The sequence below is a fragment of the Mytilus edulis genome, chromosome 12 (assembly GCF_963676685.1).
Source record: "Mytilus edulis chromosome 12, xbMytEdul2.2, whole genome shotgun sequence".
In the NCBI taxonomy this organism is placed as follows: domain Eukaryota; kingdom Metazoa; phylum Mollusca; class Bivalvia; order Mytilida; family Mytilidae; genus Mytilus; species Mytilus edulis.
Window position 1 is genome coordinate 1,638,740 of NC_092355.1, and position 144,179 is coordinate 1,782,918.

The window sequence follows — 144,179 nt, forward strand, 5'->3', positions numbered from 1 at the left end:
ACATTATTGTTTAAATCAAAATCACTTGAAAATTCAGTTTCATTTGATATCCGAGCATTTAAAATTAATTTAAATATACTTATTCCTACTTAAGGTAGTTTAATTGCGGAACTACTTTTCATAATGATAATGGATAGGTTTTAAAGCTGTTCAACCATCAATTAATTCAATATGTAGAAAGGTGTACAGAGGCTGATGTAGGGGGAGGGCAAGGGGTGCCCTTCTTTTTGGAAAGATTTGGTAGATTAGATAGGGAATTGTAAGACATAATAGTGTCCTATGAAAAAGTGTCCACATGGACACTTTTTCATGGAAATTTGATATTTAATAATGTCCATTGCCATGGAATGGTGTCCCTCAAAAGGACAGATTTTTACTGCTAACAATATGAAATAGTGTCCACTCACAGGACAAATTTTCATAGTAGTTGCTATCAAATTGTGTCCTCCAAGGGAAGTAATACAAAGGTCATTACAAAGTTTTATTATACTTGAATTTTAATTAAAATATGAAGGATTGATGAGAAATTGACCAATATAAAAATGTAAACAATTCTAATATGACGTGCTTCTTTCGCTTTGTAAACAACACCGTGATAAAATTCTCCATATATCTATACTTAGCGCAGACTCAGAGATATACATAATAATGGCTGTTACAATATACTTCCCATGTAAATCCACATGTATTGGAACCTATTTGTAAACCATTTGCCGATTTTTTTTTTTTTTTAAATTGCAGTTAAAAAATACAAAATAACTTATTCTAATTCATGCATAATAAAAAGGAGTAATGCACAAGAGCTTGGAGAAATCAACAAAATAAAAATAAAATAAAATTCCGCGAAAATCTTTTAATGTTTTTGACGCATTTAAGTCATTTCAAAACATGACGTCATACAAATGAAAACGCTACAGTTGAACGTTTTCTAAAAAGTGAACCATCGAAATTCGTATAATATTATATTAAAATTGATTTGTAAGGTAGGTTTTGTTTTATTTTCTATTCTATTGCATTTTTCGCATATTTACTGATTTCAGCAAGTCAACATGGCGGCTCCTTAGTTACAAAATGTCAACTTTGGATTTGACGGTAGCTTACGAGAAAAACATGTAAATTAAAAATTGGCAAATGTTGGGTTTGTGAATTTAAAGAATTAAACAGATTTTTTTTTCTAGCGGTTATTCACTAAATAATCCATGCAAGCTACAGATTTTATGAATATTTGAGCTTTATCGAACCGGGAGTAAAAAAGAACAGCCACACACACAGCATACCTTCCATCGCTTCAGGTTTTTAATGACCGTATTTGTCCTTTTAGAATCGAAATAATTCATGGAAGCCATAGATTGTTGGAAATTTACACATGGCCTGGGCCGTGATATTCGTTAATTTTATCCCTCGCTAACGCTCAGGATAAAATTCGAATATCACGGCCCAGGCCATGTGTAAATTTCCAACAATCTATGGCTTCCATGAATTATTTCTTAAATAAATAATGGATGGAAGTGAATAAAGAGAAATTTAATGTCTAAGAAATTCCCAGCAAATGGTAATGACAATGAAAGAATAACAATAAGAAGGAAGTGTAAAATAAAATATGAAGAACTTTATAATACTTATTATGTCAGATAAGAAGGCAATAGAAAATAAATAATGTCCATTGCCATGAAATATTGTCTCCTAAGTGTACAGCATTGTAAAGCAACAGTTATGAAATATGGTCCATCTGCAGAACAAATTTTCGTAGTGAATATTATTTAATTGTGTCCTCAAAGGAAAATAAAATGGAACAGCATCTTACATGTATATAATTAAAAAAATATAGATATGAAGATAAGGATGGTATGAGTGTGAATGAGACAATTTTCATGTCAAAGTAAGAATTAATTCAAGTTTGTAATTAAAGTTAAAATGCGTCCAGTAATAACAAGGCAATGGATATCATTTAATACTTTAATCATATCAAAAAATGCCCTGGCGGACACAATGTCCTGTGAATAAAATGTCCACCTGGACAATATTATGGTAGTGAACAATGTCCATGTTCATGGACACTTTTTCATACCTGAGGACATGTTTTCATAGGAAATTGTGTCCAGGACACATTTAAATAAGTAAATATTGTCTAAATGTGTCCGGTGGACATTTTTTCATGGAGGACATTATTAAATCCTACAGAATCACTGAAACATGGATGAAGAGTGCCCCCTCTCATGAATATTTCTGGATTCGCCACTGAGTTTTACATGTTATAAATTGATATGTATACCCACACTGGTTTCAGTATATGAATATAAAATATGAGATTTCAACTAAATATCAGATTTACACAAAGAAATATCAACTTAGATTTTAAATAAGGTAATACCGCGATTGTCCATTTCACCGGTGTTGATTGTTTTGTATACACGAATTCAACCAACTGAGACAAAGTAAGTAAATAAATAAATTTATATAACAGTTATATTTGAGTAGGCATGGTTTATAAAACAATGTCATATTATTATATCAATCGAACTTTTCATCGATATACAACATACAGATACAGAATATAAACATGCAATGCCATGCAATATATTAAAAAAAATACACCCGAAACATGTGAAATGGAGCATGGAAATATACTGAACAACGTAAAAAAAACACAACTTCTTCTAAATTGCAGTATATAACATCCCAGGAGCGGATCCAGAGGAGGGGGTTCCGGGGTATGCATTTGAATGGGGACATGTAATTGGAACCCCCTCCTTTGTCCTGGGTTAGGAACCCCCCCTTTTTAAAATGGCTTGATCCGCCCCTGCATCCTACAACAATTACTGGTTTCTTTTAAGAAATTTGCAAAGGTATATAACGTTTCAAACATATTCACACCAGTGGCGGATCCATGGGGGGGTCCGGGGGTGGAACCCCCCTTCTTTTTTGGACGATCAATGCATTTGAATGGGAGCATATAGTTGGAACCCATCCCCTTTACTCTGGGTTGGGAACCCCCTCCTTTTTAAAATGGCTGGATCTGCCCCTGCACACATTATAGAAGTTATCAAGTTAGTCTTTTCCAGTTTTATCAGGAGAGTATATTAACGTTAGATATACGGCTCCAAAGTTTAATACATAAACTTGAGAATGAAAATGGGGAATAGGTCAAAGAGATAACAACCCGACCAAAGAGCAGCCAACAATGTACAGTATGTCAGCAAATACTGAGAGCATATATTGCTGCTACAGTGCAATGGTAAAAGGTATATTTTGAGCTGCATATGAAGGCATAAAACTTTGCTCAGTGCTCGGAGCACAAAAATCATGCTCGAAACATGAAATCCAGCAATTTGATTGGTTGATATTCGAGTCTGAGTACAAAAATCATGCTCGAAAGTTTAATGACCGTGAGGCCAGTAATAATTTTAACCTCATTAATCTAAAGGGATTTTATTAGTAAAATTTATGTTTTAGCATCATCCATCATGATTAGTTTGAAATTAGGTCTCAAAAAAGACATCTTTGTAACACAATTGTCAAATTTAAATTTATAGCAAAACATCTTGTCACTGGAGTTAACTGATTCTGTACACACCTAAGATTGATATGTAGATATTTTATATACATGTAGATAAAAAAAGAACATTGATCATGAGTTTAGAAAAGTTTCTGTGCGCTATAGTGACTAAGCTGCCAGCTATCTTGCTAGCCAGGTTGGTCCAGATGGTGTTTTACTGGACCAAAATGTTAGTGGTGACCTGTGTTCCTAGTACAAACTTGTCACACTTCTGATTAGCAGTGGACATACAGTTGAAGGTCAAAGGTTAATGGAGAGGATAAAGAGATTTTCTTCAGGTACTTATAATATATATATATATATATAAAAAATTCAATTAAAAAATTAATGCTACATATTTGTACTGTTTTTGAATGAATGTGTCAATGATAACCTCGTAGAACAGTGTGAGATTCTGAAGCTTAAGGCTGCAACCGAGGAGAAGATAAAGATTAAAATTCAGTATCAGTAGATAAACTAACACATTTTCATATTTAGGACCAACTCATTTTAGCAATGAAAAGCTTTTTAAAGTTATATTTCTAAATACATTATAATAATGGAAAACCCATGAAAATAAACAGTAATTTGGTATACGTAGTGATATACAGTGTAATACAGAAGTAAAATACTTTTTGACTTCTGTAATGCTCTAAATCATTACTGTGAATGCAATTATTTCCGTGGGTATTTGATTTCGTGGTTTTGCAAATCTCTGCACAAAAAACCTCTAGAAATTTTGTCAGTGGTTGAACATTTGTATTTGTGGTTCACCTGCACCCACGAAACTAACGAAAATTGGTATCCAACGAATAATAATTAATTCACAGTAGTTTGACATGGTTGAGCTGGTGTTTTAAAAGAGATGTGTAAGTGCAATATGAGTTCAACTCATTGTTGAAGGCAATACGGCAACTGATGTAGAGTTGTCTCACTGGCAATCGAACCACATTTTCTTATTTCATATATTGTGTACATTCTTCTTATTCAAAAACTAATAAGCAAGTTGTTCAACTATATAAAATTACATGAAATAGAATAAAATAAAATAAAATAGAATAGAATAATAGACGGATAATAATAATAAAGTCAAAACTCACCATTTTCATTCAGAAATCAATAAGAAATAAAGTTTTTCATTTTCGGCTTTCATTTGGTGCTGAAAATAGTAATTATCAAAAACAAATTAAATATTCATTTTAATGAAAGTTGATATATGAAAGTATGACAATGCAAGCCATATATTATACAATCTGCCCCACTCAGATGATGTAAGTAGATAGACTTTGTATAGCCGACTATACGGTTCAGATTTTTCTCATTGTTGAAGGCCGTACGGTTACCTATAATTGCTTACATCCACTTGATCTGAACTTTAATTCATTTGCAATCATTTTCAGGGGCGGATCCAGCCATTTAAAAAAGGGGGGTTCCAACCAAGGACAAAGGGGGGGATTCCAACTATATGTCCCCATTCAAATGCATTGATCGTCAAAAAAAGGGGGTGTTCCAACCCCCGGAACCCTCCCCTGGATCCCCCACTGATTTTTCAATTTTGTGGCTGGAGTTTACAGAAATGTAAAATGGTCAACAATTAAAACAGAAAAGAGAATAACGAGTAGCTAACATAAAGCTCCTTTTAGGAATAAAGCGGAATAAACTTTGTAACGAAATTAATGACGATTAGAGAAAAATGGACAAGGAGAATTGATTGATTGTTGGTTGCTTAACGTCCAGTGGCAAATTTTTCATGCATATTCAGGACGAGAACAAGTTCACAATAAATACAAAGAATGGAGAAATGAAGAAGCCTATTAAAAAAATATTAGAAACTATATAGCATAAGGGTTGTAACATGGTTTAACCGTGCGCACATTTTTAGAATGAGGCGTTTCAACGCTTTATAAACAATGTACTTCGGTCAACACTTTGACACTCAAAAAAAATTTACAAAAAGAAGCATTCAATTCTTAACAACTGACATAAAACAGGTTTATTGTTCTTCTGCAAGTTTACGATTTTATGTTTTACAGTTAGTTGATAGTTGTTAGGTATTACAACCCCGCATACAATATTTGTTAAATTCATATATCACCATTTTAAATCTTTAATTGTGATATCATCAGCTTTGACCTTTTACGTCGCATTGCTAACAAAACTTACCTATATGTAATAGCGAGATGTGTATCCATTAACTGCATGCATCTGTCCATTTATGGAACCTGTACGAGAACTCCTGTACACATCACCGTAGAATTACTGGTTCATTATATTTTACAATACAGGAATTATCAAAACGTTTAATATCATGAAGCTCTTGATACTGACATGATTTCATTGGTTAATTAAATTGCTGTTGAATTTATCAAGTATAACGCGTGCTAACAAAGCTGTTGTATTCTATACGGAAATAAAATATGATATTTGGTGTTCTTCGCTTATTTTGACAACAGAGACATATGTTTCTCCGTTTACACCTAATCCTGTCTTTTTCTCCTAGTGAATAGAAAAAAAGAAGATGTTTTATGAGTGCCAATGAGACAACTCTCCATCCAAGTTACAATTTGTAAAAGTAAATCCATTATAGGTCAAAGCACGGTCTTCAACACGGAACACATCACACCGAACAGCAAGCCAAAAAGGCCCCCTAAAATGACTAGTGGGAAACCATTCAGACGGAAACACCGACGTTCTAAGCTATATAGAAAACGAGAAACAAGACACACTTATGAACCACATCAACGAATCAAAACTACTGAACATCATATTTCTGACTTTGGACAAATGCAGCCGTTTTAAACGTTTTAATAGGTACTGTATCAACCTTCACCCTTATCTAAACAATAGTGTAACATCACAATATAGAAAGACACACTGTGTTCAATTTTCGTCGAATACGACTTATCACTCTATTTTGTGTTGCCTGTGCAACGTTTACACGACAGTCACCCTAAAAGAGCAGAAATAGCCTACGTACGCTTCTACAGCACGTGAGATGATTAAATTGACGTTTGCCTTTTTGATGAAAAAAAAGGTAAGATGCAGGCAGATTGCTTCATATTATGTTTGATTTGTTTAGATCGTGTTGGTCCCTTCTATATTGGAAGTCAAAAATATGTACTTAATAGGTGATTGTTTTTTCAAAATCTAGAATTTAAAACTGATACTTAAAGTCACAGGAGCATAGGTTATTAAAGTAGCAAAATAAGATAAAAGTATTGACATGCTATGAAGCTCCTTTTCAAGATATGTAACTTTTTAAAAATGCCTGGAAAAGTCTGACTCAGACTTGTACCTATTATTTGCATTTCGTATTATTTATGTTTCATATCAACAGAAAAAAAATCTAGAATCTGCTCATGTTTTTTTTTTTTTTGTAAATGACCTTTTATGAGCTATTGGAGTCTTATATGAAAAAAAGAATGGGTGTTATGGGGCAAAATATGTTACCTTTAATTGTATGAAAAAAACAATGAGTCCGAACATCTGATAAAAATTAATAAAACTTGACCTACATGTAAGTTCATCCTTTAGAATACGTACATGGTACACATCGTTAATATAAATGATGAAAGTTTTATTCATCAAAAACTTTATCGACCTTTCAAGTTCATTATCATATATTTATTTAATTGTTCCATTGAAATATTATACGGACATACTTGGTTTTTTTTCAAGAACACTTCATTTTTTCAATGACAGCTATTAATTTTGATAAGTGCCGAACATTATTGTTTAAATCAAAATCACTTAAAAACTCAGTTTCATTTCATATTTCAGCAACAAAAAAATAATTGAATATACTTATGCCTACATAAGGAAGGTGGGTTAATTGCGGAACTACTTTTCATAAATGATAATGGATAGGATTCAAAGCTGTTCAACCATCAATTAATTCAATATATAGAAAGGTTTACAGAGGCTGATTTAGGGGGGGGCAGGGGTTGATTAGTATAGGGAATCACTGAAGCATGGCTGAACTAAGAGCGCCCCTCTCATGAATATTTCTGGATTCGCCACTGAGTTTTATAGGTTATAAATTGATATGTATACCCAAACTGGTTCCTGTACATGAATATAAAATATGAGATTTCAACTAAATATCAGATTTATACAAAGAAATATCAGCTTAGATTTTAAATAAGGTAATTCCGAGATAGTCCATTTCACCGGTGTTGATTTTTATTGTATACACGGATTCGACCAACTGAGACAAAGTAAGTAAATAAATAAATAAATATAACAGTTATATTTGAGTAGGCATGGTTTATAAAACAATGTCATAATATTAGATCAATCGAACTTTTCATCGATTTACAAGATATAGTATGCACACAATATACAGATACACAATAATAACATTCATGCAATTTATTATTAAAAATAAATACACCTGAAACATGTGAAATGGAGCATGGAAATATACTGAACAACGTAAAGAACACACAACTTCTTCTAAATTGCAGTAAGTAAGTAAGTAAAACTTTATTTGGATTCGGCATATTGACAAACAGTACAAACATAAGCTCTAAAGAGCTTTTCACCTAATATATAAACATATGCAATAACAAAAAAAACAAGGCATGTAGCATGCAAAATAAATTATAAAAAGCAGCACCAAAAATTAACTTTAAGAGAATAACATATCCATGTATCTTGCAAAATACCAAAACATATATATGAAGCACAAATTTTTTTTAAATTTGCAGTTTAAAATTATTTTTTTTATACCTAGTCAGTAGACAGTTTATAACATCCTACAACAATTACTGGTTTCTTTTAAGAAATTTGCAAAGGTATATAACGTTTCAAACATATTCACACATTATAGAGGTTATCAAGTTAGTCTTTCTTAGTTTTATCAAGAAAGTATAGTAACGTTAGATATACTGCTCCCAGGTTTTATACATAAACTTGAGAATGAAAATGGGGAATAGGTCAAAGAGACAACAACCCGACCAAAGAGCAGCCAACAATGTACAGTATGTCAGCAAACACTGAGAGCAAATATTGCTGCTACAATGCAATGGTAAAAGATATATATCTTGAGCTGCATATGTACACCAGTAATAATTTTAACCTCATTAATCTAAAGGGATTTTTATAAGTTTAATTTATGTTTTAGAATCATCCTTCATGCTTAGTTTGGAATTAGGTCTAAATAAAGACATGTTTGTAACACAATAGACAACTTTCGAGTTCGATGCATTTCCGTCAAAAACTCTGGTTTTAGTGAACATTCGTGCGTTTAGGGGCATCGCCACTTCCATTCCAATGTTGAGCGAGTGGTTGGAAAATTATAATACTATATTGCACGATTTATTCGGAAAACTAAATTCTCATAATTGACAATCAGCACTGCTGTGATTAGGGAATTGAGCTTAAGTACCTACGAAACAAAAATTATTTCTAGTTTATCCTGCACAATGACGATCACTTAGACGTTTGATGAACGTTGATAGTGCAGGGATACAGGCGACCCCTTCTATCTGGTAAATGACGTCACAAAAGCGCGCCTAATTGACGAGTTTTTTTTTTCGGTGACGGATGAATTCGAAAGTGGTCTATTGTCAAATGACAAATAACATAGGGAATTTATAGCAAAGCATCTTGTCACTGGAGTTAACTGATTCTGTACACACCAAAGATTGATATGGAGATATTTTATATAGATAAAAAAGAAAATTGATCATGAGTTTGGAAAAGTTTCTGCACGCCAGTGACCAAGCCGCCAGCTATCTTGCCAGCCAGGTTGGTCCAGATGGTGCTTTATTGGACCAAAATGTAAGTGGTGACCTGTGTTCTCAATACAAACTTGTCACACTTTTGCTCATCAGTGGACATAGCTTAGAAGGTCAAAGGTTAATGGAGAGGATAAAGAGAGATTTTCTTCAGGTACTTATGATACGAATGGCAAATGATTACCTCCTGGAACAGTGTGAAATTCTGAATGATGAAACTCAGGAAACAATCAGGAGACAATGAACTATATATTAAGGACCAACTCATTTCAGCAAGGAATTGCATTTAAATTATATTTCATACATATCAAAATATATTGAAAACCAATGAAAATAAACAGTCATTTTGTAGTGATATGCAATGTAATACAGAAGTAAAATACTTGTTGACTATCTACAATGCCCCAAAACATTGTTTTGAAATGTTTCTATATCTATATAATAAAAGTCATGACCTAATCTATGACATTGATATTTTTGTTCACAGACAGATGGTGATTTTGTATCATTTCCTGAAAAGTCGGGGAGAGAAAGAAAGAGTTCATCGTTTCCAATGTCACACTTCTGGATTTACATGAATAATTGGATAGCAATGGGAGCACATAGATCTGGCAGGTAAGCATTGATGCATAGGTGTCTATCAGACAATATGCCAATAAATTGTTTTTCAGCAACCAACTTACTTTAAACCTTGCGCTTGGGTTGATATGACAAAGAATCAAAAGATGCGGTATGATTGCCAATGAGACAACTCTCCACAAGAGACCAAATGACACAGAAATTAACAACTATAGGTCACCATATTGAATTTGGCCTTATATTGGGAAATATACATATAATGAGTGATGTGCGTCTGTCCTGACATTAGGAAATCATCATGTTCATCAACATTTCAAGTATCCACACTTCAGATTTAAAATTATCTGTACCAACCCTCGTTGATTAAAGCACTAGGGGTGAGGAAGTGCTATAAAATTTAATGTCACTTAGTCTTAGTTAAAGGTCACATCAGCAATTTTCAATTTTGTAAGGTTTGGGTTTCAGGTTTTTGTTCTGTTCAGATTTTATAACTTGGTATTAAAACTCAGATCTGTCCACTGCTTTGATGCATGACAACGTATTTTATGTAAAGAAGTAAATTTATGATAACTTGGTCAAAGGTCAAAGTCACATCATAACTGAACAAAATAATTGATTTGCTGAATTCCTTGCAATCGTTTCTTTGTATCTGTTTTAGTGGAGCTTATTAGGGGAAGACCATTTGATATTCTGGCGGGGGGACAGGAGGATTTTGAAAATAAATAACTCAGCCTTGATAATCACAAAAATAAATGGTTTGTTCAGTAGTAGTTTGAAAATAAATTATCTGACTTGCAATGTATTGAAAATAAATAACTCAGCAGGTATAATCGAAAGTATGAGATGGCACCAGATTCTTCATAAATTCATCTTTTTCCCCAAAAAAATCGGGAAACACTTCCTAATTTTTTTAATAATAAAAGTATAAATATTATTTAAATATACTTGAAATGTTTGAAAATTGGTTTCATAAGAGGTATATTGTTTCAGAAAACCTTACCTCACTTTTATTTTAACAGGGCCGTAACTACATTGAGGCAAAATGCCTCATGTAGGAAATTTCAAAACCAAGCGCTTGTCTCCATATCAAATTGTGTTCACGGCGAGTGCCTTTAAGAAGCAAGTTCTGTTTTCCCTCAGACGTAGCCCTGAATTTTTTGGATCAATGTTTCTTATTTATTTGTCTTTGGTTTATTGATTCCCATTCTACATTCTGAGTGTTGCATTCATTTTGTAATCTAGTAATTTTGTTATGAACTTGATCATGAGTTTAACAACCACACTATGTGAATTCCATTTTTGTTTTATCATGCACATTTGTCTTTTGGTGTTGTCCCTAGAAACTTGAATTTATACATTTTGCTTTGAGACCAAAATATTGTCAAAAAATTATTAAAACAAAATTTGCATTTTCAGATTAAGAAAGGGTCTTCGGACACCCAGAAGGCATGATTTTGCATCATTTGTTCTATAGCTTCTTGGGCCTTTAGTGGCTCAAAAACCCTTTAAAGAAATTTGCCTCGTTCAGCTCGGCGATATATGTTTGCCGATACTTTTAAAACAGTCTAGCTACAACCAAACTTTAATACTATGAATGTATGCAATACATGTGTACATGTAGATATGCAGTTGGGAATATGCAAGATTCATTTCTGCCCAGGATGATGATTAATTCTGATTAAATGGTACATAATGACTTGACTATACATGTATTATTTATAATACACAAATCATTTAAAAATTGTATGTTTTTCAATTATCATAAATATAGTTGTGAAAATGAATAATCAGTCCCTTGCTTTATGGAAATGAAAAATCTTGCTTCAATAGTGCAGAAAATGAATAATCTGTCCTTTTAGTTTACAAAAATAAATAACCGATCAAAAACAAACCCTCCTCCCCCCCCCCCCCCCCCCCAGAATATCAAATGGTCGCCCAATTAGTCTTCTGCAACATAATACTGGCTTACCCCTTCCTACATACATTGTATGTACCATTAAAAAAAACCTGAAAAATAATTCGTCTTCGACATGGTAAAGATTGAACTTAGCTAAAGCACCAATATCTTAAGTATTTTTTGCTGGCACTATTAAATCACAATGAACTGCTTTTTTTTCTCCTTTCAGATTTGACATTTCAGTACCTGCATACAATTTTTCCAAGTCTTTCTATAACACAGAATTGAAAGCAGTCTGTGTCACAGAAAAGTTTACAGAGATTACAGAGGAATCTACTATGGACTGTCTGTCTACATCACATTTTGGACTACTTTCACTTTATATGGGAGGTAAGGTCAGGTTATAAATAATAATAATTCTAAGACTTAGTTTAGACCTTTATCTATATTCATCTTTTAAAAGTTAATAAAAGTATTGTATTTAATCTTCTTCACTGTCAGTTATAGTTAACAGGATAAGACCATGCAGGGATCCAATAATCATGATAACATGTGACATCTTAAATCTGAGCTTGGCTACTTATTTTTTTTCCCAAACATATCCGCTTGATCATAGAATGAAATTCAAAACAGTGTAGCTGTGGCCATTGATTGACACATCAAAATCATCCATTGACTGGGACAATTTAGGTGAACGTTTGTATGTAACGACCAATGCTCACTATGTACTTTTTAAAGACACTTAAACTATGGGGTCACCAAAGGTTCTCAACACCTAAATAAAGTAATTTGAAAAATTTATCAGAAATAACACGATATTTTGATTTATATCAATTATATAAATCAAAACACAAAGGTTATTCCTGATTCATTTTTCGAATTATTTTATAATTAAAGGCGTTAAGAAACCTTTGGTGACCCCACAGTTTAAATGTCTATCGTAGGTACGTCGTGAACAGTGGTCGTTACAGACAAACGTTCACGTAAATTGTCCCAGTCAATGAATGATTTTGATGTGTCAATCAATGGCCACGGCTACACTGTTTTGAATTTCATTCTATATAGCATTAGGCTACCAAACATTCTGGGGGAGCTACTAATTGAAAATTTAGATTCCACCTCTACAGATACTTGTTAAAGTTCAAATATCAAATCCATACATTTCCTATGTCATAATTCCTAATGTTTTTACATCACAGTAACATATCTTTCTAAATCAATTAACTAACTTAAAATTTATATTTCAGATATAAATACTGCCAAAGATTGCGGAGAAACATTACTTTATTTTATTAAAGCACAGCCTAACATCGAAAAAGAATTATTGCTACGCATGTCTGCTAAGACTGGTTCCTTGCTCACAGCTAATCCTGACAACATGGAGCCTTTTTATAAGATCAAAAAGGATAGTCCCAATCAACTGTATTTCTTTCTTGGTTACCATAGTATTTTTATGACCAAGTTGTACCAAGCAACACAGGATACACGATTTCTTGACAGTGCTGTTCAAATCTTAGACTTTTCTTTGACTTGTCACGAAAGCATGTTCTCTTTTAGTTTCAGTCATAAAGTAGCATATGCTGCAGCACTGGTTGCAACCGAAACAAAAGACGACAAATATAAACAAATGGCTATCAGAATTTGTGAATTTTTACTGTCAATACAAACAGACAATGGACTGTTTGGTAAAGATTTTGAACCAGTTGACAAATACGACCAATCTGCTGAAATAGCTATATGGTTACGGGAAACTGCTAGTGAACTGAGTAGAAAAACTTAATTTATTTTGACTTTTTTGGTTTGCAGAAGTCTTTTCTTTACAAGTATGAACTTTTAATTACATTAAAAAGAAATGTCATTCTTATTGTACAATGTATTTGTGTATTTGTACATGCCAAGTTTTGTTGGCCCTGGTACTAGTAATTTAATTGGACAGGTTCAAGTTGAGGGACTTTCAGTTTGATGTTGTGGTCAGTTGGAAAGGGCTTAACTGTTCAGATCGAAACAAGGCATACACAAAACTAAATAAACATAGTGTTTATTTATTCAAAGTTAAGTCTATGGAATCTAAATGAGGTTTACAGGCTGTTGATTTAGTGTTAACGTTAAACATCACTAACTTCTTATTTTCCTTACAGAAAGCCTATCTTAGCTTTTCGATTATGAAACAACATACCGCTCAGTAAACAAACGTTTATGCAGGACCAAAACAAAGAGGACAAAAACTAGTTCACTAAAGTGACCACAGCAGTCTGTTTGGTGATTTGGATCTCTCGACGTATTAAACTATTTTAAGATGTCCGTGTCATATTTAAGATATTATGATTCAACTTCATTATTTTTTAGCTCACATGTCCCGTAGGGCCAAGTGAGCTTTTCTCATCACTTGGGATCCGTCGTCTGTCGTCCGTAAAATCTTCTCCTCTAAAACTGCTTGGCCAAATTTAACCAAACTTGGTCACAATCATCATTAGGATGTCTAGTTTAGTCATGTGTTCGATGACCCAGCCAACTTTACAAGATTGCTGCCATGGCTTGAAATAGAACATAGGGGTAAACTGTAGGTTTTGGCTTATATCTCTGAAACCAAAGCATTTAGAGCAAATCTGACACGAGGTAAAATTAGTTATCAGGTCAAAATCTATCTGCCCTGAAATTTTTCAGATGAGTCTGACATCCTGTTTTTGTGTTGCTGCCTCTGAATTGGAAATTAAAATGAGATTTTGCCGTTTATTTTTTGGATATTATCTTGAATATAACTATAGATACAGATAAACTGTACAATTACCAAAATTATCAGTTGACCCATTAAGGAATAATTGCCCTTAATAATCAATTTTTACAAAAATCTTCTTCTCTGAAACTACTAGGACAAATTTAACCAAACGCGTCCCTAAACATCATAAGGGTAGTTTAAAAATGTGTCCGATGACCATGTCCGTGAACCAAAATGGCCGACATGGCTCAAAATAGAACATAGGGTGAAATATCGTTTTTGGCTCATATCTCTGAAACTAAAGCGTATAGAGCAAATCTGACAGGATCAAATTGTTCCTTACTTCAAAATCTATCTGCCGTGAAAATTTTCAGACCAATCAAGCAACCTGTTAATTGGTTGCTGCCCCTGAATTGGTACTTTTAAGAAAATTTTGCAGCTTTTCGTTATTATCTTGAATATTATTATAGATAAAGATAAACTTTGAACAGCAATAATGTAAGGCAAAGTAAGACCTACATATAAGTCAAAATGTATGTGTAAGTAAGTCATGGAGTATATGTGTTTAATGGGACATATCAGGCGGAACGGAAAAGAAATTTAAAAAAAGAAAATACGAGTGTTTAAAGTTTTAAATCCTGTTTTTTTTTGTATTGGTCTACTGTGGCAAATTGCCTACATGTATATTCCGCATCTCTTTTCTTTTTTCCCTTTTGAATATGATACAGTGGTATATGTGTAATGAATTTACAATGTAAAATGAAGAAATTACAAGGCAACGCGCACCGACTTATAATACGGTATTATGTTTATATGTTTTGTTTTACAAAATTGATGTACACCAGTTATGGCATTCATGGTATGCATGTGTGATTATGTCACTCCAGTAACCAATGGTGAATTCAACTAATTTTGGCTGAAAAACGAAATATATAAAACTTATTATAATATGACGTGCTTCTTACGCTTGGTAAACAACACTGTGATAAAATTCTAGATATATCTATGCGCAGACTCAGAGATATATATAATAACGCTAACACTGTGGATACAATTTGAATATCACGGCCCAGGCAATCTGTAAATTTGCAACAAATATACGACTTCCATGAATTATCTCTTAAATAAAAGAAGAACTCTCAACACTCACGCGATAATTGACGATTCGCGTTGAGAAACCTTGCAATTAAAGACTTTAACAAAGTGAGGTCATGCAACCAACATATTTTTGTTCGTGTATCTGCTGTTTTTGTTTTTTCTTTAAGATTTGTTATCGATTTTGGTATTTCAACCAAATCCCTTTTTTTAACATTTTTGACCGATGTTTAAAGTAACTAAATATCTACCATAGTTATTGTCCTCTATTGTACGGATCCTGTCTTCCATGGCGGCGTTGTTATGTTGACAGGTCTAAAGTTGCTTTTCGATGGAAAGTATCCTTTCAAGTAGGGCTTGATATTTGGCGTCTGACTGTATATTTACATTATCTGGGTCTGTGTTAACCACCAGTGAGGCCCCTTTTTTGATTGCAATGAATTCTTCCTTAAACGATTCGACACTGTCTTCCTCAGAACAATGTGGATCCTTGCTAACAATACAATTACAAAACAGTAAAATTAAAACAGTTAGTACATTTCCTTTTTCCAATTTACAATACATCATGAAAATTAACTGTTAAAGGAAATAAGAAACATATAGAATAAGCTCAAAATATAGGTCAAGTGGAAAGATTGTAGATATGAACTGATATGACACGGGTTTTTTTTAATACCAGTATACAGCATATGCATTATGGGCGCTAGAAACTAAGATTTCTTTTTAAAGTTTTTGAAATTTTAATAACTTTTTTAAACTATTCGTATTTGTACCAAATTTGGACAGAACAAAATTGAGAATGGAAATGGGGAATGTGTCAAAGAGACAACAACCCGACCATAGAGCAGACAACAGCAGAAGGTCACCAATAGGTCTTCAATGCAGCGAGAAATTTCCACACCCAGAGGCGTCCTTTAGCTGGCCTCTAAACAAATATATATATATATACTAGTTCAGTGATAATGAACGCCATACTAAACTCCAAATTGTACACAAGAAACTTAAAGTTAAACTAATACAAGACTAACAAAGGCCAGAGGCTCCTGACTTGGGACAGGCGCAAAAAAAATGCGGCGGGGTTAAACATGTAAGAAGCTTGTTTATGACCATAAGATAGTATCAGTAGGAAATTTTAATTGGCTCACACCGAACAACAAGCTATAAAGGGCCCCAAAATTACTAGTGTAATACCAATTCAGACGGGAAAACCAACGGTCTAATCTATATAAAATTTAAAAAAAAAACGAGAAATGTTTGATAAGCTTTGTTTTTATAACTGTATTCTTAAGCATTTTGATTCAGTTTTAAAATTCCAATTAAAACATAGGTTGAGTTTCGGCTTGTATGATGTTATTAAATGCTAAAGCAAAGATTTATACAAATAAAGCAAGGAAGCCAACAAAACCTTTAAACTACATGCATCAGGGAAATAGCTGTAATGATATAAATACTTTGGTATTCATTTTGTATTTTATACCAATGGCGGATCCATTCGGGTTCGGGTTTTGGAACTGTTGTAGACGATCAATGCTTTCGAATGGGGACATACAGTGTATGCTTGAAACCCCCACAGCTTTTTAACCCATGATGGAACCACCCGTTTTGAATTGACAGATCTGCCCCTTCATACGTATGTTTTTGTTTATATCTCTTTTATTCTGACTGCCATAAATATATTCATTTATATTCATGTTCATACTTTATTGACCTGAAGTTTTATGACCTACCATGACCTTAAAATTGTTGGTACTGTTGTGAGGGTCTAAATATGGTATACTAGAGAGATGACGATCGGTTCATAAAATAAGGATTATTTATTTACGAGGTGCTAAAATACAAATGTATAAAGATTAGAGAATACTTGGCGAAATTAATTAAAACAGAATTAAAAAAAAACATAAAAATAATGCCTCGTTCACACGGACATTTAATTCGAATTGAAATCGAATCGAATGCGAATCGAATTCGCTTATCGCGTTCACACACTCTTTTTTATAATTCGAATTAATTCGAATTGGCTAATTCGAATTATCCAACTCGCATTAGAAATACGCTTTTGTGAATACGAATTAAAAGTTAACGTCGTTTGGACAGTAAAGCGAATTTGACGCGCATTTTAATTCGAATTAGAATTGACGTTAGGACGTAAAACGTTTCGAATGCGAATTAAAGTAATTCGAATTAGTTAATGCGAATCGAATTCGAACTACGTGACTGTGAACTCAGTATAAACAGAATAAATCCGAAATATATCACTATTGATGTTACTATATGGCACCGATCATGTTGTTACTATACCGCGCCGGGTACTGATGTCACTACACCGTGGCTGAAACATGGTGTCACTATACTACGCCGGGCACTGATGTCACTACATCGCACGGGGCTTTACCGCGCCGGACACTGGTGTCATTATCTCGCGTTAAACACTGATGTCACTATTCCGCGCCGGGTACTTATGGCTTTATACAACAAAGGGACGGATGTTACTATACCGCGCCAGGCACAAATATCACTATAACGCGCCTGCCACCAATTTAATTAAACAGCTCGATAGCTGACCGGATACATATGCACGAAATATAATATAATGATCGAATAACTCAATAGCTGATCGGATACATATGTGCGAATTTATTAATAAATATACCGACATAGGCAACGATTAGAGACTAAATGTGAACTTTGAACTGAAAACCAGGGAGCTACTTAACTATTTTAAATATTCGATAAATGTGACTCGATACCTTGTTTAAATTAATTCACTAAGTGAAGAATAACCGTGGTCGAAAATAAATAAAGTAAACATGGAACAGGGTATACATTTTCTGAGCATGTATAGAACAGGGTATGTTTTTCAATGTTTTCTGGTTAAAACAGGGTATGATTTGGTAAGTGCTGTCGGCACGGTTATACTCGAAAGGGATAGGCTGTTACCCCTCCCCCCCCCCCCACTCCCCTCGGGAAGTGGACTCATATGCGGAAAGCTGTGATTTAATAGGCATATTTTGTTGTTATCAAGGGGACCATTTTAAAGTGACTGTCAATTATCTATTATATATTAACGTATTTCTTTATTTCCCTAAATAAGTCGATCATAACCGGCTATATCCAGAGGCGGATTTAGGGGGGGGGGGGGCAGGGGGCCCGGGCCCTCCTTTTTGGGAAAAAATTTGGTTGCTTATATAGGGAATCACTGAAACGTGACTGGAGCGGGCCCCCTCTTAGGTCAGTCAGTGGGCCCCCACTTATGAAAATCTCTGGATCCGCCACTGATATCAGTCATGATTCTGGTCGCTTTGGAGCAAATCAAAGGCTTTTGTCTTTGCAGAAAATGTTACACCCATCATAAGAAAATTCATAACCCCAAAGCACTTTGTGCAAAATAGTTTGTTGCAATTTTAACTCCGATAGCAGGCGCGGATCCAGAGGGAGGGGCGGGGTGTTCCGGGGGTTGGAACCCCCTTTTTTTTTTGACCATCAATGCATTTGAATGGGGACATGTAATTGGAATCCCCCCCCTTTTTAAAATGGCTGGATCCGCCCCTGGATAGTCACACAATCTTAAACGATGAACGTTTCTTTAGTTGTTGAGTATACATATGATGTAGCTCTATCTATAAATAACTACTTGTTTATACATGTACACACATCATTATTATATAGGACAAAAGACAAGCAATGAAAAATCAACGATCTAATTGGCGAGGTTGTAAGGTAATATATTTTGTTTAAAATCAAGAGGTCAACTTGATTTAATGTTAGCGTACACATGCATATGCACAAACGATGTCAGTTAAATTTACAAAAACAACAAGCATTTGAATCGTTTTTTACGGAACATTTATCATGTTAAAAATACGAGAAAATCTACCGGTTGGGTAAAGGTATATCATAACAGATGGACAAATATGGCCGTATTTTCACTTTAAAAACTGCTCTGTGTACAGACTTACCTGTGCTATTTGGAAAGTTTTAAGGCCTAGCATCAACTAGATATATAAAAGACTTTAAGTTAAATGCATTTTGTGTTTAAGAAAGATCTTTCTTGGTTTTTGATGGGCATTTTTTTTTTCATGTAAATACAGCCATATTTGTTCGTTTGTTTTGACGAACCTTAACAATTGGACTTTGTCAGATGTTAGATTGTTTATTTTGATTTTATTCATCTCTGAATTACGATATTTACTACCTACATTTTTATAAATTTAGCGTCATACAAATACGCGACTTTCTTAAATAATATCATGTTTTTCGATTATATATGATATATATACTACATATGAGTGATGAATTGTGTAAAATCAGGCTTAAAAGAATAATGTCTTAAATACATATATGTATGTAATTGTGTCCTTTAGGGCTATTTTAAGGTATAAACTACATGGGTTATTTCACAGATTTTAATAAAATGTTGCATACAATTTTGGAACACGTTGATCTATCATGACTATAGTTATTGAAATGGAAATACATAGTAATTGTAGATATGATGATTGTAAGACGATTAATGTTAGAACGTGTTTCTCCGATTTCTTGTGCTTTATGCATATATGTATTGATTCTGTCACAAGATATCTATTTATTTTTTTATTTTTCCCTATATGCACATTTGCCGAATCTAACCTTGAATTAACGTTGTTACCTTGATAACCTCGAACGTTGTCGCATATTTTGTTGACCCCATATATAAATATACACAGGGTACTTTAAATAGTCATTATATTATATAAAAACTAATTTTGTATTCAGAAATATTCCGCTCTGTTGAATAAGCGTACAGAAACATATTAAACCTGTAAAACTAATAAAATAGTAAAGTGATATAAAACTGTATAAAATACAGATTTTATGCGTGTTAAATATTGCCTATGTTAAAATACTAAAAAATATATAATTTAAATGAGCGGAATACGTAGAAACTAATAACTAATAATGACAGTAAGAATTATACAGGGGGTCTGATGCATGTGTTGTCTATAATTCCCTCTCTCGGAAGAATCGGGACAATCGGGTTGAGGGGTTCGGGGTTGAACATTCCCCGTTTTTGCAATTTGCAGCTGGAGGGTATATTTCGATCATTAAATCAAATCGCTTTAACGTAAAATTGAAATTTACCATTGTACTCGTTAAGTAATAGATTGCCGTTTTACGTTCGGTGGGAGGTACTGCAGACAGACAGACAGACATGTACTAGTATGAAGAACCCCTATTTAGACCCTTATGTATGATCATTACCAATTCTAATGCAACAACGTTTGTAACGTTCATTTTGATTGGATAACGTCACTTATTTACATGGCATCAATTGACAATTGATGCTATGGGACGTACGCGCAAGCGCAGACGGCATATGACAGATTTTAAAACATGTTTTAACGTTGTTTTCTGTCAGTTTCATTAGAATGGAGATAACAATATTGTATTTTAAGCTCCGACGGCATCAATTGGGATTTGATGGTCGCAAATACCCGTTTACTGTCTCCGCTTACGCGTCGCCAGTAAACTTAATTTGCGACCATCAAATCCCCAATTGATGCCGTCGGAGCTTAAAATACAATACAGTTATCTCCTAAGTACTGAATCTGAATAATCACTGAAAATGCTATTTTTGTTCTGGCCAAATGTGGTTGTCTTTTTGTTCTCATCACACAACTATGTACATGTATGTATGTCATAACACATTTTATACAGCGAATCAATAAGAAGTTGTCTACAAAGTATAACTTGAAAAGGAGAGTAAAGGTAGAAAGAAATAGACATTACTGGTCTAATATGGCTCTTACTGACTGCTTCATATATTTGAAATGATCCTTCTTTTTTTTTCACTTAATGACCTTTCTGAACTTGTCTAATTAAAAAAATACAAAGTTACAAAAAGACTTCGTTATGTGGAGAGTCGAATACTTTTCCAACACAGACAATAGAATTCAATGGCCATTTCCGATGTAACTCCGAATAGGACATATAAATGCAGTGTATGTAAAGTGCGGATCCTAAAATATCATTTTTACTGTATATGCCATAAATGTCTAATGTAGAATGATAAATAAACAGACGAACTTTTTTTAATTTTTGAAGAAAATGAAGAAAAATAGTTAAAATGTATATGTTCAGAAATACATAATACTAATAAAACAAAGTAAGAGATGCGAGCGGGATTTATCGCGCCTAAAGCCATCCAACTGTGAAATATATACCAAAATAGGTGAATTTTTAGGACATTTCACGAACAGATCGTGCAGATGCTTTATAACTAACAGGTGAGATGTTGTGCAGTAAAATATATTCATTTTAATACAATTATTAAAGTTGTATAATGTAGAATATGTTTTGTCATTCAGTTTCTTCATATTTAACTAAATTCCACTATGATGATTTCGTAATGCTAGTCATGTTTACTGTCGAATAATGATACTATTCTTTCATTTTAACTGTGGAGCGAATCATTAGTATTGTATATGCGGTGCATTTTCACTGTATAATTATTATTTTTTTAATCTATTACAGCTCATTTCTTTAAGCATGTAGAGCAAGACTTTAGTTGATTTGCTTGCTTTTTTTTTTATTGGATAATCATTATGATAACACCCAATTTAATTCAAATATTAAAAATACAGGTTAAACTATGCCTATTCATATTGTTTAAAAATGTCAATCTTATTTACAAAGTTTGTATAAACAATTATACAAACAAAGCAAGCAAGCCAACCAAAGTTTTGCTTTACATGCTTTAGGAAATTAGCTGTAAAGCCTTAATTTAGCCGACTTGCTCAAATAATAGATAAAGTAAGAGAAAGATTTGATAAAATTTAACTTACGGATAAAAGTTTGGTTTTAAAACACTCTACTAAATTCAATAGAAATAACATTTATTTCAAATGTATTCCATTTAGTTTCTTATAAAGCGTATAGAGATCTTTATCCTTATTTTTTTTTATCCATTTCCATGACACTTCACCACTAATTACGTACATCTTGATATAGATTGCACCTTTGTTTTCCCGTTTAAAAGGTTTTACACTGGAGCCCTTTATAACTTGCTGTTCGGTGTGAGCCAAGACTCCATGTTGAAGACCGTATTTTGACGTATAATGGTCTACTTTTATAAATTGTGACTCGGATGGAGAGTTGTCTCATTGTCACATACGACATCTATATGGCTCAAAAACGAAACGAGACGGGATAAAAAGGGATGAAAAAATCTACGCTACTTTTTTAATATATTTATAATGGGCTGTATATGAGTCAAAATAGAGTAAAATAGTGGGTCGCATTTGGGTATAAGCGTCACGCCGGATTGCCGATTTTTTGCAAGCGTGACAGGTGAAAGTCAAATGATTGTGTAGAGAAAAACGGGAAATGAAGTCTAGCGGGACACGGATAATTACAAAAAATTAGAACTGCATAGTATAAGCGGGATACGGGAATCTGACAAAACAATAAGCGGAATACGGGAATCTGCGAAAACAGTAAGCGGGATCCGGGATCAGAGCCCCCCAATGAGACCACAGAAAAAAATATTTTTGTATATTCATCCTATTGTTACAGTCATGCCTTCAATAACAAAAGTATCCGATGCATGCATTTTTTCATATTTTTGGTCCCTTTTTCAATTTTGTGGGGTCCAAATTTATAGACAAAAGTCCTTTAATATAGATATTTTGAATTTGTTGACATGCTGAATCTGACCATGTATCAAGTTTGGGGATTTTTTGCCTAGTTACTGAAATAGCCCACATAGGGTCTAAAATCAACAAAAATAAATTGTAGCATGCATTTCGTGTACAATAACCCAAATGTGCATGGTTTTACCTCTGTGGTAGTATCTATTCGCGGATCTAAAAATGTAGGGGCCCACTGACTGCTTAAGAGGGCCCGCTGCTGTCACGCTCCAGTGATTCACTATATAAGTTAAAATCAAGGAGAAACGTAATCTGAAGAATACAATATGACATTTTGAGAATCGCTTTTGTTACAAGTTTGAAAAGCTATATATTTGATGAAGAATGAATGAGGAGTTTGTATTTCAATTGGAAAATACATGTATCATCAATCCTAAAGTCATCAACTAAGTTTTTTTTCATTTGTTGCAAGTGCATTTATCACATAATTCTACAATTAAAATTCCTCGCATCTTTGAAAATTCTACATTAATAATGACTGCACTAACAGTGATAATTCATCGCATCTATAGTTAAAATGGATCGCTTTCAATAATCGATATGCTATATTATGATGCTTTTATAACACTTATTTGAAGTTTAATGCTATGTTTGTATATTATAAAGACATATCACAATGAAAATATGTTAAAACTTAACTTAAAATCCTTTAACTTGATATTTTCAAAACGTAAACAAATACAGTTTTCCCATGATCCTTTATTCTACAATAGACATACCCGCATATAACAGTAAAAATGAACTATCTGGATTCGCACTTTATATACACTGCAAATGTATGTGCTTATTTCACTAAACAATAATTGTAAATGATTTCAACATTTGTTTATTTTAAGGACTGGATTGACTTTGGAACACCTCTGACTACGACGAGTGACGAAGCCTGTAAGTTATACGATGCTGTATTGACGCAGGTTGGTATTAATTGTAGTGATACATTGATATATTGAACTGAATACAGTAACAACGAAATAAAAAAGTCCAATCTAAATAATTTGACTTAATCAATCGTGGGCCGATAATGGCACAAATAGTTCTACAGAGTTATGTATAACAAAGTATGTCAACAGTATTGAAGATCCATATAGCTCGTTCGTAAACTCATCATATTACATCTATGTACAAGATTGTCTACGTTCAAATTAAGCACGGATTTTGTTCCTTTTTAGCAAGATTGTCAAGACCTTTCTTGATGTTCAGGAATCGGTTTCAAACACACAAAAAAACAACTTATGACTAAGATTGATCGTAAGCTTTGAACAATTCAGCATACTTACGACCAATCTTAGTCGTAAGTTTTAATTGAAACCATGTCCTGGATTGTTGTTTTATTGACGATATATTCTCATATCCTTTTTAACAATACAATGCCCGAACTGTAACTGCACGCTTCAAATAAATGCCACAGTAAATAACACGCATATACTATATAAGATACATTTTGTCTCCCCAAATATGTGGTCTGGTAAAATACATTATCGCTGTTTTACAACATTTTCCTTGACCTTGTTTTCTCACTTTTGACGTTCCGGCTCAGGCGAGAAAATTAATCTCGATAACCAACGATAATCTATCAATAGCTTTAAACCCTCAGTGTTGACTGTCTTGTGATTACAGTAGAAGAACTACTTAGACTTCTTGGCAAACGACGCCCCTGATGAAAAAAAGAAAGGTTTCTCCCTCCTTTTTTAATATCTAAACTGGGACATAAAATATTTTATCTTATTTTGTGGACGCAATGTAAATCTTAATTCAGTAATTTAAAGTCAGAACAGATGATACCATTTTTTGTAGTTTCTGCCAAAAAAAGAAATCATCTATAGAAGAATATTTAAATAAATGGAATCTGAATTGAATAAGTTTTAGACCCAATGAAATTCATTACTATTTTTGGCAGTTTAGATAAGATTTTATTATATTATGTTTCAGTATGTGGGCTGGTACGACGAGAGTTCTGTGGGTTGTATTGAGGCCAGTTTAGATAAGATTTTATTATATTATGTTTCAGTATGTGGGCTGGTACGACGAGAGCTCTGTGGTCGGTATTGAGGCCAGTTTAGATAAGATTTTATTATATTATGTTTCAGTATGTGGGCTGGTACGACGAGAGCTCTGTGGTCGGTATTGAGGCCAGTTTAGATAAGATTTTATTATATCATGTTTCAGTATGTGGGCTGGTACGACGAGAGCTCTGTTGGCGGTATTGAGGCCAGTTTAGATAAGATGTTATTATATTATGTTACAGTATGTGGGCTGGTACGACGAGAGCTCTGTTGGCGGTATTGAGGCCAGTTTAGATAAGATGTTAATATATTATGTTACAGTATGTGGGCTGGTACGACGAGAGCTCTGTGGTCGGTATTGAGGCCAGTTTAGATAAGATTTTATTATATTATGTTTCAGTATGTGGGCTGGTACGACGAGAGCTCTGTGGTCGGTATTGAGGCCAGTTTAGATAAGATTTTATTATATTATGTTTCAGTATGTGGGCTGGTACGACGAGAGCTCTGTGGTCGGTATTGAGGCCAGTTTAGATAAGATTTTATTATATTATGTTTCAGTATGTGGGCTGGTACGACGAGAGCTCTGTTGGCGGTATTGAGGCCAGTTTAGATAAGATTTTATTATGTTATGTTACAGTATGTGGGCTGGTACGACGAGAGCTCTGTTGGCGGTATTGAGGCCAGTTTAGATAATATTTTATTATATTATGTTTCAGTATGTGGGCTGGTACGACGAGAGTTCTGTGGGTTGTATTGAGGCCAGTTTAGATAAGATGTTATTATTAGTGTTGTCAACGGTTAACCGGTTAACCGGTTACCGGTCGAACGACCGAATACCGAATACCAAAAACGCTAACCGGTTAACCGAACTTTTTTTCAATTCTGATAGATTAGATATAATTTTGTATTGAAATCATTAAATAGATTTATTTAAAAATTGTCGTCGTGGTAATTAGTATGACAGATCAATTGTCCAGTAAATTGATTGCTATTGTTAATCCTATAAACATAAAATTAATTAGAACTTGTTTCACAGCTCGGGGCAGGATCTTAAAGAAACATAATTAGTATACATGTTTTTTTAAACAGTAACTCTAATTCAGTACTGCGACTAAATTTTACGATTTACTTCATTATTTCGTTTCTGATCTAATATTTTGTAAACCTACATCTAATGTACAACCTCCGTCGTGCAAGGTTTAGTCTTACTTTAAACGAAATGCTAACTAAAAAATTGTGAAATGCAAACCAATGTGAATGTACTCAATTTATCCGTGATAGTACGAGTAACATGGAAACAAAGTACAGAAACAGTCCGTACAGTGATCTATAGTTGTTAATTTCTGTGTCATTTTAATCTCTTGTGGAGCATTTTCTCATTGGTAATCATACTACATCTTCTATTTTATAATTAATCAAAATTGAAACACTCGACATTATTTTCGGAGACAACAAGTGAAAAGGAAAGAATAATCAGTTTCAGACATATTCAATTCTACGAGATCAAGAAGTCTTTTTTTATTTTTCAATCTGAAGTTGGTACAAACGCTTTTGTTGATACGGTGTAGTTGGTTATTAAAAGTCAAATTTCGCCAGAAATCCTCACAGACAAGCCTTATAATGCCAGAGGACAAACCAATTCTAAAAGCGTAAATTTATGACTTGGATGAAAGGTTGTCAAATTGACTATCATACCACATCTTATATCTAAGTGTAGGGTACTACAAGCACCAACTCAAACTACCGGTTAACCGGTTAATCGGTCGAACGATTATCCGAGTAACCGGTTAGGCAAAAGTGTACGATTTGACAACACTAGTGTTGTCAACGGTTAACCGGTTAACCGGTTACCGGTCGAACGACCGAATACCGAATACCAAAAACGCTAACCGGTTAACCGAACTTTTTTTCAATTCTGATAGATTAGATATAATTTTGTATTGAAATCATTAAATAGATTTATTTAAAAATTGTCGTCGTGGTAATTAGTATGACAGATCAATTGTCCAGTAAATTGATTGCTATTGTTAATCCTATAAACATAAAATTAATTAGAACTTGTTTCACAGCTCGGGGCAGGATCTTAAAGAAACATAATTAGTATACATGTTTTTTTAAACAGTAACTCTAATTCAGTACTGCGACTAAATTTTACGATTTACTTCATTATTTCGTTTCTGATCTAATATTTTGTAAACCTACATCTAATGTACAACCTCCGTCGTGCAAGGTTTAGTCTTACTTTAAACGAAATGCTAACTAAAAAATTGTGAAATGCAAACCAATGTGAATGTACTCAATTTATCCGTGATAGTACGAGTAACATGGAAACAAAGTACAGAAACAGTCCGTACAGTGATCTATAGTTGTTAATTTCTGTGTCATTTTAATCTCTTGTGGAGCATTTTCTCATTGGTAATCATACTACATCTTCTATTTTATAATTAATCAAAATTGAAACACTCGACATTATTTTCGGAGACAACAAGTGAAAAGGAAAGAATAATCAGTTTCAGACATATTCAATTCTACGAGATCAAGAAGTCTTTTTTTATTTTTCAATCTGAAGTTGGTACAAACGCTTTTGTTGATACGGTGTAGTTGGTTATTAAAAGTCAAATTTCGCCAGAAATCCTCACAGACAAGCCTTATAATGCCAGAGGACAAACCAATTCTAAAAGCGTAAATTTATGACTTGGATGAAAGGTTGTCAAATTGACTATCATACCACATCTTATATCTAAGTGTAGGGTACTACAAGCACCAACTCAAACTACCGGTTAACCGGTTAATCGGTCGAACGATTATCCGAGTAACCGGTTAGGCAAAAGTGTACGATTTGACAACACTAGTTATTATATTATGTTTCAGTATGTGGGCTGGTACGACGAGAGTTCTGTGGGTTGTATTGAGGCCAGTTTAGATAAGATGTTATTATATTATGTTTCAGTATGTGGGCTGGTACGACGAGAGCTCTGTTGGCGGTATTGAGGCCAGTTTAGATAAGATTTTATTATGTTATGTTTCAGTATGTGGGCTGGTACGACGAGAGTTCTGTGGTCGGTATTGAGGCCAGTTTAGATAAGATTTTATTATATTATGTTTCAGTATGTGGGCTGGTACGACGAGAGCTCTGTTGGCGGTATTGAGGCCAGTTTAGATAAGATTTTATTATATTATGTTTCAGTATGTGGGCTGGTACGACGAGAGTTCTGTGGTCGGTATTGAGGCCAGTTTAGATAAGATTTTATTATATTATATTCAGTATGTGGGCTGGTACGACGAGAGTTCTGTGGTCGGTATTGAGGCCAGTTTAGATAAGATTTTATTATGTTATGTTACAGTATGTGGGCTGGTACGACGAGAGTTCTGTGGTCGGTATTGAGGCCAGTTTAGATAAGATTTTATTATGTTATGTTACAGTATGTGGGCTGGTACGACGAGAGTTCTGTTGGAGGTATTGAGGCCAGTTTAGATAAGATTTAATTATATTATGTTTCAGTATGTGGGCTGGTACGACGAGAGTTCTGTTGGCGGTATTGAGGCCAGTTTAGATAAGATTTTATTATGTTATGTTACAGTATGTGGGCTGGTACGACGAGAGTTCTGTGGTCGGTATTGAGGCCAGTTTAGATAAGATTTTATTATATTATGTTTCAGTATGTGGGCTTGTACGACGAGAGCTCTGTTGGCGGTATTGAGGCCAGTTTAGTTAAGATTTTATTATATTATGTTTCAGTATGTGGGCTGGTACGACGAGAGTTCTGTGGTCGGTATTGAGGCCAGTTTAGATAAGATTTTATTATATTATATTCAGTATGTGGGCTGGTACGACGAGAGTTCTGTGGTCGGTATTGAGGCCAGTTTAGATAAGATTTTATTATGTTATGTTACAGTATGTGGGCTGGTACGACGAGAGTTCTGTGGTCGGTATTGAGGCCAGTTTAGATAAGATTTTATTATGTTATGTTACAGTATGTGGGCTGGTACGACGAGAGTTCTGTTGGCGGTATTGAGGCCAGTTTAGATAAGATTTTATTATATTATGTTTCAGTATGTGGGCTGGTACGACGAAAGTTCTGTTGGCGGTATTGAGGCCAGTTTAGATAAGATATTATTATGTTATGTTACAGTATGTGGGCTGGTACGACGAGAGTTCTGTTGGCGGTATTGAGGCCAGTTTAGATAAGATTTTATTATATTATGTTTCAGTATGTGGGCTGGTACGACGAGAGTTCTGTGGTCGGTATTGAGGCCAGTTTAGATAAGATTTTATTATATTATATTCAGTATGTGGGCTGGTACGACGAGAGTTCTGTGGTCGGTATTGAGGCCAGTTTAGATAAGATTTTATTATGTTATGTTACAGTATGTGGGCTGGTACGACGAGAGTTCTGTGGTCGGTATTGAGGCCAGTTTAGATAAGATTTTATTATGTTATGTTACAGTATGTGGGCTGGTACGACGAGAGTTCTGTTGGAGGTATTGAGGCCAGTTCAGATAAGATTTAATTATATTATGTTTCAGTATGTGGGCTGGTACGACGAGAGTTCTGTTGGCGGTATTGAGGCCAGTTTAGATAAGATTTTATTATGTTATGTTACAGTATGTGGGCTGGTACGACGAGAGTTCTGTGGTCGGTATTGAGGCCAGTTTAGATAAGATTTTATTATATTATGTTTCAGTATGTGGGCTTGTACGACGAGAGCTCTGTTGGCGGTATTGAGGCCAGTTTAGTTAAGATTTTATTATATTATGTTTCAGTATGTGGGCTGGTACGACGAGAGTTCTGTGGTCGGTATTGAGGCCAGTTTAGATAAGATTTTATTATATTATATTCAGTATGTGGGCTGGTACGACGAGAGTTCTGTGGTCGGTATTGAGGCCAGTTTAGATAAGATTTTATTATGTTATGTTACAGTATGTGGGCTGGTACGACGAGAGTTCTGTGGTCGGTATTGAGGCCAGTTTAGATAAGATTTTATTATGTTATGTTACAGTATGTGGGCTGGTACGACGAGAGTTCTGTTGGCGGTATTGAGGCCAGTTTAGATAAGATTTTATTATATTATGTTTCAGTATGTGGGCTGGTACGACGAAAGTTCTGTTGGCGGTATTGAGGCCAGTTTAGATAAGATATTATTATGTTATGTTACAGTATGTGGGCTGGTACGACGAGAGTTCTGTTGGCGGTATTGAGGCCAGTTTAGATAAGATTTTATTATATTATGTTTCAGTATGTGGGCTGGTACGACGTGGGTGGTATTGAGATCAGTTTAGATAAGATTTTATTATATTATGTTTCAGTATGTGGGCTGGTACGACGAGAGTTCTGTGGTCGGTATTGAGGCCAGTTTAGATAAGATTTTATTATATTATGTTTCAGTATGTGGGCTGGTACGACGAGAGCTCTGTTGGCGGTATTGAGGCCAGTTTAGATAAGATTTTATTATATTATGTTTCAGTATGTGGGCTGGTACGACGAGAGTTCTGTGGTCGGTATTGAGGCCAGTTTAGATAAGATTTTATTATATTATATTCAGTATGTGGGCTGGTACGACGAGAGTTCTGTGGTCGGTATTGAGGCCAGTTTAGATAAGATTTTATTATGTTATGTTACAGTATGTGGGCTGGTACGACGAGAGTTCTGTGGTCGGTATTGAGGCCAGTTTAGATAAGATTTTATTATGTTATGTTACAGTATGTGGGCTGGTACGACGAGAGTTCTGTTGGCGGTATTGAGGCCAGTTTAGATAAGATTTTATTATATTATGTTTCAGTATGTGGGCTGGTACGACGAGAGTTCTATTGGCGGTATTGAGGCCAGTTTAGATAAAATTTTATTATGTTATGTTACAGTATGTGGGCTGGTACGACGAGAGTTCTGTGGTCGGTATTGAGGCCAGTTTAGATAAGATTTTATTATGTTATGTTTCAGTATTGGGCTGGTACGACGAGAATTCTGTGGTCGGTATTGAGGCCAGTTTAGATAAGATTTTATTATATTATGTTTCAGTATGTGGGCTGGTACGACGAGAATTCTGTGGTCGGTATTGAGGCCAGTTTAGATAAGATTTTATTATATTATGTTACAGTATGTGGGCTGGTACGATGAGAGTTCTGTGGTCGGTATTGAGGCCAGTTTAGAAAAGATTTTATTATATTATGTTTCAGTATGTGGGCTGGTACGACGAGAGTTCTGTGGTCGGTATTGAGGCCAGTTTAGATAAGATTTTATTATATTATGTTACAGTATGTGGGCTGGTACGATGAGAGTTCTGTGGTCGGTATTGAGGCCAGTTTAGAAAAGATTTTATTATATTATGTTTCAGTATGTGGGCTGGTACGACGAGAGCTCTGTTGGTGGTATTGAGGCCAGTTTATATAAGATTTTATTATATTATGTTTCAGTATGTGGGCTGGTACGACGAGAGCTCTGTTGGCGGTATTGAGGCCAGTTTAGATAAGATTTTATTATATTATGTTACAGTATGTGGGCTGGTACGACGAGAGCTCTGTGGGTGGTTTTGAGACCAGTTTAGATAAGATTTTATTATATTATGTTTCAGTATGTGGGCTGGTACGACGAGAGTTCTGTGGTCGGTATTGTTGCCAGTTTCAATAAGATTTTATTATATTAAGTTTCAGTATGTGGGCTGGTACGACGAGAGTTCTGTGGTCGGTATTGAGGCCAGTTTAGATAAAATTTTATTATGTTATGTTTCAGTATTTGGGCTGGTACGACGAGAGCTCTGTTGGCGGTATTGAGGCCAGTTTAGATAAGATTTTATTATATTATGTTACAGTATGTGGGCTGGTACGACGAGAGCTCTGTGGGTGGTTTTGAGACCAGTTTAGATAAGATTTTATTATATTATGTTTCAGTATGTGGGCTGGTACGACGAGAGTTCTGTGGTCGGTATTGAGGCCAGTTTAAATAAGATTTTATTATATTAAGTTTCAGTATGTGGGCTGGTACGACGAGAGTTCTGTGGTCGGTATTGAGGCCAGTTTAGATAAGATTTTATTATGTTATGTTACAGTATGTGGGCTGGTACGACGAGAGTTCTGTGGTCGGTATTGAGGCCAGTTTAGATAAGATTTTATTATGTTATGTTACAGTATGTGGGCTGGTACGACGAGAGTTCTGTTGGCGGTATTGAGGCCAGTTTAGATAAGATTTTATTATATTATGTTTCAGTATGTGGGCTGGTACGACGAGAGTTCCGTTGGCGGTATTGAGGCCAGTTTAGATAAGATTTTATTATGTTATGTTACAGTATGTGGGCTGGTACGACGAGAGTTCTGTTGGCGGTATTGAGGCCAGTTTAGATAAGATTTTATTATATTATGTTTCAGTATGTGGGCTGGTACGACGTGGGTGGTATTGAGATCAGTTTAGATAAGATTTTATTATATTATGTTTCAGTATGTGGGCTGGTACGACGAGAGATCTGTGGTCGGTATTGAGGCCAGTTTAGATAAGATTTTATTATATTATGTTTCAGTATGTGGGCTGGTACGACGAGAGCTCTGTTGACGGTATTGAGGCCAGTTTAGATAAGATTTTATTATATTATGTTTCAGTATGTAGGCTGGTACGACGAGAGTTCTGTGGTCGGTATTGAGGCCAGTTTAGATAAGATTTTATTATATTATATTCAGTATGTGGGCTGGTACGACGAGAGTTCTGTGGTCGGTATTGAGGCCAGTTTAGATAAGATTTTATTATGTTATGTTACAGTATGTGGGCTGGTACGACGAGAGTTCTGTGGTCGGTATTGAGGCCAGTTTAGATAAGATTTTATTATGTTATGTTACAGTATGTGGGCTGGTACGACCAGAGTTCTGTTGGCGGTATTGAGGCCAGTTTAGATAAGATTTTATTATATTATGTTTCAGTATGTGGGCTGGTACGACGAGAGTTCTATTGGCGGTAATGAGGCCAGTTTAGATAAAATTTTATTATGTTATGTTACAGTATGTGGGCTGGTACGACGAGAATTCTGTGGTCGGTATTGAGGCCAGTTTAGATAAGATTTTATTATGTTATGTTTCAGTATGTGGGCTGGTACGACGAGAATTCTGTGGTCGGTATTGAGGCCAGTTTAGATAAGATTTTATTATTTTATGTTTCAGTATGTGGGCTGGTACGACGAGAATTCTGTGGTCGGTATTGAGGCCAGTTTAGATAAGATTTTATTATATTATGTTACAGTATGTGGGCTGGTACGATGAGAGTTCTGTGGTCGGTATTGAGGCCAGTTTAGAAAAGATTTTATTATATTATGTTTCAGTATGTGGGCTGGTACGACGAGAGCTCTGTTGGCGGTATTGAGGCCAGTTTATATAAGATTTTATTATATTATGTTTCAGTATGTGGGCTGGTACGACGAGAGCTCTGTTGGCGGTATTGAGGCCAGTTTAGATAAGATTTTATTATATTATGTTACAGTATGTGGGCTGGTACGACGAGAGCTCTGTGGGTGGTTTTGAGACCAGTTTAGATAAGATTTTATTATATTATGTTTCAGTATGTGGGCTGGTACGACGAGAGTTCTGTGGTCGGTATTGTTGCCAGTTTCAATAAGATTTTATTATATTAAGTTTCAGTATGTGGGCTGGTACGACGAGAGTTCTGTGGTCGGTATTGAGGCCAGTTTAGATAAAATTTTATTATGTTATGTTTCAGTATTTGGGCTGGTACGACGAGAGCTCTGTTGGCGGTATTGAGGCCAGTTTAGATAAGATTTTATTATATTATGTTACAGTATGTGGGCTGGTACGACGAGAGCTCTGTGGGTGGTTTTGAGACCAGTTTAGATAAGATTTTATTATATTATGTTTCAGTATGTGGGCTGGTACGACGAGAGTTCAGTGGTCGGTATTGAGGCCAGTTTAAATAAGATTTTATTATATTAAGTTTCAGTATGTGGGCTGGTACGACGAGAGTTCTGTGGTCGGTATTGAGGCCAGTTTAGATAAGATTTTATTATGTTATGTTACAGTATGTGGGCTGGTACGACGAGAGTTCTGTGGTCGGTATTGAGGCCAGTTTAGATAAGATTTTATTATGTTATGTTACAGTATGTGGGCTGGTACGACGAGAGTTCTGTTGGCGGTATTGAGGCCAGTTTAGATAAGATTTTATTATATTATGTTTCAGTATGTGGGCTGGTACGACGAGAGTTCCGTTGGCGGTATTGAGGCCAGTTTAGATAAGATTTTATTATGTTATGTTACAGTATGTGGGCTGGTACGACGAGAGTTCTGTTGGCGGTATTGAGGCCAGTTTAGATAAGATTTTATTATATTATGTTTCAGTATGTGGGCTGGTACGACGTGGGTGGTATTGAGATCAGTTTAGATAAGATTTTATTATATTATGTTTCAGTATGTGGGCTGGTACGACGAGAGATCTGTGGTCGGTATTGAGGCCAGTTTAGATAAGATTTTATTATATTATGTTTCAGTATGTGGGCTGGTACGACGAGAGCTCTGTTGGCGGTATTGAGGCCAGTTTAGATAAGATTTTATTATATTATGTTTCAGTATGTAGGCTGGTACGACGAGAGTTCTGTGGTCGGTATTGAGGCCAGTTTAGATAAGATTTTATTATATTATATTCAGTATGTGGGCTGGTACGACGAGAGTTCTGTGGTCGGTATTGAGGCCAGTTTAGATAAGATTTTATTATGTTATGTTACAGTATGTGGGCTGGTACGACGAGAGTTCTGTGGTCGGTATTGAGGCCAGTTTAGATAAGATTTTATTATGTTATGTTACAGTATGTGGGCTGGTACGACGAGAGTTCTGTTGGCGGTATTGAGGCCAGTTTAGATAAGATTTTATTATATTATGTTTCAGTATGTGGGCTGGTACGACGAGAGTTCTATTGGCGGTAATGAGGCCAGTTTAGATAAAATTTTATTATGTTATGTTACAGTATGTGGGCTGGTACGACGAGAATTCTGTGGTCGGTATTGAGGCCAGTTTAGATAAGATTTTATTATGTTATGTTTCAGTATGTGGGCTGGTACGACGAGAATTCTGTGGTCGGTATTGAGGCCAGTTTAGATAAGATTTTATTATTTTATGTTTCAGTATGTGGGCTGGTACGACGAGAATTCTGTGGTCGGTATTGAGGCCAGTTTAGATAAGATTTTATTATATTATGTTACAGTATGTGGGCTGGTACGATGAGAGTTCTGTGGTCGGTATTGAGGCCAGTTTAGAAAAGATTTTATTATATTATGTTTCAGTATGTGGGCTGGTACGACGAGAGTTCTGTGGTCGGTATTGAGGCCAGTTTAGATAAGATTTTATTATATTATGTTACAGTATGTGGGCTGGTACGATGAGAGTTCTGTGGTCGGTATTGAGGCCAGTTTAGAAAAGATTTTATTATATTATGTTTCAGTATGTGGGCTGGTACGACGAGAGCTCTGTTGGCGGTATTGAGGCCAGTTTATATAAGATTTTATTATATTATGTTTCAGTATGTGGGCTGGTACGACGAGAGCTCTGTTGGCGGTATTGAGGCCAGTTTAGATAAGATTTTATTATATTATGTTACAGTATGTGGGCTGGTACGACGAGAGCTCTGTGGGTGGTTTTGAGACCAGTTTAGATAAGATTTTATTATATTATGTTTCAGTATGTGGGCTGGTACGACGAGAGTTCTGTGGTCGGTATTGAGGCCAGTTTCAATAAGATTTTATTATATTAAGTTTCAGTATGTGGGCTGGTACGACGAGAGTTCTGTGGTCGGTATTGAGGCCAGTTTAGATAAAATTTTATTATGTTATGTTTCAGTATTTTGGCTGGTACGACGAGAGCTCTGTTGGCGGTATTGAGGCCAGTTTAGATAAGATTTTATTATATTATGTTACAGTATGTGGGCTGGTACGACGAGAGCTCTGTGGGTGGTTTTGAGACCAGTTTAGATAAGATTTTATTATATTATGTTTCAGTATGTGGGCTGGTACGACGAGAGTTCTGTGGTCGGTATTGAGGCCAGTTTAAATAAGATTTTATTATATTAAGTTTCAGTATGTGGGCTGGTACGACGAGAGTTCTTTGGTCGGTATTGAGGCCAGTTTAGATAAAATTTTATTATGTTATGTTTCAGTATGTGGGCTGGTACGACGAGAGCTCTGTTGGCGGTATTGAGGCCAGTTTAGATACGATGATGGCAGCTGATTCTAACTTTGGTAATTTTTTAATTGATGAAATTTATCTGTACTGATAAATAAAGTAAAATAAATAAATAGAATACACACATAAACTGTTTTACATACAATACACTAAGATCAACTATGATCAATACCCAGCCATTTAATTTGGTTACCATAAAATAAATCCATGTTATTACAAATCCAAACATAAATCAAAACAGATATAACATTAATTTAAGTTTTTTTTTAACGAACTGTTGTAATGATACATATTTTTTTTAATCAAGACTAAAGACAGCTGTCGATCTTTTTTCTGCACGTGGACTGATACAATAACATAAGTTTGCCATGCATAACCGTACTGTGTTACTTATTGAACAAGAAGTGCCATCCCTTCCCAGGAAAACGGACTTCCGTATGTTTACCCTCCTGGAGGAATGGACGTTCCGTTTGTCTGCCCTCTTTTCCCAGAGAAACGGACTTCTGTATGTTTACCCAGCTGGAGGAATGGACGTTCCGTTTGTCTGCCCTCCTTTCCCAGAGAAACGGACTTCCGTATGTTTACCCACCTGGAGGAATGGACGTTCCGTTTGTCTGCCCTCTTTTCCCAGAGAAACGGACTTCCGTATGTTTACCCACCTGGAGGAATGGACGTTCCGTTTGTTTGCCTTCCTTTCCCAGAGAAACAAACTTCCTTATTTTTACCCTCCTGGAGGAATGGACGTTCCGTTTGTCTGCCCTCCTTTCCAAGAGAAACGGACTTCCGTATGTTTAACCACCTGGAGGAATTGACGTTCCGTTTGTCTGCCCTCCTTTCCCAGAGAAACGGACTTCCGTATGTTTACACACCTGGAGGAATGGACGTTCCGTTTGTCTGCCCTCCTTTCCCAGGGAAACTGACTTCCGTATGTTTATCCACCTGGAGGAATGGACGTTCCTTTTGTCTGCCCTCCTTTCCCAAAGAAACGGACTTCCGTATATTTACACACCTGGAGGAATGGACGTTCCGTTTGTCTGCCCTCTTTTCCCAGAGAAACGGACTTCCGTATAATTACCCACCTGGAGGAATGGACGTTCCGTTTGTCTGCCCTCCTTTCCCAGAGAAACAGACTTCCGTATTTTTACCCTCCTGGAGGAATGGACGTTCCGTTTGTCTGCCCTCCTGTCCCAGAGAAACGGATTTCCGTATGTTTACCTACCTTGAGGAATGGACGTTCCGTTTGTCTGCCCTCCTTTCCCAGGGAAACAGACTTCCGTATTTTTACCCCCCTGGAGGAATGGACGTTCCGTTTGACTGCCCTCCTTTCCCAGAGAAACGGACTTCCGTATGTTTAACCACCTGAAGGAATGGACGTTCCGTTTGTCTGCCCTCCTTTCCCAGAGAAACAAACTTCCTTATTTTTACCCACCTGGAGGAATGGACGTTCCGTTTGTCTGCCCTCCTTTCCCAGAGAAACGGACTTCCGTATGTTTACCCTCCTGGAGGAATGGACGTTCCGTTTGTCTGCCCTCCTTTCCCAGAGAAACGGACTTCCGTATGTTTACCCACCTGGAGGAATGGACTTTCCGTTTGTCTGCCCTCCCTTCCCAAAGAAACGGACTTCCGTATGTTTACCCTCCTGGAGGAATGGACGTTCCGTTTGTCTGCCCTCCTTTCCCAGAGAAACGGACTTCCGTATGTTTACCCACCTGGAGGAATGGACGTTCCGTTTGTCTGCCCTCCTTTCCCAGAGAAACGGACTTCCGTATGTTTACCCACCTGGAGGAATGGACGTTACGTTTGTCTGCCCTCTTTTCCCAGAGAAACGGACTTCCGTATGTTTACTCACCTGGAGGAATGGACGTTCCGTTTGTCTGCCCTCCTTTCCCAGAGAAACAGACTTCCGTATTTTTACCCCCCTGGAGGAATGGACGTTCCGTTTGTCTGCCCTCCTTTCCCAGAGAAACGGACTTCCGTATGTTTAACCACCTGAAGGAATGGACGTTCCGTTTGTCTGCCCTCCTTTCCCAGAGAAACGGACTTCCGTATGTTTACCCACCTGGAGGAATGGACGTTCCGTTTGTCTGCCCTCCTTTCCCAGAGAAACGGACTTCCGTATGTTTAACCACCTGAAGGAATGGACGTTCCGTTTGTCTGCCCTCCTTTCCCAGGGAAACTGACTTCCGTATGTTTACCCACCTGGAGGAATGGACTTTCCGTTTGTCTGCCCTCCCTTCCCAAAGAAACGGACTTCCGTATGTTTACCCTCCTGGAGGAATGGACGTTCCGTTTGTCTGCCCTCCTTTCCCAGAGAAACGGACTTCCGTATGTTTACCCACCTGGAGGAATGGACGTTCCGTTTGTCTGCCCTCCTTTCCCAGAGAAACGGACTTCCGTATGTTTAACCACCTGAAGGAATGGACGTTCCGTTTGTCTGCCCTCCTTTCCCAGGGAAACTGACTTCCGTATGTTTACCCACCTGGAGGAATGGACATTCCGTTTGTCTGCCCTCCTTTCCCAGAGAAACGGACTTCCGTATGTTTACCTACCTGGAAGAATGGACGTTCCGTTTGTCTGCCCTCCTTTCCCAGGGAAACTGACTTCCGTATGTTTACCCACCTGGAGGAATGGACGTTCCGTTTGTCTGCCCTCCTTTCCCAGAGAAACGGACTTCCGTATGTTTACCCACCTGGAGGAATGGACGTTTCGTTTGTCTGCCCTCCATTCCCAGAGAAACGGACTTCCGTATGTTTACCCACCTGTAGGAATGGACTTTCCGTTTGTCTGCCCTCCCTTTCTAGAGAAACGGACTACCGTATATTTATCCCCTGGAGGAATGGACTTTCCGTTTGTCTTCTTTCCTTTCTGTATGTCTGCCCTCCCTTCCTAAAGCAATGGAATATCTGTATGTCTGCCCTTTGTGCCTTTTGCTATGTTTACAGCATAAAAACATATAAACGTTGTTCTTTATTGATACTAATATTTGATATACATAAAGACTTTCCTTATTCCCGACGAAAGAGGATAACATGGAGAACTATATTTTTTTATTGCTATCACATACATGTATGGCTCGGTCTTATGCGGGGTTCACACATTACCGATTATTGCTCCCGTTTGTGATCAGACAGCGATACGACACGAAAAGTGAAAAAGTCGGATTAGTATCCTCAATTATCTGGAATGTCCTATTATTGTCTGAACGCAGTCGTTTTAGTTCGTAACAGATTCCTACTGGTCGGGAAGGGTCCGAATAGTTCGGCAAAGCACCCCGACAGTTAGGTGAGTCCCGTAACATTCGGGGGAACTCAGCCGATTTTGTCTAGTCGGATTACAATCGTGCCTATGTCGTGACAGATTCTGCTGTATCGGATCGAATTCCTAACAATGTTCTGTGTATTCGGGACGGTGTCCTGTGGAACGGGAATGATCTGGAGAAGTCCCGACAATAACAGAATACAATACGACTGAGACCAGACAAAGCCGTTTGCAATACGATAGAGCGGACCGTGATAGGATTACGTTCCGACAGTACCTGATCATCCCGATTATGCCGACAGTTTTCGAATGGATAACTTCCGTCATCGTCGGTTCACTGTCTTGTCACTATCTGATCTCTGTCGGATTACATTAGGTAGAATCGGGACGCAGTCGTGACAGACTCGGTCGAATTTTACCTAGCGAAAGATACAAATCGAATTTCCATCCACGATTCACAGGATCTTGATCAGATTTTTGACAAATTTTAATCGGGAATGGTCCTGTCAAGGACGGCAGTAAAAATCGTGAATGTGTGACCCCAGCTTAACATTGTACTGGTTTACTGTTTCTGTGGTTGTATGCCAATCGATTTCTTTCTAATTGCTGGTTGAAATTAATTACACTAATGGATTTTCTTATTTTCTAAGTGGGAAAGTATATGTAAACTGGAGTTCATATGATAAGTAGTCGATGGTGTATTATAAAACCCCAACGAAAGTATGTTCAATGTTCACCAAAGTCTTTTTCAGTGTGTTTTTAAATTTTATATGCCGTAGTTCTGAGCTGCTGCTTGCTGGGCTCAATTCGACCTAAACACAATGACTTGCACTTAAACAGAATGATTTGCACTTAAGCAGAATGACTTGCACTTAAACAGAATGACTTGCACTTTAGTAAAGAATAATTAATGTGTCACCTAAACTAAAGCCATGGCTTGGCTTAAATCTATGGATAACATCGTACCATCGACTCACATGCAATACCAATAGAATAAATAGTCTGACAGAAGCCTGTACTTCAGTAGCAGTCGCTGATCGTTGTCTTTTCGTTTTTTGCTGTATGCATATATAACTCGGGCTGTTGTTGTTTTTTGTCGAGCCTGCGCAGAAAGGTCGACATAGGGATTGTGATCCGGCGGCGGTGGCGGCGTTAGCTAACACCGTAAAAGCTTTATATTTTAAAAAGTGGAAGACCTAGAGGCTTCATACTTTGTATATAGAGGCCTCATGTTACGAAGTTTCCGTCAGTCACATGTCCAATTTCCATGACCTCTTTTTCGTGGTTCAGTGACTACTTGAAAAAGAAGTTAATAATTTTTGTAATGTTACATTCTCTCTTATTATAAGTAATAGGATAACTATATTTGGTATGTACATTTCATATACGTACCTTACAAGGTCCTCATGCCCGTCAGACAGTTTTCACTTGACCTCGACTTCATTTCATGGATCATTGAACAAGGTTAAGTTTTGATGGTCTAGTCCATATATCAGATACTATCAGCAATAGGTCTAGTATATTCAGTATATGGAAGGACTGTAAGGTGTACATGTCCAACTGGCAGGTGTCATTTGACCTTGACCTCATTTTCATGGTTCAGTGGTTATAGTTAAGTTTTTGTGTTTTGGTCTGTTTTCTTATATACTCTATGCAATAGGTTTACTATATTTGGTATATAGAATGATTGTAAGGTGTACATGTCTTACTGGCAGGTGTGATCTGACTTTGACCTCATTTTCATGGTTCAGTGGACAAAGATAAGTTTTTGAGTTTTGGTCTTTTTTCTTATACTATATGCAATAGGTCAACTATATTTGGTGTTTGAACCTATTTTATTATCTATTTTTATGTCAGTCACGCAGATTTTATTTGACCTTGACCTCATTTTCACGGTTCATTGCTCAGTGGTAATTTTTTGTGTACTGGTCTGTTTTTCCTAAACTATTATCAATAGGTCAACTATATTTGTTGTATGGAAGAATTGGTAGCTGTATATGCCTGCCTGTCAAGGTTCATCTGACCTGGACCTCATTTTCATGGTTCATTGGTCAATGTTTAGTTTTCTTGGTTAATGTTAAGTGTATGTGACAGTTGAAATAAAGCTTTTAAATTATCTTTAGGACTATCAACATAATATCAATGATTAGTAAAGAAGGCGAGACATTTCAGCGTGTGCACTCTTATTTTTATTGGTATTGTTTTACATTTGGCTGTTAAGATAGTTTTTTAAACTTACTATACAATGTAATGTCTTTTTGCTCAGTTTTGAAGGCCCTACGGTGACATATACATTTGTAGTTACTTTGTTTTGGTCAATGATGTATGGTTGTCTCACTGGTAATTATAATTTTACAAGGAAGAACAGAGAACATCCCATATATAGATATATAGATATAGGAAGATGTGGTATGAGTGCCAATGAGACAACTGTCCATCTAAGTAACAATTTATAAAAGTAAACCATTATAGGTCCAGGTACGGCCTTAAACACGGATATATACATATGATATTACAGATACATGTATTATATATACCAGTTGCATAAACAATAGAAACATATTATAAATGTGATGCGTTCGAGGTGCTTTTCTTTGTTTCCTTTATCTCGATCACTTAAAGCCGAATATTTGAAAGCCAAGGACATAAAAGAGCCGAAACAGTTCGAAGAACTATATGAGTAACATATTTCTTAGAAAGGTTTGTTATAAATCCTACAAGTACTGAAAGATAGATACTACCTATAAAGTCTGCTTTTTTTTTGGCAATCGCTAGTGCTATATTTTTAAGTTTCTGATGACGACTGTTTTTGTTGTAGTAATGGGTCGTGTAATAAAGAACGGATTAGATTTACTCGGAACTGGTCGGACAATCGATTTAGACCCGGAATTCAAAAATGAAATATACAGTTTGGAAAAAATAGCTTTACAACAGAAAGTTTCTCCGAGGGAAAGAAAACATGTATCAGCTGTGAAGTTATGGGCTGAAGGGTTTGTATAAATATTCAATGAAAATAATTAAGAAACATTATAAATCATAAACAAGTACACAGTCTGGCAATTCACTAATCTTTTGGATTCGTTTTATCATTCATTTTACTTATTTATACATTACCAGATGGGCTTTACAATTATACAAACTTGCATTATAATTTATATGCAGTAACATCTCAATCGCAAAAATACACTTCGCAAAATGTCCATTACGCAACAATCGCATTTATAAATTCACGCAAATTATTTTAAATTAACAGTAAATAACAATAGCTTCAAAATATTGATTAGTTTTACTATTTCCTTGTCTTCTTCTCGGTAATGTTAAAAAGAGGGTGTTTAAAAAAGATTAACTAACCAAAATATTTCAGTAATGTACAAATAATGCATGCGTGAGTGTCCAGTATGCATGTTAATGTAAATGGTGTTAATACAGATTTTACCATGCTTAAATAGTAACCATGTTGGCAGATAAACGGACAAAACGATTTCAGTTTATTGCAAATAAAATTAAGAATGGAAATGGGGAATGTGTCAAAGAGAAAACAACCCGACCAAATAAAAACCAACAGCAGAGGGTCACCAACAGGTCTTCAATGTAGCGAGAAATTCCCGCACCCGGAGGCGTCCTTCAGCTGGCCCCTAAACAAATATATACTAGTCCAGTGATAATGAACGCCATACTAATTTCCAAATTGTACACAAGAAACTAAAATTAAAATAATACAAGACTAACAAAGGCCAGAGGCTCCTGACTTGGGACAGGCGCAAAAATGCGGCGGGGTTAAACATGTTTGTGAGATCTCAACCCTCCCCCTATACCTCTAACCAATGTAGAAAAAGTCTTCATAAGCCTACTAGAACTGTATCTCATCTATCTTAAACAGACTGTAATCATTACGCATGTGATCTTGGAGGGGATGCTTATTTCCTAAATCTCACTATGTGTAATTTTTAACCACTTCAACTTTTATTCTCTTTTTTTTTCTTTGTTTTTCATTCCAAATATCCCCACTTTACTACCCCATTTATCTTTCGTCCCGACTTTGTTTTACTCACTATATCCTGCATCCCCAAAAACGTGGCATTCTCCTCCTCGTTGTGGAAAATTCTATGGAAACATGAAAGCTTGTGGTGTCAAGGAGTCTGGAAGAATATTTTGCATTTCAAAGAGACAGCAAAAGCTTATAATATTTAGGAGGACATCTTGTGTTATGTTTATGCATTTCAGAGAGACGCCAAAAGTTTGCAATGCTTGTTACGACTTCTTGTCTTGTGTTAATGTATTTCAGGGAGACTTCAAAAGCTTGTGATGTTTGGGAGGACATCTTGGTCGACAATCCATTAGACATGCTTGCTCTAAAGTTTGCTCATGACTCCTATTTCTATCTGGCATATCACCCTCAGATGAGAGACGGAATAGCAAGAGTAATACCTTACTGGAAAAAGTCAATGCCATTATACGGGTATGTAGCGAATTAGAGGATTGGAACATTTTTGATTTTTTTGGTGTTAATAAATGCATCAGTTCTGACCTTTTATAGCTGACTATGCGGTATGGGCTTTACTTATTGTTGAAGGCCGTACAGTGAATACTGATCCAGAGTTGTTTTAATGGCGTCATTTTGTTCTCTTGTGAAGAGTTGTCTCATTGGCAATCACAAAACACCTTCTTATATACTAATATTATTTTTCTAGTTCCTTGTGGACAAAAGCTTAGACTATACAGTTTTTCAAAGCGATTAACATACAATTCGTTTCAATTGAAGTCATGCATGTGTGACTGTGTCTTGACAATAATTTAATGTTGGATGTAACTCTTCTTCTGATTGGCTGACACCTTAAAATATTCAGTGCGCACCACATTTTTCTATGTTATTTCTTTATATATTTCCCTGTAGAATTATTTAATTTTGGGTTTAACACGTCCTTTGATTAGCTACGCGGGTTATTCAGTGCGCACATTATATTTTTATGTTAATCTTCAGAGACAGAAAAAAAAATATATCAGTCATTTATAACCTCAACTTATAATTTAATTTTGAATGTAACGCGTCTTCTGATTGGCTGAAGTTATTTTGTTATCAGCCCATAGACATAATTTAGTCAAGTGACCGTGACGTCATCAACGTTTTTCATGTTTTTCTACGGTTTAAAACGGAATTAAGAATTAGATTATAAGAAATGACTGTATTATTTTTTCTGTCTATTCGAAATAACATAAAAAATGTGATGCACACTGTTAAATAACCCGCTACGCGCGTTATTAAGTGTGCACCAATTTTTTTAATGTTGTTTCTTCATAGACAGAAAAAATATTACAGTCATTCCTTAAATAAAAAAAAACTCACCAAGTTTTATCTTTAAATGATTGATGTATTGCGGCATAATGACATTATAAATAATATATGTTGAATCTACTTGTATTTACAAATTTAATTTCATATGACTGATTAGAGTGCATGTCAGTGCATGTATCTTAATTGTTGATTTACATATTTTTTTGAATTTTTTGTTATGATTTATAACTCGTCTTAACATATTATTTGATGTATCGACTGTCGATATATATATGTTTGTAAAAGAATAATATTACAATGATATTATTATATTATGCTCCTTGTGAGCCCATTTTATGGAAATAAAGCATCTTCTTCTATATATATTGTTATTAGAGACGACATCAAAGGTTCAATGTAGGATAACAAACTTAATTCATATAGTTTTTTCACTGACCCCCCTACCCTCCTCTTAACTAAATTTAGGAAAAATTGATTAACCAATAAGGATATATACAATCGATGTCAATTAAACAAAACTTGTAGCAATTTTGACCCCCACCCCAAACTATTTGAATAACGTTTTTTATCCTTCATTATTTTTTGATGTCGTCCCTTACACAAGTTCTTTATAGGTATCTTTATGGGATGTATGCTTTTGGTTTAGAAGAAACAAACTTATATGATCGTGCAGAAAAAACAGCAAGGATGGTACTTAATTTTTATATTACGTAAATTGATATGGTTATGATAAATGACTAAAACTGATATAAAAGATAAGTGGTGGATGCACCTTTACCTTTAGGAATTTTTGGTCCTCAATGCTCTTCAACTTCGAACTTTATTTGGCCTTTTCAGATTATTTGATTCGAGCGTCACTGATTAGTCTTTTGTAGACGAAATGGCGTCTGGCGTATATGTAAAATTGTAATCCTGGTATCTATGATGAGTTTAATTACCTCTTTGTCTATGAACAGCGATGTTGTCTCGTCATAGTGGCTAATATTTATACTCAATTACTCATAATCTGGGTTGCCAACGGTAAAATCAGGCATAGTTACCGTTGCACTCTGCCCATCCGTCCGTCCATAACACTTTTAAAGACTAAATCTTTCGTCAACTTTTCTTTGATTCTATGGATAGGAATACTATTTTGTTTGTATGGAGCATGATTATGCTGTCGTCAGCAATTTTTTTCGTTATAATAGCTTGAAGTTTACAACACTCATTAGACAACGTATTTTTGTCTATTGGTTTCTATGAGAGGTAATGAGCAGTAATGGTTTCGCAAACATATAACCTTAATCAATCGCATACCGCGACACGGGTAAAGACACAGTATTGGTCTTGTTTTTAAATAATATATTAATAATTACATTACATGTTAGTTCCATACGATTTCTTTATTTGATTAACCGAGACATTCCAAAAGTTACATTATATTTTCGTAATAAATGCACCATTTAGTCTCACATGCTCTCTGTGACATAGTTTAAACAATGTACAGAAAAACAAACGAAATCTTGATTTAATTTTGTATTTTATCGTTGGTGCATGAAACTGTAGTATTCGTTGCTTCTTTCTTTAATTTCAAATGGTTTTAAATGCTTTGCTTGTGCGGTTGTTTTTAGTACAGATATCTTAAGCGCTTCATAGACACTATGTAAAAGCTTTTACCCCCTAAATAAAGATTACAAAAGGATAACTAAATTCTTATTATCATATGAAAACAAAATAAAATTCAACACATTTCATTTTTTGAGTTTAGAGCCTTGATATAAACCGACACGATGCCTGGGCTACCCATGCTATGGCACATGTATTTGAGATGGGAGGGCGCCAAGATGAAGGACTGCAATTCATGTCAGCGACAGAGAATGATTGGAATGTAAGTAACTGATAGTAATATACGTGGGAGAGTTATTTGTATTTTATCCAATCACAATGTGGGTTACGATGCACTTAGGTATATTACTGCATTGCATGCATCTCAAGGGATTGCCAGTAGGCACTGACCCAATCTTTTAATTTCATTTTTCCGTTAATTATATGATAAAGTTCATTTATAGAAAAATATAGCGAAATCTTTTAAAAAAAATTGATTTAAACCTGCGTCCCCTTAAAAGTTTATTTACTAATCTCTATACTTAAAAAAAAAACCAAAACACGAAAAAAACCCAGATGAAATATGAAATAAAAAAGGGGCAAAAGATACCAGAAGGACAGTCATACTAATAGATCGAAAAAAACAAACCAAAGAAACTGACAACGCCATGCTGAAACCAAGACAAACCTACAAATAAAAGTACACAAGAAACAACAATAGAAAACGTAACTTAAGACTAAACAACACGAACCTCACTAAAATTGAGGTGATCTCAGATGCTCCAGAAGGGTAAGAAGATTCTGCTCCAAATGTGGCACCCGTCTTGTTGCTCGTGTTATTACAAACCCGGTAAATAGTATCGGTAGGTCACATTTGTGAAAAGGAAAGGGGAACTGATTAATAACGTAGAAAGTTGTATTATCTAATGATAATTTGCCATTTGATTGACATATATATAATTGTTTCAGGTGTGTGGAATGATAGCATGTCATGACTACTGGCATTACGCACTTTATAATGTTGAAAAGGTAGATATAAATATATGTTTATGGAAAAAGTCTGTTGTATTAGATTTTAAAAAAAAAGTGACAATCATTAAGACACATTTATGTATTACTTGAATTGTTCATTTGGAGCTGGTGAATTTCACGCAATCTGTCACATAATCTATTTTTTTTTTACAATTTTGTCTCTTTTTTTCTTCTTTTTTTCTTCTTTTTTCCAATGAATTGCTGTTGTCTTTCTTTGTTTATATAATCAGGATCTTTCAGACCAGTTTGTGTAGTGACACCGAACAAGCAATTATTATATATTTTGAATATTAATATTTCACATACATGTACATACAGATGAATTTAGAATGCAAAGATAAAACATAAAATATTACAGATGTCCCGACATTGTCCTTGATTATTAACAATTTATATACAATACATAATTTATAAACCTCAAATTATCAACTAAGTCTGTGATACATGTATTGTAAAACAATATTTTTGTTTTAGGGGAACTACTCTGATGCAGTAGGATTGTATGATACTCAGGTAAGTCTTTTGTATATTCAGGGGAGGTAATAAAAGTAGGGTGTTGGGACGACAATTTTCTTTTCTAAAAAAAAGGGGGGGGGGGGGTGGAATTGCTTCAGTGTAAGAAATAAAAAGAGACAATATTGCTCTTGACAGAATGGAAAGTGAATAAATAAATAACATATATTGCTGTCAAGCAATATTGATGGAAAATCCCTTTGTTTCTATGTGTTGTCTTTGCTTGAATATATATAACATTTTCCCCAAATTAACCGAGTCACCAAATACATATGACATAGATCTAAATGAAAACCCTATTTATGATTGCAAATCAGTCACCTGTCCAACAGAGTTTGAACAACTTCAAAGAAAGTAACAAAGGCACTTACTAAATAAACCACAACTTCATGATGTTTCGAATTCATTGCTGACGTTCTTAAAACATTTTATTATCAAATATTATTTGATAGTATTTTTGCACCTTAAGTATAACGAAAGGGACCCACATATGCTTGCCAAATGATCTTTATGAAAGCCGTACGATGACCTATAGTTAATTCCTATGTCATTTAGTCTCCTATTTAGAGTGGTCTTATTGGCAATCATATCATTTTTGAGAAGTATTGAACTTAATAATAAATACTTTTGATGAGTTCTACACGCTTTGAACTTAATAACAAAAAAAAACGAAGGATACGGGGTATCCATCCACGATACACAGTCAGTACATGCTCAGTAAAACACACACACACTACAAATGTTTGGCGCTTCTATTACTGTTCTTCATCTTAAAGTCACAGTTAGGCCTTCACTAAAAGGAAGAAGAAATTTTCATCTCACTGCAAGTGAAAGACGACCTCTAACGCGTTTTTACTGTTATTCTTTTTTTGTATTAAGGTAGGACCTCTAGCGGCAAAATCTGGAGCAATGTTAGATATGGTTGATGCATGCTCATTGCTGTACAGGTTACAACTAGAAGGTCAGTGGTTAGAAAGTTTCAGACGCGTATTTTATTACATTTTAGCTGTAAATTTATAGAATACTAGAACACACCCGTGATATCGCGGGTCCGTGACTGATATATAACTATGCGTATGCCTTATTTTAGTATTGGTATTGTCATCTGATAAAGTCATGCCGATTATAACATGTATAAGGTGCACAGTTTTCTCTGCTTTCAAAATCTTTCTGTTTGAACCCGTCGACCTGGAACCTATCAATTATTAGTAATATTAATGATTTGGAAAACAAAAGGGCCTGGAATGGAGTATTTTTTACTCAACAGTATACAGCAAAATTCTAAATACACTGTTTGGTGGTGCGCCTGTCAGATGCGGAAGGTACAGATAAGGTAATAGGTAACAGGTGAATATACTATTGGTATCGGTGTCGGGCTCGATCCGGAACTTCTTAATTATTGGCAATATTAATTACGTGGAAAACAAATGGGCCTAGAGTGGTGTAATTTTTAATCAACACCATTGTACTATATTAGTTATATATAAAGTTGAATTCTTTGATTCATCGTTTTTACGTGATGACGGCTGACAAATTGGACCTCGTAATTTTAGTATTATAGATAAAACCTTCAAAATTTAGTTCCTATTCTATAACAAGACTTATATAGGTAATCGTAGAATAACGACGTTCAAATCTCGCCAATCTTCAAAGAAAAATAAGGGTAATACACACTAACTGATGAAACTCCATAAACTACAAAACAACTCAGACGACGACTCGACAGTGTAATCATCTCCTGTTATCGGTACAATGCTTGCCATTTCAATCAAAACTCGGTCAAACTATTACTGTCGGCTTTAAAAAACGGCGAAAGATACCAGAGGGAAAATTAAACTCACAGCTCGACGATAAACTGAATACTCCATGGCTAAAAATGAATGATAAACAGACAAATAATAGTGCACATGACACAACATAGAAAAGTAAAAACTAAGCAACACGAACCCCACAAAAAACTGGGGTATGATCTAAGGTGCTCTAGAACAGTAAGCAGATCCTGCTCCACATGTGGCACCCGTCGCGTGGCTCATGTTATTACAAACACAATAAATCGTCTAATTCGGTAGGTCGCATTCGTGAAAAGGGAAAAGGATTGTAGTTACTACGTAAGGAACATATCCGATATCATCTGTGAAACGTTCATTTCATAACGGTGATAAACCAACTCGAGATGGCGTCCGCAAAATTTATGAAGGGATGATTTCAACTTCATCATTTGGAACTCTTGGTTTAATATCTTTCTTTTGAGCAGCAACCCTCTATCAAGGAAATCATGATGGGAAATACAAGCACGGGAATATCGTATCAATGTGGAGATATATTCTCCGTATGCAAGCGCTGCTAGAATGTTGCTACTTTGAAAGGGAATGTTAACAATTTGGAAGCTGAAATCATCTCTTTTGTCGTAAAGTTTCATTTTCAACCGCCCCTCATTGTCAATTACTAGATGCAAGTCAAGATATGAGGCCGACTTAACTGTATCTGTTGTATCCTTTATTTCTAATTAGATGGGATAGTCATCTAGTCATAATGATTATTTTTTATAACTTTTGTAAGGTGTAAATGTTGGAGATAGATATAAAGACATCCAGGACGTATGTAAACAACACCTAGATGATCATGTGCTTGCATTTAACGATGCTCACTTCATGATGTCATGTATAGGAGCAGGCGATAAAGTTTCTACAGGAAAGTTGCTGGAATCGATGAGGAGTTTTGTAAAGTAAATGTTTTGCTGATTTTTTTTTACACTTCATTTAAAAAGTTAATCATGGTCTTTTACTAAAACTAAAATTATACATTACAAGGCTAAGGAGATGAAGTATGATGGTTGTAAATTAGACAACTATCATTTGGATATTTAAGGTAGATAGAGATTAAGCCCCCCCCACCCTCCCAGTAGCATTATTAAGGGTGTTGTGGTATTTTCACTCACACTTTTCCTCACTCTTGGATTTGGAAATACCAGAAAACAAGATCTAGATCTTTTATAGAATGTGCAAATGTTGAGAGTATTAGGAAATTCACGTGTGAGAACTTTCATTTCAATATAGAAAATGACATGTTTTATCTTATTCATGGTTGTATTTTACAAAAAACAGAAAACTTTTGTCTGATTAAATTTTTTCCAACTTGGCTACTTAAGAGGAGGCAACTCAAATACAAGGGCAGATAATTCAAATAAAGGTACTTTTACAATGTGTTAGGAATTTACCTATTTTATTATGTAGCAAAAAAACGGGTCCGGTGACCCCATTTGTTCTTTTTCTTAACTGGAATTAAATTGAGAATGGAAATGGGGAATGTGTCAAAGAGACAACAACCCAACCAAATAAAAAACAACAGCAGAGGGTCACCAACAGGTCATATGAGAAGATAGCTTAATAGTATGGAACCATACTATTAAGCTATCTTCTCATATGTTATCTCAAAATTATATTGTGTAGTTTACCCTTTATTGCAAAAAAAAATGGGCTTTCGATGCATAATCTATACAAAATCTGTCAATTTTGAACACCGTGTATCGTGAAAAAAGCTCCGCGACTTATTCTTTTTATTATTAATTTTTAAAAAGCATGATATAAACTACATTTTGGCAAATTATTAAAAAAATCTATGGATTATAATTTAGACACCCCATCTACCTTAAGGACAGGGTATACACTATAATAGGGCGCTAAATTGCCTCCAATAATGAGCAAAACTAATATCGTATAAGGAACGTATCCCGTCTAATGCAATGCGAAAAGAAAATGAAAGACCAGAAAAGAAAAGGTATATTTCATGTTCATAATAGTTTATTTTCAGTTGTTGTTCTTCAAAAAAAGGAATTCGATTCACATATCATATATTAATTGTAATATTGAATAAAAGAGAATCTGAAAGCGGGAGGTTTGGCATACCACAAAACCAGGTTCAACCCACCATTTTTTTTAAATGTCCTGTACTAAATCAGGAAAATGACCATTGTTAATTATATTATAGTTCGTTTCTGTGTGTGTTACATTTTAATATTGTGTTTCTGTTGTGTCGTAGTTCTCCTCTTATATTTGATGTGCTTCCCTCAGTTTTAGTTTGTAACTCGGATTTTTTTTTCTCAATCGATTTATGAATTTCGAACGATAGTATACTACTGTTGCCTTTATTTATTAAGACCGTATCGAAATTCCTTGCAGGCAACACCTTCAGAAATATTTAATATGAAAATTTATATTACGATAATGAAAATACAACCGACGTTGCTAGTTAAATAAAGGCAACAGTAGTATACCGCTGTTCAAAACTCATAAATCCATGGACAAAAAACAAAATCGGGATAACAAACTAAACCCGAGGGAAACGCATTAAATATAAGAGGAGAACAACGACATAACACTAAAATGTAACACATATAGACAAAATCCCACGAGAATAACAAATATAACATATATATATAACATCAAAAAAGTATAACATATAACATTAAAAGTGTTACGTCATATTGATGTACACAATATTTTATTGGAATTAGACCACGAGATCAATAATAAAGTGAACGAATAATAACGTATTATTATAAAATGACCAAGTTTAGATTTGAGGTAATGTTCCTGATAACACAATATTCAGAAGAACTTCATTGTTAATAGATACACATTATGATTCCCATTTGTTATTAACAGAGACAAATATTGACACGTAACATAATTAAGAATAAAAATGAACTATGAAGTACACACAAGGATACAATATTTTACAGGAATGGAAAGGGTTATAATTGTGACGTAACAACAGAAGTTGGACTTGCCCTCTGTGAAGCGTTAGTATCCTATGATAATGGGGACTTTGCTAAGGCTGTAGACCTAGTCAGTCCTGTCAGATACCAAGTCATAAAGATTGGCGGAAGTCATGCTCAGGTACATTTTGTAGCCTTTCTGATTAGACATGGTATATGTAAACTTGTGACCACGTTTGTTTTTGGTTTTTTTCTGAATTATCATATATGCTAATGACTTTTTAAACTGTATCTCTCTTGCAGTGTTAGGTTATCTTTATGAATGTATTTATATTATTTTGTCAGACTTAATCTTTCAATTTTTAGTAGTTGTTTAACATAATGTTTAGACTTTGACTTTCTGCAGATGAAACATATGCAATGTATACGGATACAGTTAACAGTACCAGGATTATAATTAAATACGCCAGACACACGTTTTGGCTTCATTAGACTCATCAGACACGTTCAGATCAAAATAGTTATGAAGCCAAACGAGTACCAAATTGAAGAGTATGGAGAACCCCAAATTCTAAAACTTCTTTACCAAATCTTTATCTATAAATTTAAAATACAATTTTTTATAATTTGTACAAGTCTAACATATTTTACGTGTTTTAAAAGTGAAGATTTCACTACAGATATGCGCAAGGCGAACATTTTTTGATATAGGAACATCATACTTAATGTCAATAGAATTTTGTTTGTGAAATAATGATAAATTGGAACGAAAAATCGTCTAAATTGTCGTTAACTTTAGACTTTAGAGTGCAGTTTCAATTGTGAAACGGAAAACACATAGTATTTGTTTCTTTTGTTTGTGAATAACGTAATGAATGAACCTTATTTGCATAAACTTAATTAATACCCTGCAGCAATGATTTTTATTATCTATTTGCTACTTGAATTCCATGCATGATTTTAATTATTAAAACAGTAAACAAAGAGATTACTATTATGATGTAATTAAAGGTACCAATTAAGTTCAATCCAGCTATTTTGAATATTCTTATTAGTACTTGAACTTTAAAAAGGTCTTTCTTCTGTTTGTTTTCAGAGAGATATATTTAATCAGTTTGTAATTCACTGTGCAATGAAATCTGACACAGAGGAGCACAAGAAACTTGCAAGGTGAATGTTACTTATAGTTTGTTGACCTTTATACAATATCTGTTTCACAATTAACGACGTCTATATTCTAATTGTAGTAACCACAATAAAGTTCTCATTAACCTGAATGGGAACCACTAAATTAAGACTTATCACTGGATTTATACTTACAGGAGCAACCCGACAGTTGCCAAATGGGTTACAGGATTTATTGACCCTACATGAGCAGGTTGTTTTTGGTGTTAATTTTTCTCATTTTTCAGTTTTGCTGTTGTAAATTGTGTACTGTTGAATTCATTTAATCGTTTTTTTCCTCAGACCTTGTCTTGTCAGTTTATTTTCGACATATGTGTTTTTAAAAACGTCCCGTTGTCATTCCTCGCCTCTCTTTTATAGAATTTAGATAAACGCCAAAAAATCATTTTTTTCCCGAGTTGTAATAAACCCATATCATATGCATCTGATGTCCATACCTCACCTGGTAAACTTGAAAAGAACTTGTTTACACTACAGATAGAGGCTTTACTTATATATCTCAGTTTCTGTTCATCACAACTGATTCAAGAATCATTTTTAGACATTATTGGTTGTGATTTAGTCTCACTGGAGTGACAGAATAGACAAAGGTTTCAGAAGTTTACGTATATTAAAATCAATTACATACATTAAATTATAGTATCAACAAAAAGCAGTCGAAAATTATTACAATGATAGTAAGATGCAAGTGCTGTAATTTTGGTCTGGTTTGGTAGTGTCTAAAAACTCTAGACCAATTCACTCGGAATTTAAAACACAGACACATTGATGATCGTATCAGCCATCTTGTTTCTTATGCTTTGGGTTATGTTTGAAAGTTACAACATTTTAATTTTATATGGGACATAGGAATTGTTACTTATAACTTAAGATGTATGTTTTAAACAAAAATTCGTCTTTGAACATGATATTCATTATCAGACCGTTAGAAGTTACATAAATAACTGATACTACAGAGTCCTAGATATCAATACTAAATTTAGTATACCCTGTACACCTTTCATGCACAATCTTTGTTAAGACGTTTAAAACCATGAATTTGTGAACAGCTAAAAATTGAATATAAAAAAAGGTCAGAAAGCCGCACAGCAATCAATTAAAGATTCAAATGATCTTAGTTGATCTATTCGGATTAGTGACAATACATCTTTATAAATATGGTACGTACGTTTCTGGATTAATCTTCATCAAGAACGGTAAAGATCTATGATTGACAGCTATGGATAACACTCATTAATTGTCATAAATGGACTATCAACAATGTGTAGGGATTGGTGTTTAACGTCTGGTACTACCAATTATTATATGCATAACGGGTCGAAAACATATAAAAGGTATATTAACATGATGGATATGAGATGTGTTTCGTACTTAAATGATGACATCGGCCTCAAATACTAACGTGCTTGTTTATATGGTAATAGTTCATATGGAGGAATGTCACCCTATACTGACACATTACTTGAACCAATACGTCTTTGTTCGTTTATTAACCAATAAGGCTTCGTTCGTATCAACCTAAATGCCACTTGCATTGCTAAGGAAGAAGAAAATACAAAAGCTCAAGTCTTTGATTGGCACATCCAGGGATCGATTAAGTGATTTCAAGAACTCGTGAATAGTACGGAAACCACTAAAAGGGTCTTACAGTCAATTGTCCATGCATGTATCTATAAGGAATGTCATATGGTAATAGTTCATATGGAGGAATGTCACCCTATAGGAATATGACAGTTCTTGTCCATTCGTTTTTGATGCGTTTTGTTATTTGATTTTGCCATGTGATTATGGACTTTCCGAATTGATTTTCCTCTGAGTTCAGTATTTTTGTGATTTTACTTTTTACACGTTTCAGAAAACATGCATTCATCGTTTAAATGATAAGTGTGACAAACAGTAAAACAAGTATGTGTGTTTGAATAATTTAAATGTGTGGTACAATAACAGACCAGATATCTTCCTTTTCTATATATAGTATGTTGTGCAATTTTTGTATGGAATGCATATTTGTGTTAAAACTATCTACGGCATTCGCTTTGAACCCAATGTGTATTATTGTTCAGATTTCATCCTTGTATTTTTTTAAAGCTATGATTTTTTTTTCAGACAATTATTGGTAGAAAGAAAATGTCTAAAGGAGAATTCGCCATTGACGGATAGATTAATGGCAAAAGCCATGGTACAGCATACAGGTTAACAGCCTTCTGTAGAATTGTGGATAGCAGTAGTAACGGATGCTTAAAAACATCTACCCACCAATCAAAATAGACATTTTGACAAGTATGTCAGGAATGATTTTGAAACATTTTGTTTTTGCATATATTTTTTCATCGCATTATATTAATGTACCATTTTATAGAATGTAATGATAATTTACAAGGAAAAGAATTGGAATCGTAATATTGTGTTGACTTTCATTCGAACTATAGAAGACTATGCGTTAACTAGTTTATCAGTAAAACAATTCAATGAATATGCGTTGGAAGCAAGACAATATATATAGGAAGATGTGGTGTAAGTGCCAAAGAGACAACTCTCCATCCAAACCATCATTGGAAATAACATTGTTTTATATGTCAAGTTCAGTTCCTTTATTAGTATAACATGTATAACATGTATAATTCAGTGTACCTGTTCATTCTACGACAATATTACAGAGTTGTGATTTAGGAGTAGCATACAATTTGTAAATTAACAAAACAATCTTTTTTATCAAAAGTGACGTAATTGCCGGCATTTGGTATCTGACACATGTATTGTCCCTTCACATGCTACATTTTTTAAATTTTATATTTTACATCATTTACATGTTTTGGTTTTGTTTTCAAACCGCAGTATGTGTTCTGCATTTCCGGAGCATCCGTCAAGATTTAAGTAAAAGAAATAAATATGGAGTAAAAAATAAAAACACAAAAATACTGAACTCCGAGGAAAATTCCAAAAGGAAAGTCCCAAATCAAATGGCAAAATCAAAAGTTCAAATACATCAAACGAATGGATAACAACTGTCATATTCCTGACTTGGTACAGGCATTTTCTTATGTAGAAAATGGTGGATTGAACCTGGTTTTATAGCTAGCTAAACCTCTCACTTGTATGACAGTCGCATCAAAATCCATTACATTGTCAACGATCTGGAACAAAACAGACAGACACAATAGGTAAAAATGTCAATAAAAAGGTGTCCAAAAAAAAGTAAAATCACAAAAATACTGAACTTAGAGGAAGATCAATTGGGAAAGTCCATAATCACATGGCAAAATCAAATAACAAAACGCATCAAAAACGAATGGACAAGAACTGTCATATTCCTGACTTGGTACAGGCATTTTCAAATGTAGAAAATGGTGGATTAAACCTGGTTCTATAGCGCTAACCCTCTCACTTTTGTAATGACAGTCTCATCAATTTCCGATATTTTTACATTGATGCGTTAAATAAACAGACACAATAAATATAATAGTCAAAATATGGGTACATCAGTCATCATCGTTTAACAATTTTAAAAGAACAATTTAACAGAACACAAAAACATCTACTATCTACGAACACATTTATTGAGTGTCTGACGTCAGAAAATTTTATACGTCACATATTCTCCTTGTTGTCTATTGTCCTCATTATTTATGGCATATTTGCCACTGGATTGAAGTAACCGACAATAATCAATGGTGATATCTAGATAGTAAACAATAATTATAGATTTGATTCACTAATCGAGCAGGGGCTGCTTAACGTTAGAACCAAGGTAAATCAGGACTGATATAAATATGGGTTCTGTATTTTATAAAATTGTTCTATGTTATGTTTTTGTCTTATTCACGTATTTTCTATGTGTCCTCTCATGGGTTCGTTTCTGATTTTACAACAAGAAAAAAACAACGTTAAATCCCTCGTTACTTTTAATTTCTCAAAGTCAAGTTGCTGATTCCCCCTTCCTTGTTAATAATAGGTCATTATCTTTCAGATTAAAAAAAACCAATAACACGAATTTCTTCACTACTCTGACACCATTTTTATTAGAAATATCATATTTTACGTCACTGTTTCATGTCTAATATAAAGAAAATATATTGTTGATATACATTATGTGATAAATTTCTTCCATTTGTCAACATATTCAATCACTGCAAATAATAAGCCTTATTTGAATCCAGCACTTGCGTGTGCGTAAGCCCATGCTTGGACAGGTGGTGGTGGTGGTAGTGGTATTCCACAACACTGACCATCATCGTACTTCTCGCAACCTTGACATGGAACATCTCTCCGGTCAGTAATGGGGCAATTCATTGGTCGGTTACAACCCATTGCTAAAAATTAGAAAAGAAACAAAAAATCAGGAACAATATCAAGTATTGGTCGATTGCAACAATTACCCCCAGCTTTTGGTGGGGAACGTGTTGCTTAGTCATAAGTTTTCTATGGTGTGTCTTGTGTATTATTCAATGTCTGTTTGTCTTTTTCATTTTTATCCATGCTGTTGTCAATGTATTTTCGATCTATGAGATTGACTGTGCCTCATGTATCTTTCGCCCTTCTTTTACAACCCATTGCTAATGAATAAGAAAAACAAATTAATCCCATCAGTTACATACTACATGTTTTAATCGAAGATAAAACTATTGCTATTGAATTAGAAAGGAACAAATATGGTATTGTATATTGTTAAAGACCGTACTGTGACCTATAGTTGTTAATTTCTGTGTCATATGGTTTATTATAGAGAGTTGTCTCATTGGCAATCATACCACATTTCATTTTTATAAATATAACATAAGTAACAAGACATTTCATTGGTCGATTACAACTATTGCTTCTGAATACATATACTAGGAATGGGTAATGTCTTGCAAAGAGATGTCTGATTTCTAGATGTATATAATGAAAATCAAGCCTTTATATGGCGACTGGTTAGACATATTATCATTCTATACGACAGACAAACCATAAATCTGAAAGATTTACCAACCCTTTTGCCCCAATACATCATTTAATGTGTTCCAACTAAATATAAAGCCATCTATGAAAGGCATTACTCGACTTACGAAAGGTATATTTTATATAGCCTAGGTGGCGATATATGCAATGCACGTGGTGTTACCCGGTGTTACAGAAGCAAGGGTTTGACTCCAATTGAGGAAAGAACTGGTTGACGAAATTAGCAAAACTAATCCCAACTAAGCTTATGGCGATCAAGATCAGGGAAACGCAGGACCGAAACAGGGATATATTAAACAAGTTGATTGATCTTGCTTTCGTTTTGAAAAACACTTGTCAAGTTGAATGCGAGAAATATCAGTAAGATTTTCAAATAAACAATTGTTTCTACAACAATGTCCCTAATGGTCTTTTGTATGGTAACTTTCAATAAATGATATATCTTTGTTTTGGATCAATATTCAAGGATACATTAAGTTTTTAGTTTTCTATGTTGTGTCTTGTGTACTGTCTGTCTTTTTATTTTTTAGCTATGGCGTTGTCAGCTTTTTTGTGTTTTTGATCTATGAGTTAAAATATCCCTCTGGTATCCATCCACCATTTCTTAAATACTGAAATTATTTTGTTTGATTGTGGTACTTACGTGGTGGCTTCACTGCAAATTAAAAAGAAACAATTGAATACACAGTACAATGAAGGTATGCAAATCTATTTAACACAGATAAATGTGGAATACAAAAAATTTTGTGCAACAAATATTTTAAAAAAAAATTACTCGTAAAATAAGTCTCACATTTATTTGCTGTTGTTTATAAAATCTATAATGTTTATATTCAATTACGATACGTTATCAAAAACAAATAATGCAAGAAAACAGCTTCCATTTGGGAAAGTATTTAAAGCAAAACAAGTATACCGATATGTTATGATCCTGAACGTATGAAACGTTTTCTTTGAGATATTTAACTTTTTGTAAAATTCGAAATAGAAAGCAGATGTGTGCACTGTATACACAAAAAAATTGTAGAAATATCAAATAAATACTTACAACATTTTGCAAATTTCACTGAAAATAAAAAAAATATGCATTAACTAAATTATGTTGATATAGTTTAATTTTAGATAGTAATCTGTGAATATACTGGTAGATCATAATAAGTATTAAAAACTACATAATAATATTTTTCAAACTTTAAAAATTCATTTAAAAGCATATCAATCTACAATTAAACAAACAAGCTATTATAACAGTCAGAGTGGAAATCAATCTGCTTGAAATTAATACTCTGAATCAACGTTACGCTTACTCTGACCTGCCAATGTCAAGTTCTACTTGTTTTATTGATGTGAACGAGACATTGGCTGATATACATTTTGACCAAACACAACGTTTTAAAATGATACTGGTCAAATGTCTCAGTTTCGACATGTTTAAATTGCATATTGCCAGTGGTATTTCTGCCTTAACGTTTTTATTTTATATTAACCTGTTCAAGTATCTATAAAAATAAACATAATTTCGGAACTTTTAAGTCATTTTACTATTTTATCATTTTTAATTTCAAGTGCCACATATTAATTGTTATCATTCATTATCTTTTTAAAGGAAACATACATGGATAATCTACTTTGAGACTTTCCCCCCAGCATTTTCCTATATACATGTCCTATGTTCTCCTTGAATAATGTACTATTTGTCTATTTATTGCCATATTGTTTGCATTTAAAAATAGATCCGATATGTTTACATTATAGTTCTACTTGTTGAAACCAGTTTGAATTTGATTATTCCTATTTTAGCTTGTTCTCATATTCCATATATTAAATCGCAGAACTGGTCTAAACCCAATGGCTAATTACTCAGGGTGGTTGTATTTAACCCGAATATCCGAAAACAAGAATTGCGCTAAATATTTGCCACTTGGTGTAACACATAACATCAATTAATTAACAAACAAATATGTAATATATGTCTATTTCTGTTGCAAACAATCAAGCAATCAATTAGTTCAACCAACCAATCGAAATAACGTTTTATGATTAATAACGTAAAATAATCAAACATGACGAGATTAAAAGCTAAAAAAACCCCAAGAAATGACGGATTTGTCACGTTATGAGATACTAGTATAATAAAACGTGGAACCAACCAATGAACAAAAAAATCCAACCTAAACATAGTTGGAAAGACGTTATTTACCAATTGTTTTATATTTATTTGTAGCAGTGTTAGAAAAAATTTAAGTGCACCGATGTGATTGAAAATATATGCATACATATTATGAGATGATCCTTTATTTTAGTGTCTTAACTGTCGACATTCGTTTATCAATTGTCAACGAGAAACATTTACCTATCGGGTATTATTTGCATATATGGTTCCGTTTATCTCGTTTTTTTTACTAAAACTTTTATGATTTAATTTGATAAAATCAGGAAATTAGCTGAAGGTCGAATTATCAAAAGATGCTTTAATTGACTGCTGTACCCCTAATATTTTTGACTTTTTTATCTACTATGTCTGTTTGTTTTGTTCTCACATCGTTGTCAATATGATACAATTTTATTCAGCTATCACACAGCAATATAACAAGGTTTAATTCACCATTTTCGATATTATGAAATTCCTGTACCAAGTCAGGAATATGACAGTTTTTATCCATTGGTTTGATGTGTTTCAGTTTTTGATATTGCCATTTGATAACAGACTTTTCGTTTTGAATTTGTCTCGGAGTTCGATATGCTTGCTATTTTGCTTGTATGCAAATGATTGATATGATTTCATTTAGAATTATCCGTATGAGTACACTGTTGGCCAGTGACTTGTCATAACCTTGTGATTAAAATCTATAAATATCTCGAATAGCCATCATAAATACACTGTAATTAATCGACATGCAAATATCATAGTAAAAAGTGTTATTATCATACATAAAAAGCGTTCACATTACACAACCAGTAAATGTCTACTTACGTGATACTCCTTTAGCTGAAGCAAAAGTAAAAAAATAAATTATGAGAATAAACATCAAAACATAAAAGCGAAAAGAAAGTAATTTAATCGTTGCATCTATTGCAACCGCATTTGGAAGATGACGAACGTATTAAACATATTTTATATTTGAAATAAAGTATCAAAATGGACATTGATACTACTCTACCAATTTTTGTGTCTAGCAAAAATGTTTCGTCTTATCACTTTTCTGCTACAGCCTTCTCATATTATACATAATTTCTGTCCTTCCGTATTAAATTACGCGGTGGTCTTCTTGTTCATTGTTTATTTTTCTATATGGCGTCAGTTCGTGCTTTCGATCACCACCAAAGTGAAGCCGAAAGACATGTATTTTCTGCTTATCTTCTAAACATTTAGTAGTCATAATTAAGAGCCAGTACTAGACAGCTCTAAGTCAGAACAGTGTGTATTGAGAGTATGGTATGCCGACTTTCGAACTTTTATACTACTATGTAGGTATGTTAACTATTGCTCAGCCTGTTCGTGAAGTACTGTGCAAGGTTTAAATTCACACCACAATGATATTGTCTCGTCCTGAATATAAATTTGCTTTCTCTGTATAATAAACAACAATGCATCACCAATCTCCTAAACTCTTATACGCCCTTTTTCTATCTTCCCGCGGTTGCCTTATCAACCCTTGATATCTATAAAATATCGTATTTATTTTAAAAAGTCAAATACGCAAAAATATCTTGTAATTATCTATGTTGCAATTGATATCATCGTGACTTTTAATGTTCTGACATTAAGTTAGATATATTTAATTAATATAATTAGGAACAAGACGATTATATAGATACTAACCTACATAAACTATTGGTCTCATATACTTTGGCGAACAAATGGCACAAACAGTTGGAGGATGTTTGTATGTTCCTATAACACAAATATAAAATAAAATATATATACATATTATATATCTAATTCTGTAAGTATGATTATTTTTCTCTCAAATTAAAATGACAATAAACATATGATATAAAACATATAAATGAATTGAAAGTTTATGGTGTCTTATTGGTTGTTGTATGGTTATGTCGGATTATAGAATGTTTTTCTCTCGAAAAATATACATGCTTAAAATGTGTTTAAACGACCACTAACAATTGAGTGGGAAGCAGATCGGATTTCTATTTAAATAGTCGTTGAATATAACCATAAGAAGATGTGATATGACTTCTACATGTTCTAATGAGACAACTATCTACTTATGTCCAGCTACACACATAAATTCAATTAAAGGCAACTCCCATTCTGTGCGGCCTTCAACAATGGGGAAAAAGAATAACATATAGTCAGCTATAAAAGTCCTCATGATAAATGGAATGCAATTGAAAAATCTAGTTTATAAAAAATCGTAAACGAAAAACAAAAACCAAATACAACACTCCACATGCTGAACAGCCATACCATTCCGGAAGGGTAAGCAGATCCTGCTCCCAATGTGGCACCCGTCGTGTTGCTTATGTGATAACAAATCCGGTAAGTAGTCTAATTCTGTAGGTCACATTCATGAAAGGGAAGGGCATTGTAGTTACGACGTATTAAACTTTCCCAATTTAAAAAAAATGGACTTAAATCACAAATATAAGAGTAATCATAGTTTGGACGTCATTTGAAACAATACAGTTTAAAAAGTATGACCAACTAGGCAAGAATTAGTTAGATTACACCTTTGTCATAACAGCGTAGAGTTGAGAAAAAAAGAGGGATGAATATGATTGAGAATGATCTATCTTTTTTTTTATATCAAATAGTTATTTCTTTTACAATAAATTTAACCAAAATAAAATTGCTAATTATGTTTATTAAATGGTAAGATTATAATAAAAATCTCTAAATGAAACAAATAAACATGTTTGAAATAATAAGCAGTACAATGTACTTAGTTCCGTCACGTGTTTACACGATTATTGGGAGTTTCTAAAATTGAGTTTGACCGGTTCAACTTAAAGCTAACTTTCTTTATTTATGGAACTGTTATTTAAATTCCGTTCAAGATCATTCGTCGTCATCGTCGTAATAAGTTAACCTGTTATCTACATTTATGATGATATACAATATAAGTCTATTCCTTAAGGAAGACATTTAACATGTTTAAATTGTAGTATATTTTAGCTATACTTCACAGAAAAACAGTTCAACAATAACACATGGAAAAGTAAACATACAACAAGCATTTAGATGCAAGTATGCATGTAGATTGTTGCCAGAAAAAAAATTAAATACATACTAAACTTGCTCTCGTACACCCACGTGATCTTTCCTGAGAGTTCTACTTCCTTCACACATTGATATTGGTTGCCATTGCGACTGAAAAAAATACTGTACATATATGTTGTGACTAAAGATATATTATCTTTTTATGTAATTCAATTGGAGTAACATTATGCAGTGCGTACATTCTTAAAAAACAACTTTTCAAAAACAGTCACCACTTTTTCATAATTCATATGTTATTTGTGGCTGACGAATTAGTAGAAATTTGAAGACAATCCTTTTTAAAATTATACTTAGTTATATACGGCATACACAACGATTCTTTGATTGATATTTCTGTATATGAAAATAAACTTGTATCAAACTGTTATTAATTCTATTATTTAAATGTGAGAATGGAAATGGGGAATGTGTCAAAGAGACAACAATCCGACCATAGAACACACAATAGCAGAAGGTCACCAATAGGTCTTCAGTGTAGCGGGAAATTACAGCACCCGGAGTGGTTTAATATTAATAATAATTTCATTGTTCAGGCATATATCTAACATAATCATTGGAGAGTATATCATCCGACTATAATTGCCCGTCGACAAAAATTTGGTCAAACCAAGATAAAATAAGTTCAAATCAAATGAATGACAAATAACTGTTATCTATTCATTGTCACTATACGTTACATTTTATTACCGTCACAGTAATCATTACATAAATCATTTTCTATAAGTATGATAGTTTTATTATTAGAATGCTTAAAATAGAACAACTGTGTAAATTATTAGATCGACAATTACACCATTCTTAAAATAAAAAATAAAAAGTCTATACAATACACGATGATGTATTACTATACCCCTATCGCGTTCGTTGTTTCGGTTTGCTGTTCGAGTTTGTTGCATTCCGTTAAAACATGTTTGGGAACGTTATTCATGCGTCACTTCCTTTTTTGAACGAATGGTTTAAAAAAATATATTGCACAATTATTTGCCAAATGAAATTCTTATAATTGATAATCAGCACCACTATCATTAGGGAATTGTGAATAAGTACCTACTGAACGAACATTATTTCTAGATTATCATTCATAATGAAGTACACGCTTGGTGAACTTTAAAGGAGCAGGGCAGGCAATCCCTTCTTTCTTGTAAAGGAGATATGCTAGCAATTGTAGCCAGCATTATACTATTTAGAGGCTGAAAATATTATCAGTATAGAAAATAAAAATCAATGCCCTAAATAAGCGAAATAACAGTGTATGTTTGATGTTTGGTATAACGTGAATATTTCATGATTGCGTTTGATTATAGTAAATTTATAATCAAGGATTTTCTTAAACTAGCCAAAGAATGATTAAGTAACTAGTAGTTTACCGTTGATTAAAAGTCGTAAATCGAATAAAGAACGAACATTCTTGTGACTGTCAAAACTTATCATTTAAGTGTTCATTCTTTTTCCTGATTAAAATCATACATCTTATTTGGTTTCATATTTATATTGTAATTATTATAGATAGAATAATAAGTAGCTATATAACGATAATAACAGTAATAAATAATAATGAAAAAAATGAAAAACTTTAAAACATGAATGTTGATTGAAGGACTTGTTTTGTAGCAACATTTTTCTTTTTATAATATAATAGTTTTCATATGTTTAAAATTTAATGTAAAAGTTGTATGTAATAAATCAGACGTATTTCGCAACAAACATTTTTGAAGTGTGATAAATTCTTCGTGTGCACTTGTCGTGGCGATGTATAGTGTTATGTTTTTGTTTAACAAATCAATAGATACGATTGGGGTAGGTTCTTTTCGTTGCCGCCTCTTTGTGCTTGGTTATAATCACATAAATGAGAATCAAATCTCGTAAAATATTTGTAGTGTTTGTTTAATGTTTTCTTATAATGTGAAAAAGTACTATTGCATTTGATTAAGCATATTTGCTGTACAGAATATATTCTTCTTATACACTTGTCGTGGCGATCTATAGTTTCATTTTATTTTATTAAAAACAAAATTCCAATGGGACAATCTCAATCCACTTGACACAAAAAAAGTATTTCCGAACACCACCCAAAAAGTATATTTAAACTTTCTTAATATAGTATTTGTTCAAATAAACCATACCAACAGATGAACCGTCTCAAGGACCGAAAATCGAATTATAAAGACATTTAACGGTCGATCGGATTAAAAAAAAAAATAATAATATATTTTATTCACATGTGTGTTGAAATCATAAATAGCAATATTAAATGATGTAATGCTCAATATTGTGCTTATTAAAATGACTTGTCCAGAATATTAACTGTTTAACTTTCAACGAAAGCAATTTACTCTTTTATATTGATATGCACATATTTATGTTGTTGTTTATCTGCAAATATTAAAAGGACATCATTTACACTGTATGCAAAATAATTCCACATTAAATAATCAAAAGCAGATCACGATTTATTAATTTTGAATGCATATTGTGTGGACGTTAATTAAAAAAATGTCAAGCATCCACACCCAAGTCTTAGTCATATTACATACCAGACGGCAATTCAAAACTGTGAAATGCAAATTCAGTGTATATTTTTATTCGTGCCAGTCACACAAAGAAAGGCAATACCGAATGATCAAGGTCAGGATGTCACAATAAACTTCGAAAACATCCTATGTTTTAACCATTATTTCGTAAAAGTACTGAAAACACTGTCTTTTCACATCAAAGTTAGCACCGGTTAACCGGTCAATTGGTAGGAAGAAACCAATAATAACCATCAAAGTAAAATTATTCGATTTGCAATAATTTTTGTTTTAAAAGTCAATTTGACTTCATAGGTATCGAAACAAATGACAGTTATTGTTACATCTTATCTTCCAAGAAGACGAAATCTATTCAACAATAGCTACATATCATTCAGTAAGCATTAGGTTATTTAATAATACCAAATTATTCATAAAAAATACTACTAAAAGAGCACAAACAACGAATAATGTCCAATTGCTGTCTTTTAACGATATATTAGTGACCAATTGACGTTAGAAAAACTGAATGCCGAAAGTGATTTACTAACATTTTTATTTTATTTTGGAGGATTTGTTTTAAAAATACAATGTCTGGACTCATTGCGCAATTGACTTCTTAAGTTGCAATCGATTTGAAATTATTGTATAGTATTATGTATTAACAGTGTATGTTTTTTTATAAAGAAAACAAATCTACAAGAACACAAACAGCAATTGTATGATTCGCACATATGGTCAATTTTGGTCGATGCGGTCAAATAATTTTGTTGTACAAGTCAGCATGAGGTAACAAAACACAATGAAATGTGATTCCGTATCTATATTTTAAATAAAAGGAGGACATGCTGGCACCCTAAATTTTTCCGAACAAAAATTTGTTGTTATTGTACTACAATATTGCTGTCATTTGTATTACACATTGAATCCTGATAAAAAAATGTGGCTGATTTATTTTGCAGGTATATAGATTTATAAATTAAATCATATGTGCACATATGGTCATTTTAGCTACTTTTTTTAATTTTGGATCCTCTTTGCTCTTCAACTTTGTACTTGTTTGGCATAATAAATATTTGATATGATCATCACTGATGAGTCTTATGTAGACGAAACGCGCGTCTGGTGTACTAAATTATAATCCTGGTACCTTTGATAACTATTTAACCCACTGAGTCGATGCCACTGCTGATGGAGGTTTCTTCGCCAAGGGTATCACCAGCCCAGTAGTCAACATTTCGGTGTTGACATGAATATCAATAATGTGGTCATTTTCATAAATTTCCTGTTTACAAAACTTCGATTTTTTCGAAAAACAAAGGATGTTCTTATCCCAGGCATAGATTACCTTAGCCGTATTTGGCACAACTTTTTTTGGAATTTTGGATCCTCATTGCTCTTCAACTTTGTACTTGTTTGGCTTAATATATATTTGATATGAGCGTCACTGCTGAGTCTTATTTAGACGAAAAGCGCGTCTGGCGTACTAAATTATAATCATGGTACCTTTGATAACTATTTACACCACTGGGTCAATGCCACTGCTGATGGACGTTTCTTCCCCGAGGGTATTATCAGCCTAGTAGTCAACATTTCGGGGTTGTACAAGTCAGCATGAGGTATCAAAACTACTGAAACTTTGTTACATATCAATAATTTGAATAAAAGGAGGACATGCTGGCACCCTAAATTTATGCGAACACAAATTTGTTGTTATTGTATTGCAATATTGCTGTCCATTGTTTTATACATTGAATCCGGATATGAAATATATGGCCGATCTATTATGTGGCTATACATGGTATATATATTTACAATTTAAAGTGCACATATGGTGAGTTTTTGTCGATGCGGTCAAATAATTTTGTTTGACAAGTCAGCATGAGGTATCAAAACTACTGTAATTTTGTTACGTATCAATACATTGAACAAAAGAAGGACTCTTAATATGTGCAGACAAAATGTTGTAGTCATGCGTTTTAATGATGCTTTCATTTTGTATAAGAAATTCTATCCTGAAATTAAAATATTGCTGATTGTGGCTACATAGATCAAGGACGTATAATAACAAGGACGTATAATAACAAGGACACATAACTAACATAACATGTGGAATATATATGCAGTGTCCGTTATCATTGTAACCAAGATCGGTTTTTAATTTATAGATTGAAAGATCACAGATATATTTGTGTTACAAGCAACGTTTTATGCGTACTTTATTTTCAAATATTTGTATTTAATCCTGTTTATATAACGGCAGTATTAATTTTACTTTATTTTCGATGTTAATACTACGAAATAAAGATATTGAAACATAGGTTTTAAAAAATCGATATAGAGCGGTCCTGGTTACAAGTTAACTTAGTGTTGAGCAGACCAGTCAAAAGTTAACTTGGGAACAGGTCTGCTCAACACTTGGATTTGTCAAAGCAAAAGAAAACTCATGTTAACTTTGTGGCAGGACTGGTTTCGAAGATAACTTCTGTTAACTTATGACAGGGCTGGTTCGAAGTTAATTTAATCAATAGCGGACCTGTTTCCAAGTTAACTTTTTGGCAGACATAAAAAGAGTCCTAGGACCAAGTCAGCTTTTCAAGTTAACTAGATTCTGGTCCTAGGACTAGTAAGAGCAGTCCTAAATCTGGTCACAGGTTAACTTTGACCAGTCCAAATGACTGGTTATCAAGTCAACTTGCTATACAGGTTAGGAATGCACCCATCTTATCTAACAATGTTCATCCTTGACTTTAATTTAACAGTTATTACGACGCACTAAGCAATATCAGACATTACGTGTTATATGTTTTTGAATTAGAGATTTAACACCCTTATGTTTTGTTAGTGCAGTAAGGTCGTTAATTAATTTTGGTGTTTTAATTAATGACAACCCCGTGTAAACAAATGTTGGCTTATTCTACATAATTACGTTAATTTTCATTTAAGAGTAAATAATGATAAAGAACCATACATATTAATAATGAGGGATGAATAAACTAACTGTTCATCTGAGATAAACCCTAAAAAGCCTCTTGCTGGTTACATGAGTTATCTCCCATGAATACAACGTTACTTGCGAACGTGTTTTAAATGTTTAAATTTTAAAAATGATGTTAACTTATTTGAATACCCGTCTTCGTATATCATTTTTATCAGTTACACATTACCACTTTTTTTACCTTCCATTTTGTTTGCTTGCTTAGTGTTCTTTAATTTCAACTTTAGGTAGTATGGATATTTTTGGAGGGAGATAATTTTAAAATGGATAAAATATATATTGATACCTTAAGACAGTGAATGGTCCGCTTCTCATGTAACATTCTTGCCTTTCCTGTTTGCTTCCACGACTTCTGATCAGATATGACGAGTTATAGCGGCAAAACTTAAATGATCCGAATTGACTTGTGAAGGTTTGTTTCTCTCGAACAGCGCATGGGAAATTGCAAAGTGAATCAACTGAAAATCAAATGAAAACAGATGAATACATATTTAACATAGATTGCGTGTGTAAATGTTTAATACGAAACCATTTAGTTCTGTACATGTAATAACAACGGACCAGCCTGATAATGTTGCTGCCAGCACCAAATAGACTGGATCAATATGTGACTCCATCAAAACCTCAATGGGATGGATATATTAACTGCCTCCTTTAGAATGTACAGATGCTGTCTTACTTTTGGAGAAGAATGTTTCATCTTTAAGACCTATTTGATATTGAAGTAATCCTGCCCTTTTACTAATGAATAATGCAACAAAAGTATACCGCTGTTCGAAAGTTATAAATCGATTGAGACAAGACAAATCCGGGTTACAAATTAAAATAAGGTAAACACATCAACTATAAGAGGAAAACAACGAAACAACAGCAACAATGAAGTTCAGGAAAAAACCTAAACGACAATGCAACACACACAGAAACGAACTATACGATAACAACTGCCATTTTCCTGACTTGGTACAGGACATTTTAAGACAAAGTGGTGGGTTAAACCTAGTATTGCTGCTAACCAAACCTCGCATTTTTATGGCACTACAAAATTTAACACTAAAACGACAACCTTACATGACAAGAGTACAGATAAAAAAAATTCAAGAACATTCAGGACAGAGAAATACACAAACAAAAAATCCCCAACAATTCCCCCCCCCCCAAAAAAAAAACCACAACAAAAACACCATTACAATAGGACATGCATGAAGATATCAAAGGTACCAGGCTTATAATTTAAGACATCATCAGTGAACTCGTCTACATAAGATTCACGAGTTACGCCCAGATCAATGTCACCCATTTTTTGTAGAACATTAAATTATTAATTCTTTATAAAACGTTGTGCCAAATACTGTTAAGGTAAATTGTGCCTGGGTTAAGAAAATCTTTATTATTTAGAATAATTCTTGATTTTGCAAACAGTAAATTTATAAAAATGACCATATAATTGATGTTCCTGTCAACACCGACGTGATGACTAACCACAGAATGAAAACGAACATATGAAACAAAATAGGACAGCCCATTAAACAGCTCAAAAGAACCATGCATTTTCACCGACTGGATAACGCTACAAAATGACGTCATAGGTAAATTTCAAAAAGTTTGATATAGTTCAAAATCAGGTTTGTAATTATGGTATTAGATTTATATTATAACGATTACAATTTAATCAATATAGAATTGTGTTATCAATTAGATAATTAATTGTATGTCTGTATTTCTTCTGAATCAAATTTTAACACAAATAACGTTCACATTTTGAACAACTCAAAGTGTAAAGAAATGGAATCAAATGGAGTAAAATTTGTGATAAACAGATCATATCATTGGATTATCGATATCGCCGATAATACACGTATCATCCCATGACTCAAAGCGGACCTTTTTGCTAAACAAGGATGTCCATTATCAACTATGCTATTTAATTTCTATATAAATGACCTAGTTTTATCTTGAAATCATTGAGTGTGGTATTGATATTAATGATGCAAACTTTTGTATTTTACTTTATGCTGATGATGTGGTGATACTAGCAAATGATGAAAAAGAATTACAAACAACGTATTAGATATATGGTGTGGGGATAATAGTATGACTATTAATTCCAAAATAAAGTCACATGTTTAATTTAAATGTGGGAATGCTATAATTCCATATTCCAATATTTAAACATATCTAGGTTTAGTTGTGTTAATATTTAAATTATAATGTAACTGCTAAAGCTGTGGCAGCTTCTGCAAATAAATCACTTGGCCTTGTTATAGCTAAGTGCAAAATCTTAGGTGTTACTCAAAATGTCTTTCCAAAATCGTATCCTTTATATGACGATTTTGGAAAAAAATATTTGATAAAGAAACACATTTTAGAAGTGATTTTATGTCTTTTGATGATAAACAGAAATCATTGTTTTTATTTACAGATTATAATATGATTCGTAGCTGTGCCAAAGCCTGTAATCTTATTTCAAATAGAAGTAGAAATGTTTTATACTGTAAATAATGATCTTATAAATATGTTTTATAATAGGTGAATTATCTATATAATGTTTTTTATGATATAGTCTTTTAAAATTCTGTACAGAATGGCTCTCTATATCTATATATTTTTACACTAAATGTGGTTTTTTTTGGTGAAAAAACATGAACTGCTGGCCTGGTCGTCTTTTGTCTGACGTCACAATTTCAAATTAAGAGGAAATAATAATGTGTCGTCTTATTTGATTAGAACCAATTAAACTAACCATACAAAGTTAATCACCCATTTTTTGTAGAACATTAAATTATTAATTCTTTGTAAAATTAAATTATTTTCCTTCCAACTATCTTTGTATGATTACAAATTGAAAGCAAAAAATACAGTCAAATAAAATACTATAGGGATCTACATAAAGATATTTCATTATTTAAGTTTTTCATCGCTTGGTGTCCATTTTGTTGATTAATACACATACATTGTTATGTTTATTTTTATATTTTTATATTTTGTTTTTTTTTGTATAAATATAAATAATCCACTTACCCAAAACAAACAGTAAAGGAAATAACAACACAACAAATATTGAAGAACGACTCATCGTCTTTATGATCATGTTAACAAAAATGAATTGAAATAAATGTAAAAACACACACAGAACAATAGGAGATGTCTAAATCACTTATGCAATACTGTCACGTACATATGATTATACATTATACGTAATGGGATGTTACCTGCAAAATACATTGACAAATTATGCAAACATAAATAATAAAGTTCAGTCTAATGATGAGAAGGTCACTAAACCACACTACATAACATAAAACAATTTGGACATTGATAGCTGAATATGTCAATCTATGATACGCTTATTTTTTCTTTGTACGATCTTAAAGATGGTGTTTGTCACTATCTTAAACAAGTACAACACATAATGTGTGTGGTTATTAAAAAATGCTTTAAAAAGATAAAGAACACATGTTTGAAATTAGTTCATTGTGTCTACATTGTTGTACGAACTCAGGAAAAAGCTGTTTGAAATATCATGAAATGAAAATGTTAATATTATTTACATTTTTACATTGATTGATTATTGGATTGATTGGTGTTTTACGCCACTGTCAGCAGTAATGTGATAATTTGTGGCGGTCAGATTAAATTGTTTAGGAAGCAAGAGTGTCTGATGAAAACCACAGAGCTTCGGCGACAAACTGATTATCCTTGTATTACGGCAAACCTGGTATAAATTTTTACGATTGTTAAATCATTATAAAGCTATTGGTTAATTTGTGTAAGTCAATCCGTTCGAGGAAATAGAGATTATTTTTACACGACTGTATAATTATAAGTTAATCACTTCCTTTTGTAATGAAATACAGAGTTCATTTATGCCCTACCAGATGCAGGGTTACGCTTTTTTTATTTCTAGCACTGGATATACAAAGCCCGCACCGAGTTTTTTTGTCAATTCAGGGTAATAAGATAATATTTATATTTTAACACTAAACATGCACCTATTTCATGTATTTCCTTTGAAAAAATCGGAATAAAACAGTTCGTATTACTGTGGATTTATTAAAATTCGTTGGATACTAATTTTCGTGATTTCGTCGGTAAAGTGGTACCACGAAATGAAATGTTCAACGAATTACATTTTACCTTTAGGAATGTATGCAGACTTTGTCAAAACCAAAAAATTCAATATCCACGAAAATACAAGTTTTCCTCAAACCACGAACATTTGGTACCAATGAACATAAATGAATTAAGAGTATATGGTTTTTTTTTAAAGTTAATATGGAAATAATCATCCCTATATATATGTTCGTCTAATAAAAATCCTTATGATTAAAAATTATGTTAAATCACAAATGATGTATTGTATATGATATAATAAATCAAGTAATTGTAAACAGCAAACCAAATAATCATTGCGATAAAAAAATCTTCTCTATCAATCAAAACATCACAATACATAACGTGTCCCAAGTAAACGAGGGTCTCATACACATACAACCTTAAACATTCTTTTACTTTTGGAGTGTCAAGAACTCGTTGGAAGTACTTGATAAATTGCATGCTTATATTGGTGATTTTGAATCTGTTCAAAGTTTTGATTTTTTTACCCTGTATACCACATTGCCTCACATTCTCATTCAGAAAAAATTCACACACCTAATTAAATGGGCCATCAAAAAATCAGAATGTTAATATATATGTTCAAACTCTTTTATGCCATTTTTTAGTAGCAATAAACAAAAAAAGTATGTTAATTGGACATGCTTTGATACTATATATGCCCTTGAATTTTTACTAGATAACATTTTTGTTCGCTTTGGGGATTCCGTATATCGTCAGATTATCGGAATTCCAATGGGAACTAACTGTGCACCACTTATTGCGGACCTGTTTTTGTATTGTTATGAGTTACAATTTATGACAAAAATAAGCAAAGACCCATCGAAACAACATCTGATAAACAAATTTAATAATACTTTTAGATATTTGGATGATATTTTGGCTCTCAATAATGAGGACTTCAGTATGTATATTAATGAAATTTATCCTGTTGAACTTACTTTAAATAAAGCTAATACTAACAATGACCACTGCCCTTTTCTCGATCTTGATATCTATATCACTAATGGAAAGCTGAATACTAAAATTTATGATAAAAGGGATGATTTTTCATTTCCTATCGTTAATTATCCGTTTTTAGATGGTGACGTTCCCTTGTCACCATCTTACGGTGTTTATATATCTCAACTTGTACGATTCGCACGTGTATGTAACAATGTTTTAGATTTTAACGAAAGAAATTTATGTATTACTGAGATATTACACCAGGGTTTTTGATATCACAAACTAGTCAAAACATTTACTAAATTTTATCATCGGTATAAAGACATCATTCGTAAATATAGCTCAACATGCAGACTTCTAATACGTTCAGGTATTTCACATCCAATTTTTTATGGAAATATTCTTTATAAAGTACAAAGGTGTCAGTATTCACCTCAGAAACTTACAAAACCTTTGAATAGACCTATTAAGAAGGGATATAATTACGATACTGTTGTCAAGTCATTAAAGATTGCATATTTTGGCGTTAATATTGAGTCACTGATAAGGTCTTTGCATCGGAACTAAACACATTTATTCTAAAAACAGTTGTTGGCATGACACGGGTTATGTTCTTCTCATATATGTTATGATGGTATGATACTAAACCCCTAACGGGAAGGATTGTGCCTGATGTTCATATGATGAAATCATAATCTTTCAGTCAGTTTAATTGAAGTCTGGAGCTGGCATGTCAGTTAACTGCTAGTAGTCTGTTGTTATTTATGTATTATTGTCATTTTGTTTATTTTCTTTGTTTACGTCTTCTGACATCAGACTCGGACTTCTCTTGAACTGAATTTTAATGTGCGTATTGTTATGCGTTTACTTTTCTACATTGGTTAGGGGTATAGGGGAAGGGTTGAGATCTCACAAACAGGTTTAACCCCGCCGCATTTTTGCGCCTGTCCCAAGTCAGGAGCCTCTGGCCTTTGTTAGTCTTTTATTATTTTAATTTTAGTTTCTTGTGTACAATTTGGAAATAAGTATGGCGTTCATTATCACTGGACTAGTATATATTTGTTTAGGGGCCAGCTGAAGGACGCCCCCGGGTGCTGGAATTTCTCGCTACATTGAAGACCTGTTGGTGACCCTCTGCTGTTGTTTTTTATTTGGTCGGGTTGTTGTCTCTTTGACACATTCCCCATTTCCATTCTCAATTTTATTTATCGTTCTGTTAAAAGTCAGAAAGAGTAAATAATCAGAAGTACTGAACCAGGATCTATATATGACTGACTTGGACATATGCATAAACGGAAAGATAATGGTTTTGAGTGATGAGCGTTGTGTAATGAAATAGAAGTATTGTCGAGTCGAGTGTTCCAGCAAGATCGGGGTTTGAACCCACAAATTTAGTGTTAACTGTCTAGTGATAACAGTAGTAGAATTATTTGACCACTTGGCCACCGAGGCAACTATTAGCATAGAAGAAGATGAAACATTTTATGGGTTAATGTAATTTTATTATCTGACTGTAGAATGTTGCCTTCAAAGTATCGATTTCAATCAAAATTTGTGTGAGGAAGTTAATGTAATCGAATCCAGCAGTTAATGGAAATATTCTGCACACTTCTTAAAAGATGTAAATATCCAATGTATTGCTCAATTTCGTTTCAAAAATGTATAGTATTTTTTTTTTTATTCCATCTCATTCATTTCATTTCATTTCATTTATTCTATTCTATTTTATTTATTTATCTTTTTATTTCTTTTATCTTATCTATCTATGTTATGTATTTATTTATTTCTCTATCTTTATTTATTTATTAATCTATTATCTATTTAATTTATTCAATTTATTTAATTTCTTTTATCTTATCTATCTAGGTTTTGTATTTATTTATTTCTCGATCTTTATTTATTTATTTTATTTAATTTATTTAATTTATTTAATTTATTTAATTCATTTAATTTATTTAATTTATTTAATTTATTTAATTAGTTAATTTATTTTATTTCATTTAATTTAATTTTATTTAATTTTATTTATTTTATTTATGTTCTTTATTTTATTTTATTTATTTATTTATTTATGTATTTATTTGATTTATTTGATTTTAATTTATTTGATTTTTTTTTATTTTATTTATTTATTTATTTACTTTATTTCTGCTATTTTGTTTATTCTATGTCTCTCTTTTAATTAGCTTATTTTAGTTATTTCATGTATTTCATGTATTTATTTTATTATTCAACCATTTGATAAACGATTTATTTTTATTTAATATTTATTTTATTTTTTCTATTCATTGTAACAAAAAAAAATGAAATCTACAGTTTTTTTTATCTTTGCTAATATTCTTTTATTTATTTATTTGTTATCCTTTTTATCAAATGCAAACAGGTTGTTGTAATTGTAATTCATTTAACCTCTGATATGAATTATAAAAATTATATAGCTACTAAAGTTAAGGTCATAAACATTGCATCGTGTATAATTGTATTTCCAAAGTAAATATCATGGTATTTTTTTGTCTGATGTTTCTGTTTAAAGGTAATTCGGAGTATGTTTCCATTTCCTCTTAACATTTATTGCGTAAACATTAACATATGTTTTTTGTTAATATTAAATATTAACTTAAGGAAATAATCGATTAAAAACAAAATAAACTGATTTTATCATAAAAAAATGCCTTACTTTGAAATTTCGTGTATTATCAACAAAAAAAAACACGCTCGTGCAAGTGCACTCGACTACACTCTTAATTGACTAGGATTGTCCGTTTTCCTATCGAAGATCGCTTGTTTCATAGGGGCACTCCAGCTTCCTACACCTATAAAAATTAACCGCCACAAAATAGCACTGATGCGGTTCTTAAAAGTGGCATTAAAACACCAACAGTCAATCAATATATTCCAATTATCAATGTAAAATAGTATACGAACTGTTCTTAATTTACAGAGCTACTAAGATTTTTATAAAGTGAAATACAATGGGGAGGTTTTGTGTTTTGTTTAGTTGTTAAACAATCTATTACCAAAAATGTTCTTCGCAAACAAATGTACAAAGTAATTTAAAAAGCAGTTGTATCAAAGTCTGTCCTTTGTTCAATATAATATCACGTTTTGTTATTGTCATTGGCAGATTTTACGAACTTTTTAAAATAACCATGGACTTCTTTTTTAGTGTTCTTACACTTTATTTAAGAACTCTAGAGAACCGATTCTGGTAATTTTATCATGAGAAGTATTAACTGTAGATACAATTGCCATTAAAGTAGATAGAATGTCGTCCTCCATCTTGGATTTTGAAATACCAGAAAACATCGGTCTAGATCTTTGATAAAATGGTGCAAATTTTGAGAGTAGTAGGTAATTCATGTGTAAAAATTTTCATTTCAATATAGAAAATAAGATGTTTTATCATATTTATGGTGGTATTTTATCAAAAAAACAGAAACTTTTGTTTTATTCAATTTTTTCAAACTTTGCCACACAAATGGAGGCAACTCAAATGTAAGGGCAGACAATTCAGATAAAGGTACTTTTACAATATAATGTGTTAGGAATTTCTCCATTTTATTATAGAGAAAGAAAACGGGTCCGGTGACCTCATTTTTTCTTTTTCTTATCTGAAAGCAAACTATTAAACTAATGTTGAAGACCGTACGGTAAAGTTGTTTATGTCTATGTCATTTTGGTCTCTTGCGGACAGTTGTTTCATTGGCAATCATACCAAATCTTCTTTTTTAAATTAAAGCTTTCTTCTTATATTTTATCTCAAAATTCTATGGTGCAGTTTTCGTTTTATGGCACAAAATTAAGTTTTTTCTTGCATAACCTATACAAAATCTGTCAATTTTGAACAACCTTTAGCATGAAAATAAGCCCCGTGACCCATTTCTTTTTATTATCTTTTTTTTTAAAAAGCATAATATAATCTACATTTTGGCAAATTATTAAAAAATTCGAAGGATTATAATTTAGAAACGCCATCTACCCTTAATAACAGCACTTAAACATATTCAACTGCTCAGAAGTTAAGTGCATTTATTTTAAGTGACAATCTTTTTTTTTTGCATCGATAAAGGTGAGTAGATTTTATATGATCATATTTCTATAACAATATCGAAAGTGTATCGTTTTGGTCTGGAGAAACCTAATTTGATATCCATCCGTACAATTGTATTGCTGTTAATATACTTTAATATTAACTTTTACTATGTTTATAGCAATGTACGTACTAAATGCAATATGTAATTTTTTTTAAATGTAAACCTACGCGCGTAATTAAATAACACAAACAAATTAAATAAACAGAGCGTTAATTACAATTATACAAAATGTACAAACAAAACATAAATCAATGTTAAGCAAGTTAATAAGTATAAACAGAGATAAATGACCAAATGTGGACCTCACGCAAATTGTTGGTTGCTTAATTAAGAGAACACCATGAGAATAACTATCAATGTTTGACTTAAGATAGGTGGAAATTTGAGTTTGAGACAAGGTTAAAAAAATATTATGGGTATCCGATATAGAAACAATATCTATTATGTTTTATTTTTTTTAGGTTCTTACTTCTTATATAAAAAACGGTGTGGTATGATTGCCAATGAGACAACTCACCACAAGAGACCAAAATGATACAGAAGTTAACATCTATAGGTCACCGTACGGCCTTCAACAATGAGCAAAGCCCATACCGCATAATCAGCTATAAAAGGCCCCGAAATGACAACGTAATGAGAATTATGGGAATGATTCATTTGGAACTTACCGAATTATTCATCAGAAGCAATTTGAATTAGTAATAGGATAAATATGAGAAAAATTTACACAACGTTTGCCAATAACTTAAGAGTCATACATGGAAGTGTTGCAAGCTGCACTAGATGTTGATATCTCAGCCTCACCGTTCTAATTTACCTTGGACGTTGGATAAAAAAAAGCAGCATTAAATAAGGTTGTGAATTGTAAACTTTCCATTTCGAAGTAGCGACATTCCAGCAGCACCTGCATACGGTGTAGATCTCCCAATTGATACGATATTCCCGTTCTTGCATTTCCATAACATGATTTTCTTGATAGAGGGTTGTTGCTCACAAGGAAGCTATTAAATCAAGAGTTTCAAATGGTGAAGTTGAAATAATCTCTTCGTAAATTTTACGGACGCCAACAAGAGTTGGTTGACCGTTATTTAAAAACCGTTTCCCAAATGATATTTGATATGTTCCTTACGTCGTAACTACAATCCCATTCCCTTTCATGAATGTGAACAACCGAATTAGACTATTTACCGGATTTGTTATCTCATAAACAATACGACGGGTGAAACATGTGGAGCAGGATCTGCTTACCCTTCCGGAGCACCTGAGATCACCCCTAGCTTTTGGTGGGGTTCGTGTTATGTATTATTTAGTTTTCAATGTTGTGTCCTGTGCCCTATTGTTTTTCTGTTTGTCCTTTTCATTTTTAGCCATGGCTTTGTCAGTTTTTTTTCGATTTGACTGTCTCTCTGGTATCTTTCGTCCCTCTTTTTTGGACTAGGCCCCTGACATTTTGTATAGAAAATCATAGAAACGCATCCCCAAAGTGGGGTTACAAATAAAATAACACAGCTTGAATTTGATAATTTGAATAGTAAACGTACAATTGGTTCAGGTGAAAAAAGCTATTTAAATTAACACATTTGGGTAAGAAACATCGACAATACAAAATTGTACATTATTTTATGCACTATCGTCATGAAGAGTGCAAGAAGATGTAATCATGCATCATACATAAAGTACATTTACTAAATATGAAAACAAAATTGTAATCAGTATTCATGAAATACCAAATTCATTAATCAGCAAAAAACTACTTAAATGACATAAACAAGATTATTATCTTATAACGCCCGATACATTCGTCAATTGTAATATATACAGTATTTTACAATATAAATAAAGGTGTGCGTACAACACTGGTAAAAGTCAAAACACAAAATACAAGACACCTACTTATATTGACATTTCATTTCATTTAATACTTGCATACATACATGTAGCCTTTAAATCTATACGTACATGGAACTTTAGCAGATATTGAATGTTAATCGATGTTTCCATTAATGATGCAGCGTATAGATGTATATCTTATGTGATGCTGGCTACAGCAGACGTTTAGGGCACTACGGCAGTAATTGCCGATATATTTCATTTGTTTATGTTTTACATATGTCGGGCCTTTGTATTGTTTTCTCGTTTGAATTGATTGGCACTCGGCAATTCGGAGCTGCTGTGTGTGACTGGCTCTGTGGTATTGGTTATGTCCTGTACCAAGTCAGGAATATGGCCATTGTTATATTATAGTTCGTTTATGTGTGTGTTACATTTTAACGTTTCCGTTGTGTCGTTTGTTTTCTCTTATGTTTGAGTATGAATTCACATTACAATAAGACATGCCACGGTACTTATCTATCCCAAATACATGTATTTGGTTTTGATGTTATATTTGTTATTCTCATATGATTTTGTCTAATGCTTAGTCCGTTTCTGTGTGTGTGTGTGTGTTTTACATTTTAATGTTGTGTCGTTGTTCTCCTCTTATATTTAATGCGTTTCCCTCACTTTTAGTTTGTTACCAGAATTTTGTTTTTTGTCCATGGATTTATGAGTTTTGAACAGCGGTATACTTCTGTTGCTTTTATTTATGATCGTTGTTCGGGATCCTCCGCTGATCAATTGTTGTTACCTTTCACGTCATTGTGTCTCTAGGACGGATTGCCTCATTGGCAGGCACACCACATCTTTACATTGAACAAATGAAATAAATCGTGGTAACTGCAATAAATATCCAGGCAACAGCATAAGTATTTAAGGTAAATATTATGTTTAAATGTTGGCTGCTAAACACGTACGGAATCGTCTATCACTGTTGTTGTCAAGAGCCAACAACAGTGATAGACGATTTATTTTACTGATGTAGGCTACATCAGACTGTTACGTTAATTAGACAACAACAGTGTTAGAAGCATTTTTGAATTGTCTGTTGGCTACAACAGGCGTTTGCATCAATACGACATCAACATTGTATGACGCTTTAATCAAAACACATGTATACGACTTATGTCAATTTGTTTTTCACTGTTTATTTTTTGCTAGCAGCTTGTGCTGTTAAATTAGTACGTTTAGTTTAAATAATCACACCATGTTTAATGACAGTAAAAAAAGGGCAGGCACTACGAGACTCATCACTACATACTATTTCTCCTTGTTTGATCCTGAGTCTGGTGATATGCTCATCATTTATCTTCATACTGACACTAGGATGCTCCATTTGGAGCCAAGGGAAAGGATGTTTACTGCAGCTCTGAGAATAATTCAACTAGCTGCCGATCCTCGTGTCTTGCAACAACTCACCACAATCACCATGTAGACAAATTCATAGCTCATCTTTGTAAATACGCTGTCTCTTTGACACGTTGCCCGTTTCCATTCTTAACTTCATATATCCGAAGCACATGCCCTTAACATTGCCAATTTCCAATGCAGTATACAAAGTTTTATGATCATATTTACTGTTTCTGCACTACATTTGCGAAATCTGTATACACCATCTTGGATGATTTTTAATCTTTTCATTATTTATGCCGTTTTGTTATTGTTTTACTAACGAATGAGACATTAAATTTATTGGCAAATGAATTGATCATATAATATTTTCCTTAGCATGACTGATGTTAACTAAATATGCAAGCTTACAACCAGTAATATACCTAGTTGCAATTTGGACCAGTCCATCCCAAATATAAATTAAGCATTTTACAAAACTAATTAGAAAAAATGTTTTAATTATTCATTACTTTTAAACAAGAAAGAAATGTTTTCTGTAGTTTATCATCTAAATAACCTATTTCACACATTTTAAATTAAAGATAAATTCGGCGTTTTGCCCTTGCGCCAATTTTTTCTTTCATTTGCGCCGATTTTTTTTTCATTTGCGCCAATTTTTGTACAGGTAAATTACAGGTAAATTCAGGTGAATAGATATAAGAGGGTGTGATATGAGTGCCAATGAGATAACTCTTCATCACAGTTTTTGAAGGCCTACTAGATACATCTCCAGACTTTTTCCTTGACCGTACCAGTAGTTCTTCAGCTTCGGTCTTTCGGTCAACTGCAACATGGTTATGTTCTTTCTGTGTTTTGACAATAGTCCCCCCATCAGTATCCGTTGTGATTCTGGCTTTACACGATTAAATGGTACATCGTGAAGATATGTTATTTTTCAGGACACTAACCTTCCAATATGTATGGCTGTCATTGATCTTGGATCGTTTAAGTGTACAATATGTCCATCGTGTTGCAATGATGTTACAGAACAGTATGAATAAAAAAAAACTTAAAAATTTTACAAGTTTTAAAAACTTTACTTGTATAAATAGTTACTTGGATGTAGAATTGTCTCATTGGCACTCACCACATCTTCCTATATCTATTAAACATAAGTGAACAACGTATATAACCAGATTTATTAAATTCCTTCAAGGTATAGTACATGGAAAAGTATTAACCTATTTTTACCAGCAAATCCAATTAGGAGAAATTATAAAATCGGCGCAAAAGAAAAAATGAAATCGTCGCAAATGAAAGAATGACAATTTTCAAAAATCGGCGCAAATGTCATACGCCCGATTAATTCTCTAATTAAAGTTTCCTTGCGATTTCTCAATGTCACGTTTCGACAGTATTATATTTATGCATTTTCCGTGTCCGTTCTCAATTCTATTTGAAAGGGATGTATAACAAAAAATACCAAGGGAATGGTCAAAAACATTTCCTATACGAACGATTCATGGTTTAATAATAATAAATGTTAAAATACGTCTATGCAATTCTTTCAATTAAGAAACCTATTTCCCGTGTTAATCAACGAACGAGAACTCATTTACCCATTGTTTCGTATACATTTCCGTTATACATAGAACTGAAAAATGAAAATAACACGTCACATAGATGTTAGCTGGCTTCCGATCCCTTTTGGTGGCATTACCGCCACCAGGAACGCTTAAAGACAAATATTGCAAAGCTAGGGATTTATAGGAACCAAAAAAATTGAAGAGCGATATGACCATACATAACCATACATAACCTTATAAAATAGTAAAATCCACCTAAGGATAACTTTGCCTCAGAGAACTAAACACTTCAGTTTCGTTATGATTTCATAATTTATAAACGGCGATTTTAGAGAGGAATGTTATACATTAATCATCACATACTTATTGACCAATACACCATACAGATTTTGCCAAGTACAGCTTAGGTAACCTTTTTCTGAAGTAGAACAGCCTTTGTATTTAAGGGACACTTGACGCTCAAATACACCTTATATGATAATGCTAGATTTTGATTGGTTGGTAGCCAGGGTATTTTTCATATATTCTAATATTTTGCCCCATTTCAAAAGAATTTGCCTGTTTTTCAACACTTCCGGTGAAAATGCCCCAAATACCCTGGTATTTGCCATTTTGGATATACCTTTCGTATCCTCGCGAGCATCTTGCCGCAAAAAAATTTGGATATGACATCACAGACAGAACGCGAGCTAACGCGTAAAACTACATGTATAATTCCCGCTGTTCTATAATAATATCTATTTATTTTCAGTATAATGCATTTGTTTATGAATAACAGCTTACAAGTAGTATTTTAATTTTAGTTTCTTGAGTACAATTTGGAAATTAGTATGGCGTTCATTATCACTGGACTAGTATATATTTGTTTAGGGGCCAGCTGAAGGACGCATCCGGGTGCGGGAATTTCTCGCTACATTGAAGACCTGTTGGTGACCCTCTGCTGTTGTTTTTTATTTGGTCGGGTTGTTGTCTCTTTGACACATTCTCCATTTCCATTCTCAATTTTATCTGTACTTGTTCCAATCCAAATCTATTCGGTGTAATTTAAAACAGATATATCATGTTATGAAGGGGTCTTTGCGAAAAATACCAGTCTTGTGACAGAATTTCGTCTAGCGGCTCGCGAAATTTCACAGTCCCTTGGCTAGTATTTGTTTGCAAATACACCTACTTTACATGATCTATCTGTTGAATAACAAATGGTGGATTGAACCTGGTTTCATAGCGATAAAAGCTAGTTTGAATTAAAAATCAAAGTTGAATGAGATAAACTGAAAATAGAAGAAAAAAGATTTGTAATACATGTAATACACAATCAACACAAGACTGTCTTGTCGATAATTTTGAAAAATTTACCCGAACGATGCTGGCAAACTATGAGTTTCAGATGAACATAATGAAGAATAACAATTAAAGCGCTGGATTTTAATATACGATATATAAGCAACAATCCCTTTTTCTCCACGTTTATTTTATAATTAAAAAATTATATATTACACCTAGGTAGATATATTATAATTAAAAAAAAACAAGGATATGTATCCATATTCGTGTCTTCTTCATTTGATTTCTGTTATTTATACATTCTATATTATCATTGTTTTACAAACTTTTAATAGCTTATTATTTTGAAATAGGAGCACGAACATCCTAAAACTAGTTCTGTTTTTTTTTAGTCTGGTGCTTTATCTACTTCATTACTATTTCAGCAATTGTTTATACCTCGACATTTAGTTTATGAAAGTAATATTCATCATAGTACATGTATAAATAAGTAATATCACGCCTATATCAACCGAGATAAGAAAAGAACTCCAAGAGCTGTGCTCGCGGGATCATATTGGTTGTTGGTTGATACAGACTGTGATGCTGAAAAATCCATATCATATAAATTTTATCATATACATGTATCTATATATATATACATATATATACGTCTGAGTCAGTGACAACTCTACAACAGATGTATCCATCGGATCGCCATCAATGATGGTGATACATGGCTATTTACATTATGTATATACAACTTGTCTAAACATCAACCCAACAATGTTAGATCTGTAAATTTGCTTTCGCACATTTTTGGTTCTTCCCTCGCCGGGATTCGAACCCATGCTACTGTGATATCGTGACACCAAATCGACTGCAATGCAGCCGTCCCGTTAGACCACACGACCACCTGGGCTATATATATATATCTATCTTTATTCTCATAAAGCCAATTCATTACATCGGTACAGAGATAACAAATACAACAATAAATATTTACAATATGTACAAAACAAGCGAGAGGGGTTACAAAAGTTGCAAGTCAGGAGTACAAACACAAGTATTTATATTTTTTTTATGAAAGAACAGAGCTTCTTCAGAACTGGTTGTCTTGTACTTGGCATAAGTTCAGAGAATCTAACTGTATTTTGTCGTTTTGTAAAATATGCAGTTAAAAACTCTTTTCGTTTTTGATGGAAACAATTGCATTCAAATATATAATGATATTCGTCACCTATCTGTCGATTGTAGAAGTTTTTCAAGTGACATGACGGAAAACAATTATAAGGGGTCTGGTGAAGTCATGGTTGTCGTGTTTGATATCGATAACTTGTCGTCAGACAATTTAAGGGTTTGTTATAATAGTCTTTTCAACAGGGTTTTATATCGTTACCATCACAGTTTGCTAAAACTGCATAATTCCCATTGATTTTATTCCACCTACAATGTATCTGTATTTATTACTAAATATTTGATAAACAGAAATGGTAATATATCACATAAATAAAGTTACAATATTTTGTGTCTCTAGGAAGCTGTCTTAAAACACATTTTCATATACCCGTCTAAAGTCAAAAGTAACAACGTCAGACAATGCTCTCTAAAGGAAACATGTTGTATCTCAATGGTTTTGTAATTTGAAGATATAGTTTTAAATAACAAACTTTTGATAATTTCTGTTATAATCATTTTCATCTGGAACAGGTGCGAATTATATCTTGATTCATTGTGAAAATGTGTTATATTGATAACAGTATTAGTTTAAACATATTTATTTATAGTGGATTTGGAAACAAGTTTTGCAACTTATATTTATCCCTTTCCACTTTGCGGGTGCGAGTGCTGCTTGTAGCGGCATTAGCCTGCTCTTTTTTTAAATCTAAAGGGTGTCTTTAACGTGCAAGAGATATGACTCTCTCTTAACACGAGTCAGACATTTATCGTCCCCTTCCGACGGACTATCATCGTTTCCTCGAGACCATTCTCGCAAATGGTGTCAAGGGAGAGCCGAAAATTCAGTTCCTGAAATTTTCATACCAGATGGGAATTGAACTAGGAACCTTTGTGTTAGTAGTCCGATGCACTTTTTTTATCTTTATTATGTAGTCCGATGCACTACACCATGGCTCTCTTATGTGTATAATAGTATTATAATCAAATAATTAAGTTGATACAAAAATAAGAAAATGTGACATGATTGACCATGAGAAAACGTCCCATCACAATTGAAATGAAATGGATTTGTGGTAGATGTTAAGATTTTTTTTTAAATATAAAGATTGAAGTTGTTAAAAATATTTCAATCAATAGTTAAACTCGAACTAACAACTTCAGTATTGACAGGCTAGTGAAACAGTATTTCAACTAATACCACTCTTCCATCTATGCATCTCATCACTCAGTGTTATTAGTTTAGATAACCGAACGTTGCTTTCTCTGTTAATTTCTTTCTCAACCGTCACAGGAACGATTTAAAACTTGCCATATCGGTATAAATGTTAAATTGATCATAGTATTATAGTAATACTATTAAATGTTGCATTAATAACCATAAAAAATCATATGTTTAAAATAAGTTGATTAATGTTATTAGAAGGTAACACAGTTGACATATATTTAATCAATCATCACATTTTACATGTATGGTGACACAACTTTTAAAAGACAATGATAACAAAAGAAGAATGGTAGGTATAAAACATTACATGTAGCAAAGGGAGAAACCACCATTGAATTACATGTATTCATATCCAAAACATTACTGCATAAATGACTACAAAAAATATGTCACTACAAGTAAGAAGTATGTATCCGTCCCTCATCTCTGTCAACAAGGACAACAAGAAGGCACTAAGTACAGATCTTCAATAAAATGTGTTCTTTATGTGTGACGTCATTAGACATGGTCGCCGTTTTTCATGACGTCACATGAAAATTCAGAGGAAAGCAAGAAGATTTAACGTCATAATTGAGTTTTAACCAATGCAAAACTGAGATCAAACGAACCAACAGTTCTGAAAACGATAAATGGGCTAAGAGTTAGAGAAATATTTATCCATACTCTATCTTTTTCAACAAGAACACACTAAGAACAGATCAAGGAGAACTCACATTTACTGACAGCTAGATCACGCCAATATCAATTCATTAAAAAAACATGTATCTAAGACTACATGTTTGTCACATTTGTCATTACATTAATCTTTGAAAAGATAAATACTTTTTGACATTAGTAGATTTTGTTTATACGCCTGAATATCATTTGCAATTAATCATGTTTTGCAGTTGCAGCAGCCAATGTTACCGGTACATGTATTAACAAAGGGAAATAATTTGTGTCAAAAATGTATAATAAAAGAAGACACGATTAGTTATTGTATACCATTCAAAAAGATATTGATAATGCATTTTAACTGCTCAAAAGAACAGTGACATTTGAAACTCGTCATGTGTCGTTGACGGGACTTTGACGGCGAGATATGAAAGTCTATAGATATTTACAAATACGTTTTTCCAAATCATAAAAATGTTTTTCTAACGTCTTTCGATAACCAAGAACATATAATGAACGTAATCGGTACATTGCATATAAGAAAAGCTGAGTGTAATACGGACAGAACTTCATATATTGATTGAAAATGCATTATGTGTGACTCTGACTGTAAATGTAATAGGATATAAACTAGCAGTGATGGAAGGGCTAATATTGTGTATATGACAGTAGCTAAAATTGTCACTTGTGCCAGCCTTTCATCTGCCACTTCTTTGTTGGTTTGCGGTCGGTTGATATCTGCACGCTTGCGTTCTTGTCTTTTTAGCAAAAACAAAATACCTCCAGTGAGAAGTATCATGAATAAACTAGGCAAAAAACCTGTATAAACCTTTAAAACAATTTGTAAAGCAATTGCTTGTTTAGAGCGCGAGCTGTTCTCTGATTTTATTTTGAAGAAATTGTCATCTCTACAGACTTCCATGATAATACCTGTGGGTCTGTCCATCAATATAGCCTTTCCAAAAGTGATGTTAGTTGTGAAAGATCCAACACTAATAGCACAAGAAAATACAACCGATACAAATATATAAAGCATTATCTTGAAATTACTGAGAATGATTTTGACGTGTAATGGCTTATAGAAAATAAGAAACATGCGTATTGACTGGCCCAATTTTAACCACGTTGCAACCATGTGTAGACATCCCGGAACATATTGTGTAAAGGCCTCAAAAACGTAGCACCATTCATACTGGATATAATTGTCTGCGCTTGAAAGAAAGATGATCAAGAAGATGTCTTGCATTATAAATGCCAGTATATCAAGACAAGTGTATGCTGTCATAAGGCCATATTTCTTCGTAAAATCCTTAATCCACAGAAGTTTTAATGACAGTATTAATCCAGATTATAATCAGAGTTATAATAACTGGTTGCACGTATATATAGAATTGTTGTGTGTTCAGCGAATATATTTGTTTTGGTGAAAAATAACTGCTTTCTTGTGTTGATTTGACAGCATTCAAGTCGTGTACGCTGTGCATGAAATCTTTCAGCCATGCGGATGTATCTCTTGGCGGCATACTGATATCTGTAAACATATAAGATTTGTATTTGTATTTACAAATAATATTTAACGTACTGTATGTTTTAAAACAATAAGAAACAACGCTTATCATGGTTATTGTTTAATGCCAACGTCAGCAATATTCCGCTGTTTTGTTGTGTTCAGATTTAAATGTTTGAGGAAACCGAAGTACCAGCAGAAAACTGCAGACAATCAATAGTAAAACTCGGAAAACAACTTCAGTACTGACAGGCTAGTGAAACAATAGTTCAACTAAATGTTATACCATTCTTCCACTTTTTTATCTCGTCACTCAGTGTTATTTGTTTAGATAACCGAACTTTGCTTTCTCTGTTAAGGTGATCCTCAACCGTCATCGAAACGATTTAAAACTTGTCGTTATGTGTATCAATGTAATATTGATGACAGTATTATAGGGTTATTGCATGAATATTATACAATTATGGCCCGTTGAAAAGGTGAATATCCAAAATTGTCAACACGAGAAGGTTATTTCACTGAGGGCGCAGCCCGAAGTGAAATAACTTTTAAGGGTTGACAATTTTGGATATTCACCTTTTCAACGGGCCACAATTGTTTTATTATACCGAACTAACAGTGGAATGGCCTTTCGAAAACTTTCAATATATTTTTTACATAACAAAATCAAAGACAAGCTGACGTTTGAAAATACATTTGTTTTCTAGAATTTCTAGAATGTACAACAAAGGTAGAATCTTTTTGTAAAATATTGATGGCCCTAAAAAGGACCGTTACTCTATAAGAGCTATCATCAGCTGCTGGCACTCTATTCATGTCCAATCCTTATTTCCACGTCTCTCGGTGAGCTTCCAGTGTAACGTGAACGCTGCCATTTTGTTTATTTACGTCTATGACGTCATTTTCATGGGAGGTAACTCAAGTACAAATCAACAAACTCAAAAGGTTATTCACCGGTGAATAATAGGGTTATTCACCGCTGGTGCAAATTTTTAGGGTTATTCGTCCTTCCTTGCAATTGAATGAAAAACAACTGAATTATTCCATGTCACGTGATAACGTTTCACCCAATAGAATTGTTTAAAATATATGTAAGGTATAATAATAGGGAATATTGTCCCAAGTCAAATTTTATATTGCACGAGCTTGCGAGTTCAATATATGTTCTACAATATTCCCCAATATTCATTTAATAATCGTTTTATTGTATAGCAATATTATACTTGAAAGAAAAAAATGGTTTAAATTTAGATTTTGTCGTTGATGACGTCATGAATTTTGGATTTTTGTTGCATTGGTGCAATATTAAGAATTTATTGCACGCTAACTTTTGGTTACTTTCCGTGGAAAATATTATATTGCAATGCAATAATATAGTAATACTATTTAAAGTGGTATTGATATACATAAGAAATCATATGTTTAGAATAAGTTTATTAATGTTAAGAAGGTAACACAGTTAACAAAATATATAATCAATCATCACACTTTACATTTATGATGCCACAACTTGAGATAATGATAAAATAAGAAGAACGGAAAGTATAAAACATTACATGTAGCAGAGGGAGAACTACCATTGAATAACATATATCTAAAACATTACATGTAGCAGAGGGAGAACTACCATTGAATAACATATATCTAAAACATTACATGTGGCAGAGGGAGAACTACCATTGAATAACATATATCTAAAACATTACATGTGGCAGAGGGAGAACTACCATTGAATAACATATATCTAAAACATTACTGCATAAATGACTACAAAAAATATCTCACTACAAGTACTTCAGAAGTATGAATCTGTCCTTCATCTCTGTCAACAAGGGAAACAAGACATTAAGTACAGATCTGCCAAAAAATATGTTCATTTTTCATGACGTTCACAATATGAAATTCAGAGGAAAGCAAGAAGATTTAACGTCATAAATGAATTTAAACCAATGAAAAACTGAGATTAAACGAACCAAAAAAAAAACAAAAAAACACCCAAACAGTTCAGGAAAAGGATTATTCGGCTAAGAATTAGAGAAATAATTATCCATTCTCCTTCTCTTTCAACAAGACCACACTAAGAACAGATCTGGGAGAACTGATAGCCAATATCAAGTAATTAAAACAAAACATGTATCTAAGACTAAAAGTTTGCCAAATCTGTAATTACAGTTAGTTTTGTTAAGCTAAAAAACAGATGACATTAGTTTAAACGCCTGCATATCATTTGCAATAAATCATGTTTTGCATTGGAAGTAGCCAATGTGTACCGGTACATGTATTAACAAAGGGAAATAATTTGTGTCAAAAATGTATTATAACAGAAGACACGATCAGTTATTGTATACCATTCCAAAATAGATTGTCAATGCATTTTAACTTCTCAAAAGAACAGTTGACATTTGAAACTCGTCATTGTGGCGTTGACGGGACTATGATAGTCTATAGATATTTACAAATACGTTTCTTCAAGTTATAAAAAATATTTCTAACGTCTTTTGATAACCAAGAATATATAATGAACGTAATCGGTACATTGCATATAACAAAAGCTGAGTGTAATACGGATAGAACTTCATATATGGAATGGGAATGCATTATCTGGGACTCTGACTGTAACTGTAAAAGAATATAAACTAGCAGTGATGGAAGGGCTACTATTGTGTAAATGACAGTAGCTAAAATTGTCACTTGTGCCAGCCTTTCATCTGCCTCTTCTCTATTGGTTTGCTGTCGGTTAATATCTGTTCGCATGTGTTCTTGTCTTTTTAGCAAAAACAAAATGCCTCCAGTGAGAAGTATCATACATAAACTTGGCAAAAAACCTTTATAAACCTCAATCAAAATTTGTACAGCAATTGCTTGTTTAGAGCGTGAGCTGTTTTCTGACTTTATTTTGAAGAAATTGTCATCTCTACAGACTTCTTTGATATTTCCTGTGGCTCTGTCCATCAAGAAAGCCTTTCCAAAGGTGACGGAAGTTGTGAAAGATCCAACACTTATAGCACATGAAATTACAACCGATACAAATATATAAAGCATTATCTTAAAATTACTGAGAATGATTTTGACGTGTAATGGCTTATAGAAAATAAGAAACATGCGTATTGACTGGCCCAATTTTAACCACGTTGCAACCATGTGTAGACATCCCGGAACATATTGTGTAAAGGCCTCAAAAACGTAGCACCATTCATACTGGATATAATTGTCTGCGCTTGAAAGAAATATGATCAAGAAGATGTCTTGCATTATAAATGCCAGAATATCAAGACAAGTGTATGCTGTCATAAGGCCATATTTCTTCGTGAAATCCTTAATCCACAGAAGTTTTAATGACAGTATTAGCCAGATTATAATAAGAGTTATAATAACTGGTTGCACGTATATATAGAATTGTTGTGTGTTCACCGAATATATTTGTTTTGGCGAGAAATAACTGCTTTCTTGTATTGATTTGACAGCATTCAAGTCGTGTACGCTGTGCATGAAATCTTTCTGCCATGCGGATATATCTGTTGGCGGCATACTGATATCTGTAAACATATAAGATTTGTATTTGTATTTACAAATAATATTTAACGTACTGCATGTTTTAAAACAATAAGAAACAACGCTTATCGTACATATAATGATATATGTGTAATCTTTTTAAGCACAAACTATAACTTACTTTTTATACCATATATAACCTTTTACCGTTGATGTGAATGGTTAATGCTTGATCAATAATAGTAAATAATGTCCTAATTATGTAACGGATCTACTGATTAGCCAAGATAACATAATAGGAGCGTGATCATGTGCATTGAATGACCAACATTATAATTTGTAATTGTTCTGATCTTTTGGCCATGATGTCTATTCTGATAGCTGTTTTTGTGTTGATGTATTTCCCTCTGTTTAAGTTTGTTACCCGGATTTGTTTTCTCTCATTCGATAAATGACTTGTCAACGCCGGTATACTACCGTTGCCTTTACTTATACATGTATATTATATAATACATGACATTGTGTATGATATGGGGTTATGGTATGACAAACAGTATTAAACCTTGAACAATATAGTCAGTCGAACAGAGGTCTTGGGTTTATATTATTTAATTGTATTTTGTATTATACAAACAGTCAAAATAACAGATATCACATTAGCTTTTCAAATTTGCTACATTTATTATTTCCCTGACTAAGTGCAACAACAATTCATTACAGTTACTGAACAATTTCAGTTTAAGTATGCGTATGCCTAATTAACATCTAGGGACATCGCTGTGTTACTACTTTTTAAAACTGAACAAAATGTAAATAATTTTTTTTTTTACTGGGCGTATTTAATGCAATCTAATGTGAAGGTACATACATGTATGACTTAAATGAGATTTAAATAGAAAAAAAAACATAGCTGCATTCCGTGTTGGTTTCATTATAATACGTTATTTTGATTAGCTAAGAGTGATCTCGTGTCATTCTGAAATTAAACTTCATTTCAAAATGAAAAGTAACATTTATGATGACAAAAGTTTTCACAATGAAATACACTGGTAAATACAATTCAAGCTTGGTAGTAATCGTGGTTTCGTGATCATATCAAAAATGTAAATCTGTAGTTTTAAATGCTTCTTTTAGTAATTTTATAGTTGTAACAGCGTTGACCGTGCGAACCTTTTTATAATTACTGGCTTCCACTTTTACACACCAATAAATTTACAAAAAGATGTATTCAATTCTTCAAAATATAAATTTTGGCGCCTGCAAAAAGTAATAACTTAGCATCATTCTAAAAAAGGTAAATAAATACATGATTTTTTTTTAAACATACATAATGTCTCATACAAAACATGTGATAAATAAGGGCTATAGAAGTATAGTGCAGTTCAAAACTCGATTGAGAGAAAATGAATACGGGTTACAAACCAAAATCCACTAACAAAAAAGGGACTAATAAACAAAGAATTAGGTATGAAAATGAAAATTCACTTTATACATTTGTACCGACCAAACATGTTTCACTGTTTAAATCATATTTTTTTTTCATAGATTGCATTACATGTACACCTGGTTTTTATCACTTGCTTGAGCTAGAGTTGTTCTGTATCTATTCTTAACGTGCTACAGTCTTGTTACATATGTTATACTTTCCTGGTCAAATATAAAAGTTGTTGATGAATAATATTAGTTACATAGTGTGCTAGTGACCTAATACGGAATATATGGGGTCAGTAAATTCCATACGGGGTGAGAGCGAAGCTCGAATCCCCATTTGGAATTTACTGACCCTATATATATATATATATACCGTATTATGTCACTAGCACACTATGCAACGAAGTTATCTTACTGACTATCTTAACGTGTAAAATGTAGACTAGTGACCTAACAAAATGAGCAGGTCATCATTACAGTTAGCATTAACATGATTAAGAACTACTTCCTTTGATCCTACAAACACAGATGCCAACAATGACAGCTTTTTAGATTTAAATGTATTTTATGAATTTATTTCACTTTATCATCACTTTCCTCGTCTGTTGAAACCTTTAAGATTTTTTCTCAGTACTGTTTTGTTTTTCGAAAGGGACGAAACCACTACTAACCGTGTATGAACTAAGCCCGCCTCTTTATTACCTTATTTGGAATATAAAGGGACGTAACAATACTACTACCCGTGTATGAAATAAGCCCCGCCTCCCAACTAACCTAATATACACGGTTTCCACGAGGACGCTTTTAACCAATCATATTCCTAGAAATGTATAGGAGGTAAGATAATAGTATAACTGTCGTTGAATGAATACTTTGTACGTTTTCCCTCGGTTTTAGTTTATTACCCGGATGTTTTTTTCTCTCAATTAATTGATGAGTGTTGAACACCATTATAGCCTCATTTTGAACTATCTGATTACCATTTGAACATATGTATAAAACAAAATTTTTCCTTTTTTTCCCTTTTTGTTTATCTTATTTGCGATATAAAAAACACAATTATCAGTAGCTCTTTTCAAACAAAATCTTAAGTTTTTTAATATATAATATTCTTTAACAAATCAACTAAATTTTTCTATCGTAAGAACAATTTTTCACATTTTTTGTGAAAATGACAACTGCATCCCATCATGTTGACGGATTAGACGTTTTCGAAAATGTCCCAATTAAAATCATATAATAATTCTATACATATATATGTATTTTATATATCATAAAATTTTCTGCAATTTGATCATATTTTTATATACATAATAATAAGAATAAGAACTATCTTTACATACCTTTGTTTACAAATATTTCATTTTAAGCTGTTTGTCATAAAGAATGGTTTAAGGTTGAACCATCAACTTTTATATATGCAATGTTAATTATTTTTAACACTTTTATTTAAAGTACAATAATCTTATAAGACTGTTATCATGTTTTCAGGATAATCAAGTAATCCCTAATGCCTTACGCAAGATGTATAAAGTAATATTTAATTGTAATTTAATGTTTATGCCAAAACATCTGGCCTGTGTATCAAATGACCTGGAATATAAAACCCTACAAGTGGCGCCTTCTTCTGTTACATATCTCATTTTCAAAAATAGATAAAGGCAACAGTAGTATACCGGTGTTCGAAATGTATAAATCGATTGAGAAATAAAACAAATCCGGGTTACAACCTAAACTAAGGGAAACACATCAAATATAAGAGGAGAGCTACGACACAACAGAAACACAACACTAAAATGTAAAAATAACCCAAGCAAAATTGAGTTTGATCACAGGTGCAGAGGACGAGTGAGAGTTAAGACAAAAACAAGTAGATTTGCATTTGTCAGCAATAGCGAAAGGAACCCTATTCTCCCAATTTCTATGGCTACGACAGTTATTTTGAAAATTCCAAATAGAAACAACACAGCGACACATAAAAAAGATGTGGTAACGAGCTACAAAGTATAAACAGTTAATTAGTAAAGGTCAAAGTACGTCTTTCAACACGGAGTCTTGGCCAAAGGCAAAAGGCAAGCATTAAACATTGTTAAAGGGTATAAGATTATAGTGATTTAATCAGGGAAACCAATACTCTGATTAATATAAACTAGTGGCTCTCATGAGCCCATGTCGCTTACCTGACTCTACTTTGGTTTTGGAAATCACGTAAAAATAGATAAAAAGCATAACAGATACCCAAATAATGATTAAGGTGTAATATTGACCTCGAAATTTAATAAAAAAAAAATCCTGATGACCAACTTGTACAGTAAATAGGCAACAAAGTAGCAACACTCGGTCAGCACCTCATAAGGAACAATCATACCATGTTTGGTTTTATTCCATTCAATTGTTTTCTAAAATAAGACATTTGTATGAATTTCTTATGGGTCATATTTTAAACTAAGTTCCCCCTATCGTTCATCTTGATGGTGTACCAGCTTCAAAGTATAAAAACTTGGTCAGCACCTTTCATGCAATTTTTGATTTCATTTCATTTAGTATTGACTTCGTAATTTAAGAAAACAATCCTGATGACCATCTTGCAAGGTTAATAGGCAACAAAGTAGCAACACTCGGTCAGCACTTCATAAGGAACATTTCAATTGTTCTCTAAAAGAAGACATATGTATGAATTTCCAATATAATCCTTTGTTAAACTAAGCACTCCCCCGGTCATCTACGATTATTGAACGGCTTCAAAGTAAAAATACTTGGTCAGCACCTCTTAATGAATATTCATGCCATTTTCTTATTTCATTACATATACTGTTCTCTAAAAGAAGACAGATGTATGAATATCCAATAGGATCCTATGTTAATATGTTAAAGTAAGACCCCTCTCCCTGTTGGTCTTCTTGGATGATTGAAGGTTTCAAAGTAAAAACATTTGGTCAGCACCTCTAAATGAATACTCATGCCATGTTTGGTGTAGTTTCATTCAGTTGTTCTCTAGCAAAAGGTTAAAGTGTGAGAAAAATAACGAGGACGATGAATGACAATGACAGCCTTTATAGAACTTCTAAATACAGATTCATCCAGTTGGGGCTTATGATAAAATATTTTGTATTTTGAAATTATTTCGCACCATGGCTAAAAATGAAAAAGACAAACAGACAAACAATAGTACACATGACACAACATAGAATAAACAACACGAACCCCACCAAAAACTAGGGGTGATCTCCGGAAGGGTAAGCAGATCCTGCTCCACATGTGGCACCCGTCGTGTTGCTTAATATGTGATAACAAATCCGGTAAATAATCTAATTCGGTAGGTCACAAAGCTGCACATGCTGTTCTACATTATTGTATAGTTCCATTACAACTGTTTCATACAATTTCGAGTTTTTTTTAAGACAAAAACGTGGAGGAATCAGAAACAGAAGGTGCAAGAAAAGACAATACGTCACTCCAACTCCGTTGCGGGTGCCATTATACTATATGTACAGCTCGTGCATATTTCCGTAGATATTTAAAATTAGTCTTTCTGTGGGAATATTTTAATTACGCTTATGAATAAAATAAAAATGTATATTTTATGTGGCACATCATGGACAAAGGCAAATGTAGCAGAGAGGAATGAGGTAGAGGTGCAATTGGATATACAAATTCTGTGAAGGACATTTCGAACAAGATATCTTTCTTGTGTTGGAAACATAAAAGACGAAAATAATAAGATTACCATCTAGTTTTTTTTTTTTTTCATATTTCTTCATAAGCAAGCATCTACAGAAAAAAAATGTTGTTACGTTTATTTCAATTTTACTAAAAACTTTCAGGATATTTCTTGATTTTTGTCACTTTGTCAATACATTCTGAGTTAATGGTTGCGCTGGTACATAAAGAATCACATACTGCACTATTGTACCTGTTACAGCTATAATTTTGATACCTAAATTTGTATCATCATAGTATTCATTTTTGTACATTTTTTTAACAGATGTTTTAAACACCTGCCTCTAATTGTTTCACCGACTCTTATAACAGATAGATAGTTTTTAAATCTAAAATGTAATATCTTAATCTTTTTCACAGTTATTAACCTAAACCCAATGTCACGATGACAAGATTATATTAAAAGTCATGTTAACTCGTCATATATTTAATAATGAGTCGACGAAATGTTATTAGTTCACGAATTTATTTGTGAAACATAATCATTGCATTAAAATACTCAAACTAGAACTGCTGCTTTTTTTTAAATACATTTTACGATTTAAAAAAAGATATTTCAGATAAGCAAATTTAACAGAAAAAAACATACCATATGGGTTATATATAAGGGTTATGCAATTGCTACATGCACATCAGCAAAAAAATATCCTAAAATTGAAAAAAATACAAAAGGATAGCAACTGTTATATTCCTGACTTTGTACAGGCATTCTCTTATGTTGAAAATGGTGTAGAAACCTGGCTTAATAATAAGCTAAACCACACACTTGTATGATAGTCGCATCAATTTCTATTATTTTGACAACAATGTTTGAACAAAACAAACAGACATAAAACTTAATAACATAAAACACAAAAATCCTACTTTGTAAAGGATCGATCTGATTTAAACAAAAAAATCTCTGAAACTTACATTATCAAGATGCTTGATTTCTTGATTGACAACATATTTGTTACGTTCAGAGAACGTGTTTTTCAACAGACTATCGGCATTTCAATGAAAACGAATTGTGCCCCTCTTCTTGCCGACTTGTTTCTTTATTATTATGAGACTGATAACTCATACAGGAACTTCTTAGGAAGAAAGATAAGAAGTTAGCAATATCCTTTAGCTCAACTTTCCGCTATATAGATGATGTTCTTTCACTAAATAATTCAAAATTTGGTGATTATGTCAAACGCATTTATCCCATTGAACTAGAGATAAAGGATACAACAGATACAATTAAGTCGGCCTCATATCTTGACTCACATCTAGAAATTGACAAAGAGGGTCAATTGAAAACAAAACTTTACGGCAAAAGATATGATTTCAGCTTTCCAATTGTGAACTTTCAATTTTTAAATAGCAACATTCTAGTAGCACCTGTATACGGTGAATATATCTCCCAAATGATACGATATTCCCGTGCTTGCATTTCCTATCATGATTTTCTTGATAGAGGGTTTTTGCTCACAAGGAGGCTACTAAATCAAGAGTTCCAAATGGTGAAGTTGAAATCATCTCTTTGTAAATTTTACGGACGCCATTACGAGTTGGTTGACCGTTATGGAATAACCGTTTCACAAATGAGCACCTGAGATCACCGCTAGTTTTTTGTGGAGTTCGTGTTGTTTATTCTTTAGTTGTCTTTTCTATTTTGTGCCATATGTACTATTGTTTATCTGTTTGTCCTTTTCATTTTTAGCCATGGCGTTGTCAGTTCGTTTTCGATTTATGAGTTTGACTGTCCCTCTGGTATCTTTCATCCCTCTTTTAAGGTTAAAAAATGTCTAAAAAGGGGACATCAGTCAGCATTGTCTTATTATAATAATCAGTATAAAAACAAACAAATATGTAACAAAGAAGTGACATAAGCATCTTGAAATGCTTCAATTCTGATGGGTCATCAGAAGATTCGTTAAGTGTATAAAGGCATATCAGAAATCAAACTACACATGATAATTTCTTTCAGAAAAAAATATTGTGTTAACTTGGTACAATGTATCTGGTATTTCTATTTGACAATTATGGACATGTTTTACAACTTATATTTTGTATTCGTTTTTTTGTCTTTTGATTGTTTTTCGTTTTTTGCATTTGATAAATGAGTTTGAATATCTAGTATTCGTCATTAAATAAGTGAATATTTCTAAAAATTAGGATCAAAGGTTGTTAATCCCGCACGCAAAATTTCCCGCAAATCTTTTTTGTATATGTTCCGTTTGGTGGCTATAATCTTTAACGTTTTCAATTATTGAACTCAGACATTTTGCCTAGATTTCATCCGACGATGACTCTTTCAGAAGAGTATATCGGTCTGTAAACTGTATGTATCACTCTGATCCGCTCTTGAACTGCAGAGCACACCTTTGTTACGTCCAATACGTTCACCCGGACTCGAAAACTTTAACAAGTACAAATCAGTGGATACACTGGTTCACTTTTTGTACGTATATGCGACTCCGCTAATATTTGTTTGTTGCTTTCATACACTATTTTATAGTGTTGTCAAATCGTACACTTTTGCCTTACCGGTTACTCGGTAGTTTACGCTGATGGTTGAAGGTCCTATCTATAGTACCATACAAATAGATATAAGAAGATGAGGTATGAGTCTCAATGTGACAACCTTCCTACCGAGTCATACATTTACGTTTTTATAAAAGGATTAATTGAAGTTTGTGCTTTGGTATTATATGGCCTGTCTGTGAAGATTCCTTGCAAAGTTTGATTTTGGATAATCAAATACACCGTATCAACTATAGCGTTTGTACTAACTTCAGATAGAAAAATAAAAAAAAACCTTCTTGATCTCGTAGAATTTAGTATGTCTGATTAGTTATCAAAGGTACCAGGATTACAATTTAATACAACAGACGCGCGTGTTAATTATGTATTATTGTCATTTTGTTTATTTTCATTGGTTACATCTTCTGACATCATACTCGGACTTCTCTTGAACTGAATTTTAATGTGCGTATGTTATGCTTTTACTTTTCTGCATTGGCTAGAGGTATAGGAGGGTTGAAATCTCACAAACATGTTTAACTCCGCCGCATTTTTGCACCTGTCCCAAGTCAGGAGCCTCTGGCCTTTGTTAGTCTTGTATTATTTTAACTTTTAGTTTCTTGTGTACAATTTGGAGTTTAGTATGGCGTTTATTATCACTGAACTAGTATATATTTGTTTAGGGTCAGCTGAAGGACGCCTCCAAGTGCGGGAATTTCTCGTTGCATTGAAGACTTGTTGTTGACCTTCTGCTAATGTCTGCTCTATGGTCGGGTTGTTGTCTCTTTGGCATATTCCCCATTTCCATTCTCAATTTTATTACATCCACATTGAATCGTAAAAATGATTTAAAGTTATTGTTAAAAAAAACATGTATACTAATTATGTTTCCTTCAGATCTTGCCCCGAATGGAGAGATAAGTTGTAGTCAATTTTATGTTATTGGATTAACAATAGCAATCAATATATTGGACAATTGATCCGTCAAATTAATTACCACGACGACAATTTTTAAAGCAAACATAACTATTTTATGATAACAATACTTTATATCAAATCCATCAAAATTGAAAAAAGTCCGGTTAACCGGTTAGCGTTTTTGGTATTCGGTAGTTCAAACGGTTAACCAATTAACAGGTAAACCGTTCACAAAACTACTATTTTACCATCCTCAAACTACTGTTGGTTTAATTCTTAATCACGAATGTGTCATGTTATCAACGAAAAAAAAACTGATTAAAAGGAGGTTAAAAATCCGATATAGATGATCTTGATAACTATGACATATAAATCAACATTAAACCTAACACATCCCCTTTCACGCTGTTGAATTGTAATATTGTTACTGATTGTTGATAAACCAATTACCTCGTTTATTTTGGGAAACAATATGACATTAAAAACTAAAAACTGATATCATTACAATAGGATATGGAATATATTGCAATAGGTCATTACTTGTACATAGCAGTACATTATGACGAAGCACCAAACTAAAAAAATACACTGAGGTTTAATGTTGATTAACAGAAATCCATTACTTAGCTCGAATAGTGTCAAAACACTAGTAATATTCATGTTAAAAAACCCCAACAACTATCAGTCTTTACCGAGTTACAGTTGAATGGAATACAGTATGAATTAACACTCATGGTATAAAGGAGGTGGTAGTTCCTGTATTTGACGTAATGTGTTTTGTTCGTCAACTACCTCCCTAGCAAAGTCCTCTGGTGGCTGATTTATAAGTGAAGGTTTTTGTAATTCTTTAGTGGATACAACCCGAGCATTCTACTAACATACATATAGAAAACTACGCATTTATAATTGTACAAAATACAAGTCTAATTGAGTATTTTTTTTTCTTTTCAATTTTTTTATCTAACAAAAGAACAAAAAAAAAACACGTTCAATTATTAAAATTGTTTGATCCACATAGAACAGGAAGTAAATACAAACTTCTTGTTAATAAAAATAGACATTTTATTATTCTTTTGTTGTTATAATATTACTTGTTACTATAGTTGGACAAAAGGACAACAAACGCATGTTACATTTTTTTGGGGTAGATTATTGAACAAAGAATAGGAAGGAAATACTATCTTCTTGTTTTTAAAACTAAATACTTTCTTTTTATTCATGTTATTGTTTATTGTGAAAGGCGTAGGCAAAAAGTTATAAAATAATTTAAAGTTCCTGTCCAGTAGATTGTTTCTCTTGTAGAAATATACTCGTAGATATTTACTATTTAATCAAGTATGCATTCAGTAAACTATAAATCAAAAGACTTTATGTTATACAGTTTCTAGCGTTGCTATATACTTATACATCCCTTGCTTTCTACGGATTACCTAAATAGAGAGGTTTTATCAGTAAGAACTCATTCGTGTAACTACCATCACTGTTTCATTACTTACGCTATTTGTTTTTGTAAAAACACCGCTGCTTTAATTCATTATTAAGGAGAAAAAGATACCAAAGTGAAACCCATAAGCTGTCAGTGAAAGAAAAAGGACAAACACAGTATAATAAAGAAGCGATACATACAAAAGGATTTCACAAATACGGAGGTTAACAAAAAATAAAGGGAAAGACCACAACATTTTTTATCACCGAGAAATATAGATTAGATAAGACGATGAACATATAGTGTATGTTTTATTATCCTGGTATCCTGATTCTATTTTTAGCGATCAGTTTCTTTCAAGTATCTTGTCTTAGGGAAGGATAAATCCTATTTTGTAAAGAATCACTCTGATTCAAACAAAAAATTCTCTGAAACTGATATTATCAAGATGCTTGATTTCTTGATTGACAACATATTTGTTACGTTCGGAGGACGTGTTTTTTTCAACAAACTGTCGGCATTCCAATGGGAACAAACTGTGCCCCTCTACTCGCCGACTTGTTTCTTTATTATTATGAGGCTGACTTCATGCAGGAACTTCTTAGGAAGAAAGATAAGAAGTTAGCATTATCCTTTAACTCTACTTTCCGCTATATAGATGATGTTCTTTCACTAAATAATTCAAAATTTGGTGACTATGTGGAACGCATCTATCCCATCGAATTGGAGATAAAGGATACTACAGATACAGTTAAGTCGGCTTCATATCTTGACTCACATCTAGAAATTGACAATGAGGGTCGGTTGAAAACAAAACTTTACGACAAAAGAGATGATTTCAGCTTTCCAATTGTGAACTTTCCATTTCTAAGTAGCAACATTCCAGCAGCACCTGCATACGGGGTATATATCTCCCAATTGATACGATATTCCCATGCTTGCATTAACCATCATGATTTTCTTGATAGAGGTTTGCTGCTCACAAGGAAACTATTAAACCAAGAGTTCCAAATGGTGAAGTTGAAATCATCCCTTCGTAAATTTTACGGACGCCATCACGAGTTGGTTGACCGTTATGGAATAACCGTTTCATAAATGATATTGGATATGTTCCTTACGTCGTAACTACAATCCCCTCCCTTCCATGAATATGACCTACCGATTTAGACTATTTACCGGATTTGTAATCACGACGGGTGCCACATGTGGAGCAGGATCTGCTTACCCTTCCGGAGCACCTGAGATCACCCCTAGTTAGTGGGGTTCGTGTTGTTTATTCTTTAGTTTTCTATGTTGTGTCGTGTGTACTATTGTTTTTCTGTTTGTCTTTTTCATTTTTAGCCATGGCGTTGTCAGTTTGTTTTAGATTTATGAGTTTGACTGTCCCTTTGGTATCTTTCGTCCCTCTTTTCTTTCAAATTATTCTATAACGCACTATATGGGATTCCGCATTCAGGTAAACGTTTAGGTAGGAAGTGATGATTTCTTTAAAAAAAACCGAAGTCAAATGTTAGACAGTAGGTAAAACCAAGTATTGAGCGTTAACTTTAAATTATAAGAAACAAATCAATATGTGTACACTGTAGTAAACCAAATACATTTCGTACTCGCTACAAAACAGGGAAAACGATCGTCGAACATATTTTCTTACTATTGTGTTTTCAAAGCAGGTAAATATGAATTTGATATTTTTCTACAGTGTATAATTATCGGGTTTATATCTGTCATGCATGCAGTGTATTTATGTTTTAAGTTAAGCATATCTTGAACTAAAGTATAATAGCGACTCGTTAATATTACCAGCTAACCATGTAAATACCTTTAATTAAAGTACCTGAAGTAAATACGTATGTCCAATTAAGAATTCTTTTCTGCAATGATATCCGATTATCAACATGCATTTACATATTTTGTACTAGACAATATGATTAGTTCTCTGAAATCTATTCATGTATTATCTTGAAAATATATATCAGACAATTAACATACTTTTAAATATTTGCCAAGACAATACATATTATTTTACTGTTATATTCTTGCCTTTGAAGACATATTCTTATGTAGAATATGGTGGATTTAATCAAGCTGTATAGCTAGTAAAACCTCTCACATGTGTTACAGTTGCAGACAAATTTCATTATGTTGACGACAACGTGTGAACAAAACTAACAGACGTACTATGTGGAAATGTTATCAAATTCAAAGTTATAACAGCAGCCAGAATTAAACTTTAGACTTTAGAACAGAAAAAAAAACCGAAAATATCTGTCCTCTTCCTTTTTATCAATCATTTTCCGACGACAAATGAAGGTTCGACCTGATCGTATAGCTTACCTAACCTGTAACGTATATGCCTGTTAAAGTGTCCTTATATTGATAGATTTGAGTGAACCCAGGCAAACATAAATGCCTACTGATCAAGGTCTATGAATGGTCCTGAAATAACATGTCCAAATTTTGTCGATGTAAAATCACTGAGAAGCTACCATGATAAAAACGTGTCCTTCTTTATTTATTACCAAAAGAAATTATGCTGTTGAGTATATTTGTCATATTAATCTACAGTACTATATATTTGCTCATTGGTCATATTATAGTAAGGATTTGATCATACTTTGCTATTGTTTTAATCTTACGACATTTTACATTAAACCATTACATTTACTATTTATATAATTGATTTTTATGTAACATCATTTCATGAACGCGTTCCCCTTTTCCAATTTAAACACGACAGATAACAATGGCCTTGAGAGTTTAAAACATACGTACTTAATTTTTATATTGCGTATTATATCTTCAGTTCAAAGTAATTAACAGTTGTGTTGTAACCGAATTAGCATTCATTTCATTGTAAAAATGTCATAAATGAAAAAGATTAAATAACACGGATATATAGATTTCATTATTAAAGAAAATATCATATTAACAATGTACTTTGTCACAGAACTATTGTGAGGTAAAGTTTAAGATATTATATTATAAAATATTTGAAGATATATGATATAGTATGAATTCACATATTTGGAAAAAGTGTAGTACAAAGCTTAAGGACGGTAGCTACATGTACTCTGTTTCAAAATAACATTTTTTACAAGGCTGCTATAGGTAAATAGTATATATGTTATGAAACTAATAAAAACAATGAATACAAGTCAAGATTCGTATACGTACGTTTGTCTATGTTTATGAGATATTAGTCAATTATGTTTTTTTTCTCTCTTGGTTTTATCCTACTTTGAACATTGGTTCCTATTCCCTATCAAAAACTGTTAAAAATGCCAGGACATTTTAAAAGCTAAACATGTACTGTTTGAAATGGTTGGTTTGAGATACATTTTAGATACATAGATATAGGAAGATGTGGTATGAGTGTCAATGACACAACTGTCCACCCAAATAGAAATTTATATAGGTAAACCTTAATATGTCAACGTACGGCCTTCAACACGGAGCTTTGGCTCACACCGAACAACAAACTATAAAGGGCCCCACAATTACTAGTGTAAAGCCATTTAAACGGAAAAAACAACGGTCTAATCTATATAAAAAAAAAACGAGAAATACGAAAAATTACATAAACAGACAACTACTGTACATCAGATTCCTGACTTAGGACAGATGCAAACATTTGCAGCGGGATTATATTTTTTTATGGTACCAAATCTTTTCCTTTTTTCTAAAACAATAGTATAACACCACAACATAGAAAAACACACGATAAAATATCAATTGAAAGGCTTAACTCAATCAAATAACGTAAATTGGCACACTATGAACGAATAAATTTGATTTTGCAATACCTGAATGCAAAAACATAGTTAATAAAATTATTAGGGATAATTACTTAGGTATCACTGTGAAATATGTTAATTTTTTTAGAAAACCAACACTTTTCATATTCTACACAGGTAAATGAAAAATTACTTTGTCGTTAAGTATACTACTTCGTCATAAAATCTTCAAATTAGGAAGACTAAGAAAGTTCTGTAATATAAATAAAACTAATCTAACACTTGGTACATATGGGGTGAATATCAACCATAAAACTATACAATTAGAGCTGGATAAATTTTCCTGTACAGGTGCCAGAACAGTTTAAGGAAAAATGGAATAATTTTGATGTTCATACGAAAACCATAGTATTATTGTACGACAGTAACAGAGAAATCCCTATAAATCTTTACAAGTGCCCGCCAATCCACGCCCTATATTGTATCCACGAACTGTATTTACTGTACTGTCATATACGGAGATATCGACCTCCAAGTTTTTATTATTCAATATTAAAAAAAATAATGATGCTGTAGTTCTGACAACTTCTTCCGAAAAGAATCACACATAACATAAGTTATAAGTACAATCGTGTCTTGAATACATGTAACTCGTTTGCTATACTTCTAATATCAGTTCATCAACTCAAGTTTGGTCTAAAATATCACGCACACTTCTCACACTTGGTACATATGGGATGAATATCAACAATTAAACTATACAATTAGAATTGGATACAATTTCCTGTACAGGTGCTAGAACAGTTTGAGGTGAAATGAAATAGTTTTGATGTTCATAGTTCGACGAAGTGAATTTTAGTAGATAATCCAAATAATCAAAGTATTATCCGCAACAACAAAACAGAAACACGAAAACCAAGTTGTCAAACGTATCTTGAAAACATGTAACTCGTTTGCTTTACTTTTAATATCAGTTCATCAAGTTTGGTTAAAAAAACGCACATTTGAGTTTTGCTTTGCTCTTTTCATGGACGAAAACAAATTTAGATATTATCAAAAAAACGATTCGACCAGAATGACGAATGAGATTTCTGCTTGAAGAACCTCATATGTTACAGGAATGTTATGCAATGTTCACCTTCAATGACTACTGTTTGTGTACTGCGTGTGAAAAAATCTTGAATCCAATGTAATACATCGCAATGTATCATCAACTAAGCTGGTACAAAACATTTCTTATTTTTCATACACTGGTGACAATTTGTTTGTTTCTTGCTTCATGCATTCTCAATTTTATATCTTAAATAACTATTGTGTTTTATTACACATTATAACTGAGCAGTAGGACGTATTTACATCTGAACGTACCGAAAAAGTATATCCAACTTAAGTAAAGGTAAATGAGGATCCAAATCCTACAAATCTTTGCAAAACATTATATTCATTTAACGGTACATAAGTAATAGAATGCATATTCTAAATTGTTTTTTGTTGTGTCGGGGATTGCAATTGCCCAAAAGAAAACACTCCCTACGGTCGGTCTTTCATTTGTTCAATCCTAACAACCCTTGGTGTGATATACGATAAGAAACACCTTAAAATATGCAGTATCTTTATCAATATTAGACAACAACTATGAATATAAGTTAACCCAAAAATACTGAACTCCGAGGAGAGTTCAAATGGCGTGTCCAAAATAAAAAGCCCAAACATAGCAAATTAATGAACAGCAACTGTCATATTTCTGGCTTTGTACAGACATTTTGTGATGTAGAAAATGATTGATTGAACCTGGTTTATAGCTATCTAAACCTCTCACTTGTATGACAGTCGCATTAAATTTCATTATATTGACAACGATGCGTTTACCAAAAAAAATCTAACTATAGGTAAAAGGAAAAGGTTCTACTCATTTGATCTATAAAAAGCAGGAAAACAACTTTTAACTGGAAATAGCCTCGTATGTTTACATCCTTAACACCAAATGTTCGTTTAATTTAGCTTAACGACAACGACCATAATATCATATTTAAAAAGTTGTCTCATGATTAAATAGTTCTTTAATTAAATGTATATGATATAACAAATATATTTAAAATTTAATGTACAATGTTAATATATATAAAAAAACAATAGTGTATGTTTGCCACATATAACGTCTATAGAAATAATTGCAGCTTTAAGGTTTCTGCTAATGAGGAGGCAATACGTTCTGTGAATAGCTGCCAATAAAATTTCTCGCTGGTCTATAATTAGCAACAACAACGACACGACCATTTCCTCTTGCCTTTCCCATTTCCATCTCCTTGGTATCCTTCCATACAACTTGTGTAAAATGACCATACGCTGTATAATTATCAAAATAGTATTAACATTAACAACGTAAAATTACCAGTTTAACTTGTGTTAAGATACTAGCATTAAAACTTCATTGCCGTATGTGTAAAGACAATGTGTCACCCTTTTTTACTGATGAAATTAAAAGTTGATGCATGCATAGCACGATATATTTACTAGGTTGACTTCCATGTCTCCCGTATGTTCTACTTACATAATTCACAAAATGTCCTCTATTGAATATGTTACTTCTACTACTTTCATTGATATAACAATATGTTTCTTATTCGTCTAATGTTAGTTTCATATTTCATGGTGAAAAGAAATAAACTAAGTAGTTTAAAACGTTTATAAAGTTGACTAAAATTCAAGCCGGGTAAAACTACTGCACGAAAAAAAGAGGGCCGAAAAATGTCAATCGAACATTTAAACTCATAAGTCAATAATAAACTGACAGCCCTAGGACAAAAAAAAAAGAAATAGGCAAAAGACAAAAAGAAGGTAACGAACAATAACATAGGCAACTAAAGACTTAGCAACGAACCCTACCATTAAACAGGATATTAACAAGAAAGGTAAAGAAAACCTGCTCCAAATTTGAATTTTTACATATACATCATCGTTCATTAATAAAAGCATATAAACACATGCGAACCATACGTTTTGCATACTTCATCTTTTTCTAAATCTTGAATTGATAAGTAACGTACCAGGTACTCGACCGAACTCTGGTGGCTCTTTTCCATAGTATGATCCATAATTTTCTATTTCACTGTACCACGATTCTGTAGCATCTTTAGCTAAATCAAAAAGTTAGATACAAACAATAATTAGTAGATCGAATAGTCGAGGTCTTCCATTGTTCCCATCATTTCTGCTATATTTTCACCAGCTCCAGGCCTGTGGTCTAAAGAACTATGCCCCGTCAAATTATTTGCAAGAAGATGATCAGCCCATGTTTGAGCCAATTGCGCACAAGTCAGCTGCGCACGTCAATGCTGGTACGCAATGTTTAGCCAGTAATCCATTATGTGTCTTTAAAGCTTGTTCTGCAAAGTCACCGGTTGGTTGGTCTTGTTTGGATGATGTATTTGGTTATGACATTTTTCCTAGCAGAATCTCTTTTGGTTGAGATGATTTTGACGATAAATTTAGATTCTTCAAACCGTTCTCATTAACGTTGTTGGAGTTTACATAAGCTTGCTATAATAGAAAAATATACGTACAAATATCACAGTTCGTCAAAGTAAGCTCGTGTTTGATTACAGTAAAGGTGTATTCCTCAGACATATTGATGACTTTTTGCTACTTCAATCTGTTATTTACTCCATTTCAGTATTGAAGTTTGTTTGTAGTCAACCCGAGTTGTTTGCCCTATTCAAACTAAAGCGGAAATGTATTAAACCTATATACAAAGTGGTTGCATGATTATCAGAATGTTTTATTGCTTCTATATTTGACTAAGAAATTCGAGCTATTGATGTAGGTATCTTTAAATTGGACGATTGATAATGAATAGATGTAACCTCAAGGCTCTGTTTTTCGTTATACAGTAAACGCTTAGTGTATCAAGTCAGAATTATGACAGTCATCTTTCTCTCTTCTGATACGTTTGACCTTTTGATTTTGAATTTTTAAGCGAATTTTCTTTTTGAATTTTCCGACAAGGTTTTCCTTTTTTGATATTACAGCGCATTCAATCAAAAATTGTGAATTGACATTTTTATGATTAATCTGAAAATCAATGTGGTACATTTCGCCATTCTATTTGCAAAAGAGAGATAAAGAGATGACATATATTAGAGGGATATTCAAACTCAAAGTTTAAAGTAAACTGACGACGCCACGTAAAAAAAAGCAGACAAACAAGAATACAACAAAAAACAAAACTGAATACTGAGCTCCATGAACCGTACCAAACACTGGGGTGTTCTCAGGTGTTCCAAAAGGTGAGGTAAAGTCTGTTTCATATATTGCAGTTACTGTGTTGCGTTAACAGTACAATAAAAGTGATTAGTCGAAAGATCACATCATTACAATGGGGGCATGATTGTAGTTATGACATTATGCATTTACCCGCTGAACATGCATTCCCATTAGGTGTTTTTATTTTAAAAGAGGCCTGACTGTTTTATTCCATTCGACTCGTTTTACAATATAACGTCTTTGGTGTTGAACTTGTAAATGATTTTCACATGTGACATGGTCGTATGAATAAATGATATTCCCATTAAAGTGTTGATTATTATAAACAATATGATATTTTGAGACTGTTTCATTATTCACGTGTCAAATGTAACATTTTACAATTTTATACTTTTTGTTCTAAGACATACTTTTATCATCAGCCTGAACAAATATCTGCTGACAAATTTTGAAACGTCGATATCAGAACAAAACAAAAGGCGGTATCCAACAAGGTATTTAAAAACTAACAAAATATGTTCAACCATACTTGGAACCGAACAGTGAACCATGCGTTGTGTCAGATTTGGGATATGGTAACGTACTATACTATTTGTTCCTTAGTTGGTGGGGTACTATCTACTGCAAACTCTCTAGTCTTAACCTCTGATCCTCCATCTGTATACGTGAACGTCTCCTCTACAATAACAGTTGTACTTGTCTTTCCATTTTTTGTGCAAGTGTTAGTTTCAACTTTTGTCAACTTACTCTTGACTTACATGATGTCTGAAAATATATTACAAAACTAATCGTATTTAAAAAGTAAAATCACAAAAATACTGAGCTCCGAGAAAAATCAAATTGGAAAGTCCCTAATCACATGGCAAAATCAAATGATAAAACATATAAAAAACGAATTGACAAGAACTGTCATATTCCTGACATGGTACAGGCATTACAAATTTAGAAAATGTAGTAAAGTGGATGTGAAGATGACCATAATGACATAACTGCAATTTTAGCAAACACCACGATATAAAACAATATAAAGAACGTTTTTCCAAACTTAAAGAAAAAAACCAGACTAACTTATCATTGTAATATCATAAATATTTCTGAAACTTGATGATGTACATGATGAATAATAACTACCCTTTGAATATCTTTATTTGAGTAAGGACAAAAATGAACAACAGTATGAGGCCAAACTATAAAAAATGTTTTTTAGTCTCGTTTACTCATCTTAAGAAAGATAAGCTGGGAAACGAATGGTTATTATAAAAAAAAGGTCAAGATTTGACAAATTGTCTAAAACGATTTATTGCTCTTGAAAGCAACTTTACAATAACAGGTAAAACAAGAGAAAGGGCATATGTCAAATGTTTAAAACGAATTTTTCATTTTGAACATGGGTTATGTTATACTATACGCTACTGGAAGTTAGCCACCAGTTCCAGAGATTTATTTTTTTAATTCACAAAATGCATGTCAAACTATAAAACAAAAACAAAAACAAGCAGAACGTGTTCAATACAAAGTCCTTGTAACCTTCCATGTATTCACTCGTACGAATGGGGACAAGACAGCTACATACACAGGCTGCATGAAGTACGAGTTATCTTTAGATAAAGAATATATCGGAATCGTAATTAAAGACTTCAAACAAAACGAAAATGAAGTCACACCTAAAAAATTTAAAAAACTAAGTCGCACCTTTAAAAAAAAATATACTATGAAAATAAAGATGTAAATAAAAGATACACGCCATCCTAATTTAGATAAGGTTTCTTGGATGGTCCTAATGTTTCGAAAAGGAAACCCGAATTACATTGCTAGTACCAATTGATTTACAACAAAGGCGCATTTCGGCCAAAACAGGTGTTTCCACTGATGCTCGAGGTCAAAATATTTGAATATTCAAAACGTATAAAAATCCCAGCTTGTAAACAAAAAAGGGACATATTCACAATGCTGAATATACCTTAGACACTTCAAGTTGTTATAAATGTCAATTGGAAGGCTTTGTTTAAAAACATATAGATATATACAATGTAAACATGGGGTTTTTAAGGGTTAGTCAACCAATAATTTTAAATTTGAACAATATATAAGTCAAGGCTCATTTGATTTACAAAACGTTACTCTTATCTTCCTTAGTTTAAATATAGAATTTAAATTATTTTCTTATTGTCTTTTGTTTTATTTAACAAGAGGTACGATGTATGCATTATCTACGACTTCCATCATGTTTATATATTTAACTGAAAGTATCTGAATGGATAATCTTGAAGACGCGTGTTAATGCTATGAAAACGTTATTTAACAAAAAAGATATCTAATATGAATGCCCGTTAGACAACTCTCCACTTAAGATCAAACGAAATTGATTAAAGTAATGATAAGCAACCGTATTTACGTAAACAGTGAGAAAAAACTATCGTTTAGTCGTTTATTAAAGCCTTTACTTGATAGTTATAAAAGGTACATTTATTAAAAAAAAACAGTTGTTGGCATGACACGGCTTATGTTTTTCTCATATATTGTATGATGGTATGATACTAAACCCCTGACGGGAAGATTGTGCCTGATATTCATATAATGAAATCATAATCTTTCAATCAGTTAAATTGAAGTCTGATGCTGGCATGTCAGTTAACTGTTGTCATTTATGTATTATTGTCATTTTGTTTATTTTCTTGGTAATATCTTTTAACATCAGACTCGGACTTCTCTTGAACTGAATTTTAATGTGCGTATCGTTATGCGTTTACCTTTCTACATTGGCTAGAGGTATAGGGGAGTGCTAAGATCTCATAAACATGTTAAACTCCGCCGCATTTTTGCGCCTATCCCAAGTGAGGAGGTTCTGGCCTTTGTTTGTCTGGTATTATTTTAATTTTAGTTTCTTGTGTACAAGTTGGAGTTTAGTATTGCGTTCATTATCACTAAACTAGCATATATTTGTTTAGGAGCCAGCTGAAGGACGCCTCCGGTTGTGGGAATTTCTCGCTACATTGTAGACCTGTTGGTGACCTTCTGCTGTTGTGTTTTCTACGGTCGGGGTGTTGTCTCTTTGACACATTCCCGATTTCCATTCTTCATTTTAAGGATTATAATTTAATACTCCAGACACGCATTTCATCGATATAAGTACAAAATTGAAGAGCATTGAAGACACAAAATTCCTAAAAGTTGTGACAAAAATGACTACGATAATCTATTCCGGGAATAAGAAAATTCTTAGTTTTTCGAAAAAATTAAGCCCACCAGCGGTGATCGACCAAGTGATGTAAATAGTTATCAAAGGTACCTAGAGTATAATTTAATAAGCCTGACGGGCATTACGTCTACATAAGACTTGAAAGTAATTCAAATAAATCAACTGAAAACTGAAATTACGAATGATGTAGATGTGCATATTGACAGGCAATAATGATTCAATTTTTTTTTCTACTACAATTTTTTTTTTCTTACACATGTAATTTTGTCATTTTAATGTTATATTTAACATTGCTATAAAAGCGGGAGGTTTGGCATTCCACACAACCAGGTTCAACCCACCATCTTTTTCGTAACAGTTCTGTACCAAGTCAGAAAAATGGCCTTTGTTATATCATAGTTCGTTTCTGTGTGTGTTACTTCTTAATGTTGTGTTTCTGTTGTGTCCAAGTTCTCCTCTTATATTTGATGCGTTTCCCACAGTTTTTGTTTGTAACCCTTTTTTTCACGATCGATTTATGAGTTTCGATCAGCTGTATACTACTGTTGCCTCTACTAATTAATGTTAAAAAGGAATGAAAATCAAATTTGCAAAACAGCAACAAATGACATCTACTGAGTTACAGGCTTCTGACTTGGAAAAGGTGCATACACAAAAATTGTGCAGGGCTAAAAATGGTAGCGAGATCCCGGAACTTTCACTAATCTGAGACAGTGGTGTAAAAGTACAATATAAAAACTATAAAAATCAGTTAAAAAGCTTAACTCATCAGATTATTTAAAATAGACATGATCATGATAGAAATAAAAATATCATAAACACAGAGTGAACGTGGCTAGGCTTTTGTACATTTTTCTGAGTACAAAAAAAGGCTGATATAATAAGCTGGTAAAACAAGATCAAGTTTAAATGGTAAATATGTATAACCAAAATTCATTTTTCTACTTTATTATTTTGAACATAGCTTTTATGACATTACACATAACTGATAGTCAGTAATATGTTTAGGAGAATTTACAAAATGCATTCAATAATAACTGTGATTATAAAATTTGTCAAATTTTGTAATGAAAATAAAGGAGAGAAAACAAGTAAAAACTGTTTCCTCAAAAATGTCTCTCTAGAAACTCTGTTTATTCATCCGTATGCATAACGACAGGGTACCTGGATAGAAAGACTGCGTGATGTTGAAATGAACGTTTCATACAGATAAATCGAAATCGTAGAGATGACTTGCACAATTTAGAGATAATGACATCACATATTATAATAGAAAATTCAAAAACGTGGCCTAAGATAAAACAAATCACTATGTTATCTATGACACATTCCCCATTCTCATTCTCAATTTTATGAAAATTAAGTGATAAAAAGACATTGAAAAACCATAAAATGTGCCTTACCACCCAAATATTTTTATCAAATGATTCATAGATTGTCAAAATCTTTCATCAATAAATTTCAAACATCGAAAGTACCAATTTTTCTTCAACAGATTCGCATTGTGACAAGAATGTATTTTAATGGAGGCCAAAATATTTTAAATCCAAAACTTATTAAATTATGAAAAGCGTATAAATTTAACAGTACATGTATACAAAATACAATATAACTTTGACACTTTGCGTTTTAATAACTTTCATTTCGAAACTTTGTTTGACAGATATACAGAAATTCACAATGTAGTTAACAAGGTACTCACAATGTAGTTAACAAGGTACTCACATTGTAGTTAACAATATACTCACATTGTTAGTCCATCAATACTCGTAAGTTAACAATATATAAGGCTTAATCATTTAAATTATAAAGTATTACACCTAATTACATAATTTTAAATATAGAATGCACACTATTAATATATTGACTTTTTTATATTCAAAGAGATGTACAATGTATGCATAAAACTAACAAAATGTTATATATTAAACTAAAAATTTAAGAACATTTGATCCTTGAATACGAATGTTGAAGCTATAAACATGTTTATCATCAATTAGCAGATGTGGTATCATTGTCCATGAGAAAACTATCCACTAAAATTTAAACGAAGTAGATGAAACAACAGGTAACTTCAATATAGAGAAAACAAAATCTATATCGAATAGTCGACTATAAAATGACAAAATACATTGTTAACATGATATTTTCTTTAATAATGAATTATGTGTATCAAATGACCTGAAATATAAAACCCTACAAGTGGCGCCTGCTTTTGTTACATATCTCATTTTCTGAAATAAAGGCAACAATAGTATACCGGTGTTCAAAATGTATAAATCGATTGAGGAAAATCAAATCCGGGTTACAAACTAAACTTGAGGGAAAAACATCAAATATAAGAGGAGAACTACGACACAACAAAAACACAACACCAAAATTTAACGCACACATAAACGAACTATAATATAACAATGGCCATTTTCCTGACTTGGTACAGGACATTTCAAGAGGACAATAGTGGATTAAACCTGGTTTTATCAAGATAATGAATAAAAAAAAAGTGATAAAAGAAAAAAAAACATTATTTTCTTTAAATAAACACCTGTGTATATATTTTTAATAATTAATCTACACATTTTTACACTTTTATTTTCTCACAATATTACATGTAAATGTTATTACTACATGCATGCTAACAACTTTTATTAAAACCTTCACTCTACGGTTTCAGTGAATCAATACATGTTAAAAATAAGTAAATATTATGCATACGCACTGACATATAGACAGAATTGATACAGAAAATACTAAATACAATTTTTTTAAATGATGATTTATCTTTGAATTTGAAAATTGTCTCAACACCAGGTCATCTGGGTGATATATATTTTAATGAAATTCATGAGATCCGTAAAGTACTCTGGTGCTGTTTTAGAATTGTTTATAATATATACCAAAGCAAAATTCAGTCTCATGTCAAATCAGGAAATGGCTTGAAAAGAAAAACGCCAACAAACAAACAAACAGTACGCAGAACAAACCATTTAAAAATATCTTGAGTAACATAAACCCCAGCACAATTGAGTTCGATCACAGGTGCACAGGAAGGGTGATAGTTAAGACAAAAACAAGAAGATTTGCAATTGCCAGCAAAAGCGGAAGGCACCCTATTCTCCCAATGTCTATGGCAACAACAGTTATTTGAGAATTTCAAATTGACACAGCTTATCGACACATAAAAAAGATGTGGTAACGAGCTACAACGTATAAACAGGTAATTAGTATAGGTCAAAGTACATCTTTCAACACGGAGTCTTGGCCAAAAGCAAAAGGCAAGCATTCTAGGTCTAAAATTATAGTGTTAACAAATTTAAACAGGAAAACAGATACTAAATCAATATAAACTAGAGGCTCTCAGGACCCTGTGTCGCTTACCTGACTCTACTTTGGTTTTGGAAATCATGTAAAAATAGATGAAAAGCCTAACAGATACCCAAATAATGATTTAGGAATAATATTGACCTGGTAATTTAATAAACAAAAATCCTGATGACCAACTTGAACAGGCAACAAAGTAGCAACAATCAGTCAGCACCTAATAAGGAACAATCATGCCATGTTTGGTTTTATTCCATTCAATTGTTCTCTAAAAGAAGACATTTGTATGAATTTCCCATAAGGTCCTATGTTTGTCCCCCCTGTCGGTCATATTGATCGTATACCAGCTTCAAAGTATTAAAACTTGGTCAGCACCTTTCATGCAATTTTTTATTTCATTCCATTTTGTATTGACTTCGTAATTTAATAAAAGAAGAAAATCCTGATGACAATCTTGAACAGTAAACAGGCAACAAAGTAGCAACACTCGGACAGAACCTCATATGGTGTTACAGTAATGATGTTGATACTGCAATTCCAAAATATGCATGTACTGCACGGTCATTGAAAATAGTCTGGAAAAGGTATCATATTCATTATTTCCAATTACAATTTGAATTTAAATAAAATCAACAACCACAAAAAAAAAACTTATTGGTGACAGGCATATCGACCTAAGTCACAATATGATAAATGTTTGATGCACACAATACTCCCAGAATTAATTTGAGCCAATAACCACATCTGCACGTCAAAGATAAACCAAGTAGTAACGTCAACAAGCAATGTCTTAAAATTTGCTGCCGGATTGAAACGGGAAGGATTCAAAATAATCGAGGTAAAATTCATTCACTTTTTTAATAACCGGTACCAGTCTGTTGGCTTTTACCCAAAAATTTGAAGTTTTAACGCATGCATATTCTTTTTAGCTCACCTGGCCTAAAAGGCCATGTGAGCTTTTCTCATCACTTGGCGTCCGTCGTCGTCGACGTCGTCGTCGTCGTCGTCGTCGTCGTCGTCTGTCGTCGTTAACAATTTTTCAAACATCTTCTCCTCTGAAACTACTGAATGGATTTGAATGAAACTTAACATGATTGTTCCTTAGTATATCCTGCACAAAATGTGCGCTTCGATTTTTGATCCGTCAAAAAACATGGCCGCCGTTACTTAAAATAGAACATAGGGGTCAAATGCAGTTTTTGGCTTATATCTCAAAAACGAAAGCATTTAGAGCAAATCTGACATGGGGTTAAAATGTTCATCAGGTCAAGATCTATCAGCCCTGAAATTTTCAGATGAATCAAACAAACCATTGTTGGGTTGCTGCCACTTAATTGGTAATTTTAAGGAAATTTTGCAGTTTTTGGTCATTATCTTGAATATTATTATAGATAAAGATAAACTGTAAACAGCAAAAAAGATCAGCAAAGTAAGATCTACAAATAAGTTAATATGACCAAAATTGTCAATTGACCCCTTAAGGGGTTATTGTCCTTTAATGACAATTTTTCACAATTTGTTCATCATATTTGCTAACTTTAAAAAATCTTCTCCTCTGAAACTACTGAATGGATTTGGTTAAAACTTAGCATGGTTGTTCCTTAGATTATCCTGCACAAAGTGTGTGCTTCGATTTTTGATCCGTCAAAAAACATGGCCGCCGTTACTTAAAATAGAACATAGGGGTCAAATGCAGTTTTTGGCTTATATCTCAAAAACGAAAGCATTAAGAGCAAATCTGACATGGAGTAAAAATGTTCATTAGGTCAATATCTATCAGCCCTGAAATTTTCAGATGAATCAAACATCCAATTGTTGGGTTGCTGCCACTTAATTGGTAATTTTAAGGAAATTTTGCAGTTTTTGGTCATTATCTTGAATATTATTATAGATAAAGATAAACTGTAAACAGCAAATATGATCAGCAAAGTAAGATCTACAAATAAGTCAATTTGACCAAAATTGTCAATTGACCTCTTTAGGAGTTATTGCCCTTTAAAGAATTTTTTTCACAATTTGTTCATCATGTTGACTTACTTTAAAAAATCTTCTCTTATGAAACTGCTGTATCAATTTCAGCCAAACTTAGGCTAAATGAGTTTCAGAGTTTCAGAGTATCTAGTATAAATTTTATATTTCATTTCCTTGTATGTCAAGAAACATAGCTCCTATGGCTAAAATAGAAGTTTTACTGTCCAATATTTCTTTGTGAAATTGAGCTCTTATGATACAAGAATATGCCTTGAAAGCATTTGTTTTCCTTGATTGGAAACTTCAGATATTAACTCCAATTTCATATTAGTTTACCCAATATTTTTACATAAATACATTGAAATTCAAATGCAGAAAACATTTAGTTCCTATTTGACTTTGATGGTCGGCATAAATATATAAGCCCACTTAATTCAAAATGGAAGTTAAAACCAGGTTTCATTTATTGACAAAATTGAATGAATTTTAGTTTCCATAAATTCGTTTATAATATGTGCTTTCTTATTTTTATTCTTTATTAACTTTATTAGCCTTAAGGCTTACCAGTAAAACAAGTACATTTTGTACATGTACAGTGTATACATATGGCATAAATATTGCAAACAATATGCATAGTAAACAATAGGTGACGCCAGAAGTTTCATCAATACAATAATCTGTTGCTTAATATAAAGAGAAATGTATAATCTTTCCTAAGTTACAAAACAGTTTTGTGTTTTCACCTAACAATAATTCTATTAATTTCAATTAGATCAAGTATTAAAAATTTAACAAATAATGCCAATCAACCACTTTTAACTTTATTAACATTGTTATTAAGACAATAAAATTTTAATACCCAAGCCCACCCATTGTTTGTTTAAAACAATGGAAGTAGCTATTAACACCTGTAAAAACATTAATGGATGTGTCAATTATGTCCCAACAGACAATAAAACTATACTTAATTAATTTTTCCTTATTTTCATTTTTTTTTGTTAATTAGGCAGTTGGTTACAATTTGTAGTTAAAAATAAAGTTACATCTTTTACATAGAGAAAGGACACTTGTCTATAGCTATTTTATCAAATTACACATGTTACACTGTAACTGTCTTGTCTATAAATTCTTTTAAAGATGAATAAATTAAGACTTTAAAAAAAAATCACCAAAATAAGCGGATAAGAAGTTATAAAAAAACTTTGATATAGCAATATATAGAATGTAATCATAAGTAATCTAAAGTAATCATGATTACAATAAAGAAAAGTAATCTAATGTAATCGATTACATATGAAATAGGGTGTAATTGTAATGTAATCGATTACATTTTATTAGCAAAGTAATTGTAATTTAATCGATTACATTTTAAAGTAATCGACCCCATCCCTGAATAGAACATAGGAGAAAATGATTTTTTTTTGCTTTTGAAGAAAATAGGACGATTCAAAGAACATTTAAATAAATTGAAAAGCCAAAATAATCATTGATGAGAGATTAAACCAAAAAAATTCAGGTGAGCGATTCAGGCTCTTGAGAGCCTCTTGTTTCTTCTTTACCGTTTGAAGATAATTGTTATATAGGTTTTAATGACACAGTATTCTAAGAATTGTTTTATAAAGATAACAAAGTGTGATAACCTTAACTTGTATCTACATAGTATTAATTTTGATGCCCGGCCTACAATAGTAGAGGGGCATTATGTTTTCTGGTATGTGCGGCGTTCGTTCGTCCGTCCGTTCTTCCCACTTCTAGTTAAAGTTTTTGGTCAAGGTAGTTTTTGATGAAGTTGAAGTTCAATCAACTTAAAACTTAGTACATATCTTCCCTTTGATAAGATCTTTCTAATTTGAATGCCAACCTAAAGTTTTTAATCCAATTTTACGGTCAACTGAACATAGAAAATGATAGTGCGAGTGTACTTGGGATACATTTATGTACATGTTTTTAACGGACGTAAACACCTACCCCTAATTTTTTCACCGACTATAATAACAGATGGATAGGTTTTAAATCTAGTATTGTTTATATCAGAATCTTTTTCACAGTTATTAATCTAATCCCAATGTCACGATGACAGGCTTATATTCAAAGTCCAGTTAACTTGTCAACTTGTACTATATTAAATTAAAACTTCGGTGAAATGTTATCATTTCACGAATTTATTTGTGAAAAATAATCATTGCATTACAATAATCATTATAGGACTGCTGTTTTTTAAATAAACTAAATATTCCTGATGTAACGGACAACAATATAATATGGGTTATATATATGTGTTATCAATTCATGAGACACAATCGCTACATGCACAGCAGAAAAATTGGTCGAAAATTGAGAGAAATATGTGGTACACAAAATAAATAACAACTGTAATATTCCTGAATTGATCAAGGCTTTCTTATGTAGAAATGGTGGATGAAACCTGGCTTGATAACTAGCTAAACCTCTCACTTGACAGTCGCATCAATTTCTATTATATTGACAACGATGTGTGAACAAAACAAACAGACAGACACTTTAAGTTTAAAAAATGTCAAAAAAGGGGACAGCGGTCAGCATTGATTTATTATAATAATCACTATCAACAAACAAATATGTACCAAAGAAGTGAAAAAAGCATAATGAAATGCTCAATTCTGATAGGTCATCAGAAGATTCGTTAAGTGTATAAAGGCATATCAGAAATCAAACTACACATGATAATTTCTATAAGAAAAAATATTGTGTTAACTTGGTACAATGTATCTTTTTTTTTTATTTGACAATTATGGAAGTGTTTTACAACAAATATTTTGTATACTGTTCTTTATCTTTTGATCGTTTGATGTTGTTTTGCGTTTGACAAATGAGTTTGAATCTATCGTATGCGTCATTAAATAAGTGAATACTTCTAGTTGAAAACTTAGGTCCAAAGGTTGTAAATCCCGTAGGCAAAATTTCATGCAAAATTTATTTTGTATATTTTCCTATAGGTTTACTTTGTTGCATATCTTGAACTGAAGTATAATGTTGGTTCTTAAATACTAACACCTTACCACGTTAGTACATTAAATTAAAGCTACCGGAACTAATAAGTTTGTCCAGTTAAGATTTCTGTTGTGCGATGATATCCGATAATCAATATGCATTTAAATATTTTGTCCTAGACAATAGGTATAGTTCTCCGAAATTTATTAATATTTTATCCGATAATCAACATACTTTTGAATTTTTGACAATACCTATTTTTCTAAGAACTATATATATATTTTATCTGGAAATAGATATTTTTTAAACTTAAATCAATTACAATAAAGGCATAAGGAACTAATCGGAAATTTAAATGACGCTCATTTATAAACTATTAATTTTTTTTTAAAAGAAATGAAACACATTATACAACATTCACACTTTATTAAATGCATTGGTATCTACATATTCATGGAAACAGCTTCATTTATTTATCTGGAATATGTGTTTAATATGTTAAGAATAAACTGGTTTTACTCTAACGGTTTGGGTACCTTTCCGTTTCGACTTGAGTAATGTAAGGACCTTTTTGGTCACGTCATTTTTAATTGTTGTGTTACTTTTGTGTCGTTTGGTTCTTCTTATATTTGAGTGTGAATTCACATTATTATAAGACGTGCCACGGTACTTTTCTATCCCAAACTCATGTTTTTAGTTTTGATGTTATATTTGTTATTCTAATCGGATTTTGTCTTATGCTTAGTTCGTTTCTGTGTGTGTTACATTCTAATGTTGTGTCGTCAATCTCCTCTTATATTTAATGCGTTTCCCTCAGTTTTGGTTTGTGACCCGGATTTTTTTTTATTCGAATTGTGAGTTTTAAACATCGGTATACTACTATTGCCTTTATTTAGTCTGAAACTTTTTTTTAAATTTATATTTTCAAATGCTTCTTTAGAATTTTTGTCTTTTTTCTAATGAAACCAATAAATAGATTTATTTCAAATCGTATATAGCGAAACGCAACTGAACATATGTTCAAATGAAAACTTTTTTATCTGTGTTTTAGTCAATGTATTACCTACATAATCTTTTTTGAAAGTGTCTTTATCGTATTTTGTATCAATTACAACATATATTTTTTTACATTGAGTAAAAGTCCAAACACGTTATTGGTTAGTCCGTAACAGCAGCCAAATTAAACTGTATACTAACGGGGAAAGAATACATCTGTCCTATTCCCTCTATTCAATCATTTTCCGACGACAAATGAAGGTTCAACCTGATCCTATAGCTTACCTAACCTGTAACGTATATGCCGGTTATAGTGTCCTTATATTGATAGATTTGAGTGGACCCAGGCAAACATAAATGCCTACTGATTAAGGTCTATGAAAGGTATTGAAATAGCATGTCAATGTTAAATCACTGAGAAGCTACCATGATAAAAACGGGTCCTTTTTTATTTTTTACTAAAAGAAATTATGCAGTAAAGTATATTTGTCATATTGATCTACAGTGTTATATATTTTCCCGTTGGTCATATTATAGTCATAATTCAATAGCTTTTGATCATACTTTACTATTGTTTTAATGTTATGACATTTGATATTAAACCATTACATATACTATTTATATAGTTGATTTCAAGAACGCGTTCCCTTTTTCCAATTTAAACACGACAGTTAACAATGGTCTTGAGAGTTTAAAGCTCACGTACTTAATTTTCATATTGCGTATTAAATTTTCAGTTCAAAGTAATTAACAGTTGTGTCGTAATCGAATTAGCATTCATTACATTGAAAAAATGTCATAAATAAAAAAAGATTAAATAACACGGATATATAGATTGCATTATTAAAGAAAATATCATGTTGACAATGTATTTTGTCACAGAACTATTGTGACTGAGGTAATGTTTAAGATATTATATTATAAAATATTTGAATATATATGATATAGTATGAATTCTTTATATTGAGAAAAAGTGTAATTCAAAGCTGAAGGACGTTAACTACTCTGTTTCAAAGTAACAAGCTTATAAAAGACTGCTATAGGTTAATAGTATATATGTTATGGAACTAATAAAAACAATGAATAAAATCCAAGGCTCGTATATGTACCTTTGTCCATGTTTTTGAGATGTTAGCCAAATATTTTTTTTTCTTTCTTTATTTCTTCTACTTTAAACATTGGTTTCCATTCCCTTAAAACACTTTTAAAAATACCAAGGACATTTTACAAGCTTAACAGTTTGAAATGGTTTATTCGAGATACATTTAAGAAACATAAATATGGGGATGAGAGTAGATTCTGATATCATACTCTTGAATCCTTGTACTGTACTACATAATTCTATTTGTTGTGGCAGATGATTCCAATTAATAACTGTTCGTGGATAAAATGAATATGTATAACTGTCGTTAGATGCATGTTTTTGCCGAAATCAGTGTGGATTGCTATGTCTGGTTCTATTGTCTAGTGAGATCAAAAGGTTATGTGTAGGGATTGCAATAATTTCGTGTATAATTTTGTAGAAGAAGACTGAATCGTAAACGCCTAATTTCCAGTGGGTACCAATTTAGGTCTGTCATAATTTCAGTAACTGAGCTGGTGTTATGGAAGCGGTTGCATAAAACTTTTTCAATTTGTGAATTTTACTGTTTTTGATGTTGATCCCAAATAGTTAATCAGTACTCTAATTTTAGTCGGACAAGAGCTTTAAATGCAGGAATTTTAACTTTAGGTGAGGCCTTTTTAGGTTTCTACGAATAATCCAACAGACTGATTTGCTTTTGATGTCATGTTATCGATATGTTTGTCCCATTTCAAATTTGCTTGAAGAGTTAAGCCTAAATATTTTGTAGAGTCGATTTTTTCTAGAGAGTGATTTTGTAAGTTATAAATGAAGTATAAAGGTTTGCGTTTTTGAGTTAGATTGAGAAGGTTGCACTTATCAGGATAAAAAATGCATGAGCTTATTCTGCTCCTACCTGTGGGCCGTTTTTAAGTCACACTGTTATTTATTTATGTCATCCGTTTTTGTTTTATTTTCCCTATAAAAAATACTATCATCTGGAAACAATCTTCATGTACTATGTTCATTATTTTCTGCCAAATCATTGATAAATACCAAGAATAAAATTTGACCAAACACTGTGTCTTGAGGTACCCCAGATGTTAACAGGAATTTTATTTGATGTAAGGACTACTGTTTGTGTACTGAATCTTGAATCCAATGGAATGCATTGCAATTCATCATCAACTAAGTTGGTATAAAACATTTCTTAAAGCGTGACTTTTATTTTTCATACACCGGTGACAATTCGTTTTTATCTTGATTCATGCATTTCTTAAGCTTATATCTTAAATAACTAGTGAATTTTATTTCACATAATAACTGAACAGTAGGGCGTATTATCATCTGAAAGGACCAAAAATGAATATCCCACTTTGGTTTGATTGGTAAATGAGGATCCAAATCCTGCAAATCTTTGCAAAATATTATATTTCTTTAACGGTTTATAAGTAATATAATGCATATTCTAAATTGATTCTTGTCGTGTCGGTGGTTCATAATTGCCGCAAGAAAAAACTCCCTAATATCGGTCTTTCATTTGCTCATTCCTGACAGACCTCGGTGTGTTATACGATAAGAAACACCTTAAAACATGCAGTATCTTTACCAATATTAGACAACAACATGAACAACTATCAAAAACAGTTGGAAAATGGTAAAGCACAAAAATACTGAACTCCGAGGAAAATTCAAATTGGAAAGTCCATAATCAAAGGCCCAAACATAGCAAATGAATGAATATCCATTGTCATATTTCTGGCTTAGTACAGACATATTATGATGTAGAAAATGATTGATTGAACCTGGTTTATAGCTAGCTAGACCTCTCACTTGTATCGCAGTCGCATCAAATTTCATTATAATGACAACGATGCGTTTACATAAAAACAGAAAACATAGGTAAAAAGACAATATTCTACTCATTACATCTATAAAAAGCAGGAAAACATCTGTAAACTGGAAATAGCCTCGTATGTTTACATCCTTAACACCCAATGTTCGTTTAATTTAACTTAACAACAACGACCATAATATTTATTTAAAAAGTTGTCTCATGATTTAATATTCCTTTAATCTAATGTATATAATGATATAACAAATATATTTTAAATTCAATGTACAGTATTATTATATAAAAAAAACAATAGTGTATGTTTGCCACATATAACGTCCTAGAAAGAATTGCAGCTTTGACGTCTCTGCTAATGAGGAGGCAATACGTTCTGTGAATAGCTGCCAATAAAATTTCCGGCTGGTCTATAATTAGCAACAACAACGACTCGACCGTTTCCTCTTGCCTTTCCTATTCCCATCTCCTTGGTATCCTTCCATACAACTTGTGTAAAATGACCATACGCTGTATAATTATAAAAATAGTATTAACATTAACAACGTAAAATTACCAGTTTAACTTGTGTTAAGATACTAGCATTAAAACTTCATAACCGTATGTGTAAAGACAATGTGTCACCCTGGCTTTTTTACTGATGAAATTAAAAGTTGATGCATGCATAGCACGATACATTAACTAGGTTGATGTTCCATGTCTCTCTTATGTTCTAGCTCACATAATTCACAAAATGTCCTCTATTGAATATGTTACTTCGACTACTTTCATTGATATAACAATGTGTTTCTTATTCGTATAATGTTAGTTTCATATTTCATGGTGAAAAGAAATAAACTAAGTAGTTTAAAGCGTTTATAAAGCTGACTATAATTCAATCCGGGTAAGACTCCTGCACCAAAAAAAGAGGGCAGAAAAAATGTCAAAGGAACATTTAAACTCATAAGTCAATAATAAACTGACACCCCCAGGACAAATAAAGAAATAGGCAAAAGACAAAAAGCAGGAAACGAACCATAACATAGGCAACTAAAGACTTAGCAACGAACACTACCATTAAACTGGAGATTAACAAGAAAGGTAAACAGAACCTGCTCCTAATTTGTCTTTTTACATATACATTATCGTTCATTATTAAAAGCATAACACATTCGAACCATACGTTTTGGATACTTTATCTTTTTTTTAAATCTTGAATTGATAAGTAACGTACCAGGTACTCTACCGAACTCTGGTGGCTCTTTTCCATAGTATGATCCATAATTTTCTATTTCACTGTACCACGATTCTGTAGCATCCTTAGCTAAATCAAAAAGTTAGATACAAATAATAACAATTAGTAGATCGACAATAATGTTGTCACTTACTCTTAATGGATTACATATGATGCTGTTTTCTGATAACTTGTTGTATAGTCAATCTTTTTACCCTAATAAAACGATGATTGATTACCAATGTTACAAAATTTTGCAGTTTAAAAGTAAATGCTTATTAAAAAAAGATAGCAAATAGAGGATTAAAACTTATAGTTCTGTTCCTCTCACTTTGTGTGTGTATGTGTTTTTTGGGTTGTTTATTTTGCTGCGCATGTTTTTATTTTGTGTCCTCGATGGATACTCAATCTGTTTTTCATTTATAATGTTGTAGATAATTCATGGTAAAAATAACTATAAATGCAATGCGTCCAAAACGAGGGTTTCATAAAATGACATTAAATTGTACCTGAATAGTCGAGGTCTGCCATGGTTCCCATCATGTATGCTATATTTTCACCAGCTCCTGGCCTGTGGTCTCTAGGACTGTGCCCTGTCAAATTATTTGCAAGGAGATGATCAGCCCATTTTTGAGCCATTGCACACAAGTCAGCTGCGCTCTTCAATGCTGGAACGCCATGTTTAGCTCGTAATCCATTATGTGCTTTTAATGCTTGTTCTGCAAATTCACCGGTTGGTTGGTCTTGTTTGGATGGTTTATTTGGTGAAGATTTTTTATGGTTATTACTTGGCAGAATCTCATTTGGTTGAGATGATTTTGACGATAAACTAAGATTCTTCATATCGTTCTCATTAACGTCGTCGGAGTTCACAAAAGCTTGCTATAATAGAAAATATACGTACAAATATCCCAGTTTGTCAAAGTAAGCTCGTGTATGATTACAGTAAAGATGTATTTCTCAGACGTATTGATGACTTTTTGCTACTTCAATCTGTTCTTTACTCCATTTCAGTATTGAAGTTTGTAGTCAACCCGAGTTATTTGCCCTATTCAAACTATTGCAGAAATGTATTAAACCTATATGCAGAGTTGTTGCATGATTGTCAGAATGTTTTATTGCTTCTATATTTGACTATGAGATACGGGCTATTGATGTAGGTATTTTAAAAATTAATTGGAAGATTGATAGTGAATAGATATAACCTCAAGGCTCTGTTTTTCGTTATACAACTCAAGCTTAGTGTATCAAGTCAGCATTATGACAGTTATCTTTCATTCTTCTGATACGTTTGAGCTTTTGATTCAGATTTTTTAAGCGAATTTCTTATTTGAATTTTCCGAAAAGTTTTATCTTTTTTGATATCACAGAGCATTACGTCAAAAAATGTGAATATACGGACTTGCATTGACATTTTTATGATTAATCAGAAATTCAATATAGTATATTTCGCAATCTGTTTGCAAAAGAGAGGTGACATATAGAGGGATATTCAAACTCAAAGTTAACTGACGACGCCAAGTAAATAAAAAACCCTGACAGACAACAGTTTAAAAAAATACAACAATAAAAAAACAAAACTGAATACTGAGCTTCATAAACCGTACCAAACACTGTGGTGATCTCAGGTGTTCCAAAAGGTGAGGCAAAGTCTGCTTCACATATTGCAGTTACTGTGTTGCTCTTACTGTACAATGACAGTGATAAGTGGACAGATCAAATCATTAAAGGGGGACGTGATTGTGCATATCCACTGTCATCTTTTAAACGGATATTCCATAACGGTTAGAAAATTCGTAATAGAGCCTGTTTGAACATGCCTTCTCATGAGGCCTGACTGTTTTATTTCATTTGACTCGTTTTACAATATATCGTCTTAGTTGTTGAACTTGTGAATGATTTACACATGTGACATGGTCATATAGATAGACATTCCCATTAAAGTGTTGATTACTATATACAATATGATATTTTGAGAATGTCTCATTATTCACTTGTCAAATGTAACTTTGAACAATTTTATATTTTCTGGGTTCTGTTCTAAGACATATTCTTTTATAAACAGCGTTAAGAAATATCTGTCGACAAATATTGAAACGTCGATATCAAAAGGAAAAAATGAGAAATCCCGCAAGGTATTTAAAAAGTAAAACAAAATATATTTAACCAATCTTGAAACCGAACAGTGAACCATGCGTTGTGTCTAAATCTGATTCCGAATATGGTAACGTAACATACTATTTGTTCCTTAGTCGGTGGGGTACCTTCTACTACCAATTCTCTTGTTTTAACCTCTGTTCCTCCATCTGAATATGTGAACGTCTCCTCTACTTTAACAGTCGTACTTGTCATTCCATTAACTGTTTTAGTGTTAGTTCCAACTTTGGTTGACTTACTCTTGACTGACATAATGTCTGAAAAAATATAACAAATCAAATAGTATTTGAGACGTATTTGAAGAAGACCTTAGTGTCATCGCTGACTTTTAAGAACAGATGCACGCAATAATACAAAATACAAAAATAACAACACAAATGAAAATAACAGACTGAAATATCATTGCTATATTTTTTATTAATATTTTTAAACTTGATAATGGACATGATGAATAATAACTACCCTTTGATTCCCTGTTTTGGAGAAAGGAAGCATTAAAAATATCATTACGTTGAATCGTAGTTGTTTAATATTTCTGAGCCTTTTGTACTCTTCTTCATTAAAATAAGGTGTGAAACGAGTATCCTATAAAAGTCAATTGGACTAAATCATCCATTGCTCTTGAAAGCAAGTGTAAAAAAAGCTGGTAAAACAAGAGAAAGCTCATTCGTTAAATGTATAAAACCAATTTACCATTTTTCTGCCAAGTCATTTTGTACATGTGTTAAGTTATATCATACGCTACTAGTAGTTAGTAACCAGGTTTAAAGATTTATTTTCGGAATGGACAAGATGCATGTAATAACAGTAGTAGATTTAAACAATGTCAAGAGAAAGAAAAACAAGGATCAATTGTTCCATTAAAAAACCCTGTAACCTACAATGGTTTCAATCGTATGAATGAGGACAAGAAAGCTTTATACACAGGCTGCATAAAGTAAAAGTAATTTTTGAAGGTTAAGAATATTTTGGAATCGTACTAAAGACTTAAAAAAAAGAGAAAATGAAATCTAACCTAAAAATAGAAAAGTCGTACATTGATAAAATAAAATATGCTATAAAAAAATTTTAAGATGTAAATATTATTTATATATATTTTAAAGCTTGCAATTTTAGCTACCGTCCTATTTAGATAAGATTCTAAGATGATCTAAATGCTTCGAAATAAATGTGAATAACACCAATTGTTCTACAACAGATGCTCATTTCGACAAAAAAAAAACAATTGATTTCACTGATGTTCGAGGTCCAAATATTTGAATATTAAAAACAAACGCTTGTAAACAAAAAAGGGAAATATAAACAACGTAACATACAGCTTTGACACTTCATGTCGTAATAAATGTCATTTCGAAAGCTTTGTTTAACAAATATATAATATCAAACAATGTAAATAACATAGGGTATTTAATTTTTTTAGTCAACCAATAATCTTAAATTAGAACATTATATAAGTCAAGGCCCATTTAAAGTTCGAAGCTTTACACTTAATTTAAATGTAGAATTTGTTTTATTTAATAAGATTTACGATGTATACATTATATACGAATTCTTTCAAGTTTATATCATGTATAGATTTAACTGAACATATCTGAATAATGGATCTTGAAGACGCGTCTTAAAGCTATGAACAAAATATTAAGCAATGCACATGAGACAACTATCGACTAAAGATAAAATGAAATGAATGAAAGCAATACTACGCAACCGTGTTTACCTTAACAATGAGAAAAATTCCATATCGTATAGTCGTTTATAAAAACCTTGAGATAAAAAAAAATTCAAATTATTCAACTGAGAAAAACTAATAGAAATTAAAAAAAAACAAACATGTTTCATGTTGACCAATGACAACCACAGAACTACATCTCCTCTTGACTGCGGAAGGTACATAACGAATGTTGAATGATAAAACATGCTTAACGGCACCGAACTTCTCGGTTATAGTTACTAACATTACGTAGTAACACAATACTGTACTGAAATGGTCGCAATATAAAATAAAAATACAGAGATTAAACATGCTAAATGTAATGCAGTCTTAAACTTTTGATTTTGCCGTTTGATTAGGATTTTTCGTTTTGAATTTTCCTTGGAGTGCAGTATTTTTGTGCTTTTACTTTTTTTAAAAAGAGACACACTTGAAAAAGTCATCGCAGTTAATTCATATTAGTCCAAGTACTAGGGAAAACTAGACAATCGGAGAAAAAACTAATTATTTGATGTATTGAAACCCACCTGAAAAAACCAACATTGAATATGTATCTCCATAGAAGAAATACATTCTTATTCTGTAAATGACTGTAACCTTAACTTTTTAGTCTTGTATATATGTCTACTGTGTTGCATTTAAAGCCGACATGATTAACCAAAATATTCATGATATAAGGCAGTGAGTGTAAAAGTACGCACCAGGCTCATCCGAAAAAATATTATACATATATCATGTATATGTATGCGCATATCACATGTATGGATGTCAGTTTATATTCATATATTCAGCTAAATATCTGCGAACTTTCGTTTACTAAGCGTTTATAACGCCGGATTTTACTTTTTTCGATATAATTGTACATGTATAAAAATAAAAACAAAACGTTATGAAACTCATGCGTCCAACGCGCTTTTGTCAATTTACCTTCATCATGAACGCTCAATGCCAAATATATTATCACATTTCTTTTTTTACAATGGGAATATACTATGAAAATATTATAGTTTATAATGTTCTATATACTGTTAACAAAATTATTTAAGAAACTTATCTGTTTCAATTTGTTTTGATCTTGAGAGCTGATTTATTTTTTTATTATTATTTTTATATGTAAATTAAATGAGCATGATGAGTAGTCATAAATATGAACACCTTACCAAATACATACCTTTATTAATTGATAACTAAATTAAATATGTCCTTCTAGTCTAAATTAGTTTGGTATAATGTTATTCGATAATCAGAATGCCTTTAAATACTGCTCTAGACAATAGAAACAATTCTACGAATTGTATTTATATCTTAACTGGAAAAAACATATAATAGTAAGTCCATTACAGTGCAAAAGTATTGAATATATCAGGAAGTTCTAGTGACGCACATATTTTTTTTAAAGTAAATGCAAGTAAATAGTCATTATCGTATGAAATGTGTGGGTTGTATGTATTCGAAGAAAAAGGGTTGTCTATTACTTGACACAGGTTTAACATGTTTCACAGAAGCATTTTGACATGGTTATTTCGACACCTTTCTCGTTACACAATCTGTTTTATGTTATGTTATTGTGGGTTGTTCATCAAATATTGTCAATATAAACCTATACAAAAATGTCACAAGTAGGAAATTTTCCAATAAAACAAGATAGAATGTAAATAGTTATCAAAGGCACCAGGATTATAATTTAGTACGCCAGACGCGCGTTTTGTCTACTTAAGACTCATCAGTGACGCTCATATCAAAATATTTATAAAGCCAAACAAGTACAAACTAGAAGAGCATTGAGTATCCAAAATTCCAAAAAGTTGTTTTGTAAACAGGTAATTTATTAAAATGACCACATTAAGGATATTCATGTCAACATCGAGGTGTTGACTACTGGGCTGGTGATACCGTTGGGGACGAAACGTCCATCAGCAGTGGCATCGACCCAGTGGTGTAAATAGTTATCAAACATTTTGGTTTTTGAAGTTGATATGACTTTGATTTTACTTTGGAGTTAAATTATTCGGTTCATACTTCTTATGCACCGTAGTTCATATCTTCGTCTCGACATCTTAAACTTGTAATTTTGTTAAAACCTATGTTTTGTATTATCCTATTAATTTGTTCTGCATCTTTTTCAAACTATACTTACACAGTTTATGTTAAAATATTATATTATGATTTACCACCTAACTTTTGTGATGCATTACTCTCAAGTCCGACGACAATGACATGTAATGTTCGGAATTATACTTATCGACGGGTTAGTACAAAAATGAGCAACACGACGGATGCTAAATGTAAAGTAGGATCGATCTGATTACTCCTTTGGAGCATTGCAGATAACCTGCAGTTTTTTAAATTGATGTTGCTCAGTCTTTTGTTTTCTATGTTGTGTTTTGTTTACTGCTGTTTGTATCGTGGTTTCTTTTTTTGTTGTTTTTGTCTTTTGTTGCTATTTCGTCTTATGAGTTGTATCATCATGAGGTATCTTTCGACTCCTTTTAACATACATACTACCACGAAAACATGTATGTTATCAGTTAGAGAACATCAGTTTCCTCCTATAATAATTGAACGCAGTGAGGTAAACAATGAGACATTTGTTAAATCTTATTACAATTTTATGTGTGTATCAATCCGAGGACATTCAACACCAAAAGAATAAAACATCACCAAAGGTAACACATAATGTTGTACGCAAGGCGCGCGTTTTGTCTTCAAAAGACTCATCAGCGGCTTTAATTAAATGAGGTGGATACATTGATACACATATCTTTTGTATTCAGTAATATTTACGATTACAACACTGACGACATGGGTTCCTGTTAAAAATCATGAGATACGAAGATATTTATAATTTAAACCCTCCTAATTATTATCTCAGGTATTAACATCAATGCAGAGAACCTTTAAAGTATTGTGTAATCAAATAATTATGCATTTCATTACAAAAAATGTTCTCATTTAGAGTTGGTAAGATAAAGCCAACATATGGATTTCAATATTATTGATGAGAATTTCATGTTAACAAGATATTTCAGCAATACACCATTGTCGTTATTTTAACAGATATCATTTAACTAGAATATTAGAAGATATGTGATATGATATGATATCAAAAAGTTTATTTAGAGGGGGAAATTGATATCTTAGGGAAATTCAACATCACAAGTCGAAATATAAAATAACAATTAAATGAGATGACAAAAAACACAAAATGTCATAAAAAAGACAAACATGTCATATACCGCAAATAGAAAACTAAAGACTGAGAACCAAAAACACAACAAAAGAAAAAGGTTGATTTGTCTCTAAAACTCCAAATACCATTCAGAGAAAGCTAAAGACTGAGAACCGAAAATAAAACACAAAATACATGTACATAAAGAAAAAAGGTTGATTGCAAATGACTGTACCTTTGTCTCTAAAACTCCAAATACCATTCAGAGAAAGCTAAAGACTGAGAACCGAAAATAAAACACAAAATACATGTACATAAAGAAAAAAGGTTAATTGCAAATGACTGTACCTTTGTCTCTAAAACTCCAAATACCATTCAGAGAAAGCTAAAGACTGAGAACCGAAAATAAAACATAAAATACATGTACATAAAGAAAAAAGGTTGATTGCAAATGACTGTACCTTTGTCTCTAAAACTCCAAATACCATTCAGAGAAAGCTAAAGACTGAGAACCGAAAATAAAACACAAAATACATGTACATAAAGAAAAAAGGTTGATTGCAAATGACTGTACCTTTGTCTCTAAAACTCCATATACCATTCAGAGAAAGCAAAAGACTGAGAACCGAAAAAAAAACACAAAATACATGTACATAAAGAAAAAAAGATTGATTGCAAATGACTGTACCTTTGTCTCTAAAACTCCAAATACCATTCAGATAAAGCTAAAGACTGAGAACTGAAAATAAAACACAAAATACATGTACATAAAGAAAACATGTTGATTGCAACTGACTGTACCTTTGTCTCTAAAACTCCAAATACCATTCAGATAAAGCTAAAGACTGAGAACCGAAAATAAAACACAAAATACATGTACATAAAGAAAAAAGGTTGATTGCAAATGACTGTACCTTTGTCTCTAAAACACCAAATACCATTCAGAGAAAGCTAAAGACTGAGAACCGAAAATAAAACACAAAATACATGTACATAAAGAAAAATGTTGATTGCAACTGACTGTACCTTTGTCTCCAAAACTCCAAATACCATTCAGAGAAAGCTAAAGACTGAGAACCGAAAATAAAACACAAAATACATGTACATAAAGAAAACATGTTGATTGCAACTGACTGTACCTTTGTCTCCAAAACTCCAAATACCATTCAGAGAAAGCTAAAGACTGAGAACCGAAAATAAAACACAAAATACATGTACATAAAGGAAAAATGTTGATTGCAACTGACTGTACCTTTGTCTCCAAAACTCCAAATACCATTCAGATAAAGCTAAAGACTGAGAACTGAAAATAAAACACAAAATACATGTACATAAAGAAAAAAGGTTGATTGCAAATGACTGTACCTTTGTCTCTAAAACTCCAAATACCATTCAGAGAAAGCTAAAGACTGAGAACCGAAAATAAAACACAAAATACATGTACATAAAGAAAAAAGGTTGATTGCAAATGACTGTACCTTTGTCTCTAAAACTCCAAATACCATTCAGAGAAAGCTAAAGACTGAGAACCGAAAATAAAACACAAAATACATGTACATAAAGAAAAAAGGTTGATTGCAAATGACTGTACCTTTGTCTCTAAAACACCAAATACCATTCAGAGAAAGCTAAAGACTGAGAACCGAAAATAAAACACAAAATACATGTACATAAAGAAAAATGTTGATTGCAACTGACTGTACCTTTGTCTCCAAAACTCCAAATACCATTCAGAGAAAGCTAAAGACTGAGAACCGAAAATAAAACACAAAATACATGTACATAAAGAAAACATGTTGATTGCAACTGACTGTACCTTTGTCTCCAAAACTCCAAATACCATTCAGAGAAAGCTAAAGACTGAGAACCGAAAATAAAACACAAAATACATGTACATAAAGAAAAAATGTTGATTGCAACTGACTGTACCTTTGTCTCCAAAACTCCAAATACCATTCAGATAAAGCTAAAGACTGAGAACTGAAAATAAAACACAAAATACATGTACATAAAGAAAAAAGGTTGATTGCAAATGACTGTACCTTTGTCTCTAAAACTCCAAATACCATTCAGAGAAAGCTAAAGACTGAGAACCGAAAATAAAACACAAAATACATGTACATAAAGAAAAAAAGTTGATTGCAAACGACTGTACCTTTGTCTCTAAAACTCCAAATACCATTCAGAGAAAGCTAAAGACTGAGAACCGAAAATAAAACACAAAATACATGTACATAAAGAAAAAAGGTTGATTGCAAATGACTGTACCTTTGTCTCTAAAACTCCAAATACCATTCAGAGAAAGCTAAAGACTGAGAACCGAAAATAAAACACAAAATACATGTACATAAAGGAAAGGGTTGACTGCAACTGACTGTACCTTTGTCTCGAAAACTCCAAACACAATAAATAGAAATCTAAAGACTGGGAACCGAAAAAAGATATAACGAAAAAAGGTTGATTGCAACTGTCTGTACCTTTGTCTCGGTTTTCTTTTATATCTTTTTCATCTAAAACTCTAAATAGTACATACCATCTGGTTTATTATTTTACTTTTAGCGATTGTTCCTCTTAAGATTTCTGTGTAATTTGTTATACGCTTGTGTTTCTTTTGTTCTTCTCGTATTTTTTTATAACATAGTCGGGTTTTTTTTCACTTACGAGTTTGAATGGAAGGTTTGTGACAATATGAAATAGGTATATATTATACTTGATAGGTATGAGTACGTAGATTTATCTATAGGTTGCACTTTGTAAATACAGCTGTTTCTCAAACCACGCCTCTTTTGGGGAGATATAGAAAATTCACAGATAATTAATTTTTTTACAAACTGGTTCCCAGTTTTGATCTGTAGGTTGCATCTCATAGAGACATAACTTGGGAAAGTTACCAGTAAATATACATATGAATATTGTTTATATTGAAATATGTGGTAACCCTACAGTCGAGTTAGTGGTAGTTAAGAAATTAAGTGTTAGTTTTAACTCTTAGAACTTCGGGGCATATAAACGTTGGAAATATGCCGCGCAGCCCTATATTTTTAGCTTTCCATTCTAAAAATAGATTTTTTCAAACTTCATAGTAAAAGTGGTATAGATTTACACCACTGGATCGATACCACTGCTGATGGACGTTTCGTCCTCGAGGGTATCACCAGCCCAGTAGTCAACACTTAGGTGTGGACATGTATATCAATCATGTGGTCTTTTTTTATAAATTTCCTGGTTACAAAACTTTGAATTTTTCGAAAAACTCAGGATTTTCTTATCCCAGGCATAGATTACCTTAGCCGAATTTGACACAACGTTTTGGAATTTTGTATCCTCAATGCTTTTCAACTTTGTACTTGTTTGGCTTTATAAATATTTTGAAATGAGCGTCACTGATGAGTCTTGTGTAGACGAAACGAGCGTCTGGCGTACTAAATTATAATCCTGATAACTATTTTGAGCCGTAAAGAAGGAACATTCTTAGTCAGTACTTACAGAAATGAGAGATTCATCAGAGATGTACAATACAGAGCTGCAGGTTATATATTAAAGTTAACTGGGCTTAAACAACATAAAGTAAATAAACTGTTAATTATATATGACCTTGAATTTTTGAAGTTGGTGTTGTTGACAGAGAATTCTACATGAACCAAATTGGCAATGTGATGTAAACGTATCGTTTTAAGTACAACATTTACACTTAACAATAAAATGTTAAACAATTTCCATTTATTTAAGTAAAGAATATTTTTTTTTAAATGACGGTACCTTTATTTATCTTAAACGAAACATACTATGTATATTGAACACTGGAGTTAAAAAGTGTGCCAAGGTGATGCATTTAAAATTGGTCAATAAGTTTAGTTTTTAGAAGACAACGATTGTTTCGAAATTTACAGACATGCATTTGTAAAATTTATTAGTGTTTTATTGTATGAATAAACATTCTATAATCTCATAAAATCATTTTAAAAGGGACACAGTAAAAAGAAGAAAATACTAAAATAAGATCGGATATCTTATAGTTTAGGTTAATATGTATTCGTGTACAAAATTAGCACGAAATCCGATTATCTGCTTTAACCTACGTAGATTTACAATGACAATATCTTTTGTGGTTTTGATTTTTTAAAGTTATTATATTTCTCGCTATTGTTATATGACAAAATCAAGACAGTATAATTATATGCTATTGAAATGCAGTCGTAAACGCCTTGTAATTTTTAAATATATATGAATAGTTTAAATTATTGTTATTTCTATTTTATCACTTGCAGAAATAGTACTAAAAAGGTGAATTTTACCTAGTATTTCTGTTTTGTTCACACATCGTTGTAAATAAAATGGAACTTGGTGCGACTGTCATACAAGTGAGAGGCTTAGTGCTATATAACCAGGTTTAATCCCTCGTTTTCTACATTTGAAAAAGCCGTAAGTAAGTCAGGAATATGACAGTTGTTGTCCATGCGTTTGATTGGTTTTATAATTCGATTTTGCCATTTGATAAGGGACTTTCCGTTTTTAATTTTCCTCGGAGTTCAGTATTTTTGTGACACTTTTTAGACATTTGAGCGTCAAAGGAGTCATACACAAAACGAAACTCGTGTATAATGTACAAACATTTAAGCCTGGTATATATCATCAGTCTATTATTCTCAGTATTATTGTGCTAATTCTGCAAGCAAAATGTAAATGAAAAATAATATCAAATACGAAAGAGGATAGCAAGTGTCCCGATTTTTTTTGATTTTTCGTTTTCATTTTGCCGGTTTTTTTTTCATTTTATTTTTTTAATATTAGTAAGTTTCAATTTACAAGATAGGATACACAAATAAACTAGCTGTATATAGTTTGTAAATATATTCATAATACCTATTCAATATATCTTTCTACGGATAAGATATAGAGTCAGAAAGTTAAGACACAAAAAAGTGAAGGAAATTCAGAGAGAAAGTTGGAGTGTAAAAAGTGAACGTGCAATACAATACATCTTGACATTGAATTTTAATTCTGTTCAGCAAATCTTGCATTTTCATTGATAGCAGTAACTAAATTGGGTTAGTTTTTGCTTCGGTTTAAATTAATTGATGCTATTACGTTTATACACTACAAATTAGCAAAAGTCTGAAATTATATTTGGTTGAATGGGGTCAACAAGAAAAATTCAATCACCCAAATACCTTGCCACTTCCAATAATACTTTAAACTGTTCAGAATAACTTTCTATTTAACGTGTATCAGATATATTTACCATCTATTTGAGTTAAATATGTGCGATTGCAGCTGCAAACTTTGGTGTATATATATATAGATTAGAAAGTCGTCACTTTATACCAAATTCATCATTTTCCCCAATTAATTGTGATATTACATACAGCTATAGATTATCTGCATTTATTGAAATAGCACGTTAATTAAGAAAACGGTTTTCATGATATCACGTAAAATCTAGAAAAAAAAAACTCGAAATACATTTTCATACAAGACCATTTTAAACACAGTCATAGTTTTACAAAATACGACATTGCGAATATAAACTACAAAAGTATCCATCATAAACAGTAACTGATGAATATCGATACAGTCATATAAATGAAATATTAAGTTTGAATTTTCCTAGAAAAGTTGACTCATCCTTTTGGTGGAAAGACATTTTTTGCATAAGAACCAATGAAATTTCCTCCTGGTCTATAGTTGGCTACAACAACAACTCTGCCATCCTTCTTGGCTTTTGCAATACCCATTTCCTTTTTATTTTTCCATATTTTAATAAATAAAGCATTATGACAACTCATAACTATTAACGCCTAACTAATTAAATACCTTGAATTCATCTTCATTAAATTTAATATGTGCATCCAGTTGAGGTTTGTTTTGTGCAATGATATCAGATATTCAAATTTATTTCTATAGTGTCCTTTACTTAAAGTATAGTACTAAGAATTTTAGAATATTTTTCACTAGACAATTATATCCAATAATAGAAATAGCAATAGTTCTCAGAATTTTATTTATAAATTATCTGAATTTAACATATATATCCTTAAGGTTAAATCAATTGTAACGAAAACATGAGGACATATTAGGAAAATGTAAAATGAACAAATATTGTTAAGAAATGATTGACATTATACAACGTCAATAACCCTTGTAATATTAAATATCAGAATCGGCGTTCATTCGAGTGGACAATCATGTTACGATTGAACTTTAAAGAGAACTAATAGTTACCTTAACCAACAACTATACTTGAGCAAAAAATGAGCAAACACACTGTCATTCAAAGGACAACTATCTCAGAGGAAATGTTGCAATGGAAGAAGAGGAACCAGTTGTTTTAAAAATAATATTTTCCCATTAAATATTGTCTTGGATACTGTAATGCATTAAAAAAACATTTTACAGCGACTGCAAAATATTTGATGTAAACTTTACTGTTTGGTAAAACACAAAAAATGTATGATAAAAAGTAAAACAATTTGAGTTCGATATTAGATAAAAAAAAAAAAAAAAAAAAAAACAGAACTTCATAAAATAACGATGCATAAATTAATATACAGACTTGAATTTATTGAATATTCAAGATAGAAAGCGTTTCAACATGTTCAACGTGGTCTGTATTATGTACGACAATTCTAATAATTTTTAGAAGGCATCGAATTGTTTTCGACTTAACAGATATTCACTTGTAAAATTCATTAGTGTTATATAGAAAGAGCAAACATTCTATAATAATCATTTATAAAGTGATACAGTGTTAAATTTTAAATACAGTTAAGGAAAAGACTAAAATATAAGATCGGTTATCTTATAGTTTAGGTGAATACGTGTTCGTGTACATAATTACACGACATCTGATTATCTGTTCTCACCTGCGTAGATTTACGATGACAATATCTTTTGTGGTGTTTATCTTTTAAAGAGATAATATTTCTCGCTTTTGTTCAGTGACAAAATAAAGACAATTAATAGGTTATTGAATTACAGTCGTTAACGCTTTAAAATTGTATGATACATTAGCAAAGTTTAAATTTTTGTTACTTCTATTTTATCACTTGCAAAAATAGTACTGACATAGTGAATTTTACAATGTTTTACCTATTATGTCTGTTCTGCTCACGCATCGTTGTAAATATAATGGAATTGGATGCGACTGTCATAAAAGTGAGATATTCAGCGCTATACAACCAGGTTCAATCCACTTTTTTTTATATTTGAAAATGCCAGCACCAAGTCAGGAATAGGACAGTTGTTGTCAATTCGTTTGATGTGTTTAATTATTCGATTTTTCCATTTGATTAGGAACCTTCCGTTTTGAATTTTCCTCGGAGTTAGTATTTGTGTTAGAGATTTGAGCGTCGTAGGAGTCATATAAAAATACAACTCGTGTTCAATGGTTAACATTTTCAGTCTGGCTAATGTGATAAGCCTATTATTTACATGCTCAAATTTATTATACTTATTTCCGCTAACGCTCTATCATAGAAAAATAATAATAAAATATGAAAGATGATAGCATGTGTCAAAAATGTATTATGTTTATCATTTTCATCTCTGTAGTTTTGTGGTTTTTAGTTTTTGATATTTAAAACATCCAATTTAAAGCATAAGATAGATACTTATTCTAGCTACATATTGTATATAAATCTATTAATATATAATCAATACATCTTTCTAAGGATTGTTTTTTAATATACGAATATAAGATAGAGAGTTAGACAGTTTGGACACTGCAGAGAAGATGACGTACACAGAGATAGTCTGAGAGAATATCGCGGTCATACTTGATATATTATATAGACCCTCTCTATTTAATGTACTTAGTGACCCGATGGATTCAGTTTGTAAAATATTTTATGACTGGAGAATTGCAGAAAAAGTTATTAAAAGTCATAGGTACTTTGAGACAGGACAATTGTTTTTGTAGCCTGGCTCCTCCCTTTTTTCCAAACTTCACACGAAGAGTTTGCGTGAATTTACTGTCAAGTTCCCGTAAAAGAAGCAAAATCTTTGATAAACGCCAATGACGTTAAAACACACGTAAAAGCATGTCTACTCTACTAGACATTTTGTTTCTTACCGCGTTGATATATTTATTGTTTATTAGAAAAATGCGAAAGTTTAAATACACAAACGGAATTATGCGTGGTTATTTCAAATTAAGTTTAGTTTAGTTTGGACCTTTTTTCATGGCATATACCTGACAAATACTTCATCTAGTTAACTTATCGTATGACAGATGGTTTTGTCTTTGGAATAAGCATTCTAGGAAAATATCGGTTGCGTTTATATGAACAACAAAAGACCGCAGAAATATAAATATATAGGTGATATGTTAATGCTGTCAAAAATATTCAAATTGATGTTTGTGTTATCAGTGTACACTCAATAACGCTCTTTAATATTTTGGCAGTAAATTAGATGTTGTGGGTTTTTTTATTTTGTAATGTTGATCTATTACAATGTAATAACTTTGGAAAATGTTTGATTAACAGAAAAAAAAACTATCAATATGGTTTAAAATACAAAAAATCATTAAAACAACGCGTGATCAAAGAATACCAAAAACATCAATCCTGGAATGAAAGCAATATTTCTATGTCTACGTACATATAATTGAATACATGTTCAAACTAAATTATTCTCCCACCTACTATTGATATATGTGTAAGAATCAAATGTGTGCCCAGCCTCAAATTCGAGTCCTATCGTCAGATCTGTGTCCCGTGATGTCGTAACATTTAATCATTTCAGTTATGAATTTTTCAAAACAATCAACACTTACAAACCTGTGTAAGCTTATTAGAATCATAAATACAAAAATGGATTTTCTCTGATAAAATATAAGCCTTCAAACCTATGCATTCTTTTCTTCTCAATTTGCTGTTACCTCACCATGTCTTATAATATCATAATGTATGTCTATGTGTATCTGTATACCATTGCATCAACATAGGATTTTCAGAAAAATATATATATATAGTGTTTTTCCAATCTTAAATTTCAAGACAGTGTTTTTTTCTTTAGGTATGTATCCCGTGATGTCAATGAAATTGAATATGTATGTCTCTTTTGCTATATTATGAAGATCAGTTGTATATGTTAAATAAAATAAAAATACTGCAATATGACAGACTTCTGATCGGAGCATATAGATAGAAGGGGAAAGCATTTAATACTTGCCTTACCTCTGACGGTTTTACACATAATTTAAAAACAACACATATGAGCAATTTATTATACTATATTGGAAAGGATTTGGTTCACTTGATCTTAGCAATCACAAGCAATGAAAAAAAATAACTACCGAACCGGTACACATAAAGTACCGATCTTTTAGTTTTCTAATCAGTTGTAACAGTTTGGCCTTGGTCCATGCGCCGTTTTGTGCTTCTTTATTTGTTATTTGCCGCATGTGGAGCAGGATCTGATTACCCTTCCGGAGCACCTGAGATCACCCTTAGTTTTTTGGTGGGGTTCGTGTTGTTTATTCGTTAGTTTTCTATGTTGTGTCGTGTGTGCTGTTGTTTGGTTTTTTTTTTTTCATTTTAAGTCATGGCGTTGTCAGTTTGTTTTAGATTTATGAATTTGACTGTCCCTTTGGTATTTTTCGTCCCTCTTTTAGTCTTTGAGATAATAACACG

The 144,179-nt window shown here is 32.8% G+C and overlaps 4 protein-coding genes across 5 annotated transcripts in view; 2 read left to right on the forward strand and 2 right to left on the reverse strand.

Moving 5' to 3' along the window:
- Nucleotides 1-13,624, forward strand: part of LOC139499401 (uncharacterized) — a 333,926-nt gene extending 320,302 nt beyond the window's left edge. Inside the window, exons 1-5 of one of the 2 annotated variants that reach the window (XM_071288079.1) lie at nucleotides 7,668-7,752; nucleotides 9,208-9,430; nucleotides 9,764-9,891; nucleotides 11,982-12,142; nucleotides 13,000-13,624. In XM_071288079.1, coding sequence (XP_071144180.1) covers nucleotides 9,227-9,430; nucleotides 9,764-9,891; nucleotides 11,982-12,142; nucleotides 13,000-13,532 — 1,026 coding nt within the window. In that variant the 5' untranslated portion in view covers nucleotides 7,668-7,752; nucleotides 9,208-9,226 and the 3' untranslated portion in view covers nucleotides 13,533-13,624. Of the gene's footprint in view, nucleotides 1-7,667; nucleotides 7,753-9,207; nucleotides 9,431-9,763; nucleotides 9,892-11,981; nucleotides 12,143-12,999 lie in introns of those variants that run through there. The other variant, XM_071288080.1, reaches the window with a different exon arrangement.
- Nucleotides 13,625-19,183: 5,559 nt separating this feature from the next.
- Nucleotides 19,184-56,390, forward strand: LOC139499402 (tetratricopeptide repeat protein 38-like). The gene is made up of 14 exons (XM_071288081.1): nucleotides 19,184-19,280; nucleotides 24,085-24,162; nucleotides 36,383-36,464; nucleotides 42,485-42,656; nucleotides 43,952-44,125; nucleotides 45,574-45,649; nucleotides 46,707-46,826; nucleotides 47,513-47,572; nucleotides 48,050-48,088; nucleotides 48,968-49,049; nucleotides 50,648-50,813; nucleotides 52,830-52,986; nucleotides 53,902-53,975; nucleotides 56,097-56,390. The coding sequence occupies exons 1-14, from the start codon at nucleotides 19,245-19,247 to the stop codon at nucleotides 56,185-56,187; spliced, it is 1,407 nt and encodes a 468-aa protein (XP_071144182.1). The 5' UTR covers nucleotides 19,184-19,244; the 3' UTR covers nucleotides 56,188-56,390.
- Nucleotides 56,391-58,133: 1,743 nt separating this feature from the next.
- On the reverse strand, nucleotides 58,134-72,835 carry LOC139499318 (uncharacterized). Its single transcript, XM_071287986.1, has 8 exons — nucleotides 72,697-72,835; nucleotides 69,965-70,136; nucleotides 64,181-64,260; nucleotides 62,752-62,823; nucleotides 61,903-61,917; nucleotides 59,977-59,994; nucleotides 59,572-59,583; nucleotides 58,134-58,300 (listed from the first exon to the last, which is right to left on the reverse strand). Exons 1-8 carry the CDS (start codon nucleotides 72,764-72,766, stop codon nucleotides 58,134-58,136), a joined length of 606 nt encoding a protein of 201 aa, XP_071144087.1. The 5' UTR covers nucleotides 72,767-72,835.
- A 53,664-nt stretch (nucleotides 72,836-126,499) lies between these two features.
- LOC139499404 (Golgi-associated plant pathogenesis-related protein 1-like) lies at nucleotides 126,500-132,686 on the reverse strand. The gene is made up of 5 exons (XM_071288082.1): nucleotides 132,547-132,686; nucleotides 129,746-129,921; nucleotides 128,017-128,389; nucleotides 127,508-127,597; nucleotides 126,500-126,804 (listed from the first exon to the last, which is right to left on the reverse strand). The coding sequence occupies exons 2-5, from the start codon at nucleotides 129,914-129,916 to the stop codon at nucleotides 126,650-126,652; spliced, it is 789 nt and encodes a 262-aa protein (XP_071144183.1). The 5' UTR covers nucleotides 129,917-129,921; nucleotides 132,547-132,686; the 3' UTR covers nucleotides 126,500-126,649.
- Nucleotides 132,687-144,179: the final 11,493 nt, after the last annotated feature.

Bases quoted from the DNA above. Each gene is read 5' to 3' on its own strand.
- LOC139499318 (XM_071287986.1), bottom strand. From the start codon at position 72,766: ATGATCATAAAGACGATGAGTCGTTCTTCAATATTTGTTGTGTTGTTA. The intron at 64,261-69,964 runs GTATCAATATAT...TATTTTTTTCAG, and splicing joins GGACCATTCACTGTCTTAAG to TCGCAATGGCAACCAATATC. The intron at 62,824-64,180 runs GTATGTATTTAA...TTTGTGTTATAG, and splicing joins GGTGTACGAGAGCAAGTTTA to GAACATACAAACATCCTCCA.
- LOC139499404 (XM_071288082.1), bottom strand. From the start codon at position 129,916: ATGTCAGTCAAGAGTAAGTCAACCAAAGTTGGAACTAACACTAAAACA. The intron at 128,390-129,745 runs GTATGTTACGTT...TTTCTATTATAG, and splicing joins CACCGACTAAGGAACAAATA to CAAGCTTTTGTGAACTCCGA. The intron at 126,805-127,507 runs GTACGTTACTTA...ATAATTATACAG, and splicing joins AGAGTTCGGTAGAGTACCTG to CGTATGGTCATTTTACACAA.
- LOC139499402 (XM_071288081.1), top strand. From the start codon at position 19,245: ATGAAAAATCAACGATCTAATTGGCGAGGTTGTAAG. The intron at 19,281-24,084 runs GTAATATATTTT...GTTTATTTTAAG, and splicing joins CTAATTGGCGAGGTTGTAAG to GACTGGATTGACTTTGGAAC. The intron at 52,987-53,901 runs GTACATTTTGTA...GTTTGTTTTCAG, and splicing joins TTGGCGGAAGTCATGCTCAG to AGAGATATATTTAATCAGTT.